Source organism: Saccopteryx leptura, chromosome 1 (genome assembly GCF_036850995.1).
Source record: "Saccopteryx leptura isolate mSacLep1 chromosome 1, mSacLep1_pri_phased_curated, whole genome shotgun sequence".
Taxonomy (NCBI): Eukaryota; Metazoa; Chordata; class Mammalia; order Chiroptera; family Emballonuridae; genus Saccopteryx; species Saccopteryx leptura.
The window spans coordinates 260,074,025-260,194,574 of NC_089503.1; the positions used below are offsets into that span (position 1 = coordinate 260,074,025).

The 120,550-nt window shown below is 51.9% G+C and overlaps 3 protein-coding genes, 1 non-coding gene and 2 pseudogenes across 28 annotated transcripts; 2 read left to right on the forward strand and 4 right to left on the reverse strand.

Annotated features, from left to right (window-relative positions):
- Positions 1–5,466: 5,466 nt before the first annotated feature.
- SSBP4 (single stranded DNA binding protein 4) lies at positions 5,467–23,220 on the forward strand. Of its 24 annotated transcripts, none has more exons than XM_066350120.1 (18): positions 5,467–5,758; positions 15,496–15,568; positions 15,890–15,966; positions 16,046–16,130; positions 19,654–19,743; positions 20,223–20,288; positions 20,495–20,554; positions 20,642–20,711; positions 20,870–20,937; positions 21,012–21,079; positions 21,356–21,401; positions 21,489–21,524; positions 21,619–21,673; positions 21,750–21,820; positions 21,894–21,972; positions 22,297–22,325; positions 22,434–22,541; positions 22,885–23,220. In XM_066350120.1, the coding sequence occupies exons 1-18, from the start codon at positions 5,700–5,702 to the stop codon at positions 22,912–22,914; spliced, it is 1,170 nt and encodes a 389-aa protein (XP_066206217.1). In that variant the 5' UTR covers positions 5,467–5,699; the 3' UTR covers positions 22,915–23,220. The 24 variants fall into 24 exon arrangements, with proteins under 24 accessions (XP_066206217.1, XP_066206227.1, XP_066206152.1 ...); XM_066350130.1 differs by having other exon boundaries at positions 15,890–15,951; XM_066350055.1 differs by having other exon boundaries at positions 22,255–22,325; positions 22,434–23,220.
- Positions 23,221–23,435: 215 nt separating this feature from the next.
- ISYNA1 (inositol-3-phosphate synthase 1) lies at positions 23,436–32,476 on the reverse strand. 2 transcript variants are annotated; one of them, XM_066350284.1, is made up of 13 exons: positions 32,436–32,476; positions 31,591–31,624; positions 29,086–29,202; positions 26,224–26,352; positions 25,955–26,116; positions 25,523–25,655; positions 25,236–25,429; positions 24,898–25,047; positions 24,606–24,821; positions 24,356–24,520; positions 24,152–24,265; positions 23,857–24,074; positions 23,436–23,749 (listed from the first exon to the last, which is right to left on the reverse strand). In XM_066350284.1, exons 3-13 carry the CDS (start codon positions 29,194–29,196, stop codon positions 23,548–23,550), a joined length of 1,794 nt encoding a protein of 597 aa, XP_066206381.1. In that variant the 5' UTR covers positions 29,197–29,202; positions 31,591–31,624; positions 32,436–32,476; the 3' UTR covers positions 23,436–23,547. The 2 variants fall into 2 exon arrangements, with proteins under 2 accessions (XP_066206381.1, XP_066206379.1); XM_066350282.1 differs by lacking the exons at positions 29,086–29,202; positions 31,591–31,624; positions 32,436–32,476 and adding an exon at positions 26,453–26,533.
- ELL (elongation factor for RNA polymerase II) lies at positions 29,915–110,908 on the reverse strand. The gene is made up of 12 exons (XM_066350271.1): positions 110,713–110,908; positions 59,973–60,020; positions 52,828–52,949; positions 52,380–52,543; positions 49,857–50,119; positions 43,532–43,656; positions 39,031–39,127; positions 37,290–37,764; positions 34,097–34,163; positions 33,672–33,843; positions 32,436–32,480; positions 29,915–31,624 (listed from the first exon to the last, which is right to left on the reverse strand). The coding sequence occupies exons 1-12, from the start codon at positions 110,845–110,847 to the stop codon at positions 31,508–31,510; spliced, it is 1,830 nt and encodes a 609-aa protein (XP_066206368.1). The 5' UTR covers positions 110,848–110,908; the 3' UTR covers positions 29,915–31,507.
- Positions 35,816–35,974, reverse strand: LOC136390006 (U1 spliceosomal RNA). The gene has a single exon (XR_010748537.1). It is a non-coding gene; the product is annotated as a U1 spliceosomal RNA (small nuclear RNA).
- On the forward strand, positions 98,586–99,097 carry LOC136389269 (U6 snRNA-associated Sm-like protein LSm3; annotated as a pseudogene).
- Positions 104,064–104,158, reverse strand: LOC136390315 (U6 spliceosomal RNA; annotated as a pseudogene).
- Positions 110,909–120,550: the final 9,642 nt, after the last annotated feature.

Below are 120,550 nucleotides of genomic sequence, written 5' to 3' on the forward strand. Positions count from 1 at the left end.
CCACAAAAATGCCTCCAATTTCCCAAAGTGAGTGTCCCAGACCCAGGCAGGGAGCTGGGGGCACTTCAGTGGATGGGTTGCTGCCTCTGGATTGCCCACATGACTCTCTTAGTGCTTCTCTGAGCCTCAGTTTCCCCATCTGTAACATGAGGAAGGGAAATGCTGCCTCTCTTGTAAGGTGCTGGGTACATAGGTTCTTAATGATTGGTGTGACTCTGGTCCAAGGGCAGAGGGGTAGGGACTTGACTTGTGAGCAGTGGGAGCCACAGAAGGTGATGGGAGTAGGGCAGTGTGCTGGCTTGGGCTGTTTTGTGCAGGGGAAAGGGAGCTGGGCTGAGGTTCCACATCAGCATCACAGGGCACAGCCAGGGTTCAACCTAGGTTCAGATCCTCCATCAGGGACTTTTGCCTTAAGGTGATCAGTCTTGGGGCATAGTCGCCATTTCAGAAACCTGAGGTTCTAAGTGGTTTGCTGGCTTTCCAAGGAGTCCATGATGTCTGAACAACCCTTTGCCTGTGTCCCTTCCCACCTCCTCCAGCACTCCTGGGCTAGGGGCCTGCTCCCACTAGGTCCAGGCTGGAACCCCTACCCAGTGCTCCAGCATCCCCACCCCCAACCCATGCTCACCAGCTGCTGTGGCTTCTACCCTCTCAGCACTGTCTGGGTTTTAATTTTTGTATTGCAGTTAGAAAATTACCCATAATTACAGCTCTTGAGAGGAGGAAACATCTCCTGGCACAGAATCTGCTCCTATCTGTGACTCCCTCCAACGCAGGGTTGGGTAGGGCTGCAGGGGCTACTAGCCTGGATTCTGGCCCCTTACAAAGCCCCCCCCAAAAAAAGGGGGGCTGCTTGCATCTCCTGTGGAGAGGAAAAACCATCAGGAAAACTCAAATCAGCCTTCCCAACGACTCTTGCAACATATTCACCGTCCCACATTTGGGTCTTACATTTGGGTCCACAGGGAGAGCCGATCCACAGGAGGCAGAGCTGCCAACAGACTACTTGATGCAAGACTACTTGATGCATTATTGTATCATTACAGTGACAAGTCTGGTTCAGGCTGGTGTAGAACCGGTAACATGGGGGATCTGGCAAGGGAAGGCGAGAAGGAAGGGGAAGGAGGACTAGGAAAAACTGCTAGGACGGAAGACCAAAGGAGGAGCCAGAATGGGCCAGGCCTGCAGCCAGAGAAAGAGCAATTCAGGCGGCAGGAGCAGCCAGTGCAAAGGCTGGGAAATGGGCCCTTCAAAGTTTGAGAATACAAGGGTTGGAAGCGCATAAGAAGAGGGACGGACTCTCCTCCAGACTGCCTCCATGCCCCACAAGCAGAAGACAGCTTTGGGCACTCCCAGGCACTGCCCTGGACCAGGGGAGTGGCATTGGGGGGGGGGTCGTCGGTGGTCCCAAGAGACAGAGACTCAGTTTAGGACTGCAGTCCCCCTGCGCAGCCACACGGGTGTGGCCGGGAGCCAAGGAGGGGGTCACAGGCTTCCAACACCCTTCTCAGGCCCCTGGCTCCTGGCTCCTGTCTAACTGGGCCTGAATCCTGGGCAACCACCCTGCTTCCTCCAAGCCTTCCCTATCAACCCAGCAGCCTTTTGGAGCTTCTTAAAATCCGGGTGCAGATCCTACCCCTAGGGACTCTACAACTTCCTGTAGCTCCCTATTGCTTTCAGAACAAATCCCAGTGGTCCAGCTCCTTTGCTCTCCCAGCAATCATTTCCTTCCTCTTTCCCCTGCTCCAGCTACACTGCTCTCCTCGCTCTGCTTCCAATATCTGAAACCTGTGCCTACCTCAGGGCCTTTCCACTTGCCGTGACTGCAGTCTGAACATTCTGTTTCCAAATCTTTTTTTTTGTTTGTTTGTTTGTTTTTTGTATTTTTCTGAAGTTGGAAACGGGGAGGCAGTCAGACAGACTCCCGCATGCGCCCGACCGGGATCCACCTGGCATGCCCACCAGGGGGCGATGCTCTGCCCATCTGAGGGGTTGCTCTGTTGCAACCAGAGCCATTCTAGCGCCTGTGGCAGAGGCCATGGAGCCATCCTCAGCGCCTGGGCCAACTTTGCTCCAATGGAGCCTTGGCTGCAGGAGGGGAAGAGAGAGACAGAGAGGAAGGAGAGGGGGAGGGGTGGAGAAGCAGATGGGTGCTCCTCCTGTGTGCCCTGGCCGGGCATCGAACCCAGGACTCTTGCACGTCAGACCGACGCTCTACCACTGAGCCAACCAGCCAGGGCCTGTTTCCAAATCTTTTGAATCCACCCCACCCCTTATTAAAAAAATGTTTCTTTCCTCCCTCCCCCTCTCCTGTGTGTGTGTGTGTGTGTGTGTGTGAGAGAGAGAGAGAGAGAGAGAAAGAGAGAGAGACTCTTTCTGTAAGTTCTGCTCCTGCAATGCAAACGGCATGGTTGGATGGGCACCTGGCTCAGCTCCCCGGACGCCGCGTGGGGCCCAACGCACGCTGTTCTAGGACTTTTCCTGAGGCGCTTCGGCTGTGTTTGGAGCTCCATTTCTTGCAATGAGAACCGTGCCGTTGCTCCTGCCTGCCTCCCTCCCCCTTCGCAGCTCCCTGGACCTCAGGCGCCTCCGCCTCTCTCCCTCCTCTGCTCTCCTCCCGGAGCCCAGTCAACCCTGCAGTCACCTTGTCCCCTCCACTGAAGAGCCGCCCTCTTCTCTGCACGCGGCACTCCGTGAAATTATCCTTCCAACTCGCCAGCTTTTTAACCATACTTTCCCATCAGACTCTCTGTTCCCCAAGCACTAACAATTTATCCCAGCTGAGTCCCCAGAACTTGGCACACAGCAGGCGCTCAATAAATGTGGGGAGGAAGACTCACATCGACTCAAGGAACCGAGGTTAAGAAAGGACAAGGGGCCCTGGCCGGTTGGCTTAGTGGTAAAGCGTCGGCCTGGCGTGCAGGAGTCCCCGGCTCGATTCCTGGCCAGGGCACACAGGAGAAGTGCCCATTTGCTTCTCCACTCCTCCCCCTCTCCTTCCTCTCTGTCTCTCTCTTCCCCTCCCGCAGCCAAGGCTCCATTGGAGCAAAAGATGGCTGGGAATGGCTCCATGGCCTCTGCCCCAGGCACTAGAGTGGCTCTGGTCGCAACAGGGCGAAGCCCCGGGTGGGCAGAGCATCGCCCCCTGGTGGGCATGCCGGGTGGATCCCGGTCGGGCGCATGTGGGAATCTGTCTGACTGCCTCCCCGTTTCCAGCTTCAGAAAAATACAAAAAAAAAAAAAAAAAAAAAAGGACAAGGGAGCCTGACCAGGCGGTGGCGCAGTGGATAGAGCATAGGACTGGGATGCAGAGGACCCAGGTTCGAGACCCCGAGGTCGCCAGCTTGAGCGCAGGCTCATCTGGTTTGAGCAAAGCTAACCAGCTTGGACCCAAGGTCGCTGGCTTGAGCAAGGGATTACTGGGTCTGCTGTAGACCCCCGGTCAAGGCACATATGAGAAAGCCATCAATGAACAACTAAGGTGTTGCAACGCGCAAAGAAAAACTAATGATTTATGCTTCTCATCTCTCTCAGTTCCTGTCTGTCCCTGTCTATCCCTCTCTCTGACTTACTCTCTGTCTCTGTAATAAATAAATAAATAAATAAATAAATAAATAAATAAATAAATAAAAAAGCTGTGTGACTCAGGTGAGCGACACCCTCTCTGTGTCCAGGACCTCTGGTGGTACCCAACTCCAGGCACCACGGAATGTCGGTCCCGCCCCCAATAGCCCGTGGTGCGAGCCCCTCCTCTGCGCCAGCAAGGCCCCGGGCGGCCCGCGGTAAAGGAAGCTAGGGGAGGGGACGGCCAGCTGGACAGGAAGTGGGTAGGGCTGGCGTCCCCCCCCCCCGCCCCCTCCGCCCCCCCTCCCGCCCCAGCTCCTAGCCCGGATGGAGGCGAGGGTGGGGCGGGCCTGGCCCTTCCTTTCCTCTTCTGTCTGAACCCCAGCGGATCCTCAATTTCTGCCTGCCTGCAGGCCCGAGTGGTGGTGGAGAATCCTGTACTGGGAGGCAGCCCCAAAGAGGGAGGCATAATGGGGTGTCCACCCGCAGCGGGAGGGGCGTCCCCATCAAGACAAACACACAAGGAAACCTGAGTGCACAACCACAGTCCCAATCCACTCACGCGCAGGGGGTACACGCGCGTACACACACACACACACACACACACACACACACATCCACAAGTACACAAAATCTGACGTCATTCGGCCTCGCACAACCGCCGCGAACACACAACACTGCCGCAAAGCCATGGACCGTTCGTTGGGTGCCTGCCAACCCCCCAGGCACAACGCACCGGTGCACTCCACAGGAACAGGAACACACACGTGTGTTGTATAGGGGGAAAAAAGAATATCCATGGCAAACTAATGGAAACACCCAGACCTGGAGTTCCACAACTGGACTACCTGCAACTGGACTACCTCCCATTACCCCTAGCCCACTCATGTCTAACACCGCTCACAGGTATCCTGGGACACAGGCTTCCACCCTGCCCAGGCATCCCTGCCTTGTAGTGTCCTTGACTCAGTGTCTGCCCCCACCTCCTCTGCAGGCGCACTGGGGGCAAAAGGGCTCCACAAAGGGTAATGGGGCACCCACTGTCCTGCACAATTGATTCCTGCAGAGGGGCAATTAAAGGTGGGTCGAGCCCCATTTACAGTTGCCAACACAGGCATAACCCAACAGAGTGACCCAAGCAGTCAGACTGTTGACTGCCTGGCATTCTGGGTGTGACTGTTGTGCATGTTGGCTCCCAGGGTTTGGTCTGAGTACACCGGAAGCTTCTTGTCTATATATTGTGTGGTGTGTGCGGCTGTGGGTGTCCACAGGCTTGGTGAGATCCCAGGTCCATGTGAGGAGCCCTCGGGAAGCTGCGACGGAGTGCTCCAGGTTGGCCGCTCAGCTACCATGGGTCTTATTTTCCCATCCGCTGGAAGCTGTGGCATAACTGTGCCCATGCGAGTTTCTGCGCGGCTCTGTGCCTATGTGAGCGGTTGGCTGTGTCTTGCTGTTCGGTGACAACCATTATTGGGATTGTGTATATACATCTGTGTTTTTAACAGCGTATTCTTAGGTGAAGTGGGTGTGGGGAGCTCTGAGGGGTGGGATGATACACCTAGTGTGATTGCTCGTTGCTTTATGGACTATCTGTAGTTATTCCAGGGTCTGTGCAGACGTGTGTGTGTTCTGGGACTGAGATTGTATCTGCAACTGAGTGTGTGACTGTGTTCCCAGGCGGTCCTATTTGAGCAATGTGTGTGTATGTATAGCCCTGATCATCTGTGGCCGTCCCTACTCATGCCCTATGTATTTGTGACCAGCCCTACACATACGCGCGTGCGCGCCGGCCCACGGTTGCAGCGACGGGACCCACCCGCGCGTCCGCCATCGCCCCTTTAAGAGCGGCTCCCGCGGGCGGCGGGGTGGTGGCGGGCGGGGGCGCGCGCGGCGGGAGGAGGGGGCGCGCGCTTTCCGGAACAGCCCGAGCAGAGGGTAGAGAAGAAAATAAACCCGCGGCTGAACCTGGAGCTGCCGCCGCCGCGTGGAGCTCCCCCACGCGGATGATGCCCGCGGTGCCCCTGCAGGGCTCGGGGCGGTGAGACCCGGGACTTGGGGTAGCTATGGCGACGAATAGCGCTTGTTGCCGCGCCGCCTGACAGGTGTGGGCCCCGGCGGCGGTGGCTCGGAGCATTATGTACGCCAAAGGGGGCAAGGGCTCGGCCGTGCCCTCCGACAATCAGGCCCGCGAGAAGTGAGTCGGAGGGCCGGGGGCGGAGCTCCACGGCCGCGCGGCTTTCGTGGGTCACAGCGCTGGTGCGCACTACAAGGGGCACGTGGGCGCGGGGTGCCAGGCGTGCGGGGCTTGAGCGCGCCGGAGGGGCCCGGCCGCGAGACTTGGCGGAAGGAGCGCGAGGTCCGAGGGGCGCTAGATTTAAAGGGACGCGAGAGACCAGAGGGGTATCAGGGGCTTAAGATTTTCGAAATTTAAGGGTGCGCGCGAGATTCAGGGGGCATGATGAGTGCAAGAAGTAGTGAGATTTGAAGGGGAGCGTGAGACCCGAGAGGTCGTGAGAGTTGAAGGGGAGTAAGATTTGAGGGGGCACGCCACACTCGAGGGGCGTGAGAGACCCTGGCGGGAGCGCGAGATTCGAGGGCGCGAGATTTGAGGGGGAGTGCGAGACCCGAGCGGGACTTGAGGGTCGCGAGACCACCCCGACAGTCGAACCTTGGTGAATGCGGTTGCGGATGCGCGTGCGCGCAGAATCGCGATTCCTCACTGCTTCCCGCATTCTCCAGGGGAGTTTCCAGGGCGGGTGAGACTGGCCTTTCTGGACCCTCGCCCCTCATGAAGAGCTTGAGAAAGTTCACCTGTTTGCTGGACAGCTGAGTGGGACTCCTGGGGAGGCCGCAGGACTCAGCCCTGCAGCAGGGCCCTTGGGTGGTGGAACCCAGAAGCGCCTCCTCCTATTTTGGGCGTGGCGCTGGACCGTGGGTAACAGGTGCTCTTGTGCTGGTAGGAGCACAGGACCTAAATCCCAGACCCTGCGATTGGGGTCTGATGCTCTCAGAACTGGGAGCTAGGTCTGGGGCAAAGCGGCAGCCTGAAGCTGGCTCTGCCACTTACTTGTTCTGTGGGTTTGGGCGAGGGAGCGCCTCTCTTCTAGAGTTATTTTCCTTTCCTGAGAAATGCAAACGTAGGATCATCTCTTAGGATGGGGGAACACTTGAAAGGTGCCAGAAGCTTCGAGCTTTCATAGTACAGGTACCCAGTGGCTTGCAGTTTTATTAAAGTGCCAGGGAAAAGTACCTGCAGGAGGGAAGACTTTCCATGCTAATAGTGGCTAATTCACAGGATCCTAAGAAGTCCAGCCACCTAGTATGGCCTTGGTGGGCAATAGACTGCCAGAACAGAGAGGAGGCCGGGTCATTCTGGAGAGGTCCTGTGGTGACATTCCTTGAGGGGTGATGCTCCTTGAGGGCCAGACCAGGAATGTGGACTTGTATGTCTGGGCAGTAAAGAGGAGTTCTGGATGTGGGCTTGCTGTACTCCTCTCTTGTCCTGCCTTTTCCACCTGAGTTAACAATGAGACCCCCACCAGCTTTGGGATCATTTTGGAGATGGGATTTTTATGTCCAGAAAATGGTAGGCAGATGATTGCCCTTTTATTTTTATTTATTTTTTAAAGGGTTTGGGTTTTTTGTTTTTGTTTTTGTTTTTTTTGTATTTTTCTGAAGTTGGAAACGGGGAGGCAGTCAGACAGACTCCTGCATGTGCCCAACCTGGATCCACCCGGCATGCCCACCAGGGGGCGATGCTCTGCCCATCTGGGGCATCGCTCTGTTGCATCCAGAGCCATTCTAGCGCCTGAGGCAGAGGCCATACAGCCATCCTCAGTACCCGGGCAACTTTGCTCCAGTGGAGCCTTGGCTGCGGGAAGGGAAGAGAGAGACAGAAAGGAAGGAAAGGGGGAGGGGTGGAGAAGCAGATGGGTACTTCTCCTGTGTGCTCTGGCCGGGAATCGAACCCGAGACTCCTGCAGCCAGGCCGACGCTCTACCACTGAGCCAACCAGCCAGGGCATAACTGCCCTTTTAGATCTCCCTTGCCCATGTGCACAGTTACAAGGTTGGACTCCATTTTCTTTCTTTTTTTTTAGTGAGAGAAGGGGGTGGGGGGGACAGACAGGGACAAACAGGTAGGAAAAGAGAAAGATGAGAAGCATCAGCTCATAGTTGCGTCACTTTAGTTGTTCATTGATTGCTTTCTCATATGTGCCTTGACCGAGGGGCTCCAGCAGAGCAAGTGATTCCTTGCTCAAGCCAGCGACCTTGGACTCCAGCCAGAGACCTTGGGCTTCAAGCCAGCCACCATGGGGTCCTGTGTATGATTCCACGCTCAAGTTATTGATCCCGCGCCCCACGTTCAAGGTGGTGAGCCCACACTCTAGCCAGATGAGGCCGGTAACCTCGGGGTTTTGAACTTGGGTCCTCAGCATCCCAGTCCAACGTTCTGTCCACTGCGCCACCATCTGGTCAGGTTGGACTCCATTTTCAAGCACAAAGACTTTTTGAAACTAGTATCTGGCTCCTGCCCAGGTTGGAAGCTTGGCCTGTCTGGCTTTGCCACCCCACCCTTGGGGGTCCTGACATATCCCTGGTCATTTTCTTATCCTGGTTTCTGGGTCTGGGGTGGATTGTCGTGGTTGAGAAGGCAGGTCCCAGCCCTGAAGAATCCCACATTCTAGCAGGAGGCAGGGGTCGAATTACTTAGGCAAATAAAAGGGAGGCCAGGTGAAAAATGATTTCAAGGTATTCTATGAAGAAGGCAAAGTGGGGGTGGGTGATAGTAGACTATGAAGGTGCTGTCAGGTGTGCAGAGACCTGGAGGAAGAGTAGGCAGACGAGGACATAGCAAGTGCAAAGGCCCTGGGGTGAGGCCTGGCAAAGGAGCTGGGGCTAGTGCCCTGGGTAGGGGAAGGGCAATCCATAAGGGCTGTGTGTGGGCCTGGGAGGCTTCTGTGTATGAAAGTGCATTCCAGGTCCTGTGTGGAGTAGTTCTTATAGGGGGTTGGGAGTAGAGGCCAGGGTTATCTGGAGGTGGGCAAGATGATTTAGGTAAGAACTGATGATGGCAGTTTAAGTGCGGCCATGGAGATCAGAGAAGGAAGAGAATCAGAGGTTTGAGCTGAGGGAAGTGGAGTTGGGTTTCGCACCCATAAAAATCTCAGGAGAGATTTGATTCTTTGAATCTGGCTTTTGCTCTTGGCCAGGGCTGGAGAAGGTATATTCAAATCCTGGCCCCTTTCCCTATCATCCCCTCACTCCCTAGACTGCCCAGCAGAGGATCTCAAAGGATGCAGAGATCTGCAGAAACACCTCCTGTGAAGCTAGAGATGCAGTGTCACCTGTTCTCCAGTCCCCTTTTTGGCCAGAATGATTCTGTGTTCTTGTTGAGGGTCTTGGATGAGTGTTGGTTTGGAGATGGGATTCTGCTGCTAAATAGAGTTTGGAAAACACCAGATGGTTGCATCCCACCTTTCACCAAAGGGGATGCCAGGGCCTGGAGGGGAAGTGCTTCTGGGCAGGGAGAGCACTAGAGAGGTAGGCTGGCTGCTCTGTTTCCCACCTGAAATGTAGCCTGCCAGTCTTGCAGGATTCGCACAAGGACTGGGTGAGGGGCTGCAGGCAGAGCACCCACGCAGGCAGCCACCAACTGAGCCACGTCCTTTCTCTGGGTTTTGGTTTCTTCCTGGGTGAAATGTGGAATGGGGTGAAGAAGTTGCACTGCTCAGGTCTTCTGCTCTTCTGGACTGTGTTTTCTTTTCCTTCCTTCTCCTGAGCCCCTCTGACTCCCTATTTTAGTATGAGGTTTGGGCCAGATTGCCTCAGAAACAGCACCGCCGGGTCCTTGCCCTCAGGGGTGCACAGCAAAGTCTAGGAAGTACAGGGCTGGATGGGGTGGCCTGGAGGGAGAGAGGGAAGCTGGGGTCCTAGTGGGCTTTCTGCATCAAGGCACCTTTGCTATAAATATATAGTAAATACTCCAAGCCTATGGGGAAGCCCGTGACTGCCACCCAGAACTAACTAGTGCTTGCATTTGTACTAGTTAGTGCAAGACTTGGTTTGGGGTCTTTTTAAATTAGGGATGAAGGTGACAGGGACAGTTGGGGGCCTTTTTGTCCCTTTTGCATCATTCCACTTCTGCCCCAGAGGCTCTGACTTTGTGAATTGGGGGTAGAGGTCTAAATGTCTGCTGTGTGTGTGAATTTCCTTGAGTGTTTTATGTGCTGCCAAGTGGGTTTAGAATAGGTCCATAGATGACAACCACAGTTGGTATTACTGAGCATCTAATGTTTTTCTCCTGGGAATGGTTTTTATTTAATTTTATTTTTTAATTATTAAGTGAGAGGCAGGGAGGCAGACAGATAGACTCCCATGTGTGCCCTGACTGGGATCCACCTGGCAAGCCCCCTATAGGCAATGCTCTGCCCATCTGGGGCCACTGCTCCATTGCTTGGCAACCAAGCTATTTTAGTGTCTGAGATGAGGCCATGGACTTTCACATGCCCAACTGATGCTCTACCACTGAGCTAACCAGTCAGGGCCTGCTGGGAATAGTTTTGAGATGTCACATAGCCACAGAGAATGTGTGTATAGCCTAGCAGGTGAGAGAGTCACCTGTGTATCTGTCCCTGCTTCCAGGTGTGGCCATCACTATTCTTGTTGGTGAGGGCACAGGTAATAGATTGTTAAGGAAGGAACCCCGCGTTGAGTCCTAGAGGATGAGCACAGCCAGTGGACACAGGGAAGCCTCTAGAGAAGTGACTGATAAGGGGAGGCATTTGGGAAGAAAATGGCAGGAGGGGGAAGGCGGCTGTGGAATTTGTGAATGGGGGGTGGTCACATGCTGCTGGGTGGGAGAAAGCTTAAGTGGCAGAGGCTGATGAGGAGAGTGGCCACCACTCTGGCAAGATATGGCTGAAGGCCTAGTCTTGAGAGAAGAAGAGAGGAGGGAGGAAATATGAGGCTGGAGTCCCTTAGGGGGGTATCAGTGGGAACTGGCTGGTGGTTTAGCTGGGATGGGAGGACGTAGGGATGAACGATACATAGCTGTGAGTAGATGGCCTCTCCCTGTCCCCAGCAGCTTGTCCTTCAAGCATCCAGGGGCTTGAAGTGAGAGGAGGGCACTGAGCAAGGAGGACCCATTACGATAATTCCTGGTAATTATAGTAATTCTTGGTAATTATGGTGGTTGTGTTGCATTTTAGTTCACAAGGCTCTAACAGACCATTATGTCATCACCTCCCTGCGCAGCCTCTGTGAGCACTCCATGGCCAGGCACCCTACATCCCCCATGTCAACATTCCTTCCGGAGCCACTGCGTGCTCTGTGCCATGAGTCTGCCTTCTTGCAGCAGGAGCCCCTCCAATGGCTGGGCTCTTCATTCTGCAGTTTCATTTGTTTCGCTGGGATTTAGCACCAGAGCCCTGCCCTTCCCTGTAACTGAGCTCAGAGCCTGGATAGTCAGAGGCTGGAACAACCTGGCCAAAGGTCCTGGCTTCAAACATTTTTACCCAACACAGGAAAAACAGTCCAAAATTACTCCCTGAGACTTGATCCTGGTAAAAATCAAAGTACCTGTACCAACACATAATAGAAGTCAACAAAATTGGGAAACTTCTCTGGCTTCTCTTTGCTCTTGGGGTAAAATCCCAAATCCTTACCATCAAAACAGTAAGCGCTGACCTTTATTAGTATTCGCCAACCACTTTGGTTAGTCCTCCTGACATCTCAGGAGAGGATTTGGGTGGCTGAGGGCCCATGACGCTCTTGTGAGCTCAGCAGGGAGAGAAAGAGACCAAGTCCCTGCCCTCCTGGTTACATTCCGGAGGGGCTGCAATCAGTGAACGAGTCATGTGTCAAGTGGGGATAAGTAAGATGATGGGGAGAAATTGGGCAGGGTGGGGTTAGGTATAACAGGTAAGCCTCTGACAGGTGATATTGGAGCCATGCAGGTCTCTAGGTGGAAGTGCCCCAAGCAAAGGCACAGCCTGTGCAAAGGCCCTGGCATGGAGAGTGGCCAGTGTGTGTGCCTGTGTGGCATGGGAGTGTCTAATGAGGAGTTCTGTTTGTGCATAGGGGGTAGACTCTAGGGACTGGACAGGGCAGCCATTGGAGGGGTCCTGTCAAAATTCAGGTCAGAGAACCTGACTGGTGGTGGCACAGTGGATAGCACATCAACCTGGGATGCTGAGGTTATAGGTTTGCAAACCCTGGGTCACCAGCTTGAGCACAGGGTCACTGACTCAAGTGTGGAATCATTGATATGATCCTATGTTCACTGACTTAAGCCCAAGGTCGCTGGCTTGAGCAAGGAGTCACTGGCTTGGCTGGAGTCCCCTGGTCAAGGCACGTATGAGAAAGCAATCAATGAACAACTAAGATGCCGCAACTCTGAGTTGATGCTTCTCATCTCTCTCCCTTCCTTTCTTTCTCTGTTTCTGTCTCTCTTTCGTGCGTGTGAGCTAAAAAAAAAAAAAAAAAAAAAAAAAAATCGGGTAAGAGAGCCCTGGCCAGATAGCTTGGTTGCACAAGGGTTATGGGTTCAATTCCTGGTCAGGGCACATACAGGAACAGATGGACATGTCTCTCTCGTTCTTCCCCTCTTTATAAAATCAATAATTTTTTTAAATTCAGGTAAGAGAGACAGTGGCTTGGACCAGGTGTGTGATGGAGATGGCAGGAAAGAGCTTTTCCTTAAGGTTTTATCCTAAATTCACTAAGAGCGGTGATCTTGATCTCAGTGGCGTGGGGGACAGCATCCACCACACCTCTGTGAGTCAAGGCTGGACCACCCAGGTTGTACCACCCAGCAGTGGGGGTGGCAGGTGCAGAGAGAGGGTTGTGGAGAAAGCTGCAGTGGGGACAAGTTGAGGTTGAGCCTTAGATCCAGGTAGGCAGTGGACCCTGAGTTTGGGAAGGCCAGGCTGGAGCACCTGTGGGCAATTGTGTGAAGATGTCATCAGAGCAGTAGGGAGGCTGCCTAGAGAGAGGAGAGGAGAAACCTGGGCTGAGGAGGAGATCAAAGAGGGTCGGGCTCCTAGACCTGTGTCCTGGGTCAAATGCTACCTACCACTGGACAGTCCAGGGCCAAGGGAGATGGAGAAGGACCTAGTGGGCTAGCAGCATGGAGCCCTTGGTGGATGTGGTGGGACCAAGGACCACTTCTTCAGGAGGTTTAGAGACTCCCCCAAGGCCTGACCTGTGGTGGCGCAGTGGATAAAGCGTCGACCTAGAAATGCTGAGGTTGCCGGTTTGAAACCCTGGGCTTGCCTGGTCAAGGCACATATGGGAGTTGATGCTTCCTGCTCCTCCCCCCTTCTCTCTCTCTCTCTCTCTCTCTCTCCTTTCTAAAATGAATTTTAAAAAAAATAGAGACTCCCCCAGGAAAGCCTTCTGCCCCTGGCGGGGGGGTTATGGCCAGAGTGTAGACCATGCCCTCCCCTGACCCTAAACTCCCAACTCCTCTTGCTACCTGTCTTTGGGTGTCTCACTCCTCCAGTCTTTCCTGTTCCTTGCACTGACCCCCAAAGTGGGAAGGGGGTCAGCTGGACCCCTCAGCTTCTCCCTTGGCCCAGAGGGTGGGGGGTGATGAGTAGGTCTAGGCTTTTCATATCCATTCTCTCATTAATGGATGTGGGCCTGGGGATGTAGGCCACTTGTGAAAGCTCAGGAAGCCTCTAGAAGGGGAGGTATAACAGGAGTGAGTTGGATAGGTGAGCCTGGAGGTCCGGGGACCAGGAAGGCAACTGTGTTGGAGAGGGGCACTGGAGACTGCTGGGCGTTGCAGTGCTTGGAGCTGTGTGACCACCGTAAGTCCTACTTGTGTGCGCCCCATCCCTGTCCCTTGGGTTGTCGTCATAGGTTACATGGTACAGTGAGCTGTAGACACATTTCACCCTAGGACTGCTACCACCCGGAACCCCCACCATCTCTCCCTTGTCTTTCTATAGTATACACTGTCTTCCAACTCACCATATAACCTATCTTCTTTATTACTTTTTTAAATTTATTGATTTGAGAGACAGAAACATTGATCTGTTCTTGTATATGCCCTGACTGGGGATTGAACCTTCAATCTTTGTGTTACTGGACAATGCTCTAACCAGCTGAGCTATCTGGACAGGATCACCCCCCCTTTTCTAATTCATTGATTTTAGAGAAAGAGAGGAAGGGTGGGGGGAAGAGAGAGAGAAACATCAATATGTTGTTCCACTTATTTATACATTTATTGGTTCTTTTTTTTTCTTTTAGATTTTATTCATTTTTGGAGAGAGAGAGAAAAAAGGGGGGGGGGGACAGGAAGCATCAACTCCCATATGTGCCTTGACCAGGCAAGCCCAAGGTTTCGAACTAGCAACCTCAGCGTTCCAGGTTAACGCTTTACACACTACACCACCATTGGTCGGGCCTATTGTTTGATTCTTTTATGTGCCCTGACAGGACCAAACTCATAATCTTGACATATCAGAATGATGCTCTAACCAACTGAGCTACCCGGTCCAGGCCAACTTACCTTCTTACATTGTTGCTCTACTGTTCCTCCTTACAAGCAGTTACAGCCTCCAGGGGAACAGGGGTCTGTCATGTTCACTGAACAAGGAGATGCTGGGTAAATGTTTGTTGAATGAATGAACGAAAGAATGGGCAGATGGATGAAGGAAGGAAGAGGATCCAGGGTAAAGGCAGATCTGTGGGGCAGGGAGTGGGGGCCAGGACAGAGGGCAGGAGCTGGCAGGAGTGTCTGATGGTGGTGGGGCTGGGGTGTGAGGATTGAGGCATGGGTGGGAATGGCAGGGAGAGCAGGATGAGTCAAAGCAGTTTTATTTTCAGATAGAGCTGTCAGCCAGGGGAGAGTGGCCAGCTAAGTTGGAGGAGGAGCCTCAGGCCTGCCAGTCTTGGATCCCAAATCCCTCCAGCTTACCTGGGTCCTGGCTGGGCAGTGGGATGATCCTGGCACACCTAGAGGGGCTGGTGTCAGTGGAATGGATGGCCGAGGAATGGCTAGGGGGCTGGCTCTTGTCCCTCTGCCAGCTGGTGTAGAAGACACATGGCAGTGGGAGGCAGAGGTGGAGGCAGAGGATGGAGAGGCCTGCGAGGCTGGGTGGATGGGCAGGTTTTCCTGCATGGCCCATAGCCGGAGTGGCTGGTTGGCAAGTGGCCCATGCTCTTGGGGTGGGCAGCTGCTGAGTTTGTATGGGGGGCATACCAAGCACTGTAGGTGTTTAGCAGCCACCTGAGTGGAACTGCTGGCCCCATCTCCTCTCACCTACCCACACTACTCCAGACTCTCCCTGGGGGCTGGTACAGAGAGCTGTCAGGAACTGATCCCCAGGAAGAGGAGGGGCCCCGGGACACCTGGAGGAGGAAGGCCTCAGGGAGGAGAAGAGAGAGCTTTCTGTCCTCAGCAGGCAAAGCTGGGTGGGCGTGAGTAAAGCTCTGGCATTGGGCACATGGCTCAGGGTGCCCACTGGGAGACGCCATGCAGCGCAGTCAGGAGTGACACCCAGGAGCTCTTTCTCCAGGCAGGAGACCTCCCTAGGGCCAAGGCAGCTCTTGGGTCTTGGAACCAGCAGGATAAGGCTAGGACTTGGTACATGAAGGGTGTTGAATTGACATGAATTTGGCCTGGAAATGGGGGTTTGGGGACTGCTGGCAGTATTACCTAGAGGAGGGGCCTGCAGGATGGGTGTTGATGGTTGTGTAGGAGTTGGCCAGGCTGAACAACTAGTGAGAATGTCATCTCCTGTGAGATAAGGGGTTTGGGGGACTTGTTGGGGCAGTGAATGAGGCTGGGGGTGGGTACAATGAGGGCTCACTGTGTGCCCTTTATCCTGGCCTGAGAGCCCCTCCCAAGACCCTTGGGGAGGGGTTTGAGGCTGACCCAGCCCAGGCCTTCTGAGAGCCTGAGTTGCTCCCCTCCCTGCAGGTTAGCACTGTATGTGTATGAGTACCTGCTGCATATTGGTGCCCAGAAATCAGCCCAGACCTTTCTGTCCGAGGTAAGCTGGCCTGGCCTCTCCACCTACACACTAGGGTTCTTTGCTCCCAGTTTTCATCGGGGCTCCAGTGGTGGTGCCAGATGGCCCCTCTGAAGGCCTTAGGAACAGAGGGATGGTGTGGATCAGGGCCCATGGCTGGCATACAGGCATCTGTCTGAGGGTCTGCTGTTACTTCCTCTGCCCTTGTGCTCTCTCACTTGTTCCCTGTGGCTACCTTACTCTGGTCCGCTGGTCCCCTGCCCCATGTTCCATGCCTGAGGTAGGTCAGGGGTCCAGCAGACTGGGCAGTGGCTCCTTATCTGCTTTCCTTCTCCTATACAGATCCGCTGGGAGAAGAACATAACGCTGGGGGAGCCCCCAGGCTTCTTGCATTCCTGGTGGTGGTGCGTGCAGGGCTGGTATGTGGGGGGGCAGTGTGGGGTCTGGCAATGTGGGGTCTATGTGGGGAAACTATCATTCTCCCCCTTTCTCCCACAGCGTGTTCTGGGACTTGTACTGTGCAGCACCTGACCGCAGAGAGGCATGTGAGCACTCAAGCGAGGCCAAGGCCTTCCAGGACTATGTGAGTCCTGCTCCAGGGACCTGGCATGGGCAAGGTGGTGGGGCCTGGGGTGGGGGTGGTGGCTGCATGGCCTGTGCTTGGCTTAGGTAGGCTGGGCCCAGGGTCGCTCACAGGGAGGCTCATCCACTGCACTATAGCCCCCATACTTCCCTGAGGCCAGCCCCTCCTCTTCCCCTTCATTTGAGCCCCTGGTCCTATCTAGATAGACTGCCTGCTATCCCAGCCTTTCTGAGCCTCCTGAGGTAGGAGCCCAACCAGGGTTCTGGGATTTAGCTGACAGCACCAAGGACACTTCCTAACCTTGCTGCTGACTCACTGCTTTGGCCTCAGTTTCCCTCTTGGTTGATGGGGGCGGTGGTGGCATCAGAGGCCTGTCTGGAGAGGAGCGGTATGGGGGTGACGTGACGGGATGGGTGGCATCTTGTCATGGAGTGCAGATGGCAGCCCCCTGCCTTTATCCTTTTTACCCTGGCCTCTCAGGCAGAAGGCAGGCCAGGGAGGGCATGGGGGCCCTTGGCTGTAGACCCCAGGAGCAGGTAGCAACTCAGGTGGCTTCTGGAGGAGATGCATCTCCAGGGGGTCTCCCCCCTCCACCCCCTCCTACTGTGCACCCACTTGCCTCTTCCTCAAGCCTCCCAGGGCATAGCTGCCCACCTCTCCCTTTGCAGGGCCAGGGTGCAGTTGCCAGGGGCAGCAGATCACCATGTCCCTATAGTACCCCACACTCACTCTATGTATGTTCATGGAAGCTGAGGTCCCTGCCATTTTCCCCCATTTAATCCCTCTGTGCCTTTGTTGTCCCTTTGTCACAGTTCTGCCAGACCAGGGACCCAGGGGTATCTGGAGCTATGTCCCTGCTTGTGCCTCTCTGATGTCTCTGGAGCCATTCCCTTTTGTAGCCTCCGCAGCGCCCTGGTCTCCACCTGGGTCTGACTGCTTCTGGTGTCTCCTGGGAGGGCAAGGCACTGACGCTCCACATCAGCATCAGCACACTTCCTGGTGTGTGCCGGTTACCATGGCAGCAGGGTGCCTGGGGAGTTGGTGCCAGTACATCCGGGGCTTGGGGTAAGGGTTCCCTGCAGCCCCCATCCTAGTTGGAGACACTTTGCCTCCCAGGGGAGCTCTGTCCCTTGCCCCCAGCTACATTGGCATCTCCAAGAAATGCCAGCAACATGGGTTGGGTGCATTTGGGTGGATGATTGAGGTTGCAGAAGAGCGGGCAGGAGTGTCAGCCTGAGCCCCTGTGGGCCTGCTGTGTCTGGAGCCCTGCTGTCAGCCTCTCCAGAACTATCCTCCCCTCTCCAACCAGGAACCACTCTGGAGTCTGCTGGGGCTATGAATGCAGGTTGCTGCCCTCCCTGTGGGGGGTTGGCAGTGGTGGGTAGACAGACCCAGAGCTCAGAGGTTTCTCCTTCTAGCCTCTGGGGCAGGTGCCGGCCAGATTACCTGCTACTGGCCATCAGGCTGTGTATTTATGTGGAACCGAGATGGAGGCATGGGGGACCTGAGGGCTGAGAGCTTTGTCTCCACCAACTTCCAGGGCCGCTTGGGCTTTCAGATGACCTGTGCTGGGCCCTGGAGTGCTCTCTGTCACTGTTGGCCTGGGGAGGCTCCCACAGTACCCCCAGCTTGGGGCCTGGGCAGGAGTCCTTTGAAGGCAGACCTTTGAGAAGGAACAGGAAGGGTGCCAGGCTGCAGTTTCACTGGGTGGGGTGTCTTCAGAGGCCCTTTGCCCCACTCCTGTAAGGCAGGAAGTGTTGTGTGACTGGGCTAGTGCTTAACCCCTCTGAGCCCAAGTGGCTGCAGTTCCATAAATTCTGGAGTGCCCCTGGTATGTGCAGGTTTGTACTAGCCGAGACACAGCCTTCATCATACAGGTGATGAGACAGATTTTTGCGTTCCTCTTGGGGCCCAGTGTGGGGGGAGGGTGGGTGATGCAGACAAACAGGAGTGGAAAGGACCCCAGAAAAGTACTGTCTACTCAGTGCTCTTTCTTATCCTTTGATGTGTCCAGCTCTGCCTTGTAGACTAGCCCTCTGTCCCTCATCCCCACCTCCTCTGTAGGTCCCAAGGGCTAACAAGCCTGGGACCTTGGAACCAACCAGAGAAAGTGACTTGTCAGCCCACCCCCTGCATCTCTGCTTTTGGTACACACAGTAAGGCCCCTCTAGCACCTGGCTTCTCCCCTCCTCCATCTGAAGAGAGGCTGAGGACCTGGAGACTGCATCCAGGGAGCCCAGCTCTTCAGCCCCTCCCTCCCGGGGGGGCTGGGAGAGTGGTCACTCAGTACCTTCTGAGGAGGAGCCCTGGGGAGGGAGGTTCATCTTTTTATTTATTTATTTATTTATTTTGTATTTTTCTGAAGCTGGAAATGGGGAGACCGTCAGACAGAAGTGGCCACTAGGTGACAGAGCAGCTGTCCCGCATGCACCCGACCGGGATCCACCCGGCATGCCCACCAGGGGGCGATGCTCTGCCCATCTGGGGCGTTGCTCTTTGCGATCAGAGCCACTCTAGCGCCTGAGGCAGAGGCCATAGAGCCATCCCCAGTGCCCGGGCCATCTTTGCTCCAATGGAGCCTCGTGCAGGAGGGGAAGAGAGACAGAGAGGAAGGAGAGGGGGAGGGGTGGAGAAGCAGATGGGCGCTTCTCCTGTGTGCCCTGGCCGGGAATCGAACCTGGGACTTATGCACACCAGGCCGACACTCTACCACTGAGCCAACTGGCCAGGGCGGGAGGTTCATCTTAAAGCTGTTGATTGATCTTTTGTTTATTTGGGGTGTTGGGTAGAGCTGGGGTTCTAGCTAAGCTGCCTTGCCAGCCAGGACACAGGGTATGTTGGGAAGGGCCTAGGCTGGGGGACATGCCATTACCCAGCAGAGGTTGGATTCAGACAGAAAGAATCAGCCTGTGCCCTGGCTGGGTTGCTCAGTGGATAAAGTGTCAACCCAGCACACTGGAGGTTGTGGGATTGACCCCTGGTCAGGGCATGTATGAGAAGCAGTCAATGAGTACACAACTAAATGGAACAACTAAGTGAAATGAGTTGATGCTTCTTGCTCTCTCTCTGCCCTCCCCCCTTCCTCTCTTCTCTCCTCTCAATGGAAAAAAAAAAAATCAGCCTGTGCTGGATGACTGTCCTGGGTGGTTTATTTATATTATCAGACCCTCACAAGCCTCAGGTTCTGGACTCTGGGGGTTGGGATCTCTGGATCCCTGTCCTTCCTGGGCTGTGGGCTCAGTCCAGCTGGGCCCTAACCACCTGCAGGTTCTCTGGTGCAGAAAGGAGGCAGAGCCCCTGTGAGGCTGCCCGGCAAATCTAAATCTGTGGACTTGTCAGGGTTATTAAACTCAGGTGGGAACAGCTGCTCTGTCACCTAGTGGCCACTTCAGGCATCCTGCCATGTGTGGACTGAGGATCAAATGGCTTGGGTTCCCTGGTTTGTGGGACTGGCCGCTTGCTGAGGAGGGACAACTCAGGCAGAAGTGGCCTGACCAAACCCTTGTGTCTCCCTGCCCTGCAGAGTGCTGCAGCTGCCCCCAGCCCTTTGATGGGAAGCATAGCCCCCAACGATGCAATGGCAGCAGGCCCCATGGCACCTGGCTTTTTCCAGGTACAGCCAGGGCTGGGGCCCTTGTCCCCCTAACTCTGGGTGCACATGTCTCAAAGAGTGATAGGAGTGGGTGTTGAGTGGGGTGGGGGTCCCACATCAGGAGAGGCCTTGAGTAAGGACAGGCTCGCGTCGGGTGGGAGGGTTGTGGGTGCAGTGGGGATGTACATGTGGGGCCTTGGGGCTGGCAAAGGAGAGGCTGTAGGGTCTGGGCCCCTGCAGGAGAGGGTGGGGACTCTGCACACTTGACCTGTGTATGCGCATGCCAGGGTGCCTGGGCCTGCTGAGCGTGACTCTGAGCCACGGGTCCCAACTATACCCCTCCAGTGGGAGGCACCCTGCCCTGTCCTGCAGATCTGTGAGTGGCCCACCCTCCTGCCTCCCTCCCATTCCCCTCCCTTGGCCAGACTTAGCAAGACCTCAGGAAACTCGAGCTTTGGGTGACCTAGCTCCTCGAAACACATCTGGTTCTGTCCTCCTAGGGCCCCCCTGGCTCCCAGCTGCCTCCCCACAACCCCAACGCCCCCATGATGGGGCCTCATGTTCAGGTAAGGACCTGTGCCACCCTGCCCCTTTGCCCATGCACACCCTACTCTTCTGTGCTCATACACACCGAGCCAGCTGCTCTAGTTTGCTGGCTGGGCCCAGAGGAAGGGGTGAATCAGGCTCTGAGCCCGGGTGCAGCAGGAACCCCATAACTTTGGAAGGGTGAGTGGGTGGAGGGGGGTGCTGACCCCTGGCCCACCTCTTCCAGCCCTTCATGTCACCGCGGTTCCCAGGGGGCCCCCGGTTGACCCTGCGGATGCCGAGTCAGGTGAGAAAGGGAAGACATGAGAGGAGGGGCAGGAGCTGGGTTAAGGTGGGGGCACCCATATTCATTGGTGCCATGACCCCTCTGCAGCATCCTGTGGGCCTCCCCAGTTCCCAGCCCCTCCTCCCTGGAGCCATGGACCCCTCCCCTCGTCCTCAGGGTGAGTAGAGAAGCTGCAGCTTCCACCAGCCATCTGGACCGCAGCTTTAAATGCTCCATCGCGGCTGCCTCACCATACAACCCCCCACACCCACAGGCGCGTGTCCACACTGGGGAGTGGTCTTGACCTGAACCACCTTCCTTCTGCCCCTACCCCAGGGCATCCAAGCATGGGCCCGATGCAGAGGGTGACTCCTTCACGGGGCATGGCCAGCATTGGGCCCCAGGTAAGGGGTCAACCCAGGGGGCTTCAGTGACTCTTCCCTCTTGGCTTGCACTCAGGGCTCTTTTCCCCTCACAGAACTACGGAGGTGGCATGCGGCCCCCACCCAACTCCCTTGCTGGCCCAGGCCTGCCTACCATGAACATGTAAGGCCCTAAGGGACACCCAGAATGTGCCTGTGGGGCCAATACCCAGCTTCTTGGGCTGGATCAGCAGCACAACAACCCAGAATATTGTTTACTCCACTGCTGGGTGGGGAAACTGAGGCTCAAAGGCCAGTGAGTGATGGGTTGGGATTTCCAAGTGGTTACTCCTTAGCCAACATCTTCTTTTCTGGGGGCCCATGGGGCAGGGTTAGGGGGCATGCTGCCTGGGGATGCTACCTGGCCCAGCCCCAGGTTCCACCTACCGTCTCTTAAAAGGGGCCCTGGAGTGCGTGGCCCATGGGCCAGCCCCAGTGGCAGCTTGGTGAGTTGGGGAATGGGGGGTGGGGTGGGGTGGGTTACGGGGGGTGGGTACGGGCAGTGGACTGCTCACAGCTGCCCCTCTTCTCAGATCCCTTATTCTGCCTCCTCCCCTGGCAGCTACACGGTGAGTAGGGTCACTGACTGCTGGGCAACCTGATGGGAGGGTGCAGGGCAGCAGGTGAGGGTTTTTGTAATGATTTGTCTACCTCTGTATGCAGGGACCCCCAGGAGGTGGTGGGCCCCCTGGAACGCCCATCATGCCCAGCCCTGGAGGTACTAGGGGCTGGGCAGGGTGTGGGAAGGCGTGATCCCCTCATACTCAGTCCTTCATGAGAGTCTTCTTCCCTAGACTCCACCAACTCCAGCGAGAACATGTACACCATCATGAACTCCATTGGGCCGGGCGCTGGCAGAGCTAACGTAAGTGGGGACCTGTGGGATAGAGGCTGCTGGATGCAGTGGCCCGAGTCTCATGCTGCCTTACTGCCCACAGTTTCCACTGGACCCCGGACCGGAGGGTCCTATGGCAGCCATGAGCACGCTGGAACCTCACCACGTAAATGGATCCTTGGGTAAGTGGGTGGCCCCGGATCCACCCACCCCACACAGGCTGCTTTCCTAACCTAATGCTTCCGTGCTGCTCCTCCACCTGTGTTCCCTGTAGAAGCGCTACATGAACTACACTGGGGAATGGTTCAGTAACTAAATCATGGGGATGCCTGGCAGCAGGCACTGATACCCCTTTGGGCCCTCCTCCCAGGACACCTAGTGGGCTGGGTTGCGGGAGTGGGCACAGCTGCCCAGCCGGGTAAGTTCACAGAGGGATTGATGCCCCACCACCACTACTGGCGCAGGCGCAGCTGAGTCTCACGTTCCCGTGTGTCTGTCATCCACAGGCTCGGGCGACATAGACGGGTTGCCGAAGGTAAGGAGCCATGCTCAGGTGGGCTGTGGGTGTAGGGCGGGCCACGTAGGGGGGGAGGTTGGCTTGTGGGCAGGACAGGAGTCACACCCTGACTGAGGCCGCCCCCAGAGTTCCCCTGGCGCAGTGGCTGGCCTGAGCACCACCCCAGGCACCCCTCGGAATGATGGCGAGATGGCGGCCACCGGGACTTTCCTGCACCTGTTCCCGAGTGAAAGCGTAAGCGACTGCGTCGACTCCCCTCCTGTGGCAGCATCGGGCCGGAAGGGCCTGGTGGGGAGGCCTCGGCAGGGCGGCCGGGGGGCCAGAGCAAGACCGTGACCGTGGCGGGCCAGGTGGGGGGCAGCCGCAGCATCCTTCTCCTGTCCTGGTCTCATGCCCCTACCCTGTCTCACCCTGTGACCCTAGCCCTGGTGGCCTCACCTCCCTAACTTGGACACCTGCACCTTCCCGCCTCTCCTCGCCCCACTCCGCCCCTTAGTCCTTTCTTTCTGGGAAGTGGGTCCCAGCCTAGGCCGGAGCTGAACCCGCCCCTGCGGGCCAACCCCTCGTCTCTCCGCAGTACTCGCCTGGGATGACCACGAGCGTGTGACGGGGCACCAGCCCCTTACCCACTGCAGACCTCGTTTTCTGCCCAGGGCCAAGGGCCAGGGATTTGGGTGGAGGAGGGTCTGAGTTTACACCTCGGGAAACTGGACTCCTGGTTAAGGCTTGGAAGCCCCGCACCAAGGACTCATATTAAAAAAAACAACACACAAGGACCTGAGATGCTCTTTTCTGGCTGGGCCTGACTCCCTACCATCACCCCAGTTTCTATTTTGTCCTGGGGACTCAGACACCTCCTTTCCCTTGGGCAGCAAGGGGTGGGCCCCATCAATAAATAGAACTTGTTTTGGTATCTCGTTTCAAGATTTCACTTTGGCTTGTAACTACACACTTGATCTGGAGCCTCAGTTCCACCTTCAGGGCTCAGTTTACACAGAAGCCCTGGGGATTCTGGAAGGTCCCTCCCTGGTGATTGGGACAAGTTTTAAAGAGTAGGTCTTACCAGGTAAAAATTGGGGGTTGGTTAGGGTTAAGTCAAAGACCTCCAAAACCCACAGGTGTGGCTGATAGTGGCAATGCCTTTATTGCTTTATATTGGGGGGGGGGGGGTGTGCCTGGAAGGGTGGGTTCCAAAGGGGCAATGGGGGTAGGAGTTGTGGAGAGCTATATGGCCATTGACTCAGGTGGTGGACATCAGGGGTGCCTCAGCCTGTGAGTGCCCATTGGCGTCACCAGTATAGCCATTGGGGGCTGCTGGCGCTGACTCTTTCTTGCAAGACACATGGCAGGAGGCAGCCACATAACCCACTCGCTTGACGCTAGGGCGCTCCATCTTGTGCTCCAGAAACATGTGGTTCTGTGGTGGAAGCCCCACGCAGGCCCTGGGGGACAGGTGGAGGATTCAGCAGGGCCTCCAAACCCTAGGGCCCTTTGTGCAGCCCTACCAGTGAGCACAGGACCAAGGGTAGGGCCCCCAGATGGTGCATACCTGAGGATGTTCTCGATGCAACTGCGCTGTCGGAAGAGTGCGTTGACCACAGGGCTGCCAGGTGGAGCCAGGGGTGCCTTGAAGAGGAAGCCTAGCAGCGATAGCACTGGGTGGAAGCCCTGTGGCTCTGGGTCTGAGTCAGTGCAGAAGCTCACACGCTGGCACAGCTCGGTCAACAGCACCAGGTCCAGCATGATAGGTGCAGCCAGGAGCGAGTCCTGAGGGGCAGGTGGGTCAGGCAGAGGATGGGGCAGGCAAGTGGGCGGTCCCACTCCTTCCCCCATGAACTTCGCACCTCGCAGGTGTTGTGCAGCACCAGGGTGTTGGTGCCGCCCAGCATCAGCTCCGAAGTATACTCATCCATTGCGCGTTTGCTGTCGCCCACGTATGGCACGTACTTGATAACTACCTGAAGGGCAGCATAGGGTCACATGGGTCTGTCCTCCTCTGCCGGGTACCCCACTGTTCCCCCCAATCCCATGTCCTGTGCCCCACACACGCAGTGGTCAGGCTCCTCGCTGGGTGCATAAAGCACTGGATTGCTCTGCACCATGTCCTCCACCACACTGCTCTTGGACACCTCCTTGGAACGGAACTGTAGTGGCGCTGAGAGGTTCTGCCCGTCATTGTTGCCCAGGTGGTTGTAGCTCACGATGGACATGGTCTGCGAGAACAAGGGGCCCCGTGGATACTGCAGGCTCTGCAGTGCAAGAGTCCGGAGTCTAGACCCCACCCCGGGAGCCACGTACCTTGAGGCCAGAGCTGATAAGGAAGTCAACGAGCACAGACTTCACCTTGGTTTGGCCTGACTTGAAGTCATCTCCACCCACAAAGACACGGTGCTGCTGTGCCAGCTCTAGCGCACCAGGCACCAGAGTATTCTGCGGGGACCCATTGAGGAAGGCACAGCCCTCCAAGATGCTGGCCACAGCAAAGAGTGTGGAGGGTGACACCTCCAGATCTAGCTGCGGGAGCAGGCGGTCAGTCAGTGGAGGGGTCTTGAGATGGCCCTGACCATGCTCCACCTTGGGGTGCACCCACCTGAATTGTATGCAGCAGGTTTTCAGCAGTGTCATTGAGGCCCGGAATGAGTTCGCAGAAGCGCTCTGTGTTCGCCGTCCACAGCACAATGACTTTGTCCAGCCCGGCGCGGGACCGGAAGTCGCGGATGTCCCTGCGGATTTGCTCCAACTAGGGAGGGGGGGAAGGTAGTACAGGCCCCCTGACTCGTGGAAGCCTGGGCTACTCAGCTCCTCAAGTGCAAAGAGGGGCCTGGACCCTCTGGATGGGAGCATGGGGATAAAAAGGGAACAACGCGAGGTTGAACGGGAAACAGGTGGTGGTGATGGGGGGAATGGTAGTGGGAACAAGCGCCGCACCTGCTGCGCACGCGTGCCAGGGATGAGGTTGTCCGCGCGCGCGCTCTGGTTAGCTGCGATGAACTCTGGGATGTAGACCGAGGGCCTTGGGTGCAGGGCTTCCATGTGCGGCCATAGCTGCTCCTGCAGCCCCCAATCCAGCACCTGCGCCCGCCGCATTGCCTCGGCCAGGTTCAGCGACGATATGTCCCAGCCTGGGGGCGACCCTCAGGCTCATCCAGGCCCAGCAGCTGGGCCCCCTCCAGGCCCCGTCTCCCACCCCACCCCCAGCCCAGGGCCCCGCCCACCGTCGAACACGAGGTCGTTTGGCGACACCATGGGCAGCAGCGCGCAGAAGGGCACGAACACCTCCTGGCCCTCAGCGTCCAGGCCCAGGCTAACGGTGCCTGCCTGCGTCAGCGAGCCATAGTAGTTGGCCTCCTGGGGGCGGCAGGGGGACAGAGTGACGGTAAGGGTAGGCGTGGTGTGGGAGGGCCCGCGGGCCCCGCCCTACTGTGGGAGCTTTAGCTCCGCTACCAGCCTGGGCGGAAGCCGCTCCCTCTCCAGAGGTCCCTATCCAGAGCCCGCCACTATCTTAGGCTCCGCCTCCTTAAGACCCTAAGAATCCCCGTCCCAGTGGAAACCCCTCCCGATGAACCTATCCTCTCCGAGCCCATCCCTTCCTGCACGGACGGCCGTGGAACTCTATTTCGCAGCACCCCATCCAACCCCCCACCCACCTTGCGACCCATTCGGGTGGGCCAGGACAGGCGCAGCCGGTTTGCCAGCACAGCAGCGGTGAGCGTGGAGCCATTGTTGCCGCCCCAGCCAACGAGCATGACCCCGAGGCGGGGCACCTGCCGGGCGGTCCGGAAGGTGAAGCGCGTAGACGAGGGGTGCACCTGGGGGCAGTTGGCGCAGTGAGCCACGGGCCATAGACGTTGGGCAATCCCACCTCCTCCCGGCTCCTTAGGTCCCCTAGTCCCCGGCCTCCTGGTCCCTTGCCCACCTTGAGGACGCCGTCCTCGCGGCTGACGCTTGTCGTCCGGTACTCGTATTGTGCCTCGATGGCCTCAGGGCTATAGACCACGTCGGGGCTTTCGACCACAAACTGGGCTGTGGCCTCCATCACGGCGAACTGGGGGGCACAGGGTTGGTAGGAAGTCAGCAGGAACACGAGAACGGGCCAAACCGACTTCAATTCGCTGGACCTGCATCCCACCTGGGGCCCCACTCACCAACGAAGAGTCGGTTCAGACAGCAGTGCACAGCTAGAGCTTGTGGCGCGCGAACTCTAGAGAAAAGAGCCGCGGCCCCGCCCTCACTCCGCCCCTCGCTCCACCCGTGCTGGGGCGAGGGGTGCGGGGGGGGGGGGGGGGAGGGGGGAGGGGCTCGCTGGCCTTGAACTAGGGTTCGAGGCCCTACAGTGCAGAGCCTACGAGGCCATCAGGCGTCCTCCCTGCCAGTTGCTGCTGGATATCCACGTGGGCCGAATACCCTGGCCAGAGTACGGGATGCGTGAATTCACTTCAGACCACAGCCTGTTGGGTGTGCAGCCCCTTAGCCCCATTTCACAAGATAGCATTAAGGCTGCAAGTGAGCACCAGGTCCCAAAAGGCAGAGTGGCTGGGCCTATGAGGGTGGTGACCCTGGGCCGAGCTACTGCAGGGGAAACAGGCAGAGGACTCAGCTAAGACTTGACCTCAAAGCAAGACATTCTTCCAGCCCATGCTGCCTTCCCTTTCTTCTGAGCAGTAGCATCCACCAAGCACTCTGACTTCTGACAAGGCTCATATGGGGGGTCCTGTGGTTTCCCCAGCTATAGCAGGAGGGCTTGGCAGCGCCAGGTTCAGGGGGAGCTGTTAGGTAGGCACAGGAGAAAAGGGAATGGGCAAGACCCAGGAAGCCAGCTGGGGAGGAGCTAGGCTTGCACTGAATCGCATACCCTAGCACTCAGTGATAAGGGAGCGTGGGAACCTAGCTGGTGGGCGGGGGTGGCTCCCCCAGGAACTTTCCAAAACAAGCGGCCTCCTCTGGCTGAAGTTTCCACCACTGGGGTTGGCCCAAAAGGTGGATAGTTGGGAACATTGACAGGAAACATGGTCAGGGCCTGGCCTTGAGGGGACAGGATTCTAAGACGCCCCAAGCTTTGCTCTCAAAGGGTCCCCAGTGTTAGGGAGTTGGTGCTGGCACCCCCAGCTGGAGGGAACTCAGAGGGAGGGCTGGTCAGGGCAGGATGCCAGGAGAAGACTACTGGAAGGTGTCTTGAAATCTGGACATATCTTATCAAGAGATAGGAAGAACTGCCTAGACAAAAACCTGGGTTCAGAAGCAGATGAAAAGGCAGCCTGGGGGCAGGGAGGTTGTGTGGGGAACCACAGTAGACGCTCAGGGATGGTGACAGAAAGTATGGTGTGTTTGGGTTTTGTCTTGGTTCCTGGGTGGAGACTGAGTTTGATCACCAGTGGCCAGTGATTTACTCAATCCCATCTACATAATGTAACCTCCATAAAACCCCCTAAATAATGGGGTATGGATGAAAACCTGAGGTGCTGGGAAGGTGGCACACCAAGAGTGAGCATGGAAGCCCTGTGCCAATTGCCCACACACTGCCCTTTGTATCTTCTCCCTTTGGCTGTTGAAATATTTTCCTGCACTGTGAACCATTCTAGCAAATTACCAAACATAGGAGAGGATCATCCAAAACCTTAATTTATAGCCTACTGTTCAGAAATATGGGTGGCCAGGAACTTGTGGCTAGTGTCTCAAGTTGGGGGCAATCTTGTGGGACTGAGCAGCTTAACCTGGGGGGAGTGATGCCAGCCCTGGAAACTGAACTGTTGGATATCCAGTTGGTGTCGAAGGGTTGGAAAGTCATAGAGGGAGCTGGCACCTCCAAGACAGATATGATGTCACGGGAACATGTGCAGAGAGAGAAGGCCCCAAGACACAGCCATGGGAAACCCCAGCATTTCCAGGGCAGTGTGTGGGAGGTGCTCACAGGAGGCTGGTGGGGCAGAGTGGGCCCAGGCAGGCTCTGGAGGGGGAGTGATGGAGGCAGCTGGAAACAGCTGGGAGAGACTATTCCTCACTCTAAGATGTCTGCTAGGAGGGGTGTGTAATATGGGGTGACTGCTGCCTGGAGGTAAGTGGTTAGTAACTAAGGACCACCATCCAGACTGCACTGTCTCCACCAAACCACAGGCTCCCAAGGGCAAGGGAAGAGCTGTCTTGGTTACTGCTGAGTGCCAGTGCCCAGGAGGAGCTGTGGGATCTGGGTGCTGGTGGAAGGACAATCAGGGATATTATCCAGCAAGAGGTGGAAGGGGGTGGCAGCCCCGAGTCCCTCCACTACACTATAGGTCTCAAGGGGGGCTGGGCTCAAGGTGCCGCTGGCTTAGGAAGGATGGTCAGGGAACCAACTGCCTGCAGCTGCAGTGCACTAAAGAGGTGATGGCCAAGGTGCTGCTGGGCAGTGTGGGGGGCTGTGGGCAAGGCTGGCCGAGGGCAGATGAGGCTGAGGTGTGACAGGACAGAAGGAAGCAGATGTTAGCCTGGGCCTGGGGTGTGGGGACAGGGACATTGTTATCCCCTGGAAGAATGTGGTGGCCAGGACAGTGGGGAGCAGGGTACACTCTGCCCTGTCAGGCCTGTCTGACCTTGCCTCCCACATCCCTTGGATTCTTGGGCCTTCTCAGAACTTAGGTCAAGATCACTGGCCAGGGGGCCACCAGCGTGACTTAGGCCCACAGCCCTGACCCCTGGACATTAATCCTGGTCTTATGCTTTATCAGTTTTTCCCTCCCAAAATAACACTCACCCCACCCAACTGTGTCCTTGGAGCCCAGGACCTAAACCTTTGGCTCCTCACCTGGGATTTGGTATAAGGACGACCATCCCACTGTTGTCCTGGGCCTATGGGGCTCCAATGGGCCTCAGCATCCCTGTCCCCACTGGGGGGGCACAGGGGATGCCCCAGCATGCCAGCCTAGGAGGAACAAAATATAAAGTTACACACCACTGTTTTCATCAGTCATAGTTTCCCCAAATAAGGGTGCTACCCTACCCTACATGGCTCTGCTGGAGGCCTAGGGACACCCTGCTTTACTCATCCTATCCATACTGCAGTCAGGGGGCAGGACACTGCCCTGCTCATACACCTGCCGTGGCTCCCCATGGCCCCTGCAACCCTAGTTTTTCTGCCTTTTCTTACCTGTGATCAGGCAGTCTTAGCCTCCTGCCCTGGCACCTGCAGGACCCACCACCTGTCAGGTCAGCCTCCACCTGCTGTCTTTGATCCTGGGCAGCAGCTCAGGCAGACTGCCCAGAATGTCTTCTCTGCTTGTTCCCCATGGCCTGACCCCAGCCCAGCCCCACAGGAGACCAGGGCCACCTGGCTGTTACAGACAAACCCACACAGCTTGGGCTGCTAGATTCAGTTCAGTGAAATTTATTGTAGGTTGAAAATAATCAGCATTCACCTGTTTAGTGTACAAAAAGGACACTAGATCTTTTCAGAAAATATTAGGAAACTGAAGATGTGGATGCTTTTCAATTGTAACATTTTGGCAAAAGTGAAAAGTTCTTGTAAACACCAACTCCATGGCTCAATATAGTTTTTCTCCACAGTACAATATTAATAGGAAAAAAAAACAGTATCAATAAGTTAAGTTTAATCAGCTAGAACTTTTGTCCATCAACCCCCAAAGCATAAAACTTTTCTTAGCTTCATAATTCCTTAAAAGAAAAGAATAAAAAACAAACAACAAAAAGGAAATTCAACTGAAAGTCCCTTGACCGGGTTCCCAGGGCAGAGGGCTGGGCTTCTTTAAATGATCCTTTGTCACCAGTCTGCCTGTCCATGTACACAGCTGTCTGAACAACTCAAGAGTACAGGGTCTGCTCAGCCCTTCACCCACTCTGTCCCAAATGAAAACAATACAACAGCTAGTAACATGAAGGATGAGTTTCCTTGGTGATCAGGCACCCAGCCTGTGGAATAGATCGGGGGATGGGCACAGTACAGGCATTCACAAAGGGTCTGCTCTTTGGGAAACCATCAGGAGAAACCCCAAAGCTTTGCCTGTGAGCATTGTTGCTCCCTCTGTGGGTTTGGGTCATAGCCACCTGCCACCCCACTGAAGGTGTCCCTGAATCTGAGTACAAACCTCAGACCCCACCACACACACACACAAACACGCACACACAGCTCCCCAATGCTCTGGAGGACACTATACGAGGCACAGTGACTAAGCAGCAATTGGGGTGTCCATACAGCCTATGCCCCCCGTTGTGGGTGGACCAGGAGCCTTTTCTAAGCTCGCTCTTGGCGGCCCCCTGACCTCACCGACCCCCCAGTCCCTCCCTGAGTGTATACCCTGTGGTGGCTCTGCTAAGACAACCCCAGGACCCATGAAGGGACTAAGGAATGGAGTGAGATCTCAACAATATGACATGGAAAGCAGCAGCAAAGGGGAAATTGAGAACATGGAATAAAGTCTAGCACTGTTGCTGCATAATAAGCTTGTAGCACAGAGAACCCCAGTGCCCCCGACAGCTGAGGGCCTAAAATAGTGATAGGCCAGGGGCTCCAGCAGCTGCTCCAGGAGCCAGCTGGAGTTCTTAAAATAGACCTGGGGGGTCGACCCAGCCTTTACAACCCCTTAGAAAAAACACACCCTTGCTTGGGCCCGGAGGGCCCAGCTGGGCACTCAGCCAGAGCCCAGCATGGGAAAGTGACCAAGGCTGGTCCTTCACCCAAACTTTCCAATGGCATCCATAATACTGCAGAAAGGACACAGGGCAGTGTCTAGACCCTGGGCATCCAAGGAGGGGAAGCACAGGTTTAGAAAAAAGATGCTTCTCTTTCATACAAAAATAGACTCAAGTCTCATGAGCAGTAGCTAAAAGTGGCTGTCTTTGTATAAAACTATAAAAGGCAGGCAGGCAGGCCGGCCAAGTCTTCTGGTAAGAGGGAGGTGAAGCCCCTTGGGCTGTAGTCAGCGAAGAGGTGGGCTTCCTGGGGAGCTTGTCCTGGGTGGGGGCTGCTCAGGAGGTACAGAAGCCAGGGATTGAAACACTCCACCTGAATCTGTGACCTGTGGGTGCCAAGTCTGCAGGGGCTCCCCTGAAAGCCAGCGTTGTTGGCTCAGATGAATGTGTCTTCCTTGTGTTTATTTTATTAAATAAAATTTTCCCCTTTTTTTTAGCTCCCCCTGCCCCCCTCCCCTTGCTCCTCTGCCATCCAGAAGGGTCAGTCCAGGGAGGGGGGGCTCCTGCCCTGTGGCCTGGCACTAGGGCCAAGCCTGCAGCTGCCGCTGGTCATACTCAGCAATGAGCTTCTTGATGTGGGCCAGCTTGCTGTGCAGGTACTCACAACGGTGCTTCTCCTGGCTGTAGTTGGTGTTGGTCTGTTAAAAGAGCAATGGGTGAGGCAAGTCCTGGCATCCTGTAGCATGGCTGTCATGGGTACTGCCCTGTGTGGCGATGCTAGCCTACTGACCACCTCAGGCTCCTCCTATTGCTTCTGCTTACAGGCCAGTGTCCTCTGGGCAATGACACGGACCCCTGCTCCATCTTGGACCAGAGCTCTGCGCTAATGTCCTTTCCAAGCCTCAGATCCTACCCTGGGAAGTGGGGCCATGGCCAGGGTGAGGGTCAGAGGAAAGATCGGCATGAAGCCTCCAGGCTGGGCAAGGGCCTGGCTGATAGAAAACCAGCTGGCAGCAGGAAAACACACATGGTGAACCCACAGCTAGCCTTCAGACATAAAAGCTGATTATCAGCCTGACCTGTGGTGGCGCAGTGGATAAAGCGACAACCTGGAAACGCTGAGGTTGCTGGTTCAAAACCCTGGGCTTGCCTGATCAAGGCACATATGGGAGTTGATGCTTCCTGCTCCTCCCCCCTTCTCTCTCTCTCTCTCCCCTCTCTATAATGAATAAATAAAATCTTTAAAAAAAAAAAAAAAAAAAAAAGCTGATTATCACCTTGACCAAGCATCAGTGAGAAGCTACCTCACATATCTTTAGGGATCCCAAGACAGGGCCCCAAGCTAATGAGGCTGGGTGTCCCTGCCAGAACAGAACTTGAAGCTGGGCACTTTGTCTCCTTTCCTTGACTTTAGGGGTTGCACCACCAAGCAGTGGGAAAGCTGGAGGTCACTGGGATGCATGAACAGACGCTACTTCCTACCACCCCAACAATGGGGTCGAGACTTACCTTTTTGATTTTGCGATATTCCTGCAAAATCTGTCCACGAGTAGTCTAGAGAAAAGAAAGAGAAAGAAAACAATGTTCCCAATTGCAGGAAGTTCCAAGTGGGTGGGGGGCCTCCCTAGTAACCCATGACCTATATATATCACCACTGGCCTGGGTGAATAGCCTCCAGGTGGCCCTGAGGAAAGCTAACCTAAGTACAGAGGAAGGGCAAGCTGGGGGAAGGAAGCTGGATCAGGGGTCAAGGTGCAGGGGCCTAGCCTCAGGGACAAGCCAGGACAGTGGAAGGGGGCAAAGAGCAGGCAGATGGCCTTCTTCCCTTGCAACCCAGCTGATTGTCCACTGTTCAAGGCTAAGCACAGAAGCCCATAACCACCTGAAAATGCAGAGGGATGCTGAGGTGTATTTCCATGGGAGCAGGGAAGAGGAAGGATGGGATGCCCTGGGGGCTCATCTGTCCCAGACTCTCAGAACCCCTATCACTACTTCAATCAAGAGCAGACTCCTTTGGAAACTGAAGCAGCCTCTGCCAGTGGAGAAAGACCCTGACCCCTAACTAATAAGACTTGCCCTGCAGTCAGGTGACCAACTCTGAAAGGTGGCTCAAGAGGCTGGTGTTCCAGAGCTGGTTTATTTTGTAAAACTGTCCCACTTCAGGGTGCTCCCACATGGAGGCTTAGGGAGCTCATGGGCCGTAGGCTAGTGGACAAGGGACTCCTAGTACAGGTGGGAGGACCACAGGGATGCTCCATCCCACCCCACCTCCCACTGTGGCTCTGATAGCACACAAATGGGCCACAGGGTACAATGTGGCCTGGCCCATCCCTTTCTGGTTGTTATATCCCCTATGATATGGGTAGCAGGCTACAGAGAGGACCTCAGGTACTCTCACAGGTGGGACACAGGTGCCCCAACCCACTATTCCCTGGCCCGACTTTCTTGGCTGCTCCAAACATCACCCCTATCCCTGAGCTCATGTTCCACCTGCAGAGCTGGCTCCACAGTCCCCACTGCAGAGGAGGCCAAGCAGACAGAGGGCCTTTGGGCTCCTGTGGCAGAGCCCAGGGACCAAGTGACCAGCAAGGGGTGGCCACCTGCCAGTCCATGAGGGTGCAAAATATTGACACAGACCCTCCTCAACAGGGAGGGCAGGAGTTAAGTTTAAAGGTCTTGGTCTTAGCTGGACCCTGAGAAACAGGCCCATCCCCCTCAGGGTGGGGTACAGGCAGGGGGCCTTACCTCATACTCCTCAGAGCCCTGGGAGAGCTGCCTGAGCTGGGCGTCCAGCTGTGTGAAGCGCCGAGTGATCTGTTCGATGCGGGCATGCAGGTCTCGGTACTCACTGTACTCAGCATTGAAGTCATTCTTGTAGCTTTGGCGCTGCTCTGAGGAGGAGATAGTGGCGTATTTTCTGGAAAGGGAAGAGAGAACAGTGGGGCTCAGGGGCTGTTGCAGAGAGGCTGGAGTGCCCATGGCCACACGGCCAGCCCCAACCAGGAAGTGCCCTACTCAAGCATGAGCCTGGCCTAGAAGAGGCTGAGTGACTGGAATCGGCCCAGAGGGACTCAGACTCACTCTTCCTGCCACTGAGCTGCAGTGTGGGTGGGGAGTGGATGGCAAGGTTGAAGTCCCGGGGAGAAGAGAGGCCAAAAGGAGGTACTCACAGCAAGTAGTCAGGTGTCTCCGAGGTTGATGTGGGAACACTTGAGCTGTTGCAGGTCCCGTTTGAACCTACAGAGAGCAAATGAGATCTGCAAAGGGTTCTCTTCATTGTCTGAAGGACACAGGAGGGATGACAGAGGGGCTATGAGAGATTGTGGGACCCTGCTGAACCCACAGGAACCTCAGCCTTTCCTTTATGTGCGCATGTATGTTCCTGAACCACAGATGTGTAAGTGTATAGCAACCAAGTTCCTGAGATGTTTGGTCTCCAGCCGTGAAGGACAGACAGATGGTCCCAGAAGAAACCTCAAACCTGCCTGCATCTCTCTGCTAATGGAGTCAATGGTCTAAGCCCCACCTGGTGCTTCCACTGTTCCCATCAGACGAGGGCCTCTGGGACCTAAAGCAGCCCCAGAACAGGGCTGGACCAGAGTCACGAAGGGGGCACACCTTGTGGTGGGGCTTGAAGACAAGGGACCAAGGCCTGCCCAGATTATAGTCAAATGAAACTACAATCTAATGTACCTACCCCCAGCCCCCAACTTCAAGATGACTTTTCCCTTCATAGAAGAGGCTTCATCGTTTTGTAGCAGAACCCAAGTGAAAGGAGAGCCATTTACCCAGCCATCTAAATCTGGTTTCACACTTAGGTGGTAGGCATCTGGGCACACCCCCACCCGCAACTAAGTGTGCTGCTTTTAATGTGTTCCCTGGGCTGAAGCCTAATGGATGTACGTTGAGATCCATGCTCCCATGACCATGCCCAGCGCAAGGCAGCCTCTTACGATGTTCTGTCTTGATGCTCAGGATACCTGTGTATCCTGCCTGTGGCAAACCTGAGGCCCTTACTCCTGCTGGAATACTTGGCCTCCCTTGTACCAGCCAAGATGGTTCCTGCTGCAGGGCCTCCACCTCGCTAGCAATACTCCCCACAGCTGCTCTTCGTTCCCCTTTCATGACTGCTATCACTCCAGTAGCTGGGGGTAGGGGGGTTGTGAGTTCATACTGCAGGCCCTAGAAACAGGGTTCCCATCCTGCCCACTGGGATCAGTGGCCCTGAGCTGAGCCTAAGCCCCCAACCCAACAGGCCAGCCTTCCCAGGAAAACATCCTGAGGCCACAGGAGTGTTCCATGGCCTGAGTAAGAGTTGGAGGTGGGCAGAGAATTCAGGAGTGGTCTGATGAGGGTGGCAAGAGAGTGGCCCTGGAAGGCATTAGTGGAAATCATGGGACTAAGGCTAGCTGAACAAAGCCCAATAGGAGGAGGCAGCTGCACCTGTGGGGGTCAGAGGTAATCATTAGGCAGGGCTGGGACAATAGTACCACACTAGGGGACAATGCCACACAGAAGAATGGGTTAAATCAATGCGGGAAGCTTTCTCAGGTGCTGACCTAGAATCTTCTCCAAAGTGTGGGAAGGTGCCTCATGCCAGAGAACAATGCCACTATTAAGGAAGGTGGGTGCTTCCTGCTTGTATATGTTTGCCTGTATATGCAGAGTATAGCCCATACCCCAGAAAGAGCCACAGAGCAGCACTGGAGGAAGAGGACTCTAGGTGGGCACTGGGAGCTCTGTGCCTATCATTATCATTTGAGTCACCAGCAAGATTTAGGATAAAATGATCATCAATACCAGGCACTTACGCTTCCTGGGGGCATCTACTCACTGACTTGCCTGACTCTATACACCTTACTTTCTTTTTTTTTTTTCTTTTTCTTTTTATTGGGAGAGCGCAAATGCAGTCCCCACTACCACAAATTATGCAGTCGAGTTTCCCACATTTGGGGAAATCACAGGGGTCAGCACATCCGGAGTGCAATGGATAAGCCTTGCCCTGGGAAAACCACCTTCGTGATCATGGTATCTCCCCTGCCAGGTATTACACCTTACTTTCTTACCTCAGCCTGGGGACAAGTTACCTGGCTGACTCACAGCAGGCAGGATCTGAGCCCCATGCATGGCGCCAGGCTGGGCTGCATCTTTCTGGCCCCAGTCTTCTTCCTTTCTAGGGCCCTGCCAGGGATATATGGGTCTTGCTTCTACCGTCTGGGAAAATGTGCTACTGGGCTAGGCCACTCAGAACCTGTCTCCCTGGGCAAGAGGATCAGAGTACACTCAGGGAACCAGACCATTTTCTCCCAGTCTGCCTGCCCAGACCCTGGGAAGCCTAGTGGCAAAGCAGGGCCAAGAGGAACCCAGAAGACTCTTTTGTCTGCCAGGACTGCCCTCCAGTCAGAGAGAAGGGCTGTAACAGCCTCTCTGGAAGGCAGTTAACTTCTTAAAAATTAGCCTTAAGGAAAAACAGCTTTGCCATCCCAGGAATGCCCCCAGCTCAGATTCTGCCTGAGGAAACAGTCCCAGAGCTGCAGCAGGTGACAAACCTGGGACTGTGTGTGTGTGTGTGTGTGTGTGTGCGCGCGCGCGTGTGTGTGTGTGGGGGGGGGGGTCAGGGCTGTAATTGTGATGCTACATACTGATCAACTTCACAGCCACAGGGGGTGCTCAGCTCAGTTTACCCGGGGCTGTAAACTCAGGGTGACCCAGGATCTGCTGACAGCCTGGCTAGTCCATGTGCCTCCCCAGTGTCTCTGGGCCCCACAGAGGTTTTCATATTCAGTACATGACCCAAGCTAGCCTTATACCCCTCATCCTGCTGCTGAGACTCCAGATTTCTTGACTTCCAGCTTCCCCACTGGCTGTGTGACTTCATTCTGTGACCTGGTCCTAGATCTTATCACCTACTGTTTTATGAACAACCTCCCAAACCCTTTCTCCACAGGCTCTTCAGGCCCCAGGAGATCCATAGTAGTCCAAGTGCTGCCCTTCTCCCACTGGGCCCTCCCCACGGCTTTCCCTGAGCCCAGCAGGCCCCAAACCACCCTGGCCCCTCTCAGTGTCTGTGCTTGGAACTTGTTTCTCTCCCCGTATGTTGCCCCTCCTGTGAGCCTCAGCTTGGTTGGACCCGTGTCTCTAGCCCCCAGTGCTGGCCTGGCACACGAAGAACGGCAGCAGGCTCCAGGTCCGAGACTGCTGAGTCATTCAGATGTCCGGTGTAAGAACACATGTTGCAGAGGGGCTGAATGTGCAGAGCAAACCAATGTAGGAGCACTCCCGACATCATGTGGAGATAATGCTCAGGTTCCTGACAGTACCCTCCTGCAGAGCCCCTGCCCAGGCCTGCCTCTCGGCACCTACCCGGGGCTACTGGTGGGGCTCCAAGGGAGCCAGGCATGAGGTCTGGTGGCCTAGCCCGGTGCCTGTCCCCAGCTGCCCTCTCCTTGTCCTTGTGCTTCTTGGACTTCTTCTTGGACTTGCCACGAGACGAGCTGCCGTGGGGCCTGCTGGGCTGGGCAAAGTCCTTCAGCAGGGGCAGGCTGGGGCATGCAGCAGGGGCTGGAGTGGCCATTTCCCCACGATCACAGTCCCAGCCACTATGGCCCAGGTCATTGCTGACATCGGCCAGAGGATCATGTGCCCTCGGAAGATCCAGCCGTAGGGGTAGATGGGCATCTGTGCTAGCCAGTGGGCCCGGGGTGGGCAGCAGAGCCTCCTGACTGTGAGGCATGCTTAGCTTCCCATTGGTAGTGGGCTGAGATCTCAGGGTGAAGTGTGATATCCTTGGTTTCTTGTTGGCCAGGGGGTCGATAAAATCAGCAGGCTGAGGCCGTTTCTGGGAAGGAAGGGAGACCATTTTAGTGGAGAGTCTGTGTCTGGAGTGGCTGTTGTTCCCTGGGGAGCAGCTGGGCAGCAACAGGCCAACTAAGCTAAGTCAGCAGGTAGCCCAGGTCCCAGGAAACCCAGTGCCCTGCTGCAAGGCCTAGTCCAGCCACACAGGGGTGCCCAGACACCAGCCAGGACCTTGGTACCCACCCTAAGGACATATGCAGAGGAAGGAAGGGTGGCCAGGTTATCAGTGGACTGGCCCAACCACCTCCAAGGAATGGTCTGAAATTCAGCTATGTTCAACATCTTCTCCAGATGACCAGAACAGTAATGACAAATCTAAGGGACACACACATGCTGCCCCACATGTGGAGACCCATCACCCCAAACCCCGGACTACTTCCATCTCACAGCAACCTGGTGACATCAGGTCTCATCCCAATTTCACAGATGACTAGATGGAGGACTGTGAAGCAAGGCCAGACAGACCACAGGAGGACAGCCAGCTCTGGACCAGGTGGCCCTGACCCAAGAAAATGGCTAAAGAGAGACAGCAGAACTAGGACCACGGGGTAGCAGTAAGATATAGGTAAAATAAGACCACACAGCTGGGGCATGCATGGACCTGGTCTTTCCACAGGAGGTCTCAGGGTCATGGATGTGAGCTAGGTGCTCCAGGACAGAGGAGAAGGAGAGAAGAGGGGGAGAGGGAAAAAAGAGGCAGATGGGGGGGGGGGGGTAAGGGAGGAAAGAGGAGAGGGGCCCAGATGTAGGACTCACAAGTCAGAACACGAAGGTGGATGGGGTTAGCTTTTACCAAAAAGCTCAAGCAATGATGAAAGAGGCATGGCCACAGACCACCCCAGTCAGAGCCAGGTGAAACACCTCCCGCAAATGCCCTGAGCACTGACTAAAATGGCAGCAGTCAGCACACTGGATTTTATGGAACCCTCACGACAGCCCTGAGAGGCAGCAGAGCCAGGTAGAGACAAAACACCAGGCTCAGGGCAGTGTGGTGCTCCTCTTTCCTTAGCCACGCTATTGGAAGATGTCCAAGGGAAGTGCACCCAGGTTCTGGGCCCAGGTATCCAGTCTGGGGAAAGCCAAGCAGCTGCTTACTCGTTAAAGAAAATGTCCCAGCCCTGAGCCAAGGGCCCAACCGGTTCCCCAAACACAAGGCTGAGTCAAGCCTACTGGCTCTGGGTAAGACCCGCTCTCCACTTCACGAGCATCAGCACCTCCACACTGTCATATCCGCACCCACTGATCCTACCTGCGGGGGTGAAACCGAGCTCCCACGCTCTCCTGGAGGGCTGGCAGCAGCAGAGTCTCCAGGGAGGCCACCTGCACTCTGCGGCTGGCACAATTTCCTGTGAAGGAGAAGCAGGGTGGGTGGGGGCTTGAAGCAGTGCCCCACAGGATGCACCTAGGCCTACCTGTCTCTACATTGATACCACAATGTCCCCACCTTTGCTGAGTGATTTCAGGAAGGGTTGCTGCCCTGAACCAGAGGAAGGCAAACATGATGGGTAAGTCAAGGCCTGGTGAGCAGAACCACCAGAGTATATCCCACCCTAAGTTTATCCACAACTGCACCTTGGCTGTGGATTCACTGCCCAGAGGACTGCCCACTGGGTGCCCTGTGCCCAGGGAAGGGTCAGTTGATCAACCAACTCATCTAGACTCCTGTTACCATGGAGACCAAAAAACCATGTAAAACTGACCAAACACTCAGGTCTGTTCTATTTCCCAATGGAAGCTGGGACACTGGGGAGCTGACCCCCAACTGTCGTACAATAATGATGCTCATTGCAGAAAACATTAGAGAATGTAGAAGAGAACTGACATGCCCTGGTCTGTGGCAGGAAGGCCTCTTGGATTCAGCACCTGCTTTCCTGAACCTAGGGCACAGCACCTCCTTGTAGAAGACAGGGGAGGCTACTTGCCCACCTGGACTTAAGCAGAACAATGCAGCCAAGAAACGACAGACACCCATATGCTTGACATGCAAACAGAGGCCCTGCTAGTGACTCTGGTGCTGTGTGTGGTGCTGAGGGCCCTCCTCACCCAGCAAGGAGGCTGAGGTCCAAGGGCTCAGGGACCACATCTGTGCTGCTCCAACTAGTGACAAGCAAGCCTGACTCCCTGACCAATGGCTACACTCTAGACCACTGCTGCTGTCCCCTGCATGTGGCCCAAAACACAAGCAGAGTCACAGAAAGGGTCCCAAACATGCAGGTGCTCACTAGGCAACATGGCATCTGTGGCCAAGGGGCAGCAGATACAGGGAAGCCACCAGAGCTCTGATTAGAGACTGAAAACCAAGGGCTGGCATTTCTGTCCACACTCTTTCAAGGCCCCCACTAAAAAGGCATGAAGAAGAAATGGAATAAGAGAACATTTTACAGTAAAGCAGAAGTACAGGTGGTGACTGTCCTAGAGAATTCAGAAAACTGAGTCCCAGGTCACAGAATCGTGAGGCCTGAGGGTCAGAGCCTCAGGGTCAGTCCCACCAGATTGCTCCCAGGCAGCCCTGCTCTGGGACCTGGTCTGCTGCAGAGCTCACAGCATGTCCAGGAGAGAAGAGAGCCCAGGCCGTCTCCAGGTGCTGGAAGGCTGTTCGGGCCACACACAGACAACAAGAGGGACAGACGTGTGTCCTTGGGAAAAGAGCAAACAGAAGGGCCCTTCAGAGGAGTCAGAATCACTAAGAAAGTCTCATGGAGGATAAAGCTTCTAAGCAACAAATGTCAGGCTCCAAAACAGACAGGAAAATGTATTTGAAAAGGAAAGACTGTAAAGAAATGAAAACTTTAACTCAACAACAAAAACACTATTCTTAACATCTTCAGAAAGACAAAGGACTCGAATAGACATTTCTCCAAAGATATACAAATGGCCAATAAGCACATGAAAAGATGCTCAACATCATTATTTCCTTCCTTCCTTCCTTCCTTCCTTCCTTCCTTCCTTCCTTCCTTCCTTCCTTCCTTCCTTCCTCCCTCCCTCCCTCCCTCCCTCCCTCCCTCCCTCTCTTTCTCTCTCTCTCTCTCTTTTCTTTTTTCTTTCTTTTTTAGAGACAGGCAGGGAGAGAGAGCTAGAAAGATAGAAACATTGAGTTGTTCCTATATGTGCCCTGACTAGGGATCAAACAAGCAGATTCTGTGCTTCGGGTCATTGCTCCAACCAACCAAGCTATCTAGCCAGGGCTTAACTTTATTGATTGATTGATTTTTAGAGAGACAGAGAGAGGAAAGGAAGTATTCATTTGCTGTTCCACTCAGTAGTGCATTCACTGGTTGCTTCCTGTGTATGCCCTGACTAGGGATTGAACTTGCAACCTTGTTGTTTCAAGACAATGCTCTAACCAACTGAGCTAACCAGTCAGGGCCACAACATCATTCTTTATCAGGGAAATGCAAATTAAAACTATAACACAATTAGATACTACTTCACACCCACTAGGATGGCTATGAAAATAAGTGTTAGTAATGTAGAAAACTTGGAACTTAAAAAAAAAACAGTAATTTTTTTAAGCATGCATTATGTCCCAAATATTTTTTAAAATTTTTTATTTATTGAGAGAGGAAGGAAAAGAGGGACAACATTGATCTGTTCCTGTATATGCCTTGACCAAGGATTGAACTGGCAACCGCTACACTTTGGGATGATGCTCTAACTAACTGACTATATACGGTCAGGGTAAAAGTGGAACTTTTGTGCACTGCTGGTAGGAATGTAAAATGGTGCAATCACTGAGGAAGAGTTTAGTGGTTTTTCAAAAAGTTAATCAGAGAATTACCATATGGTTCAGCAATTCCATTCCTTGGTATGTGTTTGCGAGAACTGAAAATCCACGTCCACACAAGTTCTTGGACACAAATGTTCATGGCAGCACAATCATACCAAGAAGTGGAAATAATCCAGGTGTCAACTGACAGATAAATGAATAAACAAAATGTGGTCCAGTCACATAATAGAATATTATTTGGCCTTAAAAAGGAATAAAACACTGACATACTGACATCCAGGAGGCTACTACCTGGATGAACCTTAAAAATATTACTAGGAGTAAAAGAAGCCAGACACAAAAAGCCACATGGTATACGATCCCATTTACATAAAATATCCAGAACCAGCACATTCACAGAGACAGAAACATACTGGTGATTATCAGGGGCTGGGGGAGGGACTGTCAATGAGGACTGTCTCCTTTGGGGTGATGGAATTGTTCTGGAATTAAACAGAGGTGACAGCTGCACGACACTATGAAGGGACCAAATATATACTAATACACTGTACATTTTAAATGGGTGACTTGTGTTAAGTGAATTGTATCTCACTCAATAAAGCTATTATTTTTAAAAATATCTTTAGAGTAAACTAAAAATGGCATCACTCCTGTGGATAAGAACACAATGCTACAATAAGGCAATGAGAAAGGACTTGGGAACTAGAAATGATGGCCAAAATGAAAGAATGAGAGAAGCCAAAGAAATCTAAAAGAAAAAAAGAAGACAATGGGAAGAGTCTAGGAGCACAGTGCCCCAGAGGGAGAATTAGAGGATGCACAGGGAAGGACAGTGAGACCTTTTCACAAGTGCACATGAACAAGGACGGCGAGTTTTCAGATTATGAGGCCACGGTGCCCCCCCCTTACCCCAGATCACCTGCGAGGTTGTCTATGTGGATGTGCACAGGGCCAGGTGGGGAAACTCTGAGTGCTGTTTCCTACCAACCATATGTCCACACACTCATATGCAAACATGCACATGGGCTACTTGCTCTCAGTTATGCCCCTTCCTGGGAGCTCAGTGAAGACAAGACCCTGGGGTCTGGGAACTCAGGCACTTGATGAGAGGCTCTGAAGGAAAGAGGGACAGGAGTAGCCTCACTGTGCCCCTTAAGTGCCCCTTCCCATCTCAAAGCATCTGGGTGAAGGTAATCAGCCATTTCAACACTAAACCTTTTACCAAAAATTGTGTGATGAATGAAAACATCTGCAGGATGGGACAGTGCCTACCTGACATGTTTAGTTGGCGCAACAGAAGACCACCAGAGAAGGGACATGGGAGAGTGCACTCTTCTATAGGGACCATCTCACTCAGCTCCCAGTGCCCAAAGATCTCAGATAGCCAGAACAGGGGCCAGGGGCCTCAAGTCTGGTGACTCAAAGAGGAGTGTTCTGAAGGGCTGAGGAAGAACTTGAGGTTCACCTAGAGTGGCCCCAACTCAGCTCTGCATCCCAGATACAATTATTGCTTTAAAGAGCTGAACTTAAAAAACAACAACAAAATATCCTTCATAAAGAGCTCCAAGTCCCTGAGAAATCACTTAAAGAATAATCAGATTCGCCAGCTCCATCAGTGGAGAAGGAATCAGTTGCTGGCTGACCAGGCCACTTAACCACTCTTCCCAGAGCTCCCTAGGTCACTCTGGACCTCTAGTCCAATTAGCACTAGAGGGGATACATTTAATTAACCTGCTCAGTACATCTGTGGGGTGCTTTGATATAGTTTGTTTCTGTTTCACATTCTAAGAAGGAGGTCCAGCCTTTTAAGCAGAAGCCCTGGAGGAATTGAGGGTTCCAGGCAGAAGATTAATGGGAAGGGTGGGGGGTGGGCAGCGGGAGGCAAAGGTGGGTTGCCCAGGCTGTGGGGAAGATGGCCAGAGTTCCCACTCAGCTCTTGGCCCTGTGGCCTCTGGGACTAGGCGAGGCCACCCCAGCATCCTGGGGATGTGATGTGCCCCAGGCCCAGGAGAGGTGGCCTTACCTGACAAGCATGCGCTTCAGCAGCTGCTGGTCTCCCTCTGAGTAGCCAGGCCAGTCCTTCTGCACATCCTTGTACACACAGTCCTTCAGTGTGCAAGTGCCATCCTTGGCATTCATATTGGCCACCTGCAACACAGAGCCAGTACCATCTTGTAGGAGGCCTGAAGGGTGGGGGCCATGAAGACAGACCAAGAAGGAAAAAGGACAGCAACCTACCCCCAGCTCCTCTGCAGCAGGTCCAGATTCACAGACCTTACAGCTGCTGAGGCCATACTGGCTCCAAAAGGGAGATTGCCATCTATGGACCCTGTCACCAGCCTCCCACGTGCTGTGGACTGAGTGTGTCTGTGTCCCCCAAATTCATGTTATGGTATGTGACAGTATTTGGAGGTAGAGCCTTTGAGAGGCTAATTAGGTCATAAGAGTAGAGTTCTCATGACGGATTAGTATTCTCATAAAAGAGGCTCCAGAGAGTTCCCTCGCCCCTTCTGCCACATAAGGACTCAGTGTAAAAATGTCTATGAACCAGGAAGAGGGCCTTCACCAGCCACCCAATCTAACAGCACCTTGATCTTGAATGTTCAGCCTCCAGAACTCAGAGAAGTAAATGTCTGTTGTTTGAGTTGCCTAGTCCATAGGGCTGTTACAGAAGCCCAAATGGACAAAGACACCCCTCTAAGATTTGCAGCTCCTGGAGCAGAGTAGGCCAAGGCTGGGGGTACCGGGTAAGGGGCACTCCAGGGGCCAGACTGAGCCCATCTTCCATGCATCAGCCAGCTCTGCTCGTTAACCAGCACTGGTTAATGAAGGCTGAGTCGGTCTCCAGAGTGGTTTTTAAAGATGGATTTAAAACACCTGCCTTAAGCCTGACTGGGCAGTAGCGCAGTGGAGAGCGTCGAACTGGGATGCGGAGGACCCAGATTCGAGACCCCGAGGTCACCTGCTTGAGCTAAAAGCTCACCAGCTTGGACCCAAGGTCATTGGCTTGAGCAAGGGGTTACTCGGTATGCTGAAGGCCCACGGTCAAGGCACATCAATGAACAACTAAGGTGTCACAACGATTGATGCTTCTCATCTCTCTCCATTCCTGTCTCTGAAAAAAAACAACCCAAAAAAACCCCACCTGCCTTAAGGGTGCTGGAAGTTGTCAAGGCTGCTGCCCTAAAACAGACACTTCTGTACTGTCTCATTGGGCGCCCTGGTCTCATGCACACACGCATGTAGCTGTGTGTTGCTATTTCTCCCTATTGCTGGGTTCTAAGAGTACTCCATATCACAGCAATTTCCACAAGGAGCATTTTTCACAATTGAGTACTATCCCACTGAATGGAACCACTGATTTACTCAAACATTTCTCTGTTGGACGCTGATATGCTTGCAGTGTCTCTAGCACATACAGACCTCACTGTGTGCAGGCTCTTCCATGCAGGCAATTGTTTCTTCAGCCAGCTTCCCAGAAGTAGGATTAGTGAGTCAAAGGCTCTGAACATTTTTATGTAGATAGTTTGCTCACATACTCTCCAGAAAAGCATCCCACCCCACAACACTCCCAACTCATGAGGATGAGTATGGGTTTCTCTGAGAGCGAGACAGCACTGGAGACAGATGCATTAAAGCTCTGATTTAAATGTAAATGTGAATGTATTGAGAGAGAGAAAAACATCAATCTGTTCCTGTATGTGCTCTGACTGGGGATCAAACTTGCAACCTCTGCACATTGGGACAATGCTCTAACCAACTGAGCTATCTGTCCAGGGCCTTAAATCTCTGCTTTAAATGTTTCCAAAGAAGGAAGAAAGATTTCTTGTTTTTGTTTTTGTTTTTAGAGACAGGAAGGGAGAGAGATGAGAAGCATCAATCTGTAGTTGCGGCACTTCAGGTATTCAATGACTGGGGGGCTCCAGCTAAGCCAGTGACCTTTGAGCTCAAGCCAGCAACCATGGGGTCATATCTATGATCCCATGCTCAAGCCGGCAACCCTGCACTCAAGCTGATGAGCCTGTGCTCAAGCCAGCGACCTCAGAGTTTCAAACCTGGGTCCTCAGTGTCCCAGGTCAATGCTCTATCCACTACGTCACCACCTGGTCAGGCAAGATATGGATCCTTTAAAAAGCACAATTTTGTCAGTGCTATTCATTTGATACCTGGTCACGTAGGGAGGCTAACCAGCCTGTGTGAGGTGCAGCCCACAGGATTCCTGGGGACTTTTCCCTTCCCCTAGCTTCTTGGTCAGCAAACCAAGGCTCGCGAGCCACATGCGGCTCTTTGGCCCCTGGAGTGTGGCTCTTCCACAAAATACCACGTGTGGGCACTACCTTGATAAGGAATGTACCTACCTATATAGTTTAAGTTTAAAAATTTTGGCTCTCCGGCCTAGCGTGCGGAGGACCCGGGTTCGATTCCCGGCCAGGGCACACAGGAGAAGCGCCCATTTGCTTCTCCACCCCTCCGCCGCACTTTCCTCTCTGTCTCTCTCTTCCCCTTCCGCAGCCAAGGCTCCATTGGAGCAAAGATGGCCCGGGCGCTGGGGATGGCTCTGTGGCCTCTGCCCCAGGCGCTAGAGTGGCTCTGGTCGCAATATGGTGACGCCCAGGATGGGCAGAGCATCGCCCCCTGGTGGGCAGAGCGTCTGCCCCATGGTGGGCGTGCCGGGTGGATCCCGGTCGGGCGCATGCGGGAGTCTGTCTGACTGTCTCTCCCCGTTTCCAGCTTCAGAAAAATGAAAAAAAAAAAATTTTGGCTCTCGCCCTGGCCGGTTGGCTCAGCGGTAGAGCGTCAGCCTGGCGGCGGGGGACCCAGGTTCGATTCCTGGCCAGGGCACATAGGAGAAGCGCCCATTGGCTTCTCCACACCCCCCTCCTTCCTCTCTGTCTCTCTCTTCCCCTCCCGCAGCCAAGGCTCCATTGGAGCAAAGATGGCCCGGGCGCTGGGGATGGCTCCTTGGCCTCTGCCCCAGGCGCTAGAGTGGCTCTGGTCGCGGCAGAGCGACGCCCCGGGTGGATCCCGGTCGGGCGCATGCGGTAGTCTGTCTGTCTCTCTCCATTTCTAGCTTCAGAGAAAATACAAAAAAAAAAATTGGCTCTCAAAAGAAATTTTAATCATTGTACTGTTGATATTTGGCTCTGTTGACTAATGAGTTTGCCGACCACTGCTAGCTGATAGGATCCTGCTGCCCCCCACAATCACTGGGCAGAACTAGTTGGGTAGTGAACACAGAAGCACAAGGCAGATGGGCCATTCAAGAAAAATCAGAGAGAGTGGGCACAAGGAAGATAATCTGGTTGCAGACGCTAGCTAGGCTGCCTCTAGGAGGCTGCCAACCCAAGGTAAGTGGAGAAGCCAGAGCCCAGCATGGTGCCTCTCTAGTTCCAGAAGGGCCTGGAGAAATGAGAGCGTCTAGGGGTTAGATACAGAGCAGGTGAGCTTGACTCATGGTGGCGCAGTGGATAGAGCTTGGGACCTGGGATGCTCAGGTCCCAGGTTTGAAACCCAGAGGTTGCCAGCTTGAGCACAGGGTAACTGGCTCGGTTAGAGCCTCTGGTCAAGGCACGTATGAGAAGCAATCAATGAAAACTAAAGTGCCACAGCTATGAGTTGATGCTTTTCATATCTCTCCCTTCCTGTCTCTCTAAAAAGAAAAAGAGAAGAAGGAGGAAGAGGAGGAGGAGGAGGAGAAGGGGAGGAGAAGGAGGGGGAGGGAGAGGAGGAGGAGGAGAAGGGGGAGAAGAGGGAAGAGGAGGGGGAAGTGTAGGGGGAGGAGAAAGGGGGGAGGGGGAGGAGAAAGGGGGAGGGGGAGGAGAAAGGGGGGAGGGGGAGGAGAAACAGAAACACAGCAGGTGCTCCAGGCAGGTCTGTATCAGCACTTTGAGATCTCTGTCTCTGACACATCTGACAACTCCATCAAACTTCCTTCAGCCCTGCCTTGGTCTCCCTGTGCTACAGAAAAAGGATCAGGGGCCCCCAGCCTAGGGGAAGGGCCTTCCATATGCTTCCCTTTAATTCCCCAAGGACAAGGCCGATACATTTTACTTTCCAAGGAACTGAGCCCCCTGGGAAAGTTCCTGTTTCTAAAGCTTTCTGAATGCTTTGGCAAGCCCCCGAGCCAACTCCTGAACTGTCAGGAAGAAAAATCGCTATTTGGTGCTTGCCAACACAACCTATGAGCGGGGGATGGTACCTCAGGAGGCCAAATCCACACAAATATACCCAGTGAGTACACATGGGAGCCCCCAATGTCTTGATGATGTGAAATGTCAGCAAGTACCAAGGCCCCTGGGACACAGGAGATATCTTCCAAGGTAAAGAGTGGGGAGGGAACTATCCATGGGCCCCAGCCCAGATCTGCAACCATGCATGGAACGAAGCTCCATCTTTTAGGCAGGGGAAGATCGCAGAGGACCCTTTTCCCCATCCCTGCCCTTCTCCAGCAACTGTGTGTGAGGGGTGGGGGTGCTAAGGGTAATGAAGGACCCTAGCTGGAGCTCGGATGCCAACATCCTCCTAGCAAATGTGCTGCATGGTTCATAAGAGCCTTGGGCTGCACTTAGGAAAGGGTAAATGAACACCTAGAGAGGCCCCTGAAGAACTTGGCAGACATGAATATTCACCCTCAGATATACTACCATCTTGGTGTGGACTTTCTGACACAGGAGGTGCTGGGTAACTGCCCAGAGTATCAGAGATGGAAAGCAGGAAGACATGTAAGATGGTAGAGGGAAACCTGGGAGGATCAACCTCTTCCCAGGGGTCCTACAGCTACCTCCTGGAGCCCTGGAAGCCAGAGGTGGGAAAATGACTGGGCTCACCACACTAGCTCAAAGCCCCAAGCTGATTGATTCTTTTTTCTTTTTCTTTTTTTAAATGAGAACAAGATAAAGACAAGAGAGATAGGAAGGGAGAGAGATGAGATGCATCAACTCGTAGTTGCAGCATTTTTTCAGTTGTTCACTGACTGCTTTTTCATATGTGCCTCGACCAGGGGGCTCCAGCTGAGCAAGTGACCCCTTGCTTAAGTTAGCGAGCATGTGGTCATGTCTATGATCCCACACTCAAGCCAAAGGAGCCTGTGCTCAAGCTGGCAACTTCAGAGGTTTGAACCTGGGTCCTCAGGGTCCCAGGTCAATGCTCTATCCACTGCGCCACCTCCTGGTCAGGCCCCCAGCTGTCTTTCTTTCTTTCTTTCTTTTTTTTGTAACAAGAGACAGAAACAGAGAGAGGGACAGATAGGAACAGACAGGAAGGAGATAGATGAGAAACATCAATTCTTCATTGCGGCACCTTAGTTGTTCATTGATTGCTTTCTCATATGTGCCTTGACTGGGAGGCTACAGCAGACTGAACGTCCCCTTGCTCAAGCCAGCAACCTTGGGCTCAAGCTGGTGAGCCTCGGGGTATCAAACCTAGGTCCTCTGCATCCCAGTCCGACACTCTATCCACTGCACCACCTCCAGGTCAAGCCCCAGCTATTTCTTTCTTTTTTTTTTTTTTTTAAGCTGGAAACGGGGAGAGACAGTCAGACAGACTCCCGCATGCGCCCGACCGGGATCCACCCGGCACGCCCACCAGGGGCGAAGCTCTGCCCACCAGGGGGCGATGCTCTGCCCCTCTGGGGCATCGCTCTGCCACGACCAGAGCCACTCTAGTGCCTGGGGCAGAGGCCAAGGAGCCATCCCCAGCGCCCAGGCCATCTTTGTTCCAATGGAGCCTTGGCTGCGGGAGGGGAAGAGAGAGACAGAGAGGAAGGAGGGGGGGGTGGAGAAGCAAATGGGCGCTTCTCCTATGTGCCCTGGCCGGGAATCAAACCCGGGTTCCCCGCACACCAGGCCGATGCTCTACCGCTGAGCCAACCGGCCAGGGCCCCCAGCTATTTCTTAATAGCAGACTTGACCTGCAAGTTCCATGTTCCACCAGGTAAGCCCTAAGCCCCACAGAGGTGCTGCGTTCATGCCCCAGCCACAGATACAAACTACAGGGTCCGGAAGTGAAGCCTCCTGTCCAGAGTCACAGCTGGTAAGTGGCAGGCAGGCCCACCTGATGAGCCTGAGTTCTCAATACCTAATGAGTGTGCATTCCCTGGTTTCAATCAATTCTTAAAAACTCATGCAACTGAAGTCTTGGATCTCCTGTGCGGTACCCACTTGCCTATATGTTAGCAGATGTCAAGGAGTGCAGTGCTGGCCCTGCTATGAGCTGACCCCTAAGAACCTCAGATAGTAAATGCCACACTCCCAGACCACTGTGTGTCCAGCCCATCTGCAGAGGCTGCCCATAGGCTAGCTGGCTGGATCCCATCCCCACACCCGTGCCAGCCCAGTGTAAGCATGCACCTGCTGGAGGAGGCTGTCCAGCGTATCCTTGTCTGCTTGCACCAGGCCATCCTTTTGTAGCCGCAGCAGCAATTCGGCCTTCCGGTAGGGCCTCAGTGCCAGAAGATGCAGCACCCGGTCACGGAAAGGTCTCTGAGACACTCCACTGCCCCCACTGACACACTTCTTGATGGCACTTGCCAGGTTGATGGGGGTTGCCCGCTTCCGGGAGGGCACAGCATCCATTGCCCCTGGGGCTGGTTTCCTAAACTGAACCTTCTTGCCTGCAAGGAGAACCAGAGTGATATAATAAATTAAGGATTGGAGGGGGTGAGGGAGTATGGTGTCCCACTGCCTGGGGCTGAGACCAAGCTCCTGAGTGTGGGAAGTGATGGCCAACAGCACCACATCCCTGCATGTCCAGCTCAGCCTACTTGGTGGGGATCCAGGATGGCCGAGAGTTCCACCTGCTGACCACACACAGCACACTGGACACTGCAGGCTCAGAAGTGGAAGCCGCAAGAAGTACAGCATGTTTAGGGCCATAATGACTTTATCATGGGCAACCTAAATCCTGGGGACCAAAAACACCAACCACCATAAGAAGAAGGGGCTAGTCTATGAACCGTTTTTATGTTAAATGGCGGACCAAGGCAGGTGCTGAGATTACACTTCATAGTCCTGTGCTGCCCCTTGGGATCTGCCATTCTCTTTTAGGAAAAAGAAGGGAATAAAAGTGTCACAGCCACTTGGGCAGCTGCTCTGGAGAACCCAAAGTGTTAGCAGCTCCCCAGCTGTGGCTCCAAGTGCTCGCTCCTTCAGCAGATGTGGCTGTACCTGGAGCCCCAGAGGCAGCTCCCCATCCTCCTGCTTCGGACGATGGGGTCCAGCATGGCTACCCTCCACTCTGGAGGGAAAAAGTCATTAACTTCATCCTGGATGACACCTCTGACTCCAAGGAAATGTGGATGGCTGAGTGAGGTCAGTGTGTACCCTGATTCCTTGGTCCAAAAAACTCTCCACGATGACTTCTTTTTGCTCTTATCCCTCAAATCTGATTTGTCAGATTAACACAGGAAAAAGTGCTTTACAAATCCTAAGGGTATGACTCCGTCCCTAGCAGACCTACCTGACATGGGTGGGGAGAGACCAGACACAGCTGAACGTGCCCGTCAGCATCCTAAGAGGCCAGATGAGTGTTTCCATCAGAACAAAACCTGATGCAAAAACCCTCACTGTATACAAAGCAATTCAGTAAGACAAATCTTGACCAAGTTTTTGGCTGAAGGACCCAGAAACTGCTAAAACATGAGTATGTTTGTATCTTGAGTTAAAAGCAAGCGGGTGAAGAAGCACTTTTGGATTCGGCTCCCAGTGGTGGGCAGTCATGTCCACCAGGACAGGCTCTGTACTGACCAGCAGAACCAACTCTTGCATCAACGTCTGGAATTTCAGAGCCAATCACATTGCTAAGCCAAGAAAACCAGGCTTTCTTTGGTGGGATTTGAAACCTTCTTGCCATTTCCTTTCTTTTCTTTTTTTTTTTTTTTTTATTCATTTTAGAGAGGAGAGGGAGAGACAGACAGAGAGAGAGAGAGAGAGAGAGAGAGAGAGGAGAGACAGAGAGAGAGAAGGGGGGGAGGAGCTGGAAGCATCAACTCCCATATGTGCCTTGACCAGGCAAGCCCAGGGTTTCAAACCAGCGACCTCATCACTTCCAGGTCGACGCTTTATCCCACTGTGCCACCACAGGTCAGGCCTTCTTGCCATTTCTTTAAAAAGAAAAACCCCACAAAGCCATCGAGGTCCTCATTTGCTGTAAGCTGGGGTCATGCCTCTCTGGACTAATGTCCCTCCTTCCCTAGCAATAAATTCTGGCAACTTTTCAACTCTCTCTGGGTCCAGGATGTGAGAAGGCTGCAGCCAAGATGATAAGCTTTCTTAATAAACTATACTTTTCTCCCCATATTTAACGTTGTCAGTGTCTCCATTTCACCAAAATGATTTCTGAGCAGATGCTGAGCTGCTGGAGCCTCCCAGGCAAGCAGAGCTCAGTGCCTTTCTTTCCAGGTCTCAATCTGGGGGTCCGTCGCCGGCCCCAGCACAGTAGCAGGCCACTGAGGGATGTGTCTGGTGGTTTGCATCAGGCCAGCCATCTCGGCCTCAGAGGAGTCAGCTGGGCAGGTGGTGGCCAGAGGAGATACAGCAACCCTGCCTTCATGCACATTTGTGTCCCTGATGGGTAAAGATCCCTGAGGCTGCAGCCTGGGAGAGGCCACTGACTCAAATTCCTCCAGTTCTTGGGCCCTGAGTCCACATGGAGGTTTGGAGGCAGCACATGGCATAGCCCCCAGCTGACTTGGCAGGAACTTCTTTCTGACCTGACATGGACCTGACTGGTCCTACTCAAGGGCCAGGCCACACCCATCACCCATCACTCCTGCTTCTGGCTTGGATGGACCCTAAATGCCTCTTGCTCCCCCAACAAACTGCCTGGCAGGTATGATCCCCCAAACAAGTAGAGCCTCAGGCCCCCATTCTCACCCAAGTAGCGGCCTCCGGGCTTGATGACAATGGCACCTCGACTTCGCGTCTCCTCTTCAGCCTGTGCCATGCTCTGCCGTGCCTTCTGGTAGGAGTCATCAGTGGCACACACAGTGATTTTGTCCTGGATGCTACCCAAGCAGTCCAAGTGTACATCCCCATGGCTGTAAGACAAAGGGCCAGGAACCTAAATGAACACCTGGGAAACGGGGAGTTATGGTCTCAGGAACTGAGATCTCCCTCCCCCACCAAGAAACAGGGCTTAGCACTGATGGAGCCATATGGTTTCCACAGGGCACATACTGACCCAGGCCACTGGCTATAGGCACAACACCAGGATCTATATCCTGGGCACACTGAAAGGAGCCCGAGGGGCTCATCTGAGAGAAGGCATGGAAGGAGCCCAGGGTGGAGTTTGGGGAGGCAGGGCTCCCCCTCTGGGCCTCACCTGGAGACATACTGCTGGATGCAGTCGAAGCTTCCCTGGGGACTGTCGCGGCCAATGTTGGAGAGGTAGAAGGAGAAGGTCCGAGTCTCTGAGGGGCAGTCAGGTTGAGGGATAGAGATGTGCTGCACAGAGACATGGGGAGGGTGTCACTGAGAGTCCAAAGCATGGAGGGCACCATGGCACAGGCCAGTTGCTGGACCCCACCTGTCCATGTAACGCAACCCTCACAGCAAGAAAACACACCTCTGCTTTCCTGGCAGTTAGAGGATCCAAGACTGGCCCCCATCACCTGCCCCCAGCAATAGTCAGGGTCCTCTGTTTCCATGTAGGAGGGAAGAGTGATGGCATCATTGTCTCAAGAGCACAGAGTGCTCAACCTGTAACTGGAGGTAGGAACTCCATCCAGATCGGGGCATGACTCACTTTCTCCACCCATCAAACAAGTGGCTCAGGACACCCTCAAAGGTGAAATGAGACAAGATGGGTGTAAGAAGACTGCAGGGTATGCGGGGCAGCCAAGATGCCCCGACCCTTGCTCCCATTTAGTGACCTCCTCTCTGCCTCCTCCATGGAGATACAGATTCCACCTAAATGTCTACCACTTTGTGGCCATGAGCAAGGCTTCAGAGGCTCATCAGGGAGACACAACCACATCCCAGTGCACACCTTGCACGTAGCTGCCTGGGAATGTGACAGGAAACCTATGCACCTGTCCATAAAATGAAAAGGAGTTTCTGGGAAACCTGAGACCAACACTGGTGGCTCCTCCTTGCCCTTCCTTATCTTTTCCCTCACCCAGTTCTGGTCTGGAGGGACCTCGTCAGGCATCATCTTTCTATTTCAGCTCATGGGACAGTGGCTGCAGAGGGTGTCAGTCCCCATTAAGATGTCATTCCTGAGCCTGACCAGGCGATGGCACAGTGGATAGAGCATCGGACTGGGATGCGGAGGACCCAGGTTCGAGACTCCAAGGTCGCCAGCTTTAGCGCGGGCTCATCTGGCTTGAGCAAAAAGCTCACCAGCTTGGACCCAAGGTCGCTGGCTCCAGCAAGGGGTTACTTGGTCTACTGAAGGCCCACAGTCAAGGCATATATGAGAAAGCAAATCAGTCCCTGGCTAGTTGGCTCAGTGGTGGAGCGTCAGCCTGGTGTGCAGGAGTCCCGGGTTCGATTCCTGGCCGGGGCACACAGGAGAAGCGCCCATCTGCTTCTCCACCCCTCCCCCTCTCCTTCCTCTCTGTCTCTCTCTTCCCCTCCCGCAGCCAAGGCTCCACTGGAGCAAAGTTTGCCCGGGCGCTGACTATGGCTCTGTGGCCTCTGCCTCAGACGCTAGAATGGCTGATTGCGGCAGAGCAAAGCTCCAGATGGGCAGAGCATCGCCCCCTGGTGGGCGTGCCGGGTGGATCCCGGTTGGGCGCATGCGGGAGTTTGTCTGACTGCCTCCGTTTCCAACTTCAGAAAAAGAAAAGAAAAAAAAAGAAAGCAATCAATGAACAACTAAAAAAAAAAAAGTGTCACAATGAAAAACTGATGATTGATGCTTCTCATCTCTCTCCATTCCTGTCTGTCTGTCCCTATCTATCCCTCTCTCTGACTCTCTCTCTCTCTGTCCCTGTAAAAAAAAAAAAAAAAGTCATCCCTGAGAGGAAGGGAGAGGAATCTAGCCTGAGTCCCAAGGAGCTGTGGCCCTGGGTGCTTCCCATCCTTCCTACCCCATCCACCAGTTTCCTGCAGCTCTGAGGCAGACTCGACTCCACCGGGGCAGGCAGGTAGGAAGGATGCTCCCGGATTCAGACTCAAATCAGAACTCTGCACCTAGGCTGCCCCAGGCAAGGGGATATCTGCTCAAGGACAAGGGTGTAGAAAGATCCTTCATCACAGCTTCAGAACACCCCTCTGCTGACAGTAGGACCAGGCCGTGTGCACAGAGGCCCAGTCACCATGCTACAGCCGCATGACCCAAGCCTGTGCACGGAGCAGCCCCCATGCTTCCTCCTGGGCAGAAGGTAGGGGACACTTCACTGTGACCCTTTCACCCTGTGTGGGTCTTTTCCACCCAGGCACATATGCCCACTTCCAAAACTCATCCTGCAGTAGAGGATGGCCCAGCACAGAGCCCAGAGACTGGTCTGTACAAGACAATGGGTGACACAGGGTTTGAAACCAAAAGCCTATACCTGCTAGTGACAGGGGAACACACAAAGAGGCTTCCTGTGGCTGGTATCCTCAGGACAGCTGGAGGGGTGGGAGGGAGGTGTACTAGGAGTCCACCCCAGCTCTGTGGCACCGTTGCTATGGAATCCTCTGGTTAATGGGTTGTTGTGGATTAAGGGTGCTGGTTAACAATTATCAGTCTCTGGGAACCAGCAGGGAAACCAGCCAGCTGGGCACAAAAGACCCAAGAACGCACAACTATCTCTGCACCAGAAGAGTTTGGCATGTATTCCAGGACATGGCCTGAAATGCAGCAGCCACGAGTGTGCCCTCTGGACGGAGTCTCGGCTGCCCCAGAGCTAGCATATAGCCCTCAGCTGGCCTGAGTATAGCAGGTTGGGCACATCTGACACCAGGTTATGAGGGAGCTCACAAGCATCTGTGTGACAAGATAAATCAAAGCAGTAAACATGCTCGTCCCATCCCAGATGCCCTGAGTGCCTCTGAGGCCTGAGGCCCGCAGTAGGTGGTGAATCCACTGCGGTGGTCAGTGGGATTCTAGCCAGAAGCCTTTCACATCCTCTTCCCTTTGAAACCGTCCCAAGTCAGCTGCTGCCCTCCCCCAGGTCATCGTATGTAGCGCAGGTGGGAGCTCTGAAGACAATTCAAGTCCCAGGTGGTGGTAGAAGGGACATGTTTGGGGAGAGCGCTGGATGTTCCATTCAAACAAAAAGAGAAAATAGATGGGCACAGGAGCCAAACATCACTGACCAGGTCCTCTCTGGCCAGAGGGTTTTCAGAGACTGACAGTTTTCTTCAACATTTTCATTCCCAGGGAAACATTCTGGGGAGAGCTACTACTGCAGCTGAATACACCTTCCTGGAGCAAAGAATCCTCTTTTGCTGAACTGTCAGGAGGACTCACTTCCCCGTCTCCATATTAAGGGCCCATTCTAAGCACCTTCTCTTCTTTCTCCACGGGGCTCAGAAGAGCAATGCTCCACCCTCACCTGCCCCCACGGGCTCCCAGGGTCTTCTTGGCAATTCTTCAACTTTGGTGCACAATATCTCCCCACTCCAAAATCCCCATTCTAGAGACATTTTTCACATGTTTCCAAATTGTCCCTGTCATCAATGACACAGCAATAAAACCCTGTGGTTCGATCTTAAACAGATATGGCTCTTAAATGCACAGACACTGGTCAAAGGCCTATGACCAGCCCTGTCAGACCTTGTTCTAGAAATTAGAAATTGCATCCCAGACAAATGCCAAGGAACTGAGCATCCCTGGACAAAACCCTACCTCTCCTTTTTTCAACTGAAGAGTTTTAGAGTGGGACTGGTCAGGTGGGGGTACTTCACTAGTTGTCAAGGGTTAACAACTCAAAAGTGATCCCCAAAGGGCCAGTCAGCTAGCTCAGAGCTTCTGAGTGCAGCGAACACAGATGCAAACATGTTCCTGGCAAATGAACAGGTGGGGCGGGGCCTTCTCTCCAATGTGGTGGATGAGGTCGAGTGCACAGGGTAACCGTGGGCACCAGAGGGCGCCATGGGCCCAGTCTGGCAGCAAGCCCAAGCCCCTGTGGAAATGTCCCAAGGAACCAGCCAACCCAGGACCCAGCTGCACACCTCTACAGCCTAGATCCAGTGGCACTCCCAGCTTAGGCTGGGAAGTGGCTGGGACCGGCTCAACACCCACCCAGGAGGTGTGCTGATGCCATGACCCTATGCCAGCTGCACCACTTTCCCATCTCAGGAGGAAGGGCAGCGGGAGCCAGGGCAGTACATTGGTTCTCCTAAAGCCATGCAAATTTGCACACGACCCTCTAAGTGGACAAGGTCCCCATAAGGTGGTGGGTGAGAAGGCTGAGGGACAGTGGGAGAACTGACCAAGGTTCCCTTTTTCTTTTAACATTTATAAAAACATTTTTGGCCCTGGTCAGTTGACTCATTGGTAGAGCGTCGGCCTGGCATATAGAAGTCTGGGATTCAATTCCTAGTCAGGGCACACAGAAGAAGCACCCATCTGCTTCTCTACCCCTGCCCCTCCCCTTTTCTCTCTCTCTCTTTTTTTTTTTTTTTTTGTATTTTTCTGAAGCTGGAAACAGGGAGAGACAGTCAGACAGACTCCCGCATGCGCCCGACCGGGATCCACCCGGCACGCCCACCAGGGGCGATGCTCTGCCCACCAGGGGGCGATGCTCTGCCCCTCCGGGGCGTCGCTCTGCGGCGCCCAGAGCCACTCTAGCGCCTGGGGCAGAGGCCAAGGAGCCATCCCCAGCGCCTGGGCCATCTTTGCTCCAATGGAGCCTTGGCTGCGGGAGGGGAAGAGAGAGACAGAGAGGAAGGAGGGGGTGGGGGTGGAGAAGCAAATGGGCGCTTCTCCTATGTGCCCTGGCCGGGAATCGAACCCGGGTCCCCCGCACACCAGGCAGACGCTCTACCGCTGAGCCAACCGGCCAGGGCCCTTTTTCTCTCTCTTTATTCTTTCTTCTCCTCCCACAGCCATGGCTCAGTTGGAGCAAATTGGCCCCAGGCACTGAGGATGATACCAAGGCATTGCCTCATTTGCTAAAATAGCTTGGTTGCTGAGCAATGGTCCCAGGTGGGCAGAGCATCACCCAGCAGGGGTCTTGCCAGGTAAAAAATCCAGGTCGGGTCACATGCGGGAGTCTGTCTCCCTGCCTACCCACTTCTCAATTTAAAAAAATATATATTGATTGATTTTAATGAGAGAGGGAGAGACAAGAACATCAATTTGTTCCTGTATGGGCCCCGACCAGGGACTGAACCAGCAACCTCTGTTCTCCAAGACCACACTCTAACCAACTGAACTATCTGGCCAGGGTTGACAAAGGTCCCTGAGCTAAGGAACCTACAGACGGAGTCTCAATCTTCAGGCCTCTGGGGAGTGGGTCCCCGAACATCAAATCAGCCCAGGTCCCTAATAAGCCTGTTCTGTGCAGCTCTGCTGGTCTCCTGCTCCCCTATCCACACCCCACCTCCTGCTCCATTTCTAACTTTGCAGGTGTTATACACAAAGCAAAGCCCCCTCCTCACTTCTCAGGAATATGCAGGCCCAGAAGTACACATGCAACAGAACTACCAGAAGAGGGAGAGTAGAGCCAAGGAACCCTGCCTCCTCCCTGCCAGTCTGAGTGACCATGCACATGCAGCCTGGCACCAGACTGGCCCTTCATATCTTTTAGGGGGTAAGGGGACACATCCCATCAATGCCCAGGAGGAGGAGGTACAGCTATCACGAGGGCAGACCCAGCGCCTGCCCCTGTGGCAAGCTGGGTAAAACAGCACACCCCTTCTCACACAAGCCAATAGCCCTCACACAGGCTCACACATGGAAGAGCCTCCTAGCGGAGAATTTTGGCCTGGCCTACCTGGAGCTGCAACACAGCAACTCCGCGCCAAAATCTTCTAGAAACTCCATTAATCAAAAGAAAGCCCAGGAGGAAGAAAAAGCTGGTAAAGCATAAATCTAAAACTAAAGTGGTGAAACCCCACATCTGGAATAAATGTGGCTCTCAGGCTTTCCACAGGAATCTGGGGGACACAGGACACAGCCCAGGAGAACCTCACAGAGGATCTGTGAGTAGCCATGTGGGGTTTTGCTGAAAAGTGAACACTGACCACAGTGGCCCAGCCCTTTCTGTGCACTGGCTTCATCTTCTGACCACTGAGGGCACAGGGTTATTAGGCCACCAGAGGAAGCCATGGGGCCTATCTGGCAGTAAGCCCAGGCCAGCCCCCCAATAACCCTAGCGAAATGTCCCAAGGAAGATAAAAGGAGGTGGCAAAAGGGTGACCACAGGACTCCGATGGGACCAATGGAAGCACAGATGCCCCCGAGGAGGCATAGGGGGCTGGGAGATGTCTGGCCCTTTTGGGGAGTCTTGCCAACCTTGACTGGTATAGATGTGATGGTCAGTTTGTATATCCCCCTGCTAGGCCGCAGCCCCAGTGACACCACAAGTGCTTATCTTATATGTGTGGTGTTCTACAGACAGTGACATCTGTGATTCTTCTTTATTTTAAGTAAAGGAGAGAACCCTCAATGGTCTGGGTGGGCCTCTCCCAATCAGCTGAAGGTCTTAAAGAGGGAAACTGAGTCTCCCTGAAGAGGAAGAAATCCTGTTGTGGATCATGGCACAGGCTCCTGCATACCCCACAAGCATATCTTGGTATCTCTGGATGCGCACACGCTGACACGTGCATCTCCTAAAGGCTCCCTCTATGGAACACCTTGGCTGGGTGAAACACAAAGTTCTGTTCTTTATAAGACAGCTGGCCGTCAGGTGGAAACAGATCCATGTGGCAACTCCTCAGATAAAAACAAAAGACTTGCAATAAAGACTAGAAAAAAACTGGTGGTGTTTGGTGGGTAGGAGGTACTAGGGGGTGGTCCTAATATTGAAGGGCAAGGACTGTGAACAATTTGCCCTTTCTTTCATTCCCTGATTTTTCTGTTAACATGGTAATTTAGAATAAAGTACATTTCAGCATCAAATGGGGGTGCTGAGTTTCTATAACTCTCCAACCCAGTACCAGAAAAACAAACACTCATGGTCCTGGGTACATACAGGGAGACAATTGCCCCACCCAAGAGATGGAGAGAGGATACTGCTTGGGCTCTGGGGCCACAGGTTTTAATTAGCTCCGAGACAGGGTCAGAACGGGGGTTGGGGGCCTGGTAGCCAGGTACAAATCTGCTACAGGAAGGAAAAGAGGGGTTCTGGGGGGCCACTAGACAGTTTTCTTCTCTGCCTGTGGATGGCCTGTTGTGGACCCCATGGGCCCCAGGGCCAGCCTGGGTACATCCAGAGGCAGAGCTCAGCCTGGCATGGGGACTGGCCTCGAATAAGTGAGGTGAATGGGACCAAACACTGCACCCAATTAGTGCTGGGCCCTACAAGTCAAGATAGGCCCCAACTGTACCAGTCCCACAATTTCAAATATGAGGAACATAAAACAACTTACCCCTTGGTTTCCTTGAAACTGAATTGATGGTCTCAGTGAAACAGAATCCTGCAAAAAAGAAAAAAATGTCAATGAAGATACCTAGAAATCCGGAGCATCACTTCCAGTTATTTAAGGAACATGGTAAGGACTGTGTGTTCAGGAAAGGTAAGAAAAAACACACACATTTGAAAACTACAGGAAAGGTAACTCAAGTAGGGTTTTGAAGGATCAATAGGAGTTTCCTGAATGGCATGGGAGCTGAAGTTGAGGGTACATGAGTGGAGGACTGGAGACACAGCCAGCGGGCAGTCCCTTACTGGTCTGCCAAAACTATCATCAGCCCAGGCTACTCTGACTCAGAGACACCACCTCCAAATGAAAATCAGGGTGGTTAAGCATCACTGGCCAGGAGGCAGGCTGATGAAGTTACTGTGGCCCTCCACCACTGGCAGGATGTGCTTGGGGAGTCAGAATTTCCAAATGTCATAAAAAAAACATTTAGTATAAAATTCCAAATAAATACGCATCAGCTGTTCAGAAATCAGCCTTTGGTGGAATTTCTTTTTAAGAAAGAATGAGGATCCAGATAGAGGGTTGTGCTTCCTCTCCTAACCTTGGGCCCAGAGAACCCACCTAGTGTAGTAGATGCCACCCACAGTGTGATCCTGGCTTGTCACCATGACCCGCTCCCTTATTCCCCAAAACCCACAGGGCCCAAATCCACCCCTGTGCCAGCTTATCTCCTTCCCATCAACCTCCTCTGCATGGCAGCAGGGGGCTGGGCCTTCCCACCTCTACCAGTGACCCTCCACCCTGGCCCTAGAGTGAGAAAAACTCCCCCCAACATCCCCACCACCATACCTCCCTTAGTGATTGGCCTGTCAGCTTCTCACCTAGAATGTCAGGCTCACAGCAGGCCCTGGGGAGGTAGAGCAGCTCTGAGGAGTGGAGTGGCTCCATCCTCATGGAGAGAAGCAACTAACAAGCCAAGATTTAATAGGTGGCTGATCTCTCAGAGCCTGGGGATCTGTCAGCTGCTGGATTAATGGCTGTGGGCATATGAGAAACACATCTCTGCTAGTTTGGACATGAGGGCCACACATGCACCCCCGTTGTTAACCAGGAGCCCCCACTTTTGTCAAAAATCTCAAAAGACTCTGCTGTCTGGAGTAGACCTGCAGGGTCACTCTGTATAGTAGCACTTCCCTCCAGGGGATCTAACACTCCAGAAACCACACTTCCAAACATATCCCCCCACACTGCTATGCTGTCACAAAGGGACATCCTTCAGTCCCTTGTTCTGCTCTGGGACTGGGAACCAGCCCCTAAACGCACAGAGGCCACGGTGCTGTTGAGACAGGGACCAGGATCCCTTCAAAGCACACTTGGAACCAGCTGACCCAATCCATGACCACCACCAGACCCCTGCCTATGCTGCTGGTCAGAGGATGAGAAGTGCAGCACCGGTGGGGTTCTTGTTCTGGCATGGCCCTTAGAAACACAACATCTAAGTGTTCTTTGTTTGGAATTCAGTTAGAGAGATGAAAAGAAAACATGAAAAGATGGCCACCGAGCAAGTGCCACTCAGCACTGTTACCCATTGATGAAGTGCAGACTGTGCACCTATCAAAAGGGCTAGAACAAGAAAGATGAACAACACCCCAGAACCCTCATCCATGGCTGGTGAGAACATACACTTGTGTGGTTGCTGTATTGGCTCAGTGGATGAAGTGTCAGCCTGGTGTGTGGATATCCCAGGTTTGATCATCAGTCAGGGCACACAGAAGCAGTGACCATCTGCTTCTCCACCCCTCCCCTTTCTCTCTTCATCTCTCTTCCCCTCCCACAGCCATGGTTTGACTGGATCAAGCACATTGGCCCTGGGAGCTTAAGATGGCTCTATGGAACCCCCATCTCAGGTGCTAAAAATAGCTCAGCTGCAATCATGCCCCCAGATGGGCAGAGCATCAGCCCTAGATGTGGTTGCCCAATCAGTCCCAGTTGAGGTGCATGTGGAAGTCTGTCTCTCTATCTCCCCTCCTCTCACTTGAAAAACAAGAAAACAATTAATTAAAATGATTAAACACAGAGTTACCACATGACCCAGAAATTCTACTCCTGGGAATTAGCCAAGAGAAATAAAAGATACATCCATATGAGAACTGATACATAAATGTGCATGTAGAATTACTCTTAGTACTGCAAAGTGGCAACAACCCAAATGTTCATCAGTTGGTGGGCAGAGAAACAAAAGAACACTGCCCAGAAATAAAAAGGAACAAATTCTCTCAGTGGTAGAGCGTCGGCCTGGCATGCAGGAGTCCCAGGTTCGATTCCCAGCCAGGGCACGCAGGAGAAGCACCCATCTGCTTCTCCACCCCTCCCCCTCTCCTTCCTCTCTGTCTCTCTCTTCCCCTCCCGCAGCCAAGGCTCCATTGGAGCAAAGTTGGCCCAGGCGCTGAGATTGGCTCTGTGGCCTCTGCCTCAGGCGCTAGAGTGGCTCTGGTTGCAACAGAGCAACGCCCCGGATGGGCAGAGCATCGCCCCCTAGTGGGCGTGCCGGGTGGATCCCAGTCGGGCCGCATGCGGGAGTCTGTCTGACTGCCTCCCCATTTCTGGCTTCGGAAAACTACAAATAAATAAATAAACAAACAAATAAAAGGAACAAACCCCCAATGGATAGAACATGAACAAACCTCGACACCACTGGCTATATGAGAGGCATCAACATGTGACACCACGCATTGTGAGTTCATTTATATATGTTTCCAAAAAAGGCAAAACTAAAGAGACAGAAAGCAAATCAGTGTGTGCTAGATCAGCAGATGAGGGCCATAGAGACCTTTACTGACGACTTGGGGACTTTCAGCAACATCACAGAACACAGAGAAAATTCCTAAACAGGCAGGGAGAGATTCCTGTCTGTCTGCCATGTTTAACATCCGAGTCATATAACGTGGGTGGAAGGGAAGCAGAGACATCAGAATACCAGAGCACAGGCAATGCTGCGGCAAAGCGGCCCTGCCTGTCATTATTATGAGTTCTCTGCTGACATCAGATCATCAAAACCAGGAAGGAAGGGTGTTTCTGGCAGACGGAACAGCAGGTTCAAAGCTAGAGTAGAGATTTAGGACACCATAGTGGTAGAGAGAGAGCACATGGCGCTTGCCTCTTTTATCCTCAGATCTCTCAGACCAGATCTCCACATACGGGTCAGCCAGGGCTAACTCAAGCACCATGTGTACCATCTGCACACAGCAAGACCTCTGCGCTCCAGAGGATTGGGGGACAGGGGCCATGCTGATGGCAATGACATAAGGCAGGATTTAGGGTAAGGAGGGAGAGAAACTATGAAAGGTGCACCTCTCCAGATGGAACTCCACCAGGGCACCCCCAGAAATCACACGTCCTAGTCTGCCCTCCCCAACCACACACTCCCTATGGACCATCCAATGAAGCATATAACTGGCTTGGTAGCAAGTTATCTGGAAGACTCTTTTCTTTCAAGGTCACTCATTCCCAAAGGCATTGAGAATGAGACATTTCGCACTGGAGAAGTCAGCCAAGAGGCCTTAAAGCCCAGGCTTTTACTGTGATTCTGGGAGGGCTAGCCTCAACTATGTGTCTCTCTGTAGCCAGGATGTCATTGAAAAGGTAAGCTCCTGGCCACATGGGCTTGTCTGGTGTCTCTTCCCTCCAGCAGGATCAAGCCCTTGTCAACAACAGAACACGTCACTGCTACTACCACACAAGCACACGGGTGACTCCCACAGGCTATCTCTCTACAGCCATTAACAATAACAGGTACCATCTTTCTTTTCTTTTCTTTTTCTTTTCTTTGTTTTCTTTCTTTCTTTCTTCTGATTTTAGAGAAAGAGAAAGGGAAACAGAAAGAGAAAGAGACAGAAACATCGATCTGTTCCTGTATGTGCTGACCAGAGATCAAACCCACAACCTTTGCACATTGGAATGATATTCCCATCAACTGAGCTATCCCATCAGGGCATCGATAACAACTGTATCTTTAGAGAACTGAGGGTAGAACCCCGCCAATGCTATATCCAGTGAAAAGAGAAAATGAAATAGAGACTTGTCCAGATAGACAAAGGCCAAGAAACTCTGTTTGCAGCAGATCTGCACTGCAAGAAAGTTTCTGCAAGTTCTTCAGGAGAAGGGAGAGTGAGACCAAATGGACAAATGGGTCTCACAGATGATCAAGAGCACTAGGCACAGTGAAATGTGTATGAATATGAAGAGTAAGTTACATTTCTGTAAAAGATCATTGCCAGTCTGAGGCATAGATAATCATTAACAAAATATAGGCTTTGGACACAGCACTAAATGTGGGAAGGTATGGTGCAAATGCAAGGCGGTGGTGGTGTGGGAGGCACAGGGGTTACCCAGAGCTCATGGGCCCCCCAGAAGGTGGGTTTGGCACCAACATGTCTTCTGAGTGAGCAGCCAGAGCCTGAATCAGAGGTTCCTTTGCAGCAGGACCAGCATCACTCCCAGACCCACCCAGCCTGGTTGGGACTCCAGCAGCTAGGCCATCCTGAAGGCTCAGGGGCTTCTGAAGGAAATATGGCCATCATGCTCTGGATGGCTGCTCCCTGCAGGGGCAGAGAGCTCATAAGGTTTGGTGGGGGGCCTGTTACCTTATCCACACAGCAGGATGGAAGGGTAGCATCCCGGGACCAGTAGGGTCTATTACCCATTTCCCTGTTGCCTCAGCAGCTTCTGGGTTGGCCTCCACACCAAAATTAGCAAACCACAGGTAATGCAACTTCCCTGGATACGCACCAGGAACAGCACTGCAGGCAACATCTCAGTAATGCCTCAATTCTCTTCAGAACTTCTGGGGGTTATGTCATTCGCAGTACAGGCTCAGAAGTCATACACCCCCCCCTACCCCAGGGCCCAAGCTGTCCACTGCAGTCTCTCCTGAGCAGCATGCACGGAGGGGCCCTCAGGAAGCCCAGCCCTCCCAAAGGCCCTGTCAAGCCCCTGTATGGCATTGTACCATCTCCCACTAGTCTCAAACAGAGATGACACTGGGAGCTGCTCAGGACAAGCATCACTGCTGGCATTGCACCAGGGAGGCCTGGTGGAGCAGGCAGTGAGGAGGCCTCAATGCAACAGGGGAGGGACATCTGCATCCTGCAATCATTCAGCTTCCCTGGCAGCTCCCTGTCTGGGGGGGGGGGGGGGGGATCACCTGGATGAAGAAGCCATGTAGGAAAGATGGCAATGCGGGAAGAGAAAAATGGGGAATGTGCCTCACCAGGTGGTTGCACAGTGGATAGAGTGTCGACCTGGGATGCTAAGGATCCAGATTTGAAACCTCGAGGTCACTGGCTTGAGCGCGGGCTCACCAGCTTGAGCGCCAGGTCTCCAGCTTGAGTGTGGGATCATATAGACATGACCCAACGATTGTTGGCTAGAGCAATGGGTCACTGGCTCAGCTGGAGCCCCCCAGTCAAGGCACATACAAGAAAACAATCAATGAACTAAGGTGCTGCAACTATGAGTTGAAGCTTCTCATCTCTCTCTCTTCCTGTCTGTCTGTCTGTCTGTCTCTCTCTCTCTCTCACACACACATACACACATACACACACACACACACACACACACACACACACACACACACAAAGAAGAAAAGAAAGAAAAAGAAAAGGGGGAATGTTCAGGGAGGGGACTGTCAGGGTACTGGGCAGCCCTATGGGAAGAGGCACAAATGTTGGCCCGTGAACCTTCTCCAATAAGATGAGTCAAGGACAAGGAGGAGTAAAAGGGGGATAAATGGTGATAGGAGGTGACCTGACTTGGGATGATAAACACACAATATACAGATGATGTACTGTAGAACTGTATGCCTGAAACCTACATGATTTTATTAACCACTGTCACCCCAATTAATTCAATTTAAAAAAACAAGGAGAATATGGAGATGGCCAAAATACCCTTATCTCTGCCCACAGAGAAGAGCCTTGGAGGGCGAGGCAACAGAAAATAGTTTAGGAAATCCACCTGCAGGTCCAGCTGGATTCCCATTCAGAGGAAGCCAGAGGATAAGGCACAGAGTTACACTCATGGTGCTGGGTGATTCTGCCCTAAGGGACATTTTTGGTGTCTTGACTTGGTTGGGGGAGGGGTATTCCTTGCACCTGATAGGTGGAGGCAGGAAAACTGCCCAACACCCACAGTGCACAGGATGACCCTCACAGTAAAGAATAAGCCCATCCCAGACACCAGCAGGTGAAGGCTGAGGAACCCTGAGCTGATCAATGCCACGGGAAAAGCAAGGGGAGAATGACTGCCAGACCAAAACAGAAAATTCCAAGGACCAACCTGTTGGTTTCTTCAGTAGGTGGATGGCACAGGGGAAAAAGGATGGAGTGCTACAGATTACCACATGGAGGGGCCCTCAGGAAGCTCAGCCCCCGCAATGGCCCTGTCAGGCCCCTGTATGGCATTGTACCATCTCCCACTAGTCTCAAACAGAGATGACACTGGGAGCTGCTCAGGACAAGCATCAAGTTGGCATGCAACTTGACCCAGCCACTGTGAAGACAGCCAGCAGGATTCCAGGGGCTGGGCCTCAGTATTCTCATGGAGCTACACCAAAGCTGTGTCTACAAAAACCAGTCCATACCTGTTGACATTCAATATTGTCACTGAAAAAGATACTGCTGAAATGAAAAGATATTTGGGATCTTTTTTAAAAATGCTCCTCAGGAAGAGTTGAGATGTAGTGAGATGCTCACAGAGTAAGGCTGGGTGGCGGCACGAGGACTATCATTATTCTCTGTTCCATCTACGTGTGAACATCCCCATGAAAATGTTTAAAATAAAACATGCATGTGGAAAAGACCACGTGGTACACAGAGCAGATCAAAAAGGGCTGCCCCAACCTAGATGCAGAGCTGGGCATGCATGAGAAGCAGCATCCAAGTCCTGAAATGCCCACAAGACACAGTGTTAACACCACCCAGGTCAGTGCACTCCCTGCTGATTATCTGGACTGACCACCCCACCCCCTGCAACCCAGAGGTGCCTGCAGAAAGTGACAGAAGAGAAAGCATCTAATTCTCCTAAAAGAGAGTCTATGTGATTCTGCAGAGCTGGGACCCAACTTTCCTGAATGGAGTGTGCCAGGAAAGGGGGAGGTCAAGTCCCAAGAAAAGGCCTGGTTGCAGAGCTCCTGGCAACTGTCCCCTCCTTTCCAGTAAAGTACAGAGGATTAGGAAATGCCTTTCAGGAACCCTCCCTAAGACTTCCTGGCAGGTTCTGAGCAGAATATTGAAGACAAGCAGAGTTCAGACAGTGTCTGCAACCATGAGCGGCCGTTTCCAAGAACCACAGACACAAAGGAAGGACTGGGACACATACCCAGGTCAGTCTACTGGACATGGCTAGCTCAGGACTGAGCTGGGAAACCTGGGTTGGGGCCTGAACAAGGGCTCAATGCTGCCCCTCCCCTTGGCTAGGAGAACAGCCAGCAGCACAATCATCATTATGGGACAGATACATAAAAGCAAGAAAAAGGACAACAAGCAGCTTATAAGCCACGTGTCAATCAGGACCCACAAAGCTTAGGGAAAAGTTTTCAAGAAACCTTGAGGATTAGAAAAGTGCAAATCACCTGACACTGTGGCCCTGACTCCCTCCCACACATTATGTTTTCTTCTTGGATCAGCAAGTAGACGCAGTCAGTACACTGTACTAGACTACCATCCTTTCTGCTAGAATCCAGTGTGCCCACCCTCACTCCAACTGCACCCCCATCTCCACTGTTCTCTGTCCCACTTTTCCAGAAGGTCATGTAAACAGAATTACACTACATTAGTTTCCTGTGGCTGTTTTAACAAATTACCACAAACTTGTGGTTTAAAACAAATTTAGTCTCTTACAGTCCTGGAGGCCAGAAGTTTAAAATCAGCATCCCTGGGCCAAAATCTGGCATGGCTGTGCTCGCTCTGGAGGCTTCAGGGGAAGATCCTTCCTGTCTCTTCCAGCTTCTAGGACTCCAGGTGTCCTTGGCTGAGGTGGCATCACTCCACCTCTGCCTCTGTGGTCACATATCTTCTCATTTTTAGTTTTTTTTCAAATTATTATTATTTTTAGAGAATGAGAGAGACAGAGAAGGAGGAGGAGAGAGAAAGAGAGAAGAATCAACTCACTGCTTCACTTAGCTGTGCATTGATTGCTTCTTATATGCCTTGACCAGGAATTGAACCAGTGATCTTGAAGTCAAGCCAGGTGACCTCAGGTTTCGTATCAGTGACCTCAGCATTCTGGGTCGATGCTCTATCCACTGCACTACTACCAATCAGGCTTTAATTTTTATTTATTTTTTTTTTTTTGAGAGAAACACACACACACACACAAACATTGATCTGTTCCTGTATGTGACCTGAACAGGGATTGAATCTGCAACCTTTGCAATGTAGCTGTAATCAACCAAGCTATCTGTCCAGGACACGTAATCTTTTCTTCTTTTTCTTCTTCTTTTTTTTTTTTTAATGTGAGAGGAGGGGGGATAGAGAGACAGACTCCTGCATGCACCTGGACCAGGATCCACCCAGCAACCCCTGTCTGGGGCTAATGCTAAAATAAACGGAGCCATCCTCAGCACCTGGGGCAGATGCTCAAATCAATCAAGCCACTGGCTGCGACAGAGGAGGGAGAGAAGGGGAAGAATGAGGGAAAGAAAACCAGATGGTCACTTCTCCTGTGTGCCCTCACCAGGGACTGAACCTGGGACTTCCATACACTGGACTGATGTTCTATCCACTGAGCCAACCAGCCAGGGCCAATCTTTTCTTCTTGTCTGTGTCAACTTCTCTGCCTCTCTCTTATAAGGTCACTTGTGATTACATTTAGCTCCCCATCTCAGACCTGAAATGATAATCCAGGATAACCCTTCCAATCTCAAGATCTTTAATCACATCTACAAAGTCCTCTTTCCATATGAGGTCACAATCATAGACGTCAGAGGTTAAGACCTGGACACCTACTGGAGTCTCTTATCCAGCTGACCACACACACAGTTAGCATAATGCCATTAAGATGCGTCCATACTGCTGTCACTAAGTCCATTCCTTTTATTGCTGAGTATTAGCCACTGGATTATACCAGTCTCTTCATCCATTTGCCAGCTGTGGACACTGAGTTTTTCCAATTTGGGGGACTAATGAGTAAAGCTGCCATAAACATTCACGTACAAGTTTCTGTGTTGACATGAGTTTTCATTTCACTTGATGAATAGCTAGGAGTGTAATTGTTAGGTCCTATGGTAAATATATGTGTAACTTTATGAGAAAGTGCTGAACTACCTTCCAGAGTGGCTGCAGTTTGCACTCCCATCAGCAATAAAAGACAGTTCCAGCTGCTCCTCATCTATGTCAGCATTTAGTGTCATCAGGTTTTTTATTTTAGCCATTCTGTTAGATATGAAATAATCTCTCATTAGAGTTTTAATTTGCATTCCCTTAATGACTAATGAGATGGACATCTTTTCACAGACTAATATGCCATTCTTATATCTTTTTTGGTGAAACTGCTCAAATCTCTAATGCATTTTTTTAAATTGGGCTGTTTTCTTATTATGAGAGTTCTTCATCCATTCTGGAGAGTTCTTCATATATTCTAGAGCTTTATCTGGCAAGTTCTACAAAGATTCTCTCCCAGTTCATGGCTGGTCTTTTCATTCTCTTAACAGCATTCTTCAAAAAACCAGAAGTGCTTGCCCTGGTCGGATACTCAGTTGGTTAGAAATCATCTAGAAGCACAGATGTTGCCAGTTCGATACCCAGTCAGGGCACATACAGGATCAGATCGATGTTCCTGTCTCTCTCTCCCTCTCTCTCAAATCAATATAATAGGCCCTGGCCGGTTGGCTCAGTGGTAGAGCGTCGGCCTGGTGTGCAAGAGTCCCGGGTTCGATTCCCGGCCAGGGCACACAGGAGAAGTGCCCATCTGCTTCTCCACCCCTCCCCCTCTCCTTCCTCTCTGTCTCTCTCTTCCCCTCCCGCAGCCGAGGCTCCATTGGAGCAAAAGTTGGCCCGGGCACTGAGGATGGCTCCATGGCCTCTGCCTCAGGCACTAGAATGGCTCTGGTTGCAACAGAGCAATGCCCCAGAGGGGCAAAGCATCGCCCCCTGGTAGGCATGCTGGGTGGATCCCGGTCGGGCGCATGCGGGAGTCTGTCTGACTGCCTCCCTGCTTCCAACTTCAGAAAAATAAAAATAAAAAAAACCCCAAAAAACAAAAAACAAACAAAAAAAAAAACCCAGAAGTTCCTAATTTTAATGAAGTGGCATTTGTAAATTTAAAAAAAAAATTTATTGAAAAAAAAATTTATTGATTGATTTTAGAGAGGAAGGGAAAGAGAGACAGCTTGCAACATTAACATCCATCTGCTTCTGTATATGTGCCCTGACTAGAGATCGAACTGGCAACCTCTGCACTTCCAGATGATGCTCTAACCAACTGAGCTATCCAGGCAGGGCTTTATCAATTTTTTTTTTTTTTTACTTTTTTTTTTTTGAGCGAGAAAGACAGGCAGGCAGGAAAGGAAAGAGATCAGAAGCATCAACTTGTAGTTGCAGCACCTTAGTTGTTCACCGATTGCTTCTCTTATGTGCCTTGATTGGGCGGCTCTAGCCGAGCCAATGACCCCTTGCTCAAGCCACCGACCTCTGGCTTTTGAATCTGGGTCCTCCGCATCCCAGGTTGACAATCCATCCACTACTCCACCAAATGGTCAGCTTTTATCAATTTTTTTTTATGGGGCTTGCTCTTTGGTGCCATAGCTATCTCCCCCTTTTAAAAAAATTGTTCTATTTCATGAACATCTTCCAAATTCTTATCAACTTCCCTTTCTTCTCCCAAAAAGAGGCTCCAAGGAGTTCTGACCCCAGTGCCCACCTCCTCCACCACTGTTCCACTGAAGGGTCTCTCAGATTCCCACATCTGCACTTCCTGGATGCCAACCACCAAGATGTGTGGGGTTTGCAGACATCACATGGTTTTAGCGTGATGACCCCTGTGGGGTAGCGGAGTGCCCACCCCCCTGACACCTGCCCCTCACACTGAGCTGTAACATGCTCGTGCTGTTTCAAGGCCCACACATGGATTTGGCCAACAAGTCGGGGGCCTGGGCCACAGGGAACAAAGACCACTTCACCCTGCTAGGTCCCCTGTGTCCCTCAAATTAGCCCACATGATGACCGTCCCAGGGGCCCAAAGTGATGTGTCAACAGACGGGCACAAAGCAGGTCAGAGCACAGGGAACACTGGTGTGCAGGGAGGACAAAGGAACCTACAGGGCAGAGTCTGGTGTGTCCCCCTCCCAAGTGGGTGACCAGCTTTTGAGCCGTGATCAGAGGGGGCTGCATGGATTTGTTGGACACAGGCTCTCCACAGAAGTCGCCACCAAACTGAACACAATGACTTGTGTTGTTGCGGCAGACAAGCAACCTCTTTCACAAAACCCATCCCTATCTTCACTATGCAGCTATCAGTGCTCCTGTTGTAGGGAGGAAAATGAGAGGAGACAGGGCTACTAGAGGTCACAGGGCAGAGCTGGGGTCCCCACCCACCAGCAGAGCTGATCTTAACCTCACAGGAAGACCAGCCCTGTGGTCCCCATATGGCTCATGCTCAGTCCCCACTTCACTTAAATCTTACCCCAATTTCAGTTTATCCAAACTCTCTGTGAAACACGTTATCCCGTAGTAATGCAATAAGACATTCACTAAACACTTCTGCACATTCAAGTACTTTTGGTCCTGGCAGGTCGGTTGGCTCAGTGGATAGAGTGTCAGTTGGTGTGCAGACATTCCAGGTTCGATCCCTGGTCAGGGCACACATAAGTGACCACCTGCTCACTTCCTCTCCCTCTCCCCCTTCTTTCTCTCTTCCCCTCCACAGCCAGTAACTCAACTGGTTTGAGCATCAGCCTCAGGCACCGATAGCTCAGAAGATATGAGCATTGACCTCAGACAGGTTGCCGGGTAGATCCTGGTCGGGAGCATGCAAGAGTCTGTCTATCTCCTCTCCCCTCACTTAAAAACAAACAAACAAATAAATAAATATAAGTTCTTCTGTTCCACTGAGCTCCATTCCACTGACAGAAAACATCCTCCTCTGACACACCAGTGTCCCATAGCTGCCGGCAGCATGGTTCACGAGCCACCAACTGCTGCCACCTCTCTTTAGTGCAAGCCCTTTGCCTCATTATTATTTCATCTTTCCCATCTGCCTTTCCTGAAATAAAAATATTAACAAGCTGCCCTACATGGGTGCCTGTTGTATACCCCCACTGCACACAACCTGCATGCTAAATCCAGCCTACAGAGGGGCCAGGCCACACACTGGACTAGTAATCCTGTCTCTGCAGTGATGGCCATTGAATGGCCGAACCCCAGATCTCACCTTGTCCATGTTGCCCTTCACTGTGGGACAGAGAAAACCTGTGCCATGTCTGGGAGTCTGCAAACCCAGCCCCTTGTTCTGCTTTCAGGACCTAATGACCCTCCTTCCAGGAAGAAGCCAACCTTGGGAGTAGAGTCCTGGCCTCTTCCCACTCTCTTTCTGGGATCCCCTGATAAGAGAAACAGGAAATGCAAATAAAGGGGCAAGAAAACACAACTGGCACTTTACCAAAGCTCATCTGACACGGCCTCACCAGGAATTGAATGTTGAATGGGTTTATTTTTCTTTTTAATTGTTCACTAAAACTCAGAAACAACAGGAGCTGACCTGGGTGTCAAATTCTCTGTGCCCAAACCTGTCCTTTCATGGTTTGAGGATGACATGACAACCCCTAAATAGCGTAAGACACAGGAAGCTGAGGGCCTGACCTAGTTTGCAGGGTCTTTCAGGGTAGGATGCTAGCTGCCTGAATGTTCCACATTTCAGCATCTAGCTCAGCTTCAATATTCCCCATCTCAACATCTGCCCCAGCCAAGTGCCTCAAACCCATCCCAGGAGATACAGGCACAAATCACAGACATAAAAGCCAGGGCTGGGGCCTTCTCTTCCCTTCAGGGCATGATGCCCCCCAATCCCTAGCCTTCAGCCAGTACCCATCAGCAGGTCACTCTCCTGCATCCACAGCCTGCAACTGGGACCTGCCAGGTGCTCAGGTTTCATCACTGACAGAGCCAGGAATGGATTGGTCCCTTCGGATCCTCACTTGGCCTCCGACAGGCCCAGGTATCAGACTCCGAGAACAAGAGAATCCTCTATCACCTGGACACATAGAACAGACCTTCTTGGAACAACATGGACTATCAGACTGGACACTCAGGAGCTGCTATGGCCTAAGGGGCTGGGCCTGGCTGCCCGTCCAGCCATGACCCAGCTGCAGAAAGGCTCCCTGCCTACCACAAATGTCATGCTGAGTACCTCTTCTTCTGGGCACTGATAGACTGGCAGGTGGGCATCCTCAAGCCCAGATATCTCAAAACTGTGCCTGAGGCCCATGCAGGTGAGCAGCAAAATTTGTCTTCAAACACCTCTCCATGCTTGTCAGCTGCCGTTAAAGGATTGGCCCTACCATAGGTAGTGCGTAAGGTCCACCAAGATCCACTAGTCAACTGCTCCCCAGAAAGATGACCATCCCTCACAGAAAACAGCCTAAGGAGAAATGTCACCCAACTAGGCTCCCACAGCAGGGCTGCCGGCCTCACTCAGGGTGTGTACTGCCAGGTGCTTAGTGTTTACTGGCCCTCTAGAGCCTGATTGTGGGGACCTCCTATGGATAAGGCTACATGCTTCTAAGACCAGCTTCAGGTGGATGAAACCAAGGCCCAGGAAACCAAGAGACTGGCTTAAAGTCATTGGCTCAGTAAGCAGCAAAGCATGCATTCGAACCCAGAACCCACCCTAGGTAAGGAGGTGCAGGTTCAGGATTATCTTTCCCCTGACTGCCTTTCCTTCTGCATCAATGGGGTCTCCCTTCCTCTCACTTAAAAAAAAAAAAGAAAAGAAAAAGAAAAGGTACCATCACGTTGCTGATGGTAGGTATGTAAAAAAATGAAGGAAAAGAAGGGAGAGCTCCTGCTTACAGTGGAATGCTGAAACCTTCAGAGCTAGGAAGTGCATTTTATGGCCACCACTGTGAAGCTATGGACAGTGGAGCTGAGCCTTGGCTACACATACGGAAAAGGCATCTGCTCTCAGTTGCTTGAGGAAAAGGCAGACTGAACAATGCTCCTGTCACTCTCCCCGACTGCCAATCAGTGTCCTGGGCTGCAGTTGTGCAAGGTGTGCCTGTCTGTGCAGGTCACTGCAGATTCACGTTCTTAACCAGCTGGAAGGAAACTTGCCCTGAAAGTATGCATGAGTTTAAAGTCTAAAACCATCAGCTGCCTTTTATAAAACATTCTGTCACCTGCCTAAAAACAAAGGTGACTGGTCTGGCTCAAATTGACAAGATAAGCTTCAGGTATTTGCCTAAAAGCTGATGTGCTCTACCCGTCCAGCCCCCTACTACCCAGAAACAGGAGGCAGTTGGAGCTCTGCTGAGCAAAGGAGTGAAGATATTCTCTTTTGTAACCACATGGCAGCCTCCAGCTTCACTATGGTCATTATCAACAAGACACTACACCACTTTCCACCTTCCATGTTGCCACTGGCTCAGTGTCCTTGAACTGCTCTCCCTCTTGCACGGAGAACAGTACACGGGACAGTTGCCTCATCTCATCAATCACCTTTAACCTGGAAGTCTCTTGGCTATTTTTTGACATTTTAGGGCATTGACATTTTAGGATGACACAGGACCCTCCCTTTCTTCACTACAGCATGTTGCATTGGGTTTGCCTAAGCATGACCCATGATAAACCCAGCTGTATGTCCAGCCATACACCTAGAGGTGACTGTGGTCCCAGAAACACCACAGGCAGAGGCATCCAGATTCTGTCTGCCCAGATGGGGCTGTTAACTCTGACCACCTGGGCAAGGCCACCCTGTTCAGTCTGCCTTTTTCTCAAGCAGCTGAGAGCAGATGTCTTTTCTGTACGTGTAGCCAAGGCTCAGCTCCACTGTCCACAGCTTCACAGTGGTAGCCATAAAATGCACTTCCTAGCTCTGAAGGTTTCAGCATTCCACTGTAAGCAGGAGCTCTCCCTTCTTTTCCTTCATTTTTTTACATACCTACCATCAGCAACGTGATGGTATCTTTTTTTTTTTCTCTTTTTTTTTAAGTGAGAGAAGGGGAGATAGACAGAATCCCGCATGCACCCCGACCTGGATCCACCTGGCAACAGGTCTGGGGCCAATGCTGAAATCAATTGAGCTATTTTTAGTGCCTAAGGAGGACACACTGGGACCAACTGAGCTATTCTCAGTGTTCAGGGCCAACGCTTTAACCAAATGAGCCACTGGCTGAGGAAGGGGAAGAGGGAGAGGGAGGAGGAGAGAAGCAGATGGTCACTTCTCTTTTATGCCCTGACCGGGAATAGAACCTGGGACATCCATATGCTGGGCTGACACTCTACCCACTTAGCCAACTGGCCAGGGCCAAATTTTTTAAAACTGATTTTAGAGAGAAGAAGGAAGAGAAAGAAAGAAACAACTTATTGTCCTCTTCATCCATGCATTCATCAGCTGATTCTTGTTATATGCCCTGACCAGGGATCACACCTGCAACTTTGGTGAATCAGGACAATGCTCTAACAACCAAGCTACCCGGCCAGGGCTGAGATGATAAATTTTAAGTGTCAGCTCGGCTAAGCCATGGAACCCAGTTGTTTGGTCAAATACCAGTCTAGATATTGCTATAAAAGTGTTTAACATTTAAACCAGCAGACTCTGAGTAAAGCAAATTACCCTCCATAATGTGGGGGGGCCTCATCCATTCAGTAAAAGGCCTTAGGAAAAAAAGGTCATTCTCCTGCATCCTGCAAGAAGGAATTCTGCCTCCAGCCCACCTCTGGACTACAGATACATCAGCCCTTCCCAGGTCTCCAGCCTGTTGGTCTATCCTACAGATTTCTGACTTGTCAGAACCCATGATCACATGAGTCAATTCCTTAAAATAAGTATGCCCTCCTGAAGCTGGTAGTTTCTCTGGCAAAGCCTAATTCAGAAAGACTAAGAAACTGCCTTTTGCAATGGTCTCAAATGCATTACAGTTCTTAATTACAGCACTGAGGCCCTTGACACTGGCTTCTGACCCATCCCTGCTTTTCTCTGAACCCTCTATGAAGTCCTGACACCACAAGAGGTTCTGGGTTCCACCTGACCTGCTCCAACGACAACCATAGGGTCACCTGCCTCTTGGAGGAACCTTGTTCTCAGACTGAGACCCAAAAATATCCTCACTCCTCACAGCAGCTTAGAGGGCCCCACCCAGGACAGCTGCTAAGGGTCCTGCATTGAAGGAAGTCCACAGGACCCATCTCAGACAGGTTGTCCTTGAATTTGGGTGGGAAGAAACACACATCCATTTCCAAAAACGGAAACTTAGCATTTTCTTCAGTTAAAAATGCACACAACAATCTACAACAGTGTAAGCAGCATCAACTCTGATATGTTTTAGCACACGAAAAAGGTTAGTTGTGCTGATGTCTTCAAAGGCCATTTTTGCTCACCACTATTTCAAAATTACAGCAATTACATTTGCTGCTAGATCTTATCATTTAAGACATTTACATGGTAAATCTGTTACAAAATCACACATTTCTTTTTAATGCTTCATTCACTTTCTGTGTAGTGCATTTCCTTGGTAATTCTAGGTACTTTAGGCAACAAAGAAAAGGATCTGTGCCCAGAAAGGGCCATAGCCCCTGTCCAGGACTCACTGACTTCCTGGGAAATAACCAGAATGGAGTTCAGTTCTGAATGACTAGGTTGGAAAGGTGCTTATAAAGTCACTGAAGTTAAAAAAAAAAGGCACCAATGAATCCAGTTTCTGAACCAATATTTACTCCTGGCCTGAGAAATTCGGGAGGAAGACTCACCAGATAAGCCACATAAAGTGCTAAGTCAAGTATGGAATGTCTAGCACCCCAACTCCCAACATCAGTGATGCTGGACTGATGACCCCAATGTTTCCTGGTGACCACAGGGGGTAGGGTAGGGGGTCTCCACGCAGCAGGGAACTCGCGGCCAAGTTCAGGAGCATTTGGTTCCATTTATTTAAAATGCATTATATCATGAACACAGGTGCACACAAGAAATCACATGACTGAGAGAACATCTGGACATGAATACTCCCTCCCCAGGTCTGTCTGGAGCTCAAACCTGGCACCTACCTGGCCTCTTGAGCCTTCTCTTACCACTCTGGACACACTTCCCCAGCATCCAGTGGCCTCTCCTAGCTTCTACACATTCCAGGAACAAGCTATGCTCCCTGAAACAACAGTCCCTCCTGCCCCAACTCCCCATACCCTGACAGAGAGAGCATCTCCATCAGTTAGGCTGAGAGAACATAGAGAGGCTAGGACATGACCCTTCTAAGAGCCCCTTCCACCTCCAGAATGAAAAGCATGGCTCTGAGCACCTCAGAGCAAGCAGAGTGACCACACAGAACTGGCCATGCTGCTCCTGACCAGATGCAGTCTCTAAAGCCAAGAGGGATGACCAGAGGCTGCCTCTGCCCTCCATGTGGAGACCAGACCTTGAGAGCAACCAAGAAGAAAGGATTTTTTTTTTTTTTTTTTTTTGCTAATTAGAATAAACCATTTCTATAAGCCCAGGGGTTTGTCTGAGAAATCAGAAAGGAAAGAGGCAGCTCAAAGACCAGGGCAATAAAGCAGGGGCAGCTGTCACCAGAGTGGCTACCAGGCTGTTCTGGGAAGCTCTGCCTGGCATTTTCCAAAAAAAAATACTCTCTGCACTGGGGTCTGGGCTCCATGTAGCATGATGACATTTCTGCCCCATCCAAGGCCAGGGCTGCTGGTCAGAGCAGAAGGGCCTGGTTTTCTAAAAGCAGCATGTAGGGCTTCACCTTGGGCAGAAAATAGGAGACCATTAAATGAGAGCACAGCATCCCATCAGAAGGATGAAATGATGAGATTATAACATATTTTTCCATCTCTAACCTACTCATGTTGACCCAATGGACAAGGCAAGCCGGAGGGCCACGGCTGGATGGACCCATTGCCCACAGACAGAGGGAGAGGCCCACTGGCTATCCGGTCCCTGAGCAATGCTCCCCTTTACCCTGCAGCCTGGGAAAGGCCTGCTGGGTCACTTCCCAATCTTCACAGGTCTTTGCTCTGGTTCCAGCACACAGGTGCCCTCCACTGGGGTTGTCCCAGAGAACCAACATGTCCTGAGGGGTGACCCAAGAAAGTGAGGCCGCATCCAGTGGCCTCACAGTGCGGCTACAGTCTTTCTGAGCTTAAGAATAAATAAAACCAGGTCAGATGTAAGAAACAACTTTTTAAAACATTACTTGCAAGGTATAGTCTGTGTAGAAAGGACAGGGAGGCAGCCCTGGTAATGGGAGAAAGCCCCCACCAAGGCCTCTCGCTATAGTGTTTTTTTGTTTGTTTGTGTTTGTTTTTTTGTATTTTTCTGAAGTTGGATATGGGGAGGCAGTCAGACAGACTCTCGCATGCGCCCGACCAGGATCCACCTGGCATGCCCACCAGGGGGCGGTGCTCTGCCCAGCTGGGGCGTTGCTCTGCCGCAATCAGAGCCATTCTCTTTTTTTTTATTTATTTATTTTTTTTTTTTTTTTTAGAGAGGAAAGGGAGAGACAGAGAGAGAGGAGAGACAGAGAGAGAGAAGGGGGGGAGGAGCTGGAAGCATCAACTCCCATATGTACCTTGACCAGGCAAGCCCAGGGTTTCGAACCAGCGACCTCAGCATTTCCAGGACGATGCTTTATCCACTGCGCCACCACAGGTCAGGCAATCAGAGCCATTCTTAGCGCCTGGGGCAGAGGCCAAGGAGCCATCCCCAGCGCCCGGGCCATCTTTGCTCCAATGGAGCCTCGCTGCAGGAGGGGAAGAGAGAGACAGAGAGGAAGGAGAAGGGGAGGGGTGGAGAAGCAGATGGGCGCTTCTCCTGTGTGCTCTGGCCAGGAATCGAACCCAGGACTCCCACACGCCAGGCTGACACTCTACCACTGAGTCAACCAGCCAGGGCCTCGCTATAGTGTTGATGCCAAGTCTTCCCAGTAAAACACATGTCACTTCAAAAAGAGAAAACAAGTGCAGGAGTCTCGGGTTTGATTCCTGGCCAGAGCACACAGGAGAAGCGCCCATCTGCTTCTCCACCCCTCCCCTTCTCCTTCCTCTCTGTCTCTCTCTTCCCCTCCTGCAGCGAGGCTCCATTGGAGCAAAGATGGCCCGGGCGCTGGGGATGGCTCCTTGGCCTCTGCTCCAGGCGCTGGAGTGGCTCTGGTCGCAACAGAGCGACGCCCCAGAGGGGCAGAGCATCGCCCCCTGGTGGGCGTGCCGGGTGGATCCCAGTCAGGCGCATGCGGGAGTCTGTCTGACTGTCTCTCCCCGTTTCCAGCTTCAGAAAAATACAAAAAAAATAATAATAAAACACATCAAAAACACGAAACATCCAGGAGGCACGATCAAGTCTCCTAGTCATCAACCTGGGTCATTAAAACAATTTTACATCAGGCCTGAAATATGGTTTCAGGAGCAGCTCCTGATATGAGCCATCACTGAAATGGTACCTGGCAGGACTCCAGGCTGGCTGCTCAGAGAACCAGAGTTAAATTCAAGAATGGAAAATAGACTGTCTGGCTGGCACTGGACAACTCCAAGGATCGGCAGTGAGAATGAATGCCCAGTACAATCCAAACTCTTTCTGGACTTCTGGGTCAGGAAGCCAGAATCACTCACGGTAAGAGGTCATATTAACTCTGGGGCCCTCTTTGGCCCTTCTCATGGCCCATGGCTGCCCCATGCAGGCAATAAGACTCCCAGGTCCAAAGCTCCTTCTTTTATACCAGCCCAAACAACTCAAGCCCAACCCAGATCTGGGAAGGGCCAGGCATTGCTTGAAAGCTGAGGCAGCACCTGGGTCCCCTCATTTCCTTACAGAAGATGGGAGTGGCACACCTGCCTGACTTCCACATTGAACAGCTGGTCCCAGGGAGGATGGGAACCAAGAGTTAAAAGAGCAAGAGGATACACTGGGGCCACCGCAGCTGCTGGAAATCAAGAGCAAACTTCTGAAGTTGAGACCACAAGATTCACTTCCACTTCAGGATCTGCCATTTATAACCTGTGTGACACGAGTCAGACACTTAACCTCTCTGGCTTTGATCACTCAGGCCTGATGACCCAACTCGCCTCTGAAACAAGGTACAAACAGCAAAACTGGCTCTGCCATTCGTGTGTCCTCCAGCTCCAGCCCTTATGTTTCAGAACACTGGAAAATACAGCATTGTCCCAGTCTTCAAAAAAAAACCCAAAAATCCCTGACATGTGCAAGGAGGCAAGACCACCAGGGTCAAGGAGACCACCCTTAACCAACAATGTAGCCTGCACTAGTGATGGATGCCATGCCTGGGCTGGTTGGTTTTCACATCTGTGAAATAGGAATGACCCTGAAGATCCAGCAAGGTTACACACACAACCTCGAGGGGCATTACTGGAGTAACCATGATCCTGGGACCTCACTGTATCTTCTTTCCCATTAAGGTAACAAATAGGCCACAAGGAATGGGGGCAGGGAGAAAGAATGCCCAGAGACTCTGCATATACTGAAAGCTCCATCACAAATAGCTAATGTCACAGGCCCTAACAAAGGGAATGTCCCAGTCCTCCAAACCAAGGAAACCATCAGAACTCCAGAATCCTTCCCAAATCCTATCACTGACCTCAAAGAATACCCAGCAAAGTGACAGCAAGCCAATAATATATAGTAGCAATAATAAGTACTCATTAAGTGAAACCTGACGACTGGCTATGTTCATGTCCCCACATTTGTCACGTGTATGGTTGACATTGCTGGAAGAACCTGGTACATGTTTGTTGTTTGCCTGAACCACTCAGACAGCACAGCGTGCTCATCATGCAGATATCTGTCATGGCTTTCTTTTTTTTATTATTATTGATTTTAATTTATTGTGTTTACATAGATTCTAGTGTTGCCCTGAATGCACGCCCCCCCCCCCCCCCGTATTCCCCTCAACATTTCCCTTGCCCCGCTCCCCTCCCCCCTTCCCTTCAGGTTTATCCCATCCTATCATCCCCTTTCCCTTTGTCCTCATCATGGGTCATGGCTTCCTTTACAGCTGCCCCATCAACCTTCTGGTAGGGACATCAGAAACTATGCACAACAAATCCTGTTTTCTCTCTCTAAGCGGGACCTGTTGGCAACCTCCTCCCCAGTAAATGACTCTGAAAAGGGTAGAAATAGAAACTGTCCCTTCTAAAGAGAGGGACAGATGGGGAACCAAGGGCTTCCTTCAAGGAAGCAGCTGTGTGTCAGGAGCAACAGCGCATGCTAGTCCTGCAGAAGTCAGCACAATGTAGGTGCCCAGATCTCTTGGCACTCCCTCACTCAGCCCTGGAGACAGGCAGCACCACTCAAGGCCCGGAGCTGAGGCCTAACTGACTGCCCTGCTCAAAGAATCACAGCCAGCCCTGGCCGACTGGCTCAGTGTACAGAATGTTGGCCCAGCCTGCGGACGTCCCAGGTTCAATCCCCAATCAGGGCACACATGAGAAGTGACCATCCACTTCTCTTGCCCTTTCTCTTCCCCTTCTATCTCTCTTCCCTCTCACAGCCAGTGGCTCGACTGGTTCAAGCATTGGCCTGGATGCTAAAGATAGTTCGGTGGATTTGAGCATTGGCTCCAGATGGGGTTTGCCAGGTGGATCCCAGTCAGAGTACATGCGGGAGTCTGTCTCTCTATCTCCCCTCCTCTCACTTAAAAAATAATAATAATAATCACAGTCATGAGCTCAAACACAAGATGTATGTGAACTGACTCTGGGAACTGCTGGGAGCCACAAAGAATTCAGTACTTTCGGCCCTGGCCGGTTGGCTCAGCGGTAGAGCGTCGGCCTAGCGTGCGGAGGACCGGGTTCGATTCCCAGCCAGGGCACAAAGAAGAAGCACCCATTTGCTTCTCCAACCCTCCGCCGCGCCTTCCTCTCTGTCTCTCTCTTCCCCTCCCACAGCCGAGGCTCCATTGGAGCAAAGATGGCCCGGGCGCTGGGGATGGCTCTGTGGCCTCTGCCTCAGGCGCTAGAGTGGCTCTGGTCGCAACATGGCGACGCCCAGGATGGGCAGAGCATCGCCCCGTGGTGGGCAGAGCTTCGCCCCATGGTGGGCGTGCCGGGTGGATCCCGGTCGGGCGCATGCGGGAGTCTGTCTGACTGTCTCTCCCTGTTTCCAGCTTCAGAAAAAATGCAAAAAAAAAAAAAAGAATTCAGTACTTTCCAACTCACTGAGCAGCTTGTGCATTTTCACTAATGTGTCACAATATAACTGAAGCTAACCTAAGACCTTGGAAACCAGCCTGACAACATAGCCAGAGAGCTTCAGAGACACTGGCCAACTGGGTCCACAGTCTCGCTCAAGAAAGTGACAAATGGCCAGCTAGGTGCCAACTTTCCATAGTCAATTTCCCAGAGCGGAGCCTATAAGTAAGAGACAGCAGGGAAATTTCCAGCAGCCAGCTCAGGCCAAAGCTTCCTAGCAGGAGAGGCGATCTTGTTTGAGTGCAGTGGGTCAGGCCTGGAAGAAGAAACTACCTCACATACTCAGCCAGCAGACAGCACTTAGGAGGCAGTGAGAGAACCCAAGGTCAACCAATGCTAGAGTAAGCCACATTGAAAGACAGACAACAGGGGCCTGACCTGTGGTGGCGCAGTGGATAAAGTGTCCACCTGGAAATGCTGAGGTTGCCAGTTCAAAACCCTGGGCTTGCCTGGTCAAGGTACATATGGGAGTTGATGCTTCCAGCTCCTCCCCCCTTCTCTCTCTCTGTCTCTCTCTCCCTCTCTGTCTCTCTCTCCCAATCTAAAAATGAATAAATAAATAAATAATTAAAAAAAAAAGACAGGCAGGAATGGTGACAATATCACATAAAGGAGCAAGTGGTGCCTGACCAGCCGGTGGCGCAATAGTGTGTCAGACTGGGATGCAGAGGAGCCAGGTTCGAAACCCCAAGGTCGCTGGCTGGAGTGCAGGTTTGAGCGTGAGATCATAGACATGACCCCATGGTCACTGGCTTGAACTCAAGGTCACTGGCTTGAGCAAGGGGTCACTCACTCTGCTGGAGCCCCCCAGTCAAGGCACATATGAAAAAACAATCAATGAACCACTAAGGTGCCCCAATGAAGAACTAATGCCTCTCATCTCTCTCCCTTCCTGTCTGTTCCTGTCTATCATTCTCCCTCTCTCTCTCTCTCTCTCTCTCTCTCTCTCTCTCTCTCTCACACACACACACACACACACACACACACACACACACAAAGAGCAAGTGGCTAAAACACACAAGAAGCCACCGGGAAAACACAAATTAGAGTAAGACACTGTTTTTGACCAACACTACCATAAAATTAGGAAGAATGAGATAATCCAGAGTACAAGAGGAAGCGGGAAAGGTCCCAGAATGTGGCAGAATTGGCATGAACTGTAGGCCACTGTTGAGGGAAAGAGGGGAACAAGGCAGGACCCATGGTTAGCAGCTCAGAACCAGACCCCTCCTTAGCTCTGTGTAGTCGGGCTAGGCAAGCATTCTGGGCCAGGGGCCAGCTGCTCAGAGGAGCTGGCAAAGTTGGACAGGAGTCACGAATGGGTCCCATGGGCCTCTCAGCAGGATGTACACAGAGAGCGTGGTCCCAGGCACTTCCTGCTGGTCTGACACACCTGGCTGGTACCCAAAGGCTGGCTGCACTGTGTCAAAGTAAAACAAAGAAAGCACCAATCCAGAATAGGAAAGCTAGTCAAATTCATGGCTCACAATTAAGGCCTGCCACATGCCAGGTCCTCCCCTCAACTCTCTGTCCTTGGGGAGCATGCCCCTTGGTGAGCAGGAGGTGGGGGAGGCAGCAAGGACACCAACAATTGACAGGAGACATAAGAAGGCCCTTGTCAGTTGAGGAGAGGACACCAGGCCTGAGCAACTGTCAGGCCCCAGGCACCCTGCAAGGTTGGTTTAAGCCTGGGAGATGCAAGATCAGGAATAAGAAATTATACAGTATATCACAGCAGCACTGCCCTCTGGCTGGGGTTTGTTTGTAACAGGTGGAAGAAGTTCCACATTAGGCCACCAAATACCTCCTCAGAGTTCTGTGGGACAGGAAGACGCTGAGAGTGGCCCATCACCAAGGCTCAATTTCCTCCATTAAGGACCCACATTCCCAACCCACTAGCCAGAAATGAATGAGGGGTCCAACAGCCAAGGACCCAGCGAACAAACACAGTCACACAAAAGGTGATGGCCACAGGAACACACATCAGGCTCCGTGGCTGTGGGTATAAAGAGGCTTCTGGGAGCCATGACCACAAACAGCTATCTATGCTGATGAAATACCTTCTGTGCATCAGGGGCATGACAGGAGTCAGGAGGGGACAGAAGGCACCCCAGGTGAGGGCAGCTGGGGAGGGAAGGGGACAGGCCTGTGCTAATGGTGGCCTCGCTCAGTGGAGGCACCAGCAAGCAGTGGGCACACAACACTGCATTTCAGGCTCTAGATGATGGGAAGCCTAACCACTGTGTAGACAGGCAGGCGGTGGAGGCTGAGTAGAATAAGAGGCTCTCTGGATGTATCTGCCTGTGTGAGCTGACTCTGTTCTGTTTTTTAAATGCAATCTTGTGATACTCTGAAGGCACATCCTGAGAGAAAACAATGACATGAGGTTCACTCTTCTGAATTTCCCCTAAATTTTCTGCAGATTTCACCATTCCTCCAGGACTCCTGTATAAAACTGCTGTGTATGTGTTTTCTTGTCACATTCATCTGTTTGACCGGATGGAAGGAGAAGCAGCCACAGACTCCAGAATCCTCAAGGCTGGGAACCAGTTCCTGGAACAGTGACATTCACCCCTCCAGAGCAGGCCAGCCTGCAGAGCTTTGATTCTGGGCCTACTGATCCCCCCACCTGTCAGGTCTGAGGTCAGCCCAGCACCACTCAAGGATTAATCAATTTATGAATAAGTAACAGTGAAAAACAAGGTCCTACATTTTTTTCCTTCTCTTTTTTTTCTTTTTTTTTTGTTTTCAAGACCCAACTTTAAATAAATGGAGTTGTCTGTCCCGGCTGCATCACTCCAGGATGCATAGTGGCTAAGGTCCGTTGGGATCTGCATGCATGAGCTGTGTCCCCACTCCCCACCTCTATCCCTCCCCAGTGGCTATCCCTCTCCCCACCTCTATCCCTCCCCAGTGGCTATCCCACTCCCCACCTCTATCCTGCCCCAGTGGCTATCCCACTCCCCACCTCTATCCCTCCCCAGTGGCTATCCCACTCCCCACCTCTATCTCTCCCCAGTGGCTATCCCACTCCCCACCTCTATCTCTCCCCAGTGGCTATCCCACTCCCCACCTCTATCCCCCCTCAGTGGCTATCCCACTCCTCACCTCTATCCCGCCCCAGTGGCTATCCCACTCCCCACCTCTATCCCCCCCCAGTGGCTATCCCACTCCCCACCTCTATCCCACTCCCCACCTCTATCCCTCCCCAGTGGCTATCCCACTCCCCACCTCTATCCCGCCCCAGTGGCTATCCCACTCCCCACCTCTATCCCACTCCCCACCTCTATCCCTCCCCAGTGGCTATCCCACTCCCCACCTCTATCTCTCCCCAGTGGCTATCCCACTCCCCACCTCTATCTCTCCCCAGTGGCTATCCCACTCCCCACCTCTATCTCTCCCCAGTGGCTATCCCACTCCCCACCTCTATCCCCCCTCAGTGGCTATCCCACTCCTCACCTCTATCCCGCCCCAGTGGCTATCCCACTCCCCACCTCTATCCCCCCCCAGTGGCTATCACACTCCCCACCTCTATCCCACTCCCCACCTCTATCCCTCCCCAGTGGCTATCCCACTCCCCACCTCTATCCCACCCCAGTGGCTATCCCACTCCCCACCTCTATCCCACTCCCCACCTCTATCCCTCCCCAGTGGCTATCCCACTCCCCACCTCTATCTCTCCCCAGTGGCTATCCCACTCCCCACCTCTATCTTGCCCCAGTGGCTATCCCACTCCCCACCTCTATCTCTCCCCAGTGGCTATCCCACTCCCCACCTCTATCCCCCCCCAGTGGCTATCACACTCCCCACCTCTATCCTGCCCCAGTCGCTATCCCACTCCCCACCTCTATCCCTCCCCAGTGGCTATCCCACTCCCCACCTCTATCCCTCCCCAGTGGCTATCCCACTCCCCACCTCTATCCTGCCCCAGTGGCTATCCCACTCTCCACCTCTATCCCTTCCCAGTGGCTATCCCACTCCCCACCTCTATCCCGCCCCAGTGGCTATCCCACTCCCCACCTCTATCCCACTCCCCACCTCTATCCCTCCCCAGTGGCTATCCCACTCCCCACCTCTATCTCTCCCCAGTGGCTATCCCACTCCCCACCTCTATCTTGCCCCAGTGGCTATCCCACTCCCCACCTCTATCTCTCCCCAGTGGCTATCCCACTCCCCACCTCTATCCCCCCCCAGTGGCTATCACACTCCCCACCTCTATCCTGCCCCAGTGGCTATCCCACTCCCCACCTCTATCCCTCCCCAGTGGCTATCCCACTCCCCACCTCTATCCCTCCCCAGTGGCTATCCCACTCCCCACCTCTATCCCTCCCCAGTGGCTATCCCACTCCCCACCTCTATCCCCCCTCAGTGGCTATCCCACTCCCCACCTCTATCCTGCCCCAGTGGCTATCCCACTCCCCACCTCTATCCCCCCTCAGTGGCTATCCCACTCCTTACCTCTAGCACCCCTCAATGGCTATCATGAGAAATGCTACTTAGGTAAAAACCTGCCTGCTCTGGGGAACTCTGCACCACCATGTCCCTCTACCAGTTGATAGGCCCTGAGGGCCCACACAGACACAGCAGCCTTGAACTCTCAAAGAGCCAGCTGGCCTGGGTCTGTGATACCTATACCTAGGAGACCACCAGCTCACAAGTCCAACAGAAGAGCAAACTCCTGCCTTTCAGAGCTGCCTCAGGCCTTGACTATTTTCCTGGACAGGTGAGGCAGCACATGGAAGAAAGACACAGACCCCACAACACAATGATAACCCCCCACATGGCAGAAGGGGAAACTGAGGCCCCAAGGGTAACATCACTGTTCAGCCAGTCCCCTCACCTTCACTACCCCTATATTAGAGCCACTCAGCCTACATGCAGTCAAAACCAGTGAGGGTCTAGAATCATAAGGCCTACCCCTCCAAACACCCTGGCCCTCAGCTGCCAGAGGGACAGCACCTTGGACACCTGGAACCCATGTCTAGGCCCACTGGGTGCCACATGAACACAGGACAGTAGACAGACTCCCCAGGTCTTCAGACTGGCTCAAAACCAGCCTCAGCTCAGTCACCTCAAGACCTGGACCCTGTGCCCTCTAAATGCTTTTTAAATTTTTTTAATTAATTAATTTTTACAGGGACAAAGAGTCAGAGAGAAGGATAGATAGGGACAGACAGGAACGGAGAGAGATGAGAAGCATCAATCATCAGTTTCTTGTTGCGACACCTTAGTTGTTCATTGATTGCTTTCTTTTTTTTTTTTTTTTTTTTTGAAGCTGGAAACAGGGAGAGACAGTCAGACAGACTCCCGCATGCGCCCGACCGGGATCCACCCGGCACACCCACCAGGGGCGACGCTCTGCCGACCAGGGGGCGATGCTCTGCCCATCCTGGGTGTCGCCTTGTTGCGACCAGAGCCACTCTAGCGCCTGAGGCAGAGGCCACAGAGCCATCCCCAGTGCCCGGGCCATCTTTGCTCCAATGGAGCCTTGGCTGCGGGAGGGAAAGAGAGAGACAGAGAGGAAAGCGCGGCGGAGGGGTGGAGAAGCAAATGGGCGCTTCTCCTGTGTGCCCTGGCTGGGAATCGAACCTGGGTCCTCCGCACGCTAGGCCGACGCTCTACCGCTGAGCCAACCCGGCCAGGGCTGATTGCTTTCTCATATGTACCTTGACTGCGGGCCTTCAGCAGACCAAGTGACCCCATGCTCGAGCCAGTGACCTTGGGTCCAAGTTGGCAAGCTTTTTGCTCAAGCCAGATGAGCCCGCGCTCAAGTTGGTGACCTCGGGGCCTCGAACCGGGTCCTTCCACATCCCAGTCCGACTCTCTATCCACTGCGCCATCGCCTGATCAGGCGATCCCATGCCCTCTAGTGAATTGACCATAGTATTCCCAACCTCACTAGCCCCCTGAGTTATAAATACAACAACAGAAGGATGCCCATACCTACAGCATGTGGTGTACTTACTCCTATACCAGGAGCACCGAGGGCATGGAGATGGGTGCCACATTCACCCAGACCAGCCATTCACCGAGGCTAAGCTGTGCCCAGAAGATCACATACTTATCAATTCCTGTCACCTGAAAGCATCTGGACCTTAGTGAGTTAATGACAGGTGAGAGACCAAGACCAGGAAGAGGATAGACCAGGAGAGGAACCATGTGAAGATGTCTGGATGAAAAATATCAGACCACTGACCAGGCTGTGGCACAGTGGATAGAGCATCGGACTGGGATGTGGAGGACCCAGGTTCGAGACCCCGAGGTCACCAGCTTAAGCGCAAGCTCATCTGGTTTGAGCAAGGCTCACCAGCTTGAGCCCAAGGTTGCTGGCTTGAGCAAGGGGTCACTCAGTCTGTCGTAGCCCCCCGATCAAGGCACATATGAGAAATCAATCAATGAACAACTGTTGGGGACCGAAATATAAACAGGGTGTTTTTATATCCAGGGAACAGGTGCTGGGCCTAATTATCCATCCATTTCACTTGCCCAGTTAACAAAGAGCTATATCTGATTATTGCTTATTTTACCCATGTTTTTTGAAAGAGACTGGAAGCTAGTTTCTTATTGGTATAAAGTTAGATTTAAATGGTTCGGTGAGGGTTGTCTTTGAGTTGTCTTGGAAACAACTGAATTGCTAATGAACCACGGTTTTTCCCTGAATAAAGACGAATGCGCTTATGGGGGCCCCCATTGCATCGGCTTAGGAGCAGTAGAGACTGCTCGCCTCCCAAACCCATCTCTATGTATATAGCTTTAATTCTCTATCATTTATTTAATTCCATACCTTTTCCCGTTTGAGGACCCCGTAACAGACTTGTCGTGGCTAGACCACGACAAACAACTAAGGAACTGCAACAAAGAATTGATGTTTCTCATCTCTCTCCCTTCTTGTCTGTCTGTCCCTATCTGTCCCTCTCTCTGACTCTGTCTCTCCAACAAGAAAAAAAAGTGTGTGTGTATACACACACACACACACACACACACACATATGTATGTATATCAGACCACAGTTCTGGGGCACAGACCCTGGTGAGTCATCCCCCAACCCGGGGGAGAATGGACCCAAAGCCTCATGCCTATCAGCACGACTCCCACTGCCAGCCTGTGCGCCTCATCCTGCATACCCAAGCATGGGCAGACCCATTCACTGGCCCCACTCTCACTCAGGCTCACCCAAAGGGGCTAGCAACCTCCTCTGCTCAGAGGGAGGAATCTTCCTTAAAGAGATACTAAATGTCAGGGCTAAGGGCAGCAAGGGTCACATATTAATCCTACACTCTAGGCCAGAAGTTCTTCAAAATACTTATTAAAATTTTTTATTTATTGATTTTTTAAGGGGGGGGAAGAGAGAGAGAGAAACATTGATTTGTTGTTCCAACTATTTATGCATTAATTGGTTGATTTTTTTTATGAATTTTTAAAAAGATTTTATTTATTCATTTTAGAAAGGAGAGAGAGACAAAGAGAGAGAGAGAAGGGAGGAGGAGCCGGAAGCATCAACTCCTATATGTGCCTTGACCAGGCAAGCCCAGGGTTTCAAACTGGCGACCTCAGCATTCCAGGTCAATGCTCTATCCACTGCGTCACCACAGGTCAGCAGGCATTGGTTGATTCTTGTTATGTGTCCCTGACTGGGAATTAAACCCGTAACCCTAGAGCAATGAGGACAACATGCCAGACATCTTCACCCAACCAACTGAGCAACCTGGCCAAAGCTCAAAATACTCCTTAACACAGCTCCACTTGCTGTTAGGGGGACCTGGAACAGATCACTGGATCAACATCCCTACTCAAGTCCTTTGACCAGTGGGACCCTGTGCATAGGTAAGGGAGCCAGCACAGACTTGTCCCAACCCCAGAGCAGGTTGGAGATAAGCTGGACAAAGGTACCCCGTGCTATCCTCTTCCCACTTGTCAGATCCTCTGTGAGCAAAGTACATTTCTCTAGAACAAGCAAACATCTACAAGTATTCAACATCAAAAATAGTACAACCAGGCCCTGGCTGGTTGGCTCAGCGGTAGAGCGTCGGCCTGGCGTGCAGGGGGACCCGGGTTCGATTCCCGGCCAGGGCACATAGAAGAAGCGCCCATTTCACCCCCACCCCACCCCCTCCTTCCTCTCTGTCTCTCTCTTCCCCTCCCGCAGCCAAGGCTCCATTGGAGCAAAGATGGCCCGGGCGCTGGAGATGGCTCCTTGGCCTCTGCCCCAGGCGCTAGATTGGCTCTGGTCGCAGCAGAGCGACACCCCGGAGGGGCAGAGCATCGCCCCTGGTGGGCAGAGCGTCGCCCCTGGTGGGCGTGCCGGGTGGATCCCGGTCGGGCGCATGCGGGAGTCTGTCTGACTGTCTCTCCCCGTTTCCAGCTTCAGAAAAATACAAAAAAAAAAAAAAAATAGTACAACCAGAGGAGGAAAGAACACACTTCTCTAGTTGAGTTCTGCTCTTGCCTCAGACATTTCTCCACAGTCCCCCTGCCCCTGTTCCCTGCCCAGCCTATAGTGGTTCAACAGTCCCACCAATTCTGAAAAGGGAGAAACAATGTCAAAAGATTTTTAAAAGCCTGACAAGATGATAGCACAGTGGGTAGAGTGTCGGCCTGGGATGTAGAGGACCCACGTTTGAAACCCCAAGGTTGCCGGCTTGAGCATGGGCTCACCAGCTTGAGCATGGAATCACAGACATGACCCTATGGTCACTGAGCTTGAAGCCCAATGTTGCTGGCTTGGGCAAGGGGGTCACTGGCTCGGCTGGAGCCGCTCTGCCCCTCCCCCCCATCAAAGCACATATGAGAAAGCAATCAATGAGCAGCTAAAGTGCCATAACAAAGAATTGATGCTTCTCATTACTCTCCCTTCCTGTTTGTCCCTCTCTTGCTCTCACGTACTTTAAAAAAAAAAAAAGGATTTAAAAAAAAAAAGAACAGCCTGACCTGTGGTTGCACAGTGGAAAAAGCATCAACCTGGAACACTGAAGTCACTACTTCGAAACCCTGAGCTTGTCTGGTCAAGGCACATATGGGAGTTGATGTTTCCTGCTCCTCCCCCTTTTCTTTCTCTCTCTCTCCTCTTTAAAATGAATAAATACATTTTTTTTTTAAAGGAACAGCCTAACCTGTGGTGGCGCAGTGGATAAAGCGTTGACCTGGAAATGCTGAGGTCACCGGTTCGAAACCCTGGGCTTGCCTGGTCAAGGCACATACGGGAGTTGATGCTTCCAGCTCCTCCCCCCTTCTCTTTCTCTCCTCTCTCTCTGTCTCTCTCTTCTCTAAAATGAATAAATAAAAATTAAAAAAAATAGGCCCTGGCTGGTTGGCTCAGTGGTAGAGCGTCAGCCTGGTGTGCAGAAGTCCCGGGTTCGATTCCCGGCCAGGGCACACAGGAGAAGCGCCCATCTGCTTCTCCACCCCTCCCCCTCTCCTTCCTCTCTGTCTCTCTCTTCCCCTCCCACAACGAGGCTCCATTGGAGCAAAGATGGCCCGGGCGCTGGGGATGGCTCCTTGGCCTCTGCCCCAGGTGCTAGAGTGGCTCTGGTCGGGACAGAGCGACGCCCCGTAGGGGCAGAGCATCGCCCCCTGGTGGGCAGAGCTTCGCCCCTGGTGGGCGTGCCAGGTGGATCCCGGTCGGGCGCATGCGGGTGTCTGTCTGACTGTCTCTCCCCATTTCCAGCTTCAGAAAAAATACAAAATAAATAAATAAATAAATAAATAAATAAAAATAAAAAAAGGAACAAAACCATGCCATTTCTGCAGACAGAACCCAGAAGCCACAGTCTCTTGGCAGGGAGGCCTGAGAGGCCTTCCCTGGGTCTTTCAGGTCACTGGTATCTAGCTCAGAATCAATCTATTAATACAAACTGCACCCATCCCAAGCTCAGAAAGCTCCAGAAGTTTTAATGAAGCCCCCTAACCCATGGAGAGCTCACTTCTGGTCAGGAGGATACACCTGCTACAGACTATCTCCATACAAGAGACTCATGTGATGCCACCATCATCTGATTGTTCCTTGTGCCATAAAGCGCATGTCTGAAGACACCATGAGAATGATCAACCCCTTATGAGACAATACCTCCTTGGAAGATCACCTAGACCGGACATGGCCAACATACGGCCCGCAGGGTGGATCCGGCCCGCATAATGAGTTTATGCGGCCCGCGATTAAATTTTTAATATTCTCTGCTACTTTAAAATCTCAGCTACTCAGAAGTAGAAGCGTCTTTGATTACTGGAAATAGAGATATTTAAGAAGATAGTGATAAGCGGAAAAGAATTCCACGTGTGACTAATCTAGGGTTAACTTCCAATAATTGGTCAAATGGATTCATGATACTTCTTTATTTTTTTAAAAAATTCCGTTATAAAGATTTACAACTTTTGTACTTGTCTGCACTCAATATGAACTGTTTGACGTTTAGCGGCGATATGAAACCCACATCATTTAGGCGGAGTTTGCCAGTGCGCACCCAAGGTCAAACAATTCATTATTTTTGTGGGCAAGTGTGCTGAATCAAGTGGCATTGTAGCATAGACAATAGCTGCAGTTGATAACTGAAAACGTGTCCAGGCCATTTGTAAAATGAAATAATTGTTTTATTTGCAATATAACCCCTTCAAGCAATACAGTTTGGATATTTATACAATATGTAATTATATTTTTTGTAATTATATTTTTATTAAAATAATATTGTATATTAAAATTTTTCACTCACATTTATTCATAAACAAATTACATAATAAAACTTTGTTTACTTAAACGAATCGTTTTTGTATTTAACATTTTTTTAATTTTAATATTTCGTCCAGCCCATGAAAAAAGTTTTCTTTCTAATCTGGGCTGGGGGCAAAAACTGTTGGCCACGCCTGGCCTAGACCCTACTGTTTGCCCACACAGCTGAGGTCAGGGCCCAGGGGGCTTCGGGCAAATCTTGACTGGAATCAGAGACAAATACTTGCCCTCCCAGTTCCTGCAGAGACTCACACACTGGCCCTGTGTTTCCAGGGATCACCAGCAGACACAAATAGAAAGGCAGGCCTACTGGAAGCTGTGCCAGGCTTGACACTATGCTCAGAAAAGCTTTTGGGAAATGCAGGGGCTTGAACAGGGTAGGAAGAATTTACATAGGCACAAAATGTGGAGGGAGGCAGCCAGTCCTGGAGTGGACAGCCTCAGGTTTGAGGCTCAATTTAATCTACCCTGAACATATGACCTGGGTCAGCCATCAACCTCAAGGCATTCCATCAGTGAAATGAAGGGGTTGGACCAAAAAATACCCTCTAGTGTCTCGGTCCTACCCTGCAATGCAACAGCAAGCTGTCTTCCAGGACTCCTAGAGCCACACACCACTGCACGAGAACCAGAAGTTCCTGGGACAGCACATTCCACTAATACACCAAGTCCTCAAGTCACACACTCATCCCAACACTCTAGACCAGCGGACTGCAAGCTATTTCTGTTAAGTGCCAGAGAGGCAGTATCTAAGGTTTTGAGAGCCAGTGTCAGTTGCAAAGATTCCCTGCCTTTGTAGCACAAAAGCATCCACAGATAACACCACTGTATCCCAATAAAACTCTATTTACAAACAGTCAGTGGGCCAGATTTGCCCCTCCAGCCATGGTTTACTGACTCATTTTAGATTCTAAGGATGACACTGAAAAAAGAACACTCCAGCCCTGACCAGATAACTCTGCTGGTTAAAGGACCATACCGAAGTGCAGAGGTTGCCAGATCAATCCCCGGTCAGGACACATACAGGAGTCAATCAATAACTTTATAAATAAGTGGAGCAAATAAATTGGTAAATTTCTCTCTCTTCTTTCCTCTCTCTAAAGTCAGTAAAGGAAAAAAAAGATTCCATACAGTCCAACTCATCCAATTCTGTTCTAACATTACAATGAACATGTTGGAAGTCTTGGTTTTGGGGGTCAGCAACTGTGGCGGTAACACTGAGCGCAGCAAATTCAACTTCCTTAGGGGCAGAAGGCCCGTGAGCTCTACCACTCATCCCACAGAGAAAGAGAGCAAGACAGGAAGAGGACAAGGCATGAGATCCCTGACAGAACCTGGAGAGCAACACATCGTCTCTACCACAGGAAGAGGTCCCCATTCAGGAGGTCACACTGAGGTCATTCACTCTTGGTTCCTACAAGCCACGCTGTCCTGACTGATGCAGAGGACATTTTTCTTGTTGTAATGCTGCGCTAGGACCCATAAACAACTTCTCTATATGTGAGTAGAACCACAAGTCTACAACAGGAAATTTCTCCAGAAAGTTACTGTTTAAAAAAAGGAAAAAGAAACTTCTCAACCCACTTACCCTCCTCAAGGCAATGGAAGGAGGAGAGACTACCCAGAGCTCTGTGGGTCTGGACAGACTTGCCTCCACCAGAAAGGGCAGCCACCCTTAGATCAGCCTACCTTGAATTGCAGCCTGAAGTCAGGTGTGAGATTTGTGCAGGAAGAGCAAGGGGCAGCAGACAGGTAAAGGGGTACACCTTCCCCTGCTGGAATAGTCAAGTGGGCTGTACCTACTCACAGGACCAGAGAAAATGCCTGTCCAGTGTCCCCAGAAGGGCAGCTCTTGACCCATGGGGTCTACAGGCCACTTCCTACCTGAAAGAATGCCCATTTTCCACACCAATCACATTGTGATTCCATAGGGGACCCAAAGAGCTAAAGCCAAAGTACAGATTCTGCCCATCTGAGCTCTTGACCAGAAAAGAGTCCATTAGCATTAGGTGCCTGAAAGGCAGAGCCCAGTCCTCCTCATCACCCTCTGGGCTTCTGGTTTATTTTAGTTTGTTCGTTTTGTTTTTTGGTGAGGCAGGGTACACAAAAGTCCTGCCACTGGGAGGGTAAGAAGATGGTGATGGCTGAGGAGAATGAGCCATTAGGGCAGAGCCAATGTCACCTCTGCTTCCCTAGCCCTCAGCCCCCACTGTTCCTTCCACAGGAGCTCTAGGCCACCTAGGGTACTTACTAACCCTCCCATCTTAGAACCAGAATCCTGACTAGGACTGGGTTTCTGTACCTTACTGCGATCTCCATTAATCCAGAGTGGGGCCAAGCCAGCTGTCCCTGCCCTTCCTGTCATCTGTATTAAGGTGATCTGTTCAAAATCTTCCCTCAGGCAGGATCTGAAGCCACCCCAAGTCAGGTTCTTTGTCACCTATAACCAGGGGAATCCTGAGCCCACTGATGGTCCAGCAAATTTGGGAGGTCCTGCAGACCTTAACTCTCTTAAAGAGTCACATTCAACTTAGTGTATTTCAAAGGCTCCAAGACCACTTCACATCAATCAGGATTGCTACTTTCAAAGAAACAGATGTCCTAGCCAAATAACTCAGTTGGTTAGAGCATTATCCTGAAGCATAGAGGTTGCTGGTTTGATCCCTAGCCAGAGCACACACGGGAACAGATTGACGTACACATAAATCTCCCTCTCTTTCTTCTCTCTGTCTCTCTCAAAATCAATCAAATTTTAAAAAGCCCTGGCCAGATAGCTTGGTTGGTTAGAGCATCATCCCAGAGGGTGGAGGTTGCCAGTTTGATTCCCCAGTCAGGGCACATACAGAAGCAGCTCGATGTTCCTGTCCTTCTCTCCCTGCTTCTCTTAAAAAAAAAAGAAAGGAGCCTGACCTGTGGTGGCGCAGTGGATAAAGTGTTGACCTGGAAATGCTGAGGTCGCTGGTTCAAAACCCTGGGCTTGCCTGGTCAAGGCACATATGGGAGTTGATGCTTCCAGCTCCTCCCCCCTTCTCTCTCTCTGTCTCTCCCTCTCCTCTCTAAAATGAATTAAAAAAAAAAAAAAAAAAGAAAGAAAGAAAGGAAAAAAGACAAAAACAGAAAATAACTAGTGTTGACAAGAATATGGAGTAGTTGGAGCCCTGTGCATCGCTCGGAAGAACCTAAAATGGTAAAGCCACTGTGGCAAACAGTCTGGCAGAGCCTCAAAAAGTTCAACATAGAATGATCATGTGACCCAACAATCCCACTTGAGTTTATATACCCAAAAGAATTTGTCTTTTTTTGTGTGTGTGATAGAGAGACAGATAGGTCAGATAGGTACAGACAGATAGGAAGGGAGAGATAAGCATCAATTCTTCATCGCAGCACGTTAGTTGTTTATTGATTGCTTTCTCATACAGTGTGTCCATAAAGTCATGGTGCACTTTTGACCGGTCACAGGAAAGCAACAAAAGATGATAGAAATATGAAATCTACACTAAATAAAAGGAAAACCCTCCTGGCCCTGGCCAGTTGGCTCAGTGGTAGAGCATCGGCCTGGCGTGCAGAAGTCCCGGGTTCGATTCCCGGCCAGGGCACACAGGAGAAGTGCCCATCTGCTTCTCCACCCCTCCTCCTCTCCTTCCTCTCTGTCTCTCTCTTCCCCTCCCGCAGCCAAGGCTTCATTGGAGCAAAGTTGGCCTGGGCACTGAGGATGGCTCTGTGGCCTCTGCCTCAGGCGCTAGAATGGCTCTGGATGCAACAGAGCAACGCCCCAGATGGGCAGAGCATTGCCCCCTGGTGGGCATGCCGGGTGGATCCCGGTCGGGCGCATGCGAAAGTCTGTCTGACTGCCTCCCCGTTTCCAACTTCAGAAAAATACAAAAAGAAAAAAAAAAAAACCAAAAAAGGAAAACCCTCCTAGTTTCTGTAGGATGATGTGGCAGCATGTGCACATGCGCAGATGATGATGTAACACCGTGTATACAGCGGAGCAGCCCATGGCCATGCCAGTTGAGATGTGGACAGTACAGAGGAAAGTTCAGTGTGTTCTGTGACTCGCTAAATTCGAATCCATGACCAAAGTGCAACGTGAATATCGGCGCGTTTATAACGAAGCGCCACCATATAGGAATAACATTACTCGGTGGGATAAGCAGTTGAAGGAAACCGGCAGTTTGGTGGAGAAACCCCGTTCTGGTAGGCCATCAGTCAGAGATGAATCTGAAGAGGCTATACGGGATAGCTACCTAAGGAGCCCTAAAAAATCTGTGCGTGAGCCCACATCGAACTGCACTGAATAGGTATGAAACTGGGAGAGTTTTCCTTTTATTTGGTGCAGATTTCACATTTCTATCGTCTTTTGTTGCTTCCCTGTGACCGGTCAAAAGTGCACCATGGGCCCTGGCCAGTTGGCTCAGTGGTAGAGCGTCGGCCTGGCGTGCAGAGGTCCCGGGTTCAATTCCCGGCCAGGGCACACAGGAGAAGCGCCCATCTGCTTCTCCACCCCTCCCCCTCTCCTTCCTCTCTGTCTCTCTCTTCCCCTCCCGCAGCCGAAGCTCCACTGGAGCAAAGATGGCCCGGGCACTGGAGATGGCTTCTTGGCCTCTGCCCCAGGCGCTAGAGTGGCTCTGGTCGCAGCAGAGCGACGCCCCGGAGGGGCAGAGTGTCGCCCCCTGGTGGGCGTGCTGGGTGGATCCCGGTCGGGTGCAGGTGGAAGTCTGTCTGACTGTCTCTCCATGTTTCCAGCTTCAGAAAAATACAAAAAAAAAAAAAAGTGCACCATGACTTTATAGACACACTTGACGGGAGGGGGGGGTCCACAGTAGAGCAAGTAACCCATTGCTCAAGCCGCCAGCAACCTTGGGCTCAAGCCAGCGACCATGGGGTCATGTCTATAATTCCACACTCAAACCAGCAACCCCACACTCAAGCTGGTGAGCCCACGCTCAAGCCAGTGACCTCGGAGTTTCAAACCTGATTCCTCTGCTTCCCAGTCCAATACTCTATCCACTGCACCAACACCTAGTCAGGCAAATTTAAGTGTCTTAAAAAAGATGCTTATATATCTATGTTCAGAGCAGGATTATTTACAGGAGACAAAAGGTAAAAGCAACCCAAGTGGTCACTGACAAATGAATGGATAAACAAAATGTGGTCCGTCCACATGATGGATTATTCAGCCACAAAACGGAAGGAAATTCTGACATTTGCTAAAACATGGATTAACCTTGAGGACATTTTTTTTTTTTTTAATTCATTTTTAGAGAGGAGAAAGAGAGGGAGAGAGAGAGACAGAGAGGAGAGAGAGAAAGGAGGGAGGAGCTGGAAGCATCAACTTCCATATGTGCCTTGACCAGGCAAGCCCAGGGTTTCGAACCGGCGACCTCAGCATTTCCAGGTCGACGCTTTATTCACTGCGCCACCACAGGTCAGGACACCTTGAGGACATTTTGAGTGAAACATGCCAGTCAAGAAAGGACAAATACAGTTTGAAACATGGCAGACAAAGTGGACCAGCAACAAATTACCATCACTATAGAAGAGCCCCTGGATCTCATCAGGCTCAGCCTGGATGAGCAAATATATGTGAAAAGGAGAAATGACAGAGAGCTCTGAGGTAGATTACATGCTTATGATCAACATTTAAATATGATATTGGGGCCTGACCTGTGGTGGCGCAGTGGATAAAGCGTCGAGCTGGAAATGCTAAGGTCGCCGGTTCGAAACCCTGGGCTTGACTGGTCAAGGCACATATGGGAGTTGATGCTCCTGCTCCTCCCCCCTTCTCTCTCTCTCTTCCCCTCTCTCTCTCCTTTATAAAATGAATAAAAAATAAATAAATAAAATAAAATAAATATGATATTGGGAGATGTGAAAAACTGTTTGACTACTATAGAAATTGATGAAGAAACATATGAGGAGATATATAAATCAACAAAATGGAATATTCCGATGCTCTTTGAGGAGATGAAGTTGTGCTAGTTGCCTCTCCATTGAGATTTGGTTGAAATAAAGAATTTATCCTGTATGGAAGTGAATAGACTTTGTATGATTGCGTCTTTAAATGTAGAAGATATTCAAAAGAGAAATCTGTGTAAATTTTGATATTAAGATATAACCAAGGGGCCCTGGCCGGTTGGCTCAGTGGTAGAGCGTCAGCCTGGTGTGCAGAAGTCCCGGGTTCGATTCCCGGCCAGGGCACACAGGAGAAGCGCCCATCTGCTTCTCCACCCCTCCCCCTCTCCTTCCTCTCTGTCTCTCTCTTCCCCTCCCGCAGCCGAGGCTCCACTGGAGCAAAGATGGCCCGGGCGCTGGGGATGGCTCCTTGGCCTCTGCCCCAGGCGTTAGAGTGGCTCTGGTCGCAACAGAGCAACATCCTGGAGGGGTAGAGCATCGTCCCCTGGTGGGCAGAGCGTTGCCCCCTGGTGGGCGTGCCGGGTGGATCCCGGTCGGGGGCATGCGGGAGTCTGTCTGACTGTCTCTCCCCATTTCCAGCTTCAGAAAAATACAAAAAATAAATAAAAATTAAAAAATTAAAAAAAATAAAAAGATATGACCAAGGATTCTTCCACTCTTAAAATGAGCTGATTTACACATAACTCACAAATTCTTTTTTTTTCTCTCTCTCTTTTTTTTATTTTTCTGAAGCTGGAAACGGGGAGGCAGTCAGACAGACTCCCGCATGTGCCCAACCGGGATCCACCCAGCATGTCCACCAGGGGGCGATGCTCTGCCCATCTGGGCCGTTGCTCCATTGCAACTGGAGCCATTATCGCACCTGAGACAAAGGCCATGGAGCCATCCTCAGCGCCTGGGCCAACTTTGCTCCAGTGGAGCCTTGGCTATGGAAGGGGAAGAGAAAGATAGAGAGAAAGGAGAGGGGGAAGGGTGGAGAAGCAGATGCGTGCTTCTCCTGTGTGCACTGACCAGGAATTGAACCCAGGACTTCCACATGCTGGGTCCACGCTCTACTGCTGAGCCAGTGGCCCAGGGTCTTTTATCACAATTTAAAAAACAAATTTAGCCTGACCAGGCTGTGGAGCAGTAGCTAGAGCGTCGGACTGGGATGTGGAGGACCCAGGTTCGAGACCCTGAGGTTGCCAGCTTGAGTGTGGGCTCATCTCATTTGAGCAAGGCTCACCAGCTTGGACCCAAGGTAGCTAGCTCAAGCAAGGAGTCACTTGGTCTGCTGTAGCTCCCCTACCGTAGCTCCCCTACCCCCCAGTCAAGGCGCATATGAGAAATCAATCAATGAACAACTAAGGTGCTGCAATGAAGAATTGATGTTTCTCATCTCTCTCCCTTCCTGTCTGTCTGTCCCTATCTGTCCCTCTCTCTGACTCTCTGTCTCTGCCACAAATAAAAAGAAAAAAAATTTAATTCTCTGAGAAACCCCAGGTAAAGACTCATGATGATTGGTCTCAGCACTCCCAAACACTCCCTGACCTTTGTCTGTCATAGAATGGAACCCCTAGTGTAATGAAGTTGGGGTGGGGTCCAGCCCCCCACAGTGAGCCTAGGAAGGGGCTAGAGCCACCCACAGTGCACAGAGCAGAGCAGTCACTGCCACTTAGTCAGGTTTCCTTACATGATAGAATTAACCTCAACTTCCTGTCCCAGCACTCCTTACCCTCATGCTCTCTGGCTGCCCTGCCCCTGGGCCTCCCTGCAGTGCCACTCTCTCAGATCTCACCCAGACATCCCCAGTCCTGGCCTCATTCCAGCCAGTTCTGCCTGCCCCACTTCCTGAAGGCACCTCCTGCCCATCACCTGCTGAGTTTCTCCCTTCTGGTGTCACTACTCGTGGCTGTCATGACCATGTCCCCGGTTGGCCTCCTCCAAAGAGACAAGGGGGGGGCTGCAGAATGAGGCCAACCAGTAAGTGATGAGTCAGTCTGATATAGGACATGAGGGCCATGGGCATGTGTACAGGTGAGGGGAGAGGTAGGCCAGGACTCCTCAGGCCCCCCATTCCCTCATCTTGCCACTCCTTCCCAGAAGGAGGCAGAAGACACGTGGGGAAACGTGGGGCGAGTCCCTGATACTCAGTCCTTAAACACCTTTGCCAGGGCCCTACTCACCCAGGCTGGATGATAGAGGAGACAGAACCCCCATCTCACATCCCAAAGAGCACTCTCGAGTAGAAGGGATCTGGCCCCTTGGGACTGCCCTGTGACTCCCCACATCCACAGGCTAGAGCTTAACCTGAAGGCAGAGACGGAGCCACCTCACCTCACGCTCTAGGCCTGACTCTTCACATTCGCTCAGCAGCAGCCACCAGCTCCAGACTCAGCAGTCATCCCAGACTCAACAGTATTGTCTCCAGAAACTTGGCCAGCACTTCCAACCCGTCTCCTGCCCACTCCATCATCACTGCCCCCAAGACTGCTGGAGAGATATAGAAGGGGACGCACTGGAGTGTCCAGCTCTCTCCAATACAATGTGATGGGCTTCCCGGCAGAGAAAGTCATTTATTTATTTTATTACTTTTTGAAGTTTTTCATTTTTATTCATTTTAAAGAGAATGGAGAATAGAGGGAGAGAAAGAAAGAAAGGGAGAGAGAGAGAGAAAGAAAGGGAGAGGAGCAGGAAGCATTAACTCCCATATGTGCCTTGACCAGGCAAGCCCAGGGTTTTGAACTGGCGACCTCAGCATTCCAGGTCGATGCTTTATCCATTGTGCCACCACAGGTCAGGCACCATTTCTTTATTTAAAAAAGAAATCCTCAATAGTAAAGACACAGAAGCAGATACTTTACATTCTGAAGAACTGCACTTTTTCATCTGTAGGACATACACAGGGGCAAGAGCAGTAAGTGTCCACATGTCTCATTCATCTGACCTGGGAGACCGCTGCAATCGCAGGCACTGCTTCATCCTATGATAACTGAGCCCTGGAGAGAGAGCCAGTGGCCCAGTCCCAGGCAGTCAGTGGATGTGATTATAGCCTGGCCACCAGACCCCAATGAGTGGCATCCTTGAGGGAGCCACCTCCTTGCTAGGACATCCACTTGAATATCTAAGCCAGTCATGGCAGCAAGGAGAAAAGTGAAAAGCTGTTGGAAGGGCACATCTAGGGCAAGGCACCCTGTGCCAAGCCTCAGTCTCTCCTCCTGAAGAACTAAGGAAACACCAATGATGATTTGTGGAGAATTAACCACAGCCCTCCATCACCTGCATCTCATTAATTCCTCGAAGGCAGAGCTGTCCAAGGTAGGCTGAATCCCACCAGGCCTGCCCATTGTCGAGCCCACCTGAGAGGCTGGCTCAGGGTGACAGTGACCCCCCTGGCACTGTCACAGGGTGCAGCACCTCTGTCCAGGCCTAGCTTTCGCTCTCTCTGCATCCAAAGCATCCACCAGTCATTGGTCAACACTAGTGCAATAAGAAAAACCTGGCATCCAACTGCCCCAAACAAAGAAAACAACCCAAAACCCAGAATAAGAAAAGCTGCTGGCTCCTACAGCTGCCAAGTTCTTTCAAAACGACCTTCAAACTGCACTGTTAGGACATTGGCAAGAACCTGATGACATCCATGCCCTAGGACAAGGCAGCAACCCAGAAAAATGTGGTTCTGGAGCAGCGATGTCAGTACTAATGGTGCCCACCTGCCACAGACATATCACAGTGCTCCTTGATACAGTTGCCTTCCCTCCAGCCAAGGGTCACTCCAGAACCCTGTATGACCTAACTCTCAAACACCCAGCTCAAGCATGATCACAAAACCTAGTGAAGGCATGAGTACCACAGCCAGTATCAGGAAAGATTAAAAATGTCCCCCACCCCAACCAGACACAGGGGGCAGCCCACATCTGTCCCCTTGGCTGGCCCTCAACATCATTCCTACACAGGTCTCTCTGCTTCCAAGCCTACCTTCCCTAATTATTTACTCCCACAGGCCAGACCCCATCTCTCCCAGGCCTCAACTGCAACACCTGCAGCCTCCCTGCTCCACTCAGAATGCACAGGGACAGGGGGAGCCCTCACCACATATCAGCACCTCTGCTCAGTACTCAGGACAGTAGACATGGCTCTGCACCCAGGAAGCCTAGGATCAGTGCAGCACTGGAGGAATAACCTGTTAGGGTCCACAATGCACAGAGATTCAGTCACTAAAAAATAAAGCTTACCAATGTGATTTAAAAAAAAAACAAAAAAACCTTACAGTGTCAGGGAAGTAAGGCCTAAGACTGTGCCTGGCACAAGACAGAGCAAGGGGCCAAGGGGCCAACAGCAGCTGTGGGAATAGGTTATTTTAGGTATTTTGTCAGTTTTCTACACTGAGCTATACTGCTTTTATAGTAACAAGAAATATCTTCGACACGTGTTGCTTTGAAACAGAGGTTTAGTGAACCCACAAACTTTAGACACATTTGAAACTCCCCTCCTTTCCAGAGAGCATGTGGCAAATCATGACCACACCCCCAACCAGGTGCAGCAGCTGTGGCCTGGGAGACTAGGCCCGAGAATATAATTAGTATCAGATTCCCTACAGTCACTTGGTGTGGGGACAGGAGGGTTCCTCTCTAGATGTGAACACCAGCTTTTTTATTAAAAATAAAGTGACAAAACAATGGCAAGACATGGCTGTCTGGATCACTCACTGCAGTACGGGTCAGGACTCATTTGAGGGGATTGTTCTTAAAAGTGTCCCATTGTGCTCTGGGGTGAATGCAGAGTGTCCCCATATTGCTGGAGATGAGATCTCAGACAACTCTGGCTATGCAACTCAGACCAAGGAGAAAGTCAGAGGCAGAGAATGGGGAGCGAGGCCCTAAAAACGAAGTAAGAGGAGGCCAAACCCTGAAGGCACAGCATGGACTGCCAGCTGGGCCAAGGGGCCAAGGGGCCAAGGGGCCAGGGGCCAGGGTGCAGGGCTTCTGCAACAGAGAAGCAGATTCCCAAAACAGGGTCTACTCTAGCCCTGGTTGTTATTGTTATTTTCTCATTGTTGTTTTTTATATTACTGAGAAGAAAAATGTGTAATGCTTCACAACTTCGCGTGTCATCCTTGCGCTGTGGCCATGCTAATCTCTGCACTGTTCCAATTTTGGTGTCAAAACGAGCACTAGCCCTGTTGTTGGGGTTTTTTTTGGTGTGTTTTTTTTTCTGAAGCTAGAAACGGGGAGGCAATCAGACAGACTCCCGCATGCGCCTGACTGGGATCCACCCGGCACGCCCACCAGGGGGCGATGCTCTGCCCATCCCGGGCGTCGCTCTGTTGTGACCAGAGCCACTCTAGCGCCTGAGGCAGAGGCCATGGAGCCATCCCCAGCGCCCAGGCCATCCTTGCTCCAATGGAGCCTCGGCTGCGGGAGGGGAAGAGAGAGACAGAGAGGAAGGAGAGAGGGAAGGGTGGAGAAGCAGATGGGCGCCTCTCCTGTGTGCCCTGGCCGGGAATCGAACCCGGGACTTCCGCACGCCAGGCCGACGCTATACCACTGAGCCAACCGGCCAGGGCCCCAGCCCTGTTTTTTTAAGAATTCACCAGGGATGTCACAATCCTGGTGTGATGTCAAAACTGCCCAAGGGTGATGAACTCTGGCCTTGCAGATGAGTCAACAGAGGGTGGGTTTCAGAGAGCAGCTTGCTATTTACATATCATCACCTTGGAGATTAGCATGCAGCTAGAGGGCTAGTCAAGAGTCCTGATGGCAGGTAGGTTCGGCCTCTCACACAGCCTTGCAACCTCCTGCAGAAACCATCACCACTTACCACACAGCCAGGGTGCTCGCCCTCTCCAGCATCTATGAGACGTGCATTCTGGGAAGGAATCACTCCACCCAAAACCATCAAGTGCCCACCTTGAAACACATAAGCACACTGAACCCCTAAGCCCCAGGTCAAAGGCCATGCTTCTGACACCTGCTTAGGACCCCTGTGGACTAGCCTGCTCTTTCCTGCCCCCAGGGCCCAGCACACAAGGTGGGGTATTAGAGTCTGTCTAGTTCTCAGCCAGGCACAGTTGGGAGATTCCTCCCAGTGACTCGACCTTCCCAGTGTCTCCACTGTTTCTTCATCACTGCCACAGGGCTGACAGGGGACCAGAAGTAAAGGATGCAGCGTGGGCCAGAGCTGGCATGTGGGCCTAGATTCACAGCTGGTGGTTACGGTCATCATTAGGCTTTCTTGGGGGAGGAAGCACAGTACAGACACAGACAGCAACATCTGGCATCTGCAGGGCCACTAAGGTCACAAACACTCACAGCAGCCTAAAACACTGGCGTTTTAACTAGGATCATAGTGTGACTCCCGTTCATAGCTGTATCTCAGTGGTTCAAGCTCTCCTCCACTGTGAGAGAAAGCTTGGGCCAATGAGGATAGTCTAAGTGACCTTAAGCAGGTGACACTGCTTTTCAGAGTCTCAAATGCCTCCAAAGCACAAAGGGAACAATAAGCTAGCCCTCCTGCCAGTGTTGTCAAAAAGGAAGGGTTTACAGGGGCCTGGCCCACAGCCAGGAGGGGCAGCGCCACCGAGTCCTAAAGATGGCCATCTGTAAAGCAAACAAGGCTCGCAAGAAGTTGCCCTGCTTAGGGCCAAGTAGGGCGCCTCCCATAAAGGGGAGATGAGCTCCCCTCTCAGGGCCTTGCTATATATAGGAGGGGAAGAGAAGCTAAATTAAGGCTCCTCCTGCCATTGGTGCCCAGCTAACATCCAGACAGCAGGCGAGCAGCACCCAGCACAACTCTAGAACAGTCGTGGAGTACTCAATTCAGGCCTCCTGTACATCCCTCACACACACACCATTCCTGAGGACACAACCCTACTGCTTCCCTCCACAGCTTATTAGGCCACTCCCCTGCTCCAACAGCCTCCAGTCCCTCAGGTCTCAAGGCCTGTGTACCCAGCTTGCCTGGGTTCTTTACCCAGCACACCATAGCTCTGGCATCTCCTAGAAGCACCTCTCTCAATCAGCATCCTTTCACGTTACCTGCCCCACACCATCACATTGCCCCATTTTATTTCCTTCCTGACAGTGACCACTGACAAGTCTGTGTTGATTTCTGTGCTGCCCTGTTCATTACCTGTCTTTCTTTTTTTTAATTTTTAGAGAGGAGAGTGAGAGAGAGAAGGGGGAGGGAGGAGCAGGAAGCATCAACTCCCATATGTGCCTTGACTAGGCAAGCCCAGGGTTTTGAACCGGCAACCTCAGCATTCCAGGTCGACGCTTTATCCACTGCGCCACCACAGGTCAGGCATTACCTGTCATTCTTGTCAGCTTGTGACACTGGGGGCCTGCCTTGGTCACTTATAAATGCCCAACTCCTCAGCAGTGGCCATGGACAGACAAGACGCTCAGTCAGATTTAGGTAGATGCAAAAGCACAGACCCCATCTCCAGGGCCATTCTAACCTCCAGGCAGGGATGGCTCTGTGTAGAGACACTAAGCGCACTTGAAGGGTCAGACCCACGCTTTGGCGCATGCATGTGCCCCAAGAGGAGGATGTGGGGCTCAGAGAGGGCCAGGCACTGCAATCCTCAGAGCTGTGAGGAGAAAGATCTGAACTGACAAGGGTCATGCCTGAGCTCAAGACCTCACACAGGTAGACATAAGATTCAAACCTAAATAGGCACCACCTGACTGGTGGTGGTGCAGTCGATAGAGTGTCGACCTGGGACACTGAAATCTCAGGTTTGAAACCCTGAGGTAACTAACGCTGGTCAAATAGCTCGGTTGGTTAGAGCAGTGGTCCCCAACCTCTGGGTCGCAGAGAAAGAATAAATAACTTACATTATTTCCGTTTTATTTTTATTTAAGTCTGAATGATGTTTTATTTTTAAAAAATGATCAGATTCCCTCTGTTACATCCGTCTAAGACTCACTCTTGACGCTTGTCTCGGTCACGTGATACATTTATCGGTCCCACCCTAAAGGCTGGTCTGTGAAAATATTTTCTGACATTAAACTGGTCTGTGGTCCAAGAAAGGTTGGGGACCACTGGGTCTTAGAGCATCGTCCCAAAGCACAGAAGTCACCGATTTGATGATCCCTGGTAAGGGCACATACAAGAACAGATTGATGTTCCTGTTTCTCTTGCCCCTCACCTTCCTCTCTCTATAAAATCAAGTAAAAAAGAAAGAAAAAAAAAACCCAAGGTCGCCAGCTTGAGTGCTGGCTCACCGGCTTGTTAGATCATCGACATGATCCCATGGTCCATGGCTTGAGCAAGGGGTCACTGACTTGACTGGAGGACACCCCCCCAACCAAGGCACATATGGGAAGCAATCAATGAAAAACTAAAATGCCACAACTACGAGGTGATGCTTTTTATCTCTCTCTCCCTCCCTCCTTCTCTCTCCTCTCCATTTCTTCCTTCCTCCCTCTCTCCCTCTCCCTCCCCCCCCCCAAGCAAAAAACAAACAAAACCTAAACAGGCATCAGCCCCCAGACTTCTTAGGCCTCTTCCTGGGCCCTCAATTTTTCCTGAACAACATGCTCCTTTCCACCTAAGAGAGGAAAACATAACCCAGCAACACAGCCCACCACATTCTACAATAAAATGCCCAGGTGGGGAGCATTTGAGATCTTGCTCCCAGACATATGTCCTCACTTTGGCTCAAATAAACTCTTAAAAAATTTCAAAAAAAAAAAACCCCTGCCTGATCAGGTGGTGGTGCAGTGAATAGAGCATCAGACTGGGACACAGAGGACCCAGGTTTGAGACCCCAAGGTCGCCAGCTTGAGCACAGGCTCATCTGGTTTGAGCAAAAGTTCACCAGCTTGGACCCAAGGTCGCTGGCTTGAGCAAGGGGTTACTCGGCCTGCTGTAGCCCCACGGTCAAGGCACATATGAGAAAGCAATCAATGAACTAAGGTGTCACAACGAAAAACTAATGATTGATGCTTCTCATCTCTCTCTGTTCCTGTCTGTCTGTCCCTATCTCTCTCTCTCTCACTCTCTGTAAAAAAAAAAAAAGCCCAGGTGGACCTGACCTGTGGTACTGCAGTGGATCAAGAGCCAACCTCAAACACTGAACATTGAGGTCGCCAGTGCAAAATCAGAGCTTGCCTGGTTAAGGCACACATGAGAAGCAACTATTATGATTTGATGCTTCCCATTTCTCCCCCACTCTTTTCTCTTTCTCTCTCAAAAATCAACAAACAAACAAAAAAGCCCAGGTGGTCAAGGCAGTTTGCCCTAGGGAGGGTCACTTCCTCAGAGCGGTTAGGAGACACTTCTCTTAGCAGGCACACGAGGCTATCTTGAAAGAATGGGTTGTGTCCACACTTTCTCTGTCTTCTCTCCTGGAAATAATCCATCACACCAAAAAGGAGATCCACAGGAGTAGCTCCTTCAAGACTAACTTGAATTTTTATATTCAAGGAGAAACTGTGTGAAGCCTGAGTCTGGACGGCTAACAGCTGCATGTATTACCACATCCTCGCCTTCCACCAAATTCCAAGCAGGCCACTAGATCTGCACAAAGGCAGCTCAGACTTCAGATCCCTCTGAATCTTGGGGACTTCTACAAGAGCTGCTCCAACAGCTAGGATTACAGGAAGTTCCTCTCCAATCCCCTGCTGCTTCTGAATTTGTACAAGCCTCTTCACAATTAAAAAGTAAAAATAAAAAAACCTCTCAAGTTGCACTGGCAAACAATATAACTACAACGTGAGAACAGAAATCTAGATGCTGTTGACAAAGCTGTATGTCTGAGGTTTTGTTAATAACCAATACACTGTACTAGTCATACAAACGAGTTCTTCTAGTTACCTTCCCCATGCCCAGCACCCCAAAACACCAAGAGTACCTGAGCTGCCCTCATTTTAGCCCAGTCTCCCACACTGCCCAGTGGGTATGATTAAGTATTTATACAAAAGCTGCCAAATCACTTAAACTATCAGCTGGCTTCTGAGAAAAACACAAGTTTAGGTCCCCCAAATTTTAGTCCACCCAGTCAAGCTGGCCAGGATGGCTTGAAGAAGTTCTTTGAAGGAATTCCTCCTACCGAATGACTCTAACCTACAAAGCTGAGCTCTATGTGGGACCAGACTGAATGTGCAGTTACCTTTACCCTCACATGAGGAAGATCAAGCTTAGTTAGGGGATGTAACCAACACCCTAAATTAAAAATAGCAGTGTGACAGCATGAGGTGGATGCAAAGCCGGGCCTTCCAGACCAATGGATCAAGCCAGGGCAGCATGGCAGGGAGGGCGGGGCTCCTAACCCAAAGTGACCAGGTACCAAGTTCACCTTATTTATATGACTCATGAGCTCTCCCCCAGCTGCCTCTAGGAAAGTCTGCCTTCCTCCAAGACAAGTCAGACTAAGGAACAGAATTTCACAGGGCAAGAAGGTTCAAGCTGGCCACTGTGCCCCTACCCCCTTCTCCTTCCCTACAGAAGTGCCTCAACCTCACCTTGGGAAACCCCTCTAACAAGAAGAGAAGTGGCTCTTACAAAAAAGATGAGTCCCCCTTCTATTAAAAAATTGAAACATCATGTCAGGAAGGAAACTGCCCTAAAAGATAGGAAGGGTACGCACCCAGGAAGTGGTGGGAATGAAATGCGAAGAAATTCCCAGCTTAGCTAATGATGCTGAACAAGTCCGTGTCAGGAAGAAAGCCACATTCCTTCCTAGTTAGTCTCTCTCCTGACCGCCAGAGGCCCCCTCATCCCCAGTACACATAAACACAAACACACACACACACAGAATGGGGCCTCCTCCGCCACCTCTGACTATGAAACCCCTCCTTTCCAGGCAAGGAGGAAAAGAGCTCCCAAACCACTTCCCCTCAGGACCTAATCACTGGGCACCTGCAACTTCTGTCCCAACACAGACTGAGGGCGCCATGACATAAACAGAAATGGGAAGACGCAGGTCTGACCACAGCCCCAGATGTGCCCCAAAACCACGTCTGAAATAAGGTGCGCTACGGCCTTCTCCCCACCCCCTGCCCCAGCCCAGGTGGCAGAACTGAAACGTCTTTAACTTCCCCAGATAGGCCCAAACAGGCCCCTGAAATAGAGTCAGCAACCAGGTGCCTTGGCTAGAGCTCCCTCCCAGGTGTCCACCACCGACTCTCCAGCCTGAGAAAATCACCAGGTCAGTAGTAACCCCACCCCTACATACACAGCTTCTTCCCCACTAAACACTCCCACCCACTCTCTGAAGGTATCCAGTGAAAATAGGATCACCTGGGGGGAGCCACAGACAAGTTGTCAATTTCTGCCCTAACACCAAGAGTGAGACCAATTACAGGGCCCTCAGTGTAAAACGCATGAGACGGCCCCCACACACATGGATCAGGACCCCCGAAAGCGATGCCCCACTGACCCATTCTGCCAGGCACCCTGTTGAAAAGTTACCCACCCGCCTCCCCCGGCCAGGTGAACAAATCAGTTCCGGGTGGACAGGGAAAAGCCCCGGATGCCTCTAGGTGCTACACAAACGCCCCCCGGACCAGGCGCCCACCGTCGCCCAGGCTGCCCGCCAGTGTCGCCTCCTGGGGCTGAGAAGAAACGTGATTCTTCGCGCCCTGCCGGCCAAGGGATCCACGAGCAGCACCCGAACGCCGGACACCGTGCCCTCAGGCCCGGACGCCGGGCAAGGGGCACGCGAGGCAGGCCTGCGCCCCGACGACGTCTCCGACGGCCGCAACGGGTCCGCGCCACTCACCTGGCTAGCACGGTAGTTCTCGAAGGCCTTCAGGGCACTGTCGGTGAGCTTCACGTGAAACACGGACACCTTGCTGCCGTCGCTCACCCGTCCGCACGACAGCCCGTAGCTCTGATCCTCCTTCAGCGCCGCCATCTTACGACCATCTCTACCCGTCCCCCTTTCCCCGCTCCAGGGCCGGCGCGCCAGCCACACCCCGCCCCGCCGCCCGCTGACGTACTGCATTATTCATTACGTGCTTCCCACGCCCTCTCCGCCTCCTGCGAAGCCTACCGTCGACGCCACACTGACGACCCGGCGACGTGCTGTATTATTCATTACGTGACTGGCCACGCCTTTTGTGGGCGGGACAAAGCCCATAGTCACCGCTCCTGTTATTATTTGCGTATTCATAAGCCTGGATGGCCTACCTCAGAGGGCCACTTCCGCCCCCAGACTCCGCCCCCACACGCGCATCTTTCCCTGTCCAACTCATATATTTATTATTCATAAATTTGACTCAGCCAGGCGGTCGAAGCCCCGCCCCACCAGCCAGTGATATGATGTATTATTTATGAGGTTTCTCCAAAATTTTATTGTTGTTTTTTAAATTTTATTCACTTTTAGAGAGGAGAGAGAGGGAGAGAGAGAGAAAGACAGAGAGGAGAGAGAGAGAGAAGGGGGAGGAGCTGGAAGCATCAACTCCCATATGTGCCTTGACCAGGCAAGCCCAGGGTTTTGAACCAGCGACCTCAGCATTTCCAGGTTGACGTTTTACCCACTGCGCCACCACAGGTCAGGCTCTCCAAAGTTTTAATCTTTGGATTCTGCTGAGAGCAGCACTGAGGGAGAGGAGGGGGCCTGCCGGCACAAAACACATGCAGGGTAGAGCTAGCGGATGGATGGCTGGGTGAGTAGGCGTGGCTGTATAAATTCAGTAAACTTTTGCCCCTGGGCTGGGCTGGGGATTTTAGAGGATTAGGAGAGCTGGTGGATTTTGCTCATAAAACTTTTTTTCTTTAATTTATTGATTTTAGAACGAGAGGAAAAAAGAAAGACACATGGATTTGTTGTTATACTTATTGATCCAACATGATTGATTCTTTTTAATTTATTTTTATTTTTTATTGTTTTTAAATTTATTATGTTAACATGAATTCAAGTGTCCCTCACGGTTGATTTTTGTACTGCCCTGACCCAAGATCTATCCCGCAATTCTGACATCTCAGGAGGAGGCTCTAATCAACAGAGCTACTGGCCAGAACCAGAAAAGTAGACTTTTTTTTTTTTTTTTTTTTTGGTATTTTTCTGAAGCAAGAAGCAGGGAGACAGACAGACTCCTGCATACACCCAACCAGGATATACCCGGCATGCCCACTAGGGGGCGACGCTCTGCCCATCTGGGGCGTTGCTCCGCGGCAATTGGAGCCATTCTAGCGCCTGAAGCGGAGGCCACAGTGCCATCCTCGGCGCCTGGGCCAACTTTGCTCCAATGGTGCCTTGGCTGCAGGAGGGTAAGAAATAAGAGAGAGAGAAAGGAGATGGGGGAAGGGTGGAGAAGCAGATGGGCGCTTCTCCTGTGTGCCCTGGCCAGGAATAGAACCCGGGAATTCCACACGCTGGGCCCACACTCTACCACTGAGTGGGTCCAACCAGCCAGGGCCATAGACGTTTTTTGTTTTTTTTACAGAGACAGAGAGAGAGAGAGATAGGGACAGACAGACAGGAACAGAGAGAGATGTGAAGCATCAATCATCAGTTTTTTGTTGTGACACCTTAGTTCAGGGGTCAGAAACCTATGGCTCGCGAGCCAGATGTGGCTCTTTTTTTTTTTTAATATTTTATTTATTGATTGATTTTTTAGAGAGAGAGGAGTGAGAGAGAGAGAAGGGGGAGGAGCAGGAAGCATCAACTCCCATATGTGCCTTGACCAGGCAAACCCAAGGTTTCGAACCGGCAACCTCAGTGTTCTAGGTCGACGCTTTATCCCATTGCACCACACAGGTCAGGCCAAAATGTGGCTCTTTTGATGACTGCATCTGGCTCGCAGACAAATCTTTAATAAAAAAAATAATAACGGGCCCTGGCCAGTTGGCTCAGTGGTAGAGCGTCAGCCTGGCGTGCAGGAGTCCCGGGTTCGATTCCCGGCCAGGGCACACAGGAGAAGTGCCTGTCTGCTTCACCCCTCCCCCTCTCCTTCCTCTCTCTCTCTCTCTCTCTTCCCCTCCTGCAGCCGAGGCTCCATTGGAGCAAAAGTTTCCCCGGGGGCGCTGAGAATGGCTCTGTGGCCTCTGCCTCAGGTGCTAGGATGGCTCTGGATGCAACAGAGCAACGCCCCAGAGGGGCAGAGCATCGCCCTCCGGTGGTCGTGCCGGGTGGATCCCGGTCGGGCGCATGCAGGAGTTTGTCTGACTGCCTCCCCATTTCCAGCTTCGGAAAAAATGCAAAATAATAATAATAACGTTAAAAATATAAAACATTCTCATGTATTACAATCCATTCATTTCCTACCGCTCATGTTCATGGTTCCGGGTGGCTGGAGCCAATCACAGCTGTCCTCCGGGACAACACCAAATTTTTATTGGATAATGCATAATGTACACAGGTCGTTGTATGGCTCTCACGGAATTACATTTTAAAATATGTGGCATTCATGGCTCTCTCAGCCAAAAAGGTCCCGACCCCTGCCTTAGTTCATTGATTGCTTTCTCATATGTGCCTTGACCGTGGGCCTTCAGCAGACCGAGTAACCCCTTGCTCAAGCCAGCAACCTTGGGTCTAAACTGGCGAGCTTTGCTCAAACCAGATGAGCCCACACTCAAGCTGGCAACCTCAGGGTCTCGAACCTGGGTGCTCCACATCCCAGTCCGACGCTCTATCCACTGCGCCACTGCCTGGTCAGGCAAGGGCCATAGACTTTTAACAGAATAAAATCCTATCTACCCACAGTGCCCTGGAAGATGGTGGTTATCCAGCTCCCCTATTTATATATATATATATATATATATATATATATATATATATATATATATATATATATATGTGTGTGTGTGTGTGTGTGTGTGTGTGTATATATATATATGTATATATATATATATATTTTGTGACAGTGACAGAGTCAGAGAGAGGGATAGATAGGGACAGACAGGAAGGGAGAGAGATGAGAAGCATCAATTCTTTGTTGCAGCACCTTAGTTGTTCATTGTTTGCTTTCTCATATGTGCCTTGACTGGGGGGCTCCAGCAGACCAAGTGACCCCTTGCTCGAGCCAGCGACCTTGGGCTCAAGCTGGTGAGCCTTTCTCAAACCAGATGAGACCACGCTCAAGCCGGCGACCTTGGGGTCTCGAACCTGGGTCCTCCACGTCCCAGTCCGACGCTCTATTCACTACGCTGCTGCCTGGTCAGGCTAAAAGTATATTTTTAGATATTGTGGTGCAGCTGTGTTTAGCTTGCGCTCAGGTTTACCAGCTGCAAGCACTTTACTTGATTAGTGCATGAGCATGTGGCACAGGCACGTGCGCATAGCCTATATAAAGCTATGCGTGCTTCCCCTGAGCTTGATTCTCCCAGATCGCTCTCCCACCACCGTGAGGTGTGGTTTTCCTTGTTCCCTTGCTCTTACTGAGAATAGCAGATTTTTCTTTATTAGCTCTTTCACTTTTGTTGTTTATTTGTTCGCCTGTCTTTGCGAGCCTCCAATAAATGGGCCCAACACTTTCTGACTCTGCAGTTTCTCTACCATATGCCCAAACCCAATGTGAACCTGCCTGGCTTCAGCCACCAGCGTTACATCTGGTGTAGTGGGCAGGGTTAGAAGCAGATAGGAATGGAGGCCAGACTGTTCAATTGAAGTCAATAACTATTCCACTGGGGATAGGAAGACTGTTTTCTAAACCATATAAGGTATCCCCTATTCCTGAATATATTTTGGGGGTAAATATTTTACAAGGACTGTGGTTGAAAACTACAGCTGGGGAATTCCACCTGTGAGTCCAGGTCAGGAAAGCAGTGTTGCAGGGACACGCAGCACATTCCCCCCTTGCAATTACCCGTTCCCTGGCGTTTGACTAACATAAAGCAGTACCACCTGCCAGGTGGCTATGAAGAAATCAATGAGACAGTTCTCAAACTAGAAAACATGAAGATCGTCCAGCCAGCACACAGCCCTTATAATTCCCCAGTGTGGCCTGTGTGCAAACCAGACGGAACCTGGTCGATGACAGTGGATTACAGGTAATCTAATAAAGTTGTTCCCCCTTTGCATGCTGCTGTATCCTCAATAGCTAACCTGGTGGATTGGTTAAGCCATGAGTTGGGGACATACCACTTTGTGGCAGATTTGGCTTGACACCTTTTTCTCTATTGATATAGCTGCAGAAAGTCAAGACCAATTTGCCTTCACTTGGGAAGGGTGGTAATGGACCTGTACAGTATTACCACAGGGCTATTTGCATAGTCCCACCTTATGTCATGGGCAGTTGGCTGCTGACCTGGCTAAATAAAAACAACCACAGACAGTTCGTTTGTATCATTATATTGATGACATTATGCTAACTAGTGACTCTCCTCCAGAATTGGAGCAATCAGTCCCTACCCTGCTATCCCATATGAAAGTGTGTGGCTGGGCATTCAACGAGGGCAAATTACAAGGACCTGGGTTTCTGTTGTTAAGTTCTTGGGCGTTGTCTGGTCAGTAAGACAAAGGTTATCCCTAATGCAGTTCTAGATAAGATCCAAGCATATCCTTTGCCCACTACGGTAAAGCAGTTACACGAATTCCTAGGTCTATTGGGGTACTGGTGAGCATTCATATTCCATTTAGCTCAGTTACTGCATCCCTTGTATCACCTTATTTGGAAGGCGGTTCGCTGGGATTGGACTGAGCAGGCACAAGGTGCATTTACAGCAGCTAAGAGAGCTGTCAAGGTGACACAGCCCTTAAATGTGTTTGATCCTGCCAGGCCTTGTGAGCTTGATGTCCATGTAACCCCTGAGCAGTTTGGATGGGACTTGTGACAACGGATAGAGCGCCTATGGCAACCTGTTGGGTTTTGGTCCCAATTGTGAAAAGGCACTGAAATCTGTTACTCATTAGTGGAGAAGCAGTTGGCAGCTGTGTATACTGCCCTCCTGGCCACTGAGAGTATTATGACTACAATTCCAGTTACAGTCAAGACCACATACCCTATTGCAGGATGGGTGAGAGATTGGGCAACCAAACCTCATGGTGGTACAGCCCAAACCTCCACCCTGGCCAAGTGGGGTGCCTACCTGCAACAATGCTGTGCTCATAGCACGAGCCCATTGAGAGCAGAACTGCATAGGTCCAGTCACCTATGTAACCTTAGAGTCAGGTGCAGCTGGGGATCAGGAGGCAGAACCTGAAGTTAGTCCCTGCCAGGAGGGGTGAATGCCCATCCTCAAGTGTGCCTGGTATACTGATGGTTCTAGCAGGGGCCAACCGGCTAAGTGTGTGGCCATAGCCTTTCATCTGGCCACTGAGACTATTTGGATAGACACAGGTATAGACCAAAGCAGCCAATGGGCAGAATTGAGTGGTATGGCAATTTCCCTGTAATGAACCTTCACCTCTGGTAATCTGCACCGACAGCTGGGCTGTCTATCATGGACTGACCCTTTGGATTGCCACTTGGCACATTCATCAGTGGATGGTAATGCACCGTCGGCTATAGGGTCAGGCCATGTGGCAGGACTTATGGGAAATAGGATATGAGAAACAGGTGACAGTATATGATGTCACAGGGCATGCCCCTCTAGCCTATCCTGAGAAGGATGAGGCAGGCACTTTGGCAAGGGTGTGGTGGTTGGAGACTGCGCCTGAAGGTGACGTGGCACAGTGGCTCCACTGGCATCTGCTCTATGTAGGACAAAAAAACTACATGGGCTACCATTAAGGCATGGAACTTGCCTGTGTCCTTTGAAGAGGTACTTGCAGCCTATGAGCAATGTGTGTTCCTAGGAGCACCTGCGGAGACAACTGGCATTACCTGGAGAGATCCAGAGAGGTCGTGTTCCACTGACACAGTGGCAAATAGACATCATAGGACCCTTCCAAAGTCGGATGGGTACCAGTATGCAGTCACGTGTGTAGATACTGCCACCGGTCTGCTTCCTGCATACTCTGCCCATAACCCAGACCAAAGGGCAGTCATATAGGCTCTGGACCGCCTGAGTATTGTATACGGGTTGCTGCCAGTTCTTGAAAGTGACAATGGTACTCATTTCTCGGGTTGTATGGTGAGGCAATGGGCTCAAGACCTAGGGATGAACTGGCAGTACCATGTCCCCTACCACCCACAGGCTGCTGGTATCATTGAGCAGTATAATGGCCTTTTTTTTTTTTTTTTTTTTATAGAGACAGAGAGAGGGATAGATAAGGACAGACAGACAGGAATGAAGAGAGATAAGAAGCATCAATCATCAGTTTTTCATTGTGACACCTTAGTTCATTGATTGCTTTCTCATATGTGCCTTGACCATGGTCCTTCAGCAGATCGAGTAACCCCTTGCTCGAGCCAGCGACCTTGGGTCCAAGCTGGTGAGCTTTTTTTTGCTCAAACCAGATGAGCCCGCGCTCAAGCTGGCGACCTCGGGGTCTCGAACCTGGGTCCTTCCGCATCCCAGTCCTACGCTCTATCCACTGCGCCACTGCCTGGTCAGGCTATAACGGACTCTTAAAGCAGGAACTGTGACAGGATGGGGACACTGGCCCCCTTACTGGGTGGACATGACGCTTGTGGACAGTACTCCAGATTTTAAATGGGATCTTGACTGGGGCAGGGGCACCGGGCAGCTGTTCCCATGAAGTTGCAGATACGCTGGGCTTTGGACGGCAGGGCAATGTACTTTTGCTTGCCCCAACAGCCCTCCTTAAAGGCTAACAGCTTCAGTGGACATGGCCCTGGACTGTACAGGCCTCCCAGCTACGATGAGTAGCCTTGTTGGCACCATGGGGTAGGGTGCTAAAGGTGGATCTCTAGTTAACTCCCTGGGCAACCAGCACCTGGCCACCTAAGGTAGATATGTATTATCCCTTGAGTGTTTAGGGAGACAAGCACTCAAGGAGACAGCATTATGAAGGGCACCTCTGTAATTTCTGTAATGACTTCTCCCATTTTGCTGCAAATCGAACCAGCAAATCCTGGTGTGCAGACCGATAAGATTTGGTCTTCCTGCCTGGGGCCTCCTCTGTTATCTGCTACTGTGCTGTCTGCAGACAGAGTTCTGGCCTGTGTTCTGCCAGAGGGAAAGATTTGCCTCTCTTGGTGCCACTGACCACTCTATTTCGCCCATAGCTGTGTTTGTAATTCTGTTGCTATAGTCTGTACTGTTTTGGTTTTTGTACTGTACCTCATTCCTCACACAGGGACCTTCATGGAAGAAACCTGTTGCGTAGATTATGAGGTGAGCAACCCTAAAGGGGTGGAATGTGGGGCAACTGTGTTATGTAGGTTTGTTTGCGGGTTTACCAGCTACAAGCACTTTACTTGATTAGTGTGTGAGCACGTGTAAGAGGCATGTGTGCATAGGCTGTATAAAGCTGTGTGTGCTGCTACCCCTGGGCTCGATTCTCCCAGATCGCTCTCCCACCACTCTGAGGTGTGGTTTTCCTTGCTCCCTTGCCCTTACTGCAAATAGCAGATTTTCCTTTATTAGCTCTTTCACTTTTTTTTTCTTTCTTTTTTTTTTTTTTTTTTTTTGTATTTCTCTGAAGTTGGAAACGGGGAGAGACAGTCAGACAGACTCCCACATGTGCCCAACCGGGATCCACCCGGCACGCCCACCAGGGGCAATGGTCTGCCCACCAGGGGGCGATGCTCTGCCCCTCCGGGGCGTAGCTCTGCTGCGACCAGAGCCACTCTAGCACCTGGGGCAGAGGCCAAGGAGCCATCCCCAGCGCCCCCGGGCCATCCCTGCTCCAATGGAGCCTCGGCTGCGGGAGGGGAAGAGAGAGACAGAGAGGAAGGAGAGGGGGAGGGGTGGAGAAGCAGATGGGCGCCTCTCCTGTGTGCCCCGGCTGGGAATCGAACCCGGGACCTCCGCACGCCAGGCCGACGCTCCACCACTGAGCCAACCGGCCAGGGCCTAGCTCTTTCACTTTTGTTGTTTATTTGCTTGCCTGTCTTTGCGAGCCTCCAATAAACAGGTATGGCCCAACACTTTCTGATTCTGTAGTTTCTCTACCATCTGCCCAAATGCAATGTGAACCTGCCTGGCCTCGGCCACCAGCATTACCAATTTTTTATTTTTATTCATTTTTAAAAAATATATTTATTTATTCATTTTAGAAGGGGGTAGAGGGAGGGAGGGGAAGGGAGAGAGAGGGAGAGAAAGAGAGAGAGAGAGAAAGAAAGGGGGGAGGAGCTGGAAGCATCAACTCCCATATGTGCCTTGACCAGGCAAGCCCAGGGTTTTGAACCAGTGACCTCAGTGTTCCAGATAGCTGCTTTATCCATTGTACCATCACAGGTAAGGCCCAGCTCCCTCGTTAAAAAAAAAAAAAAAAAAAAAAAAGTTTAGCCTGACCAGGCGGTGGCGCAGTGGATGGAGTATCAGACTGGGATGCAGAGGACCCAGGTTCGAGACTCCGAGGTCGCCAGCTTGAGCACAGGCTCATCTGGTTTGAGCAAAAGCCCACCAGCTTGAACCCAAGGTCACTGGCTCCAGCAAGGGGTTACTCAGTCTGCCGAAGGCCCGCGGTCAAGGCACATATGAGAAAGCAATCAATGAACAACTAAGGTGTTGCAACACGCAATGAAAAACTAATGATTGATGCTTCTCATCTCTCTCCATTCCTGTCTGCCTGTCCCTGTTTATCCCTCTCTCTGACTCACTCTGTCTCTGTAAAAAATAAATAATTTTTAAAAAAAAGTTTATATGTAAAAAAGAAAAAACAATTTAAAACATTTACAGCCTGACCTGTGGTGGCGCAGTGGATAAAGCGTCGACCTGGAAATGCTGAGGTCGCCGGTTCGAAACCCTGGACTTGCCTGGTCAAGGCACATATGGGAGTTGATGCTTCCAGCTCCTCCCCCCTTCTCTCTCTCTGTTTCTCTCTCTCCCTCTCTCTCTCTCCTCTCTATAATTTTTTTTTTTTTTTTTTTACAAGGACAGAAAGAGAGAGTCAGAGAGAGGGACAGACAGGAACGAAGAGAGATGAGAAGCATCAATCATCAGTTTTTCGTTGTGACACCTTAGTTGCTCATTGATTGCTTTCTTATATGTGCCTTGACTGTGGGGCTACAGCAGACTGAGTAACCCCTTGCTGGAGCCAGGGACCTTGGGTTCAAGCTGGTGAGCTTTGCTCAAACCAGATGAGCCCACCTAAAGCTGGCGACCTCGGGGTGACCGTCTGACGCTCTATCCACTGCGCCACCGCCTGGTCAGGCTCTCTCTCCTCTCTAAAACTGAATAAATAAAATTAAAAACAAAACAAAAAAACATTTACATACTACAAAACTAATCCACTTCAAGTATAAAATTCATTGGCATTTAGTATGTATATTCAATTCTGTGCAGTCACTACCACTATCTAGTTTCAGAACATTTTAACCACCCCAAAAGGAAACTTCATACCCACTAAGTCACTCTCCACTGCCCCTTCCCTAGCCCCTAGCAACCACTAACCTACTTTCTGTGCTTTTAGGTTTGTTAATTCTGCATAGCTCCTATCTATGGAATTATAAATATAATCTTGTATGTCTGGCTTCTCTCATTCAGCATGCTTTTGAGCTTCATACATGTTGTAGCCTGTGTTTTTTATGGCCAAGTAGTATTCCATTGTATGGATTGCCCATTTTATTTATCCACCATCTATTGATGGACACTGGGTTGTT

Coding starts and splice junctions, on each gene's coding strand:
- ELL (XM_066350271.1), bottom strand. CDS start 110,847: ATGGCGGCGCTGAAGGAGGATCAGAGCTACGGGCTGTCGTGCGGACGG. Junction 60,021..110,712: donor AGAACTACCGTGCTAGCCAG/GTGAGTGGCGCG, acceptor TCTTTTTTGCAG/GATTCTGTTTCACTGAGACC. Junction 33,844..34,096: donor GAGACACCTGACTACTTGCT/GTGAGTACCTCC, acceptor TTCCCTTTCCAG/AAAATACGCCACTATCTCCT.
- ISYNA1 (XM_066350284.1), bottom strand. CDS start 29,196: ATGCTGGGGCATCCCCTGTGCCCCCCCAGTGGGGACAGGGATGCTGAG. Junction 24,521..24,605: donor TTATCAGCTCTGGCCTCAAG/GTACGTGGCTCC, acceptor TTGTTCTCGCAG/ACCATGTCCATCGTGAGCTA. Junction 23,750..23,856: donor TGCATCGAGAACATCCTCAG/GTATGCACCATC, acceptor CCTGTCCCCCAG/GGCCTGCGTGGGGCTTCCAC.
- SSBP4 (XM_066350020.1), top strand. CDS start 5,700: ATGTACGCCAAAGGGGGCAAGGGCTCGGCCGTGCCCTCCGACAATCAG. Junction 15,569..15,889: donor CCCAGACCTTTCTGTCCGAG/GTAAGCTGGCCT, acceptor TCTCCTATACAG/ATCCGCTGGGAGAAGAACAT. Junction 21,402..21,488: donor CCAGCCCCAGTGGCAGCTTG/GTGAGTTGGGGA, acceptor CCCTCTTCTCAG/ATCCCTTATTCTGCCTCCTC.